Raw genomic sequence first — 144,179 nt, forward strand, 5'->3', positions numbered from 1 at the left:
AGGATTGGAGCCAAGGGGCCGATATTGGGTGGCTGGAAAAGATTAAGCCGTAAGTCGGCTTCAGTCGTTATCTGCATACTTTCATGAACTAGTTGAGAGGGATGATTGTCATCTACAAACAGAGGAAAAACGTATATTAAAGAATGTTGTCTCGAATATTATCGAGACATGCCTCAATAGTTTGTCAGTAGTACAAGCGGTTACTTACTGAGTAATGCCCCCACTTATGAGTAAAAGAGGCGGAGGGTTTTGGCAATTATGAGTTCCTCCACTTGCGTTATAATGTGCCTGTCGGCTTTTCGAGGTCAGCAGACATATTTAAAATTGGTGCGAAAATATCTATGCCAGGAAAAATAAGGGATGAAAAAGGTGAGGAGCGAGTATTTACCGTATTAGATATAAAGTGACTATACTGGCCGCGTTTACTTACTCAACAATGCTTGCCTCGTGTCAATCAACAGGGCTGAATATTTGCAAGAGCGATAATCTGCAAAGAAGTGGTGGTGTCAGTATTTACAAACATATGGGGAGAGCCTCATCGACTCTCCACACCCAGACGCACTGCGTTATATGGATGCCAGATCCAGTCGTTTTTTTCTCCATTTTACCATTGTTCAAATTAATCCAATTTAAATCCGAATTTTTCAAATTTTTATCAAACTTTAGTCAGTTCTTCTCCTCCACGTTATGTCATATTATGTTTTAGGAAAACTTCTCATATTTTCGTATGTCCATCCGGACCTTTTCGGAAATACGATCCCAAACCAAACAAGTGTTCAAAGCAGCATTTCTTTATTTTGAAAAACCCAATGCATTTCGGGCTTATTACGAGCCCTTCGTCAGGGGTAACTGTAAGGCAACAATTTCAAAAGAATACATTGTTACTAAGATTGTTGGGTGCGTAATTAAATCAATAATTCATTATGCGCATGCAACATTATTAAAAAACACATATATATTAAGAATAACATTTTATCACAATGAAGTTGAACATAATATGAAATCCCTATATTCCGTGAAAATTATTTATCACCACCCGTTGTTCTAAAATATAAACATAAACAGCGGCAGATAGTATCAAATATTTCTCAGGCTTTCTTTCCTTTACCGCCCGTTTACTTCATCCTATTCAATTGTGCAATCGTGCTGTGTTGACGAACCTTTGAAGCAAAGTGCATGTTCTTTAAACTTTTCAAGTATAAAATGCTTAAACGCTTTCTGTTTCATACTTGCATCAAATTCAAGTATATTTAACATGCCCACATTAAACATCAAGTGTATTAAACTTGCTCTAATCAAAAGAAAACCCCATTGCACGCGTACCTGCTCGCTACTTTATCTCCTAGCAGTCAAAAACCGCTTTCATCTCCAGTGAACCGGAGCCTTCTTTGTGGCGCGCTTTTAAACTACCGGAACTCCACCCTTTGCCCATTACGAGGTAATTCATTACCTAGTCACCTGTGTGAACTAAAAAGCTTCGAAACTTCAATCCCCATAATCCATTGTATCAAATTTAAAATAAAACATGTATTCCATTAACTCTAAAACGTTGCAAGCTCATATTTATAACACAACCAAAGTCCCGTTGCCATCGTCCTTGAATGTTGCTGAGAACCGAAGTACGTGGAGTTTTCAAACGTGTTTCTATTTTGCTTAAAACTTCTTCCATTTGACGGGTGCAAAAACCAACGGGGGGCATGAAAGTTACAAAATGAATGAGGTGGTATGCACACCATGTTTTTTTCACTTATTTCTCTCAAACAGTCTTTCACAAGCTTAACTTGTCGCGTGCTGAATGAGCTGTGCTATGCCCTGAATGCACTAAGTAAATACAAACATATGGGGAGAGCCTCATCGACTCTCCACACCCAGACGCACTGCGTTATATGGATGCCAGATCCAGTCGTTTTTTTCTCCATTTTACCATTGTTCAAATTAATCCAATTTAAATCCGAATTTTTCAAATTTTTATCAAACTTTAGTCAGTTCTTCTCCTCCACGTTATGTCATATTATGTTTTAGGAAAACTTCTCATATTTTCGTATGTCCATCCGGACCTTTTCGGAAATACGATCCCAAACCAAACAAGTGTTCAAAGCAGCATTTCTTTATTTTGAAAAACCCAATGCATTTCGGGCTTATTACGAGCCCTTCGTCAGGGGTAACTGTAAGGCAACAATTTCAAAAGAATACATTGTTACTAAGATTGTTGGGTGCGTAATTAAATCAATAATTCATTATGCGCATGCAACATTATTAAAAAACACATATATATTAAGAATAACATTTTATCACAATGAAGTTGAACATAATATGAAATCCCTATATTCCGTGAAAATTATTTATCACCACCCGTTGTTCTAAAATATAAACATAAACAGCGGCAGATAGTATCAAATATTTCTCAGGCTTTCTTTCCTTTACCGCCCGTTTACTTCATCCTATTCAATTGTGCAATCGTGCTGTGTTGACGAACCTTTGAAGCAAAGTGCATGTTCTTTAAACTTTTCAAGTATAAAATGCTTAAACGCTTTCTGTTTCATACTTGCATCAAATTCAAGTATATTTAACATGCCCACATTAAACATCAAGTGTATTAAACTTGCTCTAATCAAAAGAAAACCCCATTGCACGCGTACCTGCTCGCTACTTTATCTCCTAGCAGTCAAAAACCGCTTTCATCTCCAGTGAACCGGAGCCTTCTTTGTGGCGCGCTTTTAAACTACCGGAACTCCACCCTTTGCCCATTACGAGGTAATTCATTACCTAGTCACCTGTGTGAACTAAAAAGCTTCGAAACTTCAATCCCCATAATCCATTGTATCAAATTTAAAATAAAACATGTATTCCATTAACTCTAAAACGTTGCAAGCTCATATTTATAACACAACCAAAGTCCCGTTGCCATCGTCCTTGAATGTTGCTGAGAACCGAAGTACGTGGAGTTTTCAAACGTGTTTCTATTTTGCTTAAAACTTCTTCCATTTGACGGGTGCAAAAACCAACGGGGGGCATGAAAGTTACAAAATGAATGAGGTGGTATGCACACCATGTTTTTTTCACTTATTTCTCTCAAACAGTCTTTCACAAGCTTAACTTGTCGCGTGCTGAATGAGCTGTGCTATGCCCTGAATGCACTAAGTAAATACAAACATATGGGGAGAGCCTCATCGACTCTCCACACCCAGACGCACTGCGTTATATGGATGCCAGATCCAGTCGTTTTTTTCTCCATTTTACCATTGTTCAAATTAATCCAATTTAAATCCGAATTTTTCAAATTTTTATCAAACTTTAGTCAGTTCTTCTCCTCCACGTTATGTCATATTATGTTTTAGGAAAACTTCTCATATTTTCGTATGTCCATCCGGACCTTTTCGGAAATACGATCCCAAACCAAACAAGTGTTCAAAGCAGCATTTCTTTATTTTGAAAAACCCAATGCATTTCGGGCTTATTACGAGCCCTTCGTCAGGGGTAACTGTAAGGCAACAATTTCAAAAGAATACATTGTTACTAAGATTGTTGGGTGCGTAATTAAATCAATAATTCATTATGCGCATGCAACATTATTAAAAAACACATATATATTAAGAATAACATTTTATCACAATGAAGTTGAACATAATATGAAATCCCTATATTCCGTGAAAATTATTTATCACCACCCGTTGTTCTAAAATATAAACATAAAAAGCGGCAGATAGTATCAAATATTTCTCAGGCTTTCTTTCCTTTACCGCCCGTTTACTTCATCCTATTCAATTGTGCAATCGTGCTGTGTTGACGAACCTTTGAAGCAAAGTGCATGTTCTTTAAACTTTTCAAGTATAAAATGCTTAAACGCTTTCTGTTTCATACTTGCATCAAATTCAAGTATATTTAACATGCCCACATTAAACATCAAGTGTATTAAACTTGCTCTAATCAAAAGAAAACCCCATTGCACGCGTACCTGCTCGCTACTTTATCTCCTAGCAGTCAAAAACCGCTTTCATCTCCAGTGAACCGGAGCCTTCTTTGTGGCGCGCTTTTAAACTACCGGAACTCCACCCTTTGCCCATTACGAGGTAATTCATTACCTAGTCACCTGTGTGAACTAAAAAGCTTCGAAACTTCAATCCCCATAATCCATTGTATCAAATTTAAAATAAAACATGTATTCCATTAACTCTAAAACGTTGCAAGCTCATATTTATAACACAACCAAAGTCCCGTTGCCATCGTCCTTGAATGTTGCTGAGAACCGAAGTACGTGGAGTTTTCAAACGTGTTTCTATTTTGCTTAAAACTTCTTCCATTTGACGGGTGCAAAAACCAACGGGGGGCATGAAAGTTACAAAATGAATGAGGTGGTATGCACACCATGTTTTTTTCACTTATTTCTCTCAAACAGTCTTTCACAAGCTTAACTTGTCGCGTGCTGAATGAGCTGTGCTATGCCCTGAATGCACTAAGTAAATACAAACATATGGGGAGAGCCTCATCGACTCTCCACACCCAGACGCACTGCGTTATATGGATGCCAGATCCAGTCGTTTTTTTCTCCATTTTACCATTGTTCAAATTAATCCAATTTAAATCCGAATTTTTCAAATTTTTATCAAACTTTAGTCAGTTCTTCTCCTCCACGTTATGTCATATTATGTTTTAGGAAAACTTCTCATATTTTCGTATGTCCATCCGGACCTTTTCGGAAATACGATCCCAAACCAAACAAGTGTTCAAAGCAGCATTTCTTTATTTTGAAAAACCCAATGCATTTCGGGCTTATTACGAGCCCTTCGTCAGGGGTAACTGTAAGGCAACAATTTCAAAAGAATACATTGTTACTAAGATTGTTGGGTGCGTAATTAAATCAATAATTCATTATGCGCATGCAACATTATTAAAAAACACATATATATTAAGAATAACATTTTATCACAATGAAGTTGAACATAATATGAAATCCCTATATTCCGTGAAAATTATTTATCACCACCCGTTGTTCTAAAATATAAACATAAACAGCGGCAGATAGTATCAAATATTTCTCAGGCTTTCTTTCCTTTACCGCCCGTTTACTTCATCCTATTCAATTGTGCAATCGTGCTGTGTTGACGAACCTTTGAAGCAAAGTGCATGTTCTTTAAACTTTTCAAGTATAAAATGCTTAAACGCTTTCTGTTTCATACTTGCATCAAATTCAAGTATATTTAACATGCCCACATTAAACATCAAGTGTATTAAACTTGCTCTAATCAAAAGAAAACCCCATTGCACGCGTACCTGCTCGCTACTTTATCTCCTAGCAGTCAAAAACCGCTTTCATCTCCAGTGAACCGGAGCCTTCTTTGTGGCGCGCTTTTAAACTACCGGAACTCCACCCTTTGCCCATTACGAGGTAATTCATTACCTAGTCACCTGTGTGAACTAAAAAGCTTCGAAACTTCAATCCCCATAATCCATTGTATCAAATTTAAAATAAAACATGTATTCCATTAACTCTAAAACGTTGCAAGCTCATATTTATAACACAACCAAAGTCCCGTTGACATACGAAAATATGAGAAGTTTTCCTAAAACATAATATGACATAACGTGGAGGAGAAGAACTGACTAAAGTTTGATAAAAATTTGAAAAATTCGGATTTAAATTGGATTAATTTGAACAATGGTAAAATGGAGAAAAAAACGACTGGATCTGGCATCCATATAACGCAGTGCGTCTGGGTGTGGAGAGTCGATGAGGCTCTCCCCATATGTTTGTATTTACTTAGTGCATTCAGGGCATAGCACAGCTCATTCAGCACGCGACAAGTTAAGCTTGTGAAAGACTGTTTGAGAGAAATAAGTGAAAAAAACATGGTGTGCATACCACCTCATTCATTTTGTAACTTTCATGCCCCCCGTTGGTTTTTGCACCCGTCAAATGGAAGAAGTTTTAAGCAAAATAGAAACACGTTTGAAAACTCCACGTACTTCGGTTCTCAGCAACATTCAAGGACGATGGCAACGGGACTTTGGTTGTGTTATAAATATGAGCTTGCAACGTTTTAGAGTTAATGGAATACATGTTTTATTTTAAATTTGATACAATGGATTATGGGGATTGAAGTTTCGAAGCTTTTTAGTTCACACAGGTGACTAGGTAATGAATTACCTCGTAATGGGCAAAGGGTGGAGTTCCGGTAGTTTAAAAGCGCGCCACAAAGAAGGCTCCGGTTCACTGGAGATGAAAGCGGTTTTTGACTGCTAGGAGATAAAGTAGCGAGCAGGTACGCGTGCAATGGGGTTTTCTTTTGATTAGAGCAAGTTTAATACACTTGATGTTTAATGTGGGCATGTTAAATATACTTGAATTTGATGCAAGTATGAAACAGAAAGCGTTTAAGCATTTTATACTTGAAAAGTTTAAAGAACATGCACTTTGCTTCAAAGGTTCGTCAACACAGCACGATTGCACAATTGAATAGGATGAAGTAAACGGGCGGTAAAGGAAAGAAAGCCTGAGAAATATTTGATACTATCTGCCGCTGTTTATGTTTATATTTTAGAACAACGGGTGGTGATAAATAATTTTCACGGAATATAGGGATTTCATATTATGTTCAACTTCATTGTGATAAAATGTTATTCTTAATATATATGTGTTTTTTAATAATGTTGCATGCGCATAATGAATTATTGATTTAATTACGCACCCAACAATCTTAGTAACAATGTATTCTTTTGAAATTGTTGCCTTACAGTTACCCCTGACGAAGGGCTCGTAATAAGCCCGAAATGCATTGGGTTTTTCAAAATAAAGAAATGCTGCTTTGAACACTTGTTTGGTTTGGGATCGTATTTCCGAAAAGGTCCGGATGGACATACGAAAATATGAGAAGTTTTCCTAAAACATAATATGACATAACGTGGAGGAGAAGAACTGACTAAAGTTTGATAAAAATTTGAAAAATTCGGATTTAAATTGGATTAATTTGAACAATGGTAAAATGGAGAAAAAAACGACTGGATCTGGCATCCATATAACGCAGTGCGTCTGGGTGTGGAGAGTCGATGAGGCTCTCCCCATATGTTTGTATTTACTTAGTGCATTCAGGGCATAGCACAGCTCATTCAGCACGCGACAAGTTAAGCTTGTGAAAGACTGTTTGAGAGAAATAAGTGAAAAAAACATGGTGTGCATACCACCTCATTCATTTTGTAACTTTCATGCCCCCCGTTGGTTTTTGCACCCGTCAAATGGAAGAAGTTTTAAGCAAAATAGAAACACGTTTGAAAACTCCACGTACTTCGGTTCTCAGCAACATTCAAGGACGATGGCAACGGGACTTTGGTTGTGTTATAAATATGAGCTTGCAACGTTTTAGAGTTAATGGAATACATGTTTTATTTTAAATTTGATACAATGGATTATGGGGATTGAAGTTTCGAAGCTTTTTAGTTCACACAGGTGACTAGGTAATGAATTACCTCGTAATGGGCAAAGGGTGGAGTTCCGGTAGTTTAAAAGCGCGCCACAAAGAAGGCTCCAGTTCACTGGAGATGAAAGCGGTTTTTGACTGCTAGGAGATAAAGTAGCGAGCAGGTACGCGTGCAATGGGGTTTTCTTTTGATTAGAGCAAGTTTAATACACTTGATGTTTAATGTGGGCATGTTAAATATACTTGAATTTGATGCAAGTATGAAACAGAAAGCGTTTAAGCATTTTATACTTGAAAAGTTTAAAGAACATGCACTTTGCTTCAAAGGTTCGTCAACACAGCACGATTGCACAATTGAATAGGATGAAGTAAACGGGCGGTAAAGGAAAGAAAGCCTGAGAAATATTTGATACTATCTGCCGCTGTTTATGTTTATATTTTAGAACAACGGGTGGTGATAAATAATTTTCACGGAATATAGGGATTTCATATTATGTTCAACTTCATTGTGATAAAATGTTATTCTTAATATATATGTGTTTTTTAATAATGTTGCATGCGCATAATGAATTATTGATTTAATTACGCACCCAACAATCTTAGTAACAATGTATTCTTTTGAAATTGTTGCCTTACAGTTACCCCTGACGAAGGGCTCGTAATAAGCCCGAAATGCATTGGGTTTTTCAAAATAAAGAAATGCTGCTTTGAACACTTGTTTGGTTTGGGATCGTATTTCCGAAAAGGTCCGGATGGACATACGAAAATATGAGAAGTTTTCCTAAAACATAATATGACATAACGTGGAGGAGAAGAACTGACTAAAGTTTGATAAAAATTTGAAAAATTCGGATTTAAATTGGATTAATTTGAACAATGGTAAAATGGAGAAAAAAACGACTGGATCTGGCATCCATATAACGCAGTGCGTCTGGGTGTGGAGAGTCGATGAGGCTCTCCCCATATGTTTGTATTTACTTAGTGCATTCAGGGCATAGCACAGCTCATTCAGCACGCGACAAGTTAAGCTTGTGAAAGACTGTTTGAGAGAAATAAGTGAAAAAAACATGGTGTGCATACCACCTCATTCATTTTGTAACTTTCATGCCCCCCGTTGGTTTTTGCACCCGTCAAATGGAAGAAGTTTTAAGCAAAATAGAAACACGTTTGAAAACTCCACGTACTTCGGTTCTCAGCAACATTCAAGGACGATGGCAACGGGACTTTGGTTGTGTTATAAATATGAGCTTGCAACGTTTTAGAGTTAATGGAATACATGTTTTATTTTAAATTTGATACAATGGATTATGGGGATTGAAGTTTCGAAGCTTTTTAGTTCACACAGGTGACTAGGTAATGAATTACCTCGTAATGGGCAAAGGGTGGAGTTCCGGTAGTTTAAAAGCGCGCCACAAAGAAGGCTCCGGTTCACTGGAGATGAAAGCGGTTTTTGACTGCTAGGAGATAAAGTAGCGAGCAGGTACGCGTGCAATGGGGTTTTCTTTTGATTAGAGCAAGTTTAATACACTTGATGTTTAATGTGGGCATGTTAAATATACTTGAATTTGATGCAAGTATGAAACAGAAAGCGTTTAAGCATTTTATACTTGAAAAGTTTAAAGAACATGCACTTTGCTTCAAAGGTTCGTCAACACAGCACGATTGCACAATTGAATAGGATGAAGTAAACGGGCGGTAAAGGAAAGAAAGCCTGAGAAATATTTGATACTATCTGCCGCTGTTTATGTTTATATTTTAGAACAACGGGTGGTGATAAATAATTTTCACGGAATATAGGGATTTCATATTATGTTCAACTTCATTGTGATAAAATGTTATTCTTAATATATATGTGTTTTTTAATAATGTTGCATGCGCATAATGAATTATTGATTTAATTACGCACCCAACAATCTTAGTAACAATGTATTCTTTTGAAATTGTTGCCTTACAGTTACCCCTGACGAAGGGCTCGTAATAAGCCCGAAATGCATTGGGTTTTTCAAAATAAAGAAATGCTGCTTTGAACACTTGTTTGGTTTGGGATCGTATTTCCGAAAAGGTCCGGATGGACATACGAAAATATGAGAAGTTTTCCTAAAACATAATATGACATAACGTGGAGGAGAAGAACTGACTAAAGTTTGATAAAAATTTGAAAAATTCGGATTTAAATTGGATTAATTTGAACAATGGTAAAATGGAGAAAAAAACGACTGGATCTGGCATCCATATAACGCAGTGCGTCTGGGTGTGGAGAGTCGATGAGGCTCTCCCCATATGTTTGTATTTACTTAGTGCATTCAGGGCATAGCACAGCTCATTCAGCACGCAACAAGTTAAGCTTGTGAAAGACTGTTTGAGAGAAATAAGTGAAAAAAACATGGTGTGCATACCACCTCATTCATTTTGTAACTTTCATGCCCCCCGTTGGTTTTTGCACCCGTCAAATGGAAGAAGTTTTAAGCAAAATAGAAACACGTTTGAAAACTCCACGTACTTCGGTTCTCAGCAACATTCAAGGACGATGGCAACGGGACTTTGGTTGTGTTATAAATATGAGCTTGCAACGTTTTAGAGTTAATGGAATACATGTTTTATTTTAAATTTGATACAATGGATTATGGGGATTGAAGTTTCGAAGCTTTTTAGTTCACACAGGTGACTAGGTAATGAATTACCTCGTAATGGGCAAAGGGTGGAGTTCCGGTAGTTTAAAAGCGCGCCACAAAGAAGGCTCCGGTTCACTGGAGATGAAAGCGGTTTTTGACTGCTAGGAGATAAAGTAGCGAGCAGGTACGCGTGCAATGGGGTTTTCTTTTGATTAGAGCAAGTTTAATACACTTGATGTTTAATGTGGGCATGTTAAATATACTTGAATTTGATGCAAGTATGAAACAGAAAGCGTTTAAGCATTTTATACTTGAAAAGTTTAAAGAACATGCACTTTGCTTCAAAGGTTCGTCAACACAGCACGATTGCACAATTGAATAGGATGAAGTAAACGGGCGGTAAAGGAAAGAAAGCCTGAGAAATATTTGATACTATCTGCCGCTGTTTATGTTTATATTTTAGAACAACGGGTGGTGATAAATAATTTTCACGGAATATAGGGATTTCATATTATGTTCAACTTCATTGTGATAAAATGTTATTCTTAATATATATGTGTTTTTTAATAATGTTGCATGCGCATAATGAATTATTGATTTAATTACGCACCCAACAATCTTAGTAACAATGTATTCTTTTGAAATTGTTGCCTTACAGTTACCCCTGACGAAGGGCTCGTAATAAGCCCGAAATGCATTGGGTTTTTCAAAATAAAGAAATGCTGCTTTGAACACTTGTTTGGTTTGGGATCGTATTTCCGAAAAGGTCCGGATGGACATACGAAAATATGAGAAGTTTTCCTAAAACATAATATGACATAACGTGGAGGAGAAGAACTGACTAAAGTTTGATAAAAATTTGAAAAATTCGGATTTAAATTGGATTAATTTGAACAATGGTAAAATGGAGAAAAAAACGACTGGATCTGGCATCCATATAACGCAGTGCGTCTGGGTGTGGAGAGTCGATGAGGCTCTCCCCATATGTTTGTATTTACTTAGTGCATTCAGGGCATAGCACAGCTCATTCAGCACGCGACAAGTTAAGCTTGTGAAAGACTGTTTGAGAGAAATAAGTGAAAAAAACATGGTGTGCATACCACCTCATTCATTTTGTAACTTTCATGCCCCCCGTTGGTTTTTGCACCCGTCAAATGGAAGAAGTTTTAAGCAAAATAGAAACACGTTTGAAAACTCCACGTACTTCGGTTCTCAGCAACATTCAAGGACGATGGCAACGGGACTTTGGTTGTGTTATAAATATGAGCTTGCAACGTTTTAGAGTTAATGGAATACATGTTTTATTTTAAATTTGATACAATGGATTATGGGGATTGAAGTTTCGAAGCTTTTTAGTTCACACAGGTGACTAGGTAATGAATTACCTCGTAATGGGCAAAGGGTGGAGTTCCGGTAGTTTAAAAGCGCGCCACAAAGAAGGCTCCGGTTCACTGGAGATGAAAGCGGTTTTTGACTGCTAGGAGATAAAGTAGCGAGCAGGTACGCGTGCAATGGGGTTTTCTTTTGATTAGAGCAAGTTTAATACACTTGATGTTTAATGTGGGCATGTTAAATATACTTGAATTTGATGCAAGTATGAAACAGAAAGCGTTTAAGCATTTTATACTTGAAAAGTTTAAAGAACATGCACTTTGCTTCAAAGGTTCGTCAACACAGCACGATTGCACAATTGAATAGGATGAAGTAAACGGGCGGTAAAGGAAAGAAAGCCTGAGAAATATTTGATACTATCTGCCGCTGTTTATGTTTATATTTTAGAACAACGGGTGGTGATAAATAATTTTCACGGAATATAGGGATTTCATATTATGTTCAACTTCATTGTGATAAAATGTTATTCTTAATATATATGTGTTTTTTAATAATGTTGCATGCGCATAATGAATTATTGATTTAATTACGCACCCAACAATCTTAGTAACAATGTATTCTTTTGAAATTGTTGCCTTACAGTTACCCCTGACGAAGGGCTCGTAATAAGCCCGAAATGCATTGGGTTTTTCAAAATAAAGAAATGCTGCTTTGAACACTTGTTTGGTTTGGGATCGTATTTCCGAAAAGGTCCGGATGGACATACGAAAATATGAGAAGTTTTCCTAAAACATAATATGACATAACGTGGAGGAGAAGAACTGACTAAAGTTTGATAAAAATTTGAAAAATTCGGATTTAAATTGGATTAATTTGAACAATGGTAAAATGGAGAAAAAAACGACTGGATCTGGCATCCATATAACGCAGTGCGTCTGGGTGTGGAGAGTCGATGAGGCTCTCCCCATATGTTTGTATTTACTTAGTGCATTCAGGGCATAGCACAGCTCATTCAGCACGCGACAAGTTAAGCTTGTGAAAGACTGTTTGAGAGAAATAAGTGAAAAAAACATGGTGTGCATACCACCTCATTCATTTTGTAACTTTCATGCCCCCCGTTGGTTTTTGCACCCGTCAAATGGAAGAAGTTTTAAGCAAAATAGAAACACGTTTGAAAACTCCACGTACTTCGGTTCTCAGCAACATTCAAGGACGATGGCAACGGGACTTTGGTTGTGTTATAAATATGAGCTTGCAACGTTTTAGAGTTAATGGAATACATGTTTTATTTTAAATTTGATACAATGGATTATGGGGATTGAAGTTTCGAAGCTTTTTAGTTCACACAGGTGACTAGGTAATGAATTACCTCGTAATGGGCAAAGGGTGGAGTTCCGGTAGTTTAAAAGCGCGCCACAAAGAAGGCTCCGGTTCACTGGAGATGAAAGCGGTTTTTGACTGCTAGGAGATAAAGTAGCGAGCAGGTACGCGTGCAATGGGGTTTTCTTTTGATTAGAGCAAGTTTAATACACTTGATGTTTAATGTGGGCATGTTAAATATACTTGAATTTGATGCAAGTATGAAACAGAAAGCGTTTAAGCATTTTATACTTGAAAAGTTTAAAGAACATGCACTTTGCTTCAAAGGTTCGTCAACACAGCACGATTGCACAATTGAATAGGATGAAGTAAACGGGCGGTAAAGGAAAGAAAGCCTGAGAAATATTTGATACTATCTGCCGCTGTTTATGTTTATATTTTAGAACAACGGGTGGTGATAAATAATTTTCACGGAATATAGGGATTTCATATTATGTTCAACTTCATTGTGATAAAATGTTATTCTTAATATATATGTGTTTTTTAATAATGTTGCATGCGCATAATGAATTATTGATTTAATTACGCACCCAACAATCTTAGTAACAATGTATTCTTTTGAAATTGTTGCCTTACAGTTACCCCTGACGAAGGGCTCGTAATAAGCCCGAAATGCATTGGGTTTTTCAAAATAAAGAAATGCTGCTTTGAACACTTGTTTGGTTTGGGATCGTATTTCCGAAAAGGTCCGGATGGACATACGAAAATATGAGAAGTTTTCCTAAAACATAATATGACATAACGTGGAGGAGAAGAACTGACTAAAGTTTGATAAAAATTTGAAAAATTCGGATTTAAATTGGATTAATTTGAACAATGGTAAAATGGAGAAAAAAACGACTGGATCTGGCATCCATATAACGCAGTGCGTCTGGGTGTGGAGAGTCGATGAGGCTCTCCCCATATGTTTGTATTTACTTAGTGCATTCAGGGCATAGCACAGCTCATTCAGCACGCGACAAGTTAAGCTTGTGAAAGACTGTTTGAGAGAAATAAGTGAAAAAAACATGGTGTGCATACCACCTCATTCATTTTGGTGTCAGTATTTAGGCAGAATGAAGCTCGCAAATGGGGGAATCAAAAAACGAACAGCTTACTACTTATCGAGCGACAGCTCAATGGCTGGCAAGATGGGGGTCTGGCGAGGTGGAGGTCTAGCGAGGTTCCCTGTCTCGACTCGTCGCAAGCAATGTTTTTATGGTACAAAGCCGACATAGAAAACGAAATAAGACTGCCCAAGCCAATGTACTTGCCTTACATGGCTGATATCAAAGGGCAAAATGAAGCGGCCATATTGGAATGGAGTAAGATAGTTGGTGTTAATAACCTATAGCGCATGAAAAAACATTTTCTTTTTGTGGGGGAGCTCCATTATTGAACCATTATAAATGTGTGACATTCAAAAGATCTTTATAATTATTTACACATTATCAAATTATTGACACATTATTAAAGACCTTGTCTTTAATGAAAAAGAAAATGTTTTTCTAGCGGGACACTCTCTCCTACCACCATCATCATCACTTGGGTAATACCTTCCCAAGTAGACTTGGATCATGGGGCAAGACCATAGTATGTGAAAGAAAGACCCTTTCTCGCCACATCCCCACACGCACTCATCAGTGACACATTTACCCATTCGGACCTGAACCCCTCGGGAGGCATAGGATCTATGGAGAAGACGGAGCTGAATGAGCGTGAAGCGGACCCGTATAGCTACCTCTCGAGGGCTCTACAGAGCCTCAGCCCAGTCGTCATTCTCAAGTAGGCTTCCATCTGACTCCAAAGCCTCTCACAGTGGGCCCATACAGTCTGGGGAATTGTTGACAAGCTTCCGATATGTGAGGGATATTGCCTTATCAATCATGGGATCCAGGAGGAGACGGTCCTCGAGTGTTGAGTACTCCAGTAGCGGGTCCCCTCTTTCAGGTGGCAGTGAAGCGCATGGCATAACTGTCGGTATCAGAGGAATTACCCCGCCCATTTGGAACCCCTCCTGCAGGGCATCAAATTGTAACATTTTACCTCTGTTCCAGACAACGCCCAGCAGGTCAATCCCAATAAGGCCCAATTTTCTAAAGCCGGTTAATCATTTCAGTTCCCCCCAAATAGTTACCCTCCCATAGAGGAGTCTGCTCTCTAATTTTGGACTCCCATCCTGTCGCTTTGGTCGCCTGATGCCATGCTTCGATAACTGTCCGGGTATGCACCGGGAGGAGCGAATTACCTCTCCCTTTCTGGTAGAGCTCTGTTAGGTAACTATCGGTACTCATTGCCAACAAGTCTACTCTATAAGCTGGTTCCTCTAGTGGTGAGAAAACCCATGCGTTAATATTAACAAACTGGGAGGCCCGGTAGTATTTTCTAATGTCAGGGATGGCTAGTCCACCATCGTACGGTCCTAGCTGCAGTTTCTTAAGGGAAAATCTGGGACTGCCACCCGCGATAACAGGTTGCACTGCTTGGACTTGACAGAGCAGAAGAATGTCTCCTGTATCCGATAAGGGGTGTTCTGGACCACATATAGTAACCGTGGGAGGGCCATCATTTTAAAGAGAACCACCCTATCTGAAAGGAATACAGGAAGGTTACTCCAGTGAACGAAATCATCGCTCAATCTATCTAACGGCACCTGTACATTTAGACACATAAACTACTCCTCTGTTTTAGGGATCCATATGCCCAGGTATTTAAACATCTCTTTTTGCACCAGCTCCGAACAGACTGACGTCAGGGGCCGGAGCCCTCCTGCTAAGGAGAACCCCAGGGATTTATCCCAATTGACACAATATCCCGAATAAATGCTGAATAACTGTATTATATGGATAAGCCGGTGGAACGCTTGCCGTGGTCTGTGGGCATAGAGCAGGATTTTGTCACCAAATAAAGATATGCGTTCTTCCCAGCCTTCCCCTAAATCGATGCCTCTCACCAAGGGATCCCCCCTCAGTTCCAATGTCAATGCAAATAGCATTGGTGACAGCGTGCAGCCCTGTCGAGTGCCCCGATGCAAACTTTATTTATTCTTTCAATACAAACCAAACTTAAACTATACATCCATTTCACAAATGCTAAAGTTATAATTATTACAAATGTATAATTTACGCACCACCTTGAAATTACTGTAACTTTATTTATTCTTTCTATACAAAAAAACAAACTACTCAAATTTTAGAAATTCTAAACTTATATTTATAATTTACTCAAGACCTTCAAAATACTATAGGTTGCACACCTCCATACACTGTGTTGTCAACTCACTCGTCACACTACATTAAACCTAACTTGTGCCCTCTCTATGCACTGGTTATATCCTTGTATATTACATCACTTAAAGCATGTGAAATGATAGTATTGATAACAGAACTTACGACATCACAAATTAAAAATTTTGTGTGTGCATGGTAGAGTAGAGTTTATATAGTGTGGTGGCATACAGTGGAGTGGTGTAGAGTGAGTGGCATAGAGTTGAGTGGTGAAGAGCAGAGTAGCCTACAGGGGAATAGCATAGAGTCGAATAGTGTAGAGTGTAGCAGCGTACAGTGGAATAGCGTATGGTAGATTGGCATACAGTGTAGTACCGTATAGTGGAGTGGCGTACAGTGGAATAGCATACAGTCCCCCACCTGAGCCTTATAAGGCCCTGGGGACCCAATCCTCCAGGACCCTTCTTTTTGTTAAGGGGAGGTAGGCCAAGTGCCCCCCTCACTCACCGCCTTATTAGACCCTGGGTTAAATTTAACATTTCAAACAAAATAGAAATACTGAAATTCACCAGCTATAGATATTTCGAGTAACTATAACTCGTTGACTATCCATACACTCCTTACGACCTCACATATTATATCACTCATGACATTATATCACATCATTGATAACATCACAGATGACATTTGAAATTAAACCATTGACAACAACACTACATGGAGGGGGTGCACATTCTTGTTGTTTGAAATTACTATAACTGGTGAATTTCATTTTTTTTGTTTAAAATGCTACATTTAAATTCATTCAAATTGATATTTTCACAGAACTATTACATCTCTTTAACCTTTGGTCATTTCAGTAAACATATATTACCAATATTTACCATGCATAGTAAAGGAATGAGTGGAAAGGAAGATTCTCTTCAAGGAGCCTTAAACCTTTATGTTAAGTAATAGAACTACTGAAATAAAGTTTCATGAAATATTTGAGATAACTTCTTATATGCATTTTGTTTGTTGATTTAAAAAGAAAAGTCAGAATTACTTTGAGGGGAGCGTTGAGTGTGTTTGTATGTATTGCACACACGCTTTCTCTCTCTCACAGGAATTAAGAGAGTAAAGACACCCAGGCGCCCTTTGTTCATTGTGGAACAGGCAGCTACCTCCCTTTCATGGAAACTCAGTCAGAGCCCCCCAGAGACGGTATGGCTGTCCAATAATATCCATTGTTATTTAACTCATGTGTGTGCAGATGCCAAAGGTCATAAAGGTTCAGTGATCTCACAATCATTATTATGTATGCTGAGAAGCCACAGCTGTGGGTAAATAGATCAGAGATTCCCCAGATGAACCTAATCAATGTTACACTGTTTACTGGACAAATCTGTACAAGTTTCAGTTCCAAACAACGTAAATTAGAAGGTTTATGACATAACCACTTACAGATCCCCCAATTGCTCCCATATTTGCCAAGAAATATGGTTAAACTCGAATTAAAGTAGACCCTTTGGACAGTGTTAACACTGGCAATCTCTAGTCTAGATTAGGTTAATGCCGGGCTTGCGAACCTGAAGATTACATTAATTATAAATGTAGCACAATGTGTGGATCGAGATCATTTAAAATACATCATGTAACACTGTATTCCCTAGAGTGAATTACTCTGCTGCCCAAGCTAGATTATGCAATTATACTGTCATGTGTTCGGATAGGCCTAGAAGGAGACACTGCCATTTTACATACACACAGATTTTTTTCCTAAATTGCCTTCACTCTCACACAATGACTTTTGAAACACATTTGCGACAATGCCAGTGTGGATTAGTTTCCTTGAAACAATACTTGCTTACAAAATCAACTTCACAAAAACACTACCATGATTCCTTGAAGATCATGCCAAAGCCTATACATACATTCTGCAAATGTGATTGTTTGTTTTCGTTCATGCAGCCACACAGCTATTTATAGCACATAAATAATGGCGGCCTGTCTAAAATCTCAGCCCAAGGAAAGGATGCTTTCTATTATAAATAAACAAGCATTTCTGGGTTTTGGGGAGAGGAGCACTTGCTGTCATTTGCGAGGTTGCTACATGCTGAAATCGCAGCCAAGCTATTAAGTGATCCATCGGCGAGGGATGTCCACCTTGTGACCATGACGGGGACCTAAATTCTTTCCCTTCAGGTAATGAGGTTGGATCATCCAATGAGGGATTTCTGACAGAAAACATACATACACACTGGGCATATAGGTTAGGGAATGCATAGTAGGAGTACATTATAGATATAGAATGGAACCTGAGACACATTTTATTTTTTCGAAGAACTGGTGGTTTGATGATCGTAAGAAAGGGAGTCATTTGCGGTTGAATGCTGCATGGAGATTTACAACATAGAACTTTTCAATTCCGACTGCATAATGGTTTGTGCATAGCAAATCTAAGTGATACGCACACAAGAGGAACTCCATATTTGGAGGATGAACTCTTTAAATATAAGGGGAACAGAATGCCCAACGAGAAATATGAATGCTTATTTGAAAGTGTGCTTGTGGGGGCAGGCATCCTGAGAAAGGAACTCAGTGAATTTTTCGATGTGACTCTTAGCATTTTAATATTTTCTTCCTCTCCTTTTGGCTGTTTTTATAGTGGATCGGTACATCATGAAACTATGGGCCATATTATCAAGACTGGGCGATAAAATTATCTCCGCTTTATCGGCAGGAAACTGCAGCTAAAGTGGCGATAAGGGGCTTGATAATATGCTCTATAGAATTCCAATAGAAACCCAGGTTAGATGTCTAATCTGGGTTTCCATGGGAATACTCTAGGGCATATTATCAAGCCCCTTAACGCCACTTTAGTTGCAGTTTCCTGCCGATACAGCGGCGATGATTGTATCGCCCCATCTTGATAATATGCCCCTATGTTTTTGGGAATAACTGCTACTTCAGTGCTGTTGTGAGATCAAGCCAGTTTTAAAAAAAAAAATTATCTCTCTTTATGTCAGTTTGAAATTCAGCATTATGTGTGGGATTTGCCCAGTTCTTTTTCACTTGTTGGGGGCTCAGGTGAGAGGATCTTACGCTGGTCTATGGTATTTTACCAGAGTCTCGTTATTTGAATTGTTAACTAGCAAGTCACTGGACTAAATGCACTTGCATAATGTTCTGTTTGTGAAATAGCATTATTGGAGTTTAATAGTCATTCCTGTGTGCATATGGAGTGCACTATACTGATAACATTTATGTTAATGCAACACGTGCACTACCTCAGAGTGTATATATGGTGAATTTCAAATCGCTTCCATTATGCGTGAAAAGGACCGATTTTGCAGCCGAAATATGTTACCTGCAAACTATACTGTTTAAATGGGATTCCGTGCTGTGTCAGTCCTGCTCTCTTATTTTTTAGCAGGTTTTGGAGAAATGTTATTTCAAGTGGGCTGATGCTAAATACCGACGCCACTTCGTTCATGAGCACTCTGGCCATCAGCAAATAATGGAGTCTTGTACAAAAATACATGCTGCGGATCCCCCCAAGCCAGATAATCACCTGTAGTCAGACTGTTGGAGGACGCCTGAGTCTGCAGGCAGGGAGATGCTGGAGAAAACATGGCACTTGGGAGAGGGGTCACAGCATTTAGGCCGCTAGAATGAAACCAGAGACATGTTTTGTTTTTCATAAGAATGGTGGTTAGGAGATGGTGAGAAAGGGAGGACCCGGTTCCGAGGGCTGATCAGGTGTACATTCGGGAGACTGGCGTCGTGGGCGATGTGCCAAATACGCCGTCCCCTCCCTCCTGCGGTCTATGGGGTGAAAGTTCATCCCCTGTGAAGTGCTTCTAATTTTTGTCTCTGAATCAGAGATCAAGAGGCTGTGTGCGTCCCGCCTTTTTGGTTGGTGAAGCCCCCTCGTTTTTTTGCACTTCACAGACACACTTTTTTACTTTCAAGTCCTTTGGTAGGGTGGGCCTTAGCGTGCCCATACCGCTGGGGTTTATTCACTCTAGGTCCTGACGAATGCCAGGTTAATTACACCATACCGGCTGAAACATGTTGACCAATCACTTCTTCACCTAATGTTATTGGAAGCAGACCATCCAATTAGTTGGCCTTGCTTACCAACACATTTTTAACCTTGCCCTTGATGATCATATATTAAAACAATTTTTGATACATACAAGGCAATTTTAACTCACCACCTCACTCTGTTCACATAATTCACCACATATCCCTCACCTCTTCACTTCACATCACCAGCTCCGCAGCAAATCTGGCGTTGTAGCACACTGGGGTGACATTCGGTCACACCCAGTGGGGCCCGATGATGAAGCAAGTCACCGACCAGATCGGTGAGTGAGGGCTTTCATAACAAACCTAATGGGCTTTGTTGGTTTCTTGTGCTCCGTTTATATCTGTACCTAATTAATACAGGAACACTCTTTTGTTGTTATTTTCTAGTAACCTTGGGGACTAAGATTGTTTTCTACTCTCCCTACCTCTCTATTTGTTGATCTGGACTTTGGGGTTGAACATTGCATCGAGAATTCCCACATATCACTTTTCAATTCAGGCTGCGTAATGGTTTGTGCATAGCAAATCCACGTGATAAGCACTAAAAAGAAACTTTTGTATTTGAAGCACAAACTGTTTTGCTGTATGGGGAGCAGATGTGCCCAACATGAAACATGAAAGCTTATTTGAAAGTGTGCTTGTGGGGACAGGTATCCTGAGAAATTAACTCAGAATTTTACGATGCAACTCTTAGCATTTTAATATTTTCTTCCTCCCCCCTTGACTGTTTTTATAGTAGATCAGTGCATCATGAAACTGTAATTATAAATAACTGATATTTCAGTGCTGTTTTAAGAAATCATGCCCCATTTTCTCCTGAGAAATGTGCATGCGCGGACGACCGCACATGCGCAGTTTTGAGGGAAAAGTCACGATTGAGGAAGAGGGCAGCCAGGGGACGCCGCAGCTAAGGTAAGGCGTTTCATTACTCTTTAAATCGTTTTTTATTTTTTATTTCCATAATTGGTAATAGGGAAGGTGGGAGGCAGGTGGTGCGTAGCAGAGCTACGCGGAGTATGCAGAGTTTGTTTTGAACTCCGTGGCACTCCGCCTTGCGCCACTACATATACTACGCCCAGGGTTACTTTAGAGACACAAAAAGCAGAATGCCTCCTTGTTCCACAGGAGCCCAGCAGATCAAAGAGGGCTGGAAGCAGCAGAAGACCAGGCTGGCGAAAGACTTTGTATCGAGAAGCCTGCCCTGAGGAGCTTGGAGCTGCCTAGAAGGAACTTTCTTAGCAACTGGAGAAAAGTGTGACCTAGTCATATTTCTCTACCTCTGGAGGACTAGGACAAGGTAACAAAGTTTGCCAAGGAAGGTTTCACCCTCAGTGAACTTTTGCTGAGCAGAAAACAGGTTCTACAGGACCACATCTTAAATTTAATTGGACGGTGCCCCAGTAGAGGCTTTTAGGTTACAAAAAAGTGACTATGTCTGAAGGAAAAAGCTTGGGCTCTGCAGAAAATTTAGATGTCTGATGAAGTACCTTTGATGGCCATGAACAACTTTATCTTTCTATGAGCTTTTGGTGCAAACACCAATAGCTTCAGCAGGAGAATGATGATTTGTCCAACTTCAAAGGATCATCACACACTACAGCCTTGGACTTTGTCCTGCTGGAAGATTTTGGCTTCACTTTCAGAGACTTCGGGCCTCATTTATAATTTGGTGGATGGGTTACTCGACCCTAGCATTTGTAATAAGGTGGATGGAATATCTTTCATATGTAAATCAGGCTCAACATCGGAAAGTAAAAAGTTTGGCCAGGATGGCCTGCTTGGTATATCAGACCTCCGCTCCATCGCGGTGGGCCTGACATTGTGCCTACGGACAAATCACTTGTTTTTTCCAGGCATTTAAATCCAATTTTCATGATCGTGGTGTCTTTTTGTTTACTATATTTATCTCAATTTGTATAACTGGTTTGAAAATTGTATCAAGTTGTGTTCTTCACTTTAAAATTGTTGATACCGTTCAAATTTACCATAGATTTCTCTGGGGGTTGCCTACCAATTATGCCATAGCTGCCCAAGCTCAAGCATAAATTCTCTCAGCACTATGTTTTAACACAACCATATTGTATTTATTATGCTGGAAGGGATTTACTCATTCTAAATAATCATAATTTCCTATACCTGCAGATGTGAATAACAGACTCTTGTCAGACTACATTCCTGGTGAATTTTGGATGCAAAATGATAAGAAGGGAGCAATCAAGTTTAACAAGTGCGCACTAGGCCTCGTTTGCGGAGTTTTCTGCACTCTACGGAGCTCGCGGAGTGCAGAAAACTCTGCTTTGCGATGTGCAGCAGTTTTTTCCCCGCTTGCGATCGTGAATGGTAAGTACACGATCGTCAATGGTAAGTTTGCGATCGTGAACGTTACGTTCGTGAGCGCGAACTGCCGATCGACTAGCATTTCTGCCCGAACGGCAGGAATATCAGCACAAACTGCAGTTCGCACTGCACTCTGCCACTCACGGAACTTCGCAGAGTTTTTTTGTAATTTTGCGGACTTCCGCATAGCAAAACTTAGCGAACTACGCCCAGGCCTAGACTGCCCACACACACGTACACACACACTCTCTCACAATGTTATGAACATACAAGAATGGAAAATACGGAGACCCAGAGCAAGCAGATGAACGCTGGATTATTGTTTTTCCGGAGTTTTATATAGCGCCAACTTGACTCATGTCAGTGAGCTGTGGCCCCAAAACTATAATAATTAAGGTGGCCCATTGGATGAAGCCAGTGCCTGATGACTGACAAATGCACTTCACAAATACATAAGTCGAGCCCATGAAGCTGGGATTACGCTTCTCTCCTCAGAGAGGAGCCTGGGGTAACAGGGGGCACTGCCAATATGTATGCAACCCTGATAGCTTCTGTGGTGGGAATCTTTATAGGTTCCCATCAATCACAAGAAAGAACAGAAGATGTGTTGGATAGGGTTACCCTGCAGCACTCATCCTCCATCTAGCAAATGCCAATCAATTCAATTACAATTTGGTTAGATCAGGGTAAATAACCCATTAACACATAATAAATCACAAATAATTTAAAAACAAGTAAAACAAATATACAGAAGTAGCTCAAATTGCTAAATCCATTCAGTAAAACAGTTTCATGTTTAAGAATAAACCTTGCGACCAAGAGTCAAGATTGCTGTCTGTTTTGCAGCTTAAATCCACAGCTGAAGGATGGTTACTACTATATACATTAAACATCACTCAAAAATTTGATGAGGTATGAGGACGGATCACAGTAACTTAGACATGCCCTATACTTCTTGAAAGGCTTTAAAAAATACTAAGCCAAGGGGGTGGCCCTGGAATGCCTTTTCCTGGCTTTAATGGGAGTGGCGGGTCTTTGCCTGGGCACGTCCCGCCAGCGGGTGAGTGGTGGCACTATATAGTGCAGGTGTGATGGGAGGGGCCCGCCTTCTCCTCCCCCTCTTTGTTCCTGCGTGTTGTTATGGGGCTTGTTGTGTTGCGCAGAGCACAAGGAATCCTGCAAATGCCATAATATATATTATGATAGATGCTTGTGAAAAGCATGGGTGTTTCTCAAAACAAGCAGTGGCATACCCAATAGGTCTTGCCTTTGGGACCTTGTAAGTGTTTAGCCATGTAACAGCTGATGTTGTTGCACCAAGGATATTGGGCTGCATAGCTAAATACTTATATGGTCCCAAAAGCAAGACCTATTGGCTATGCCAATGCTTGTTATACTTTTATTGTATAAACTATAAAAGAAACCCTGCTAAGTAAAAAAAAAAAAGAGAGTAGGTACCAAGACAAAATGTTTAATAAAAAAATTGACAACAAGAGTATAAATACCAACAGGTGCACCAGCTTACTAAAAACAAACTCCACAAATAACAAGCCAGATGACTCAGTGGGTCAATGCGCCAGCTGCAGAGATGTGTGCCACCTCCAGGTTACAGGGTGGGTCCATGAAGGGACTGCTCAGACTTTTATCTTTCACAAGATGACACCATGACTAATGGGGAGTGAGGAAACAACAACGACAAGGGGTGTGTAAAAAACACGCTGCATTCACTGCTCCTGCATGTAACACAGCGATGCAGGCAGTCTAGGTTCATTTGATGAAGAACGTGGACTAATATGCCACATATAAAGCGCCTTGACGCCCTCTTGAGCTTGTCTGAGCTGTATAGCACTACTACATGTAACTAAATAAAATGGGAGAAAGGCTTCTTACTGCACAAAAGCACTGGATAAAAACACAAATAATCTATAAAGGTGCAATCAGAACTGCAATGAATGGGCCTGTAAAGCAGAATGTATAATGTGCTGTGAGCACCATCACACAACAGCGAGCGGCTAGCATAGCACCTTGCGGCTATTCAGTTCACAGTGCACTTTTATGAGCTCATGCAGCGCGGCCATTGGGGTTTAAGCCACTGCCCCGTGGCCTCTCTGAATTACTTTCCTCTGCCCCAAGGAGATGGAATGGGGCAATCAAAGGTTATAAAAGGGCGATTGAAGCCTGCCACCGGCAAAAAGCAATATTTAAACAAGCATGAAAGTGAAAGCTCATTAGAAAACAGATGGCCCCTGTTCGAGCCAGCAGTCTGCTAGCTTCAGGTTGTACAGAAGTCAACAAGTTAATGTGGAAAATGCAAGGCTCTTCTGTGCAGCTAAGGAAGAGTAGATAATAAAAAGAGGGGGGGTGAAGGTGCCTATTGAAGTCTGCAACCGGCAGAAAGCAATACTTTAAACAAGCATGGTGCGCGCTCCGGAAGGTATGCAGCTGGCACCCGGCCACGCTGCTGCTCCCTCCTGAACTCCCTAGGTCAGGGGAGAGAGAATGCAGGACATTCACCCACCTTTGGCCAATTGCGTGCTGTCTTTCTTAAAAAGACGCATGCAAAGGCCAATAGCGGGTGATGATAAAAAAAAAGCACACGCAAAAGTGTGTGTTCAGAGTTTAAAGCCCTTACTAAAAGCCTCTCTGAGCAGAGCATGCGCTCTGGCTCAGGCGAGACCGAACAAGGGCACTGGTAAAGTGTGTGAAGCACTTTATCATAATTCATGCATATTAATGTATGTGAAAGGTTATACCTGTGATTACATTGAAGGTTTGCAAACATTTATTACACAAATATGTATACAAAGAACACCTGGCCACTCCAGAGTGATTAGTTTTTAATTTACATATGGTGGACAGCAGGCAATACCCATGGGTGCACCTGGACACCCCCCAAGCCTCTAAATCAGGTGCCCAAAACCAGGATTTAATCAGAGTCAGGCCACTGGAGACTACCAGTCTTGAACCATGGATAACGACATCAATGGAGTCGCGTCTCCCATTGCTCACAGAAGGGGTGAACATCAGACAGCAATCTTTAGTTTAGGAGGTCTCCTAATGATTAGGGCCCCCTCATATAATTGCCAAAATCAAGGGGATCTTTATGGGCTAATATGAAAAAATGTCTGGGACGTCATATGCACATGATGTTGAAGACTTCCATCCATACAGTGGGTCTCGTTGTTTTCAGGAAATCCTCCTCTTCCTTTAACCTCTTATTCCAAACTCATTAAAATGATAATTGATGATGAAGAGTTACTTTCTACTAATAAACAAAGGGGGACGTGTTAGACATCCCAGATATGTATCCAATTCACTTACTTTGATGAGCTGCAACTTACTTTACACTTCACTTAGAATATTATTTTTATATGTATCTGTATGCGAGGACCGGTATTTAGAGAGTGCAAACGAGGTGCAAAGCAGTGGAAAGTTGTAAGAAATCTGGACGTGGATACACTATGAACAAGACGAGATAGAGAGATTGGTTTTCTAAAATGTTACAGAAGGAGAAAGAAAATCTCAGAAATCAAGTAATTATTGACGTGTTGCCCAATGAAAGCAGATTGATCCACTATACAAATCTGCCACTCTCTAGCATTGCATGGTCACTTAAACATTAACCAACTTCACCGAGTGCAAGTTTGCTAAGATTAACATTTTTAAAAGAAGAGCGGAACAGCTGTTGTGGCGATGTACAACAGCGGGAAATGTAGCCATGGACATTCAGTTTCAGGGACATAAGTAGCAGTGCGTGAGTTCCCGCTGCTCGGCATCTGCATGCTGTGGGTCTTATTCTCAGGCAATTTGAAGTTCACAGAGTACTACTTCGGAAGTACTCTCTTACACACTCTTACAAGCTGTTGCTGGTTGGCCTTAGAATATCTAAAATGGGAATATTCAGGCAGTATTCCTATCCTGTGCTGTTGGTGCCAATATAAATGATGGTGCCATGTTTAGACTTTTACTAAGATGGAATTAGATGTTTCCCGGCCGATTTATAAATGCATGTAAGCGTATGTAAAAAGTTGCTGTATAACTTCTTGTTCTCATAAATGGTTTTGTGTGTCAGCGCATATGGTTTCTCTCCTCTTGAAGCCTAGTTGTCCCGACAGCTGTAACTTCCGATAGCATGTGGTGTGCAGTTGCAGACCAATGCTTGTTTACACTGTCCCGCTCAGGACTGAGGTCAGTCCTGTCCATTACTGGATAAAGTGCCAACCATTAAAAGCCACATTTGCGCCCTGAGTACGTTGTTACATCAACGCCCTTAACGGTTTCCAGTAGCCTAATATCTTGGTCTTACAGCAAAGGACATTGGGCTATAGGAAGTCGTTATGTGCCAGGGTTGATCTACCCCTTGGGGGGTGTTTTCGGATTTAGCAGGCGCCGATTTAAGCTGCACTTTAATAACTAAAATGACGTGCAAATGGTTTAGACAACAATGTGTCTTTTTAAAATCTGTAAATTATGTTTTCAATGCAACCAGTATAAATTTGAATCTCCGATAGATACATATATTTCACAGTCGGAATACAGGAAAGACAATATTAGCAACATAAATTAACACGCATTTGCAATGCAACGGTCTCGGCTTTAGTTAAGCTTAATCAATTCTGTTTGTAATTTGGTAGCTTTTAGCTTTGCTTTTATTAGTGTATTTTTAAACGTTTATGTACATACCATGCATATGTATGTATATGTATGGATGCATTAATATTGGTATTTATATAGATGTGCAGTTATTTTTTTTTTAGCTTTTCCTTTGGAAACAATTTGAGATTTTTTCTATTAACTTCAATGAAAAGGTTTTAGTAAATACAATACATATATTTATTTATTTAATGTAAATATGTAAATATGTATGTATGTCGTGTATCTTAAGCATACTTTGCACAATTTTTTATCTTTGAGCAAATGTAAATACTCACTGTGAGTTTAATTGTTTTTTTAATGTATAGACTTTGGCTATTTATTCATAGTCTTTCGTTTGTTTCCATATGAAAAAGCCTAATGAATTGTTAGTAGGAGGCGGTAATGTTGAAGTCCGCCCTTTGTGTTGATTATTTAAATCCAATGCAGGTAATGTGACCTTACCATGTGATAAAGACTGTAGAGACAGTCGAAACGCGTAATGGCGGACAGGCTCAGCAACATGCATCAATAAAGCACCCTGTTGTTTAGCACTAAAGTTGGGTTCAGCTCTTCGTTCTTTCGACCGATTGATTCTAATAATTGGTGGCGCAGGCTTGTGCCGGGACGAGTTTTGTCTCATGTTTATATATGTGTATATCAGTATGTGTATATATATATATATATATATGTATATATATATATATATATATATATATATATATATATATATATATATATATATATATATATATATATATATATAAATATATATATTTATTTATACACATACATATGCATATATATGCGTCCACATGCATGCTATGTACATGAAAGTTTTACAAACACTAATAAAAGTAAAGCTAAAAAGCCACCTGTTTACAAACAGAATTGCTTTAAGTGTAATAAAGATGAGACCTATTGCATTTTGAATGTTTTTTCACTAGTGCCTTTAGGCAAAGAGTAAAGGGTTGGAGTAAGGGCACGCTGTTTTTTCAATGTGAGTAGTAGAGACTGATTAGTAGAGAGTGAGTAGAGACTAGAGTAGTAGAGTAGTAGGTAGAGAGTAGTAGAGAGTGAATGGTAGAGAGTAGTAGAGAGTAAGTAGTAGAGAATGAGTAGTAGAGAGTAGTAGAGTGAGTAGTAGAGAGTGAGTAGTAGAGAGTGAGTAGTAGAGAGTGAGTAGTAGAGTACGTAGTAGAGAGTGAGTAGAGACTAGAGTAGTAGAGAGTAGTAGGTAGAGAGTAGTAGAGAGTAGTAGGTAGAGCGTGAGTAGTAGACAGTAGTAGAGAGTGAGTAGAAGATTGAGTAGTAGAGAGTAGTATAGTAGAGAGTGAGTAGTAGAGAGTGAGTAGAGAGTGAGTAGTAGAGAGTGAATATTAGAGAGTGAGTAGTAGAGCAGTAGGTAGAGAGTAGTAGAGAGTAAGTAGTAGAGAGTAGGAGAGTGAGTAGTAGAGAGTGAGTAGTAGAGAGTGAGTAGTAGAGAAAGAAGTAGAGAGTGAGTAGTAGAGAGTGAGTAGTCGAGTGAGTAGTAGACAGTAGTAGCGAGTGCATAGGAGAGAGTGTGTAGTAGAGAGTAGTAGAGTGAGTAAGTAGTAGAGGGTTAGCAGAGTGAGTAGAGCGTGAGTAGAGAGTGAGTAGTAGAGAGTGGGAAGTAGAGAGTGAGTAGTAGAGTAGTAGAGAGTGAGTAGAGAGTGAGTAGTAGAGAGTGAGTAGAGAGTAGAGTAGTAGAGCATAGTTGATAGAGAGTAGTAGAGAGTGAGTAGAAGAGTGAGTAGTAGAGAGCAGTATAGTAGAGAGTGAGTAGAGAGTCAGTAGTAGAGAGTGAGTAGTAGAGAGAGAGTAGTTGGGAGTGAGTAGTAGAGAGTGAGTAGTAGAGCAGTAGGTAGAGAGTAGTAGAGTAGTAGAGAGTGAGTAGTAGAGAGTGAGTAGTTGAGTGAGTAGTAGAGAATGAGCAGTAGAGTAGTAGAGAGTAGTAGAGAGTGAGTAGTAGAGAGTGAGTAGTAGAGATTGAGTAGTAGAGAGTAGGATAGTGAGTAATAGAGAGTGAGTAGTAGAGAGTGAGTAGTCAAGTGAGTAGTAGAGAGTAGTAGAGATTGAGTAGTAGAGAGTGAGTAGTATAGAGTAGTAGAGTGAGTAGTGGAGAGTGAGTAGTAGAGAGTGAGTAGTCATGTGAGTAGTAGAGAGTAGTAGAGAGTGAGTAGTAGAGAGTAGTAGAGTGAGTAGTAGAGAGTAGTAGAGAGTGAGTAGAGAGTGTGTAGTAGAGAGTGAGTTGTAGTGAGTAGTAGAGAGTGAGAATCTCTCACACACACACAGTGTCTCCCACACACAGTGTTGCACACACAGCGTGTCAGTGTCTCACACACAGTGTCTCATACACAGTGCCTCACACACACACACAGTGCCTCTCACACACACAGTGCCTCACACACACACAGTGTCGCACACACACACACACAGTGTCTCTCACACACACACAGCCTCACACACAGCCTCACACACACAGTCTCAAACACACACACAGTGTCTGACACACAGTGTCACACACACAGTCTCACATAGTGTCTCAAACACAGTGTCTCACACACACAGTGTCTCACACACACACAGTATCTCTCACACACACAGTATCTCACACACACACAGTGTCTCACACACACAGTGTCTCACACACACACAGTGTCTCACACACACAGTGTCACACACACATACACAGTGTCTCACACACAGCCTCACACACAGTGTCTCGCACACACAGCCTCACACACAGTGTCTCACACACATACAGCCTCACACACACACACAGCCTCACACACACAGCCTCACACACACAGTCTCAAACACACATACAGTGTCTCACACACACAGTGTGTCACACCCACACACTGTCTCACACACAGTGTCTCACACACACACACACACATTATCTCACACACACACAGTGTTTCACCCAAGACTCTCCGCTCTTGTCCCCCACCTCCCTATACCTTCTGTTCCTACCCTGTTCCTACCCTGTCCCTGCACAGTCTCCAACCTTGCCCCCTCCCCGGATCTCTTGCTGCCCGTTGGCAGCCTGCTCCGCCTTCCTTCACTGCCAGCCACATTCCCTCCCCGCAGCCGCAACCACCAGGCAGCCCTCTGTGCGAGCAACAGGGGGCCGCAGCCCAGACATGAATACAAGCCCCCACCCAATACCTCTCCTCCAATGCGAGACGCAAAAGTGAGGGGCAGGGGTGAGGGAAATCGCACATACTCGTAACAGAGAGGGCATTGAGGTGCTGTACATCTGCGAGGGGGGAGAGTCCTGTTGCCACCTCCACAGTAAGAAGGCGGCAGCAAGACCCCCCCCCCCCTTCCAGGGCATTGCACGCAAGCAGTGTGTATTGGCCGAATGAGAAAACACCCGTGACTTTTGACTCTAACTCCACAGGCGGTGCAGCGCAGCCCAGTCTCGTGAGTGGTTAGGCAGGTCACAGGAAGCACCATCTTTACCACCCATTCATTTATTCAGAACAAAGTGCATTCTGGGAGTTCTGGTCTAGAATAATGTGACTTGAAAGAGTAGGACTACATAATTGGGTACGGAAGGGTAAATAAAGCCTGACACCACATAGGGCTTGTCTGCATTTAAAGAATACATAAGATGGGCAAGTGTGGGCCCAAATCGTACAAACTCACTGAACGTTTTAACATTATCCCCATACCGGGCAGGACTTATTGCAAGGGGTAATTGTCTGTCCTTCAGCCACCTAACATGGCTATCGGACTGACTTCAGCTCATCAAAATTAAGTCTAAGCGGTAGTTGGCCTCTAGTCCAGACTTTATGAATGATAGTGGAACCTGAAACTACGAGAACTTATCCTGGCTCCCCCGTGGCCTCTTAATTGTGTGATCTTAGGCAAATAATTTAGCTGCAACATGACTATTTCTTATCAGAGAAAATCAGGAGCATTTACAAACAACATAAGGTAATGTCCAGCGTTACAAAAATGTGAATTAAATTATAGCAGGGGAATTATACCACGACTTTTAGGGCCTAAAGCGCAGAACTACAACAAACGCACAAGGGAAGAGAGGTTGCAATTTACTGTCAGCTTTTGGGGGTGCTCGGAAGGGGCTTCAGAAAATGTACTTTGGTGGGGACATGGGTCACTCACGAAGAAGGGGACCACTGATGGGCTGGAGGAGGGGGTGGGGTGGACTAAAAGGATTATTGGCCAAGGTGATTACCGAAAGCAGTGATGCTCACAACGATGCACGTGTAACCAGACATAAAAAAGGGAACTCCTGTTCATAACTTAACACTGGAACCCACGCACAAATGGCGCACGCACGACACACGCGGGAACTCACGGAAACACTCACGCAGCGCCACGAGTGAGCGATAACTTACGGGGCTGTCCTACCCCGCCATATAGCGCCTTCCAAAGACAGGCTTGGCAGGGGAAACATAGCGATACATTGGACAGCCAGGAGCATTTCTATAGCACTGATAAGGGCAGCGAGCACCTTTCGGCGCCGTAAAAGTAGAAACGAGATGTAGGCTGTGGTGCAAATAAACACACCAATTCAACAACAAAGAGGGTCCCTGGAGGAGGAGAGATAATCCGGGAGAGGAGAACAGGGGAAGTCCAAAAACACAAAAACAGACCTCTCACCGGTGTCTATAGATATTCAATAACTTCAATAATTTCTACAAATCGTCATTGTCCCACAATCAGAAATTATTTTGAAAAAATATTTTTTTTTCATTTATTATATCTTTTTCATGTCATTAGTCAAACAATACATAAAACATTTATATATTCAATACATTAACTTATATAAGCCCTAGAAAAACATGTTCTCACACACCAAAAATACATACATACCTCTCATCAAGTATACACACACCAATCCTTCCACTCTAATACCAGAGAAAACCCCTTTATCGTCCGGTACCGATGGAGGACGCCCATTCCGTCAGTACATGTTAATTGATTTCAGGTAATAATGTCATATTTAGTTGTGTGTGTTTCTGGTCAGGCGGTAAGGTCATGATTGGTAAGCATAGTCTTCGTTTCTTAGCGGTCAGAAACATGTAACTCTAGGGGCAGTGACAGCCGGTAGGTAGGCTGTCGGGGTGCGGGGGCCGCGCATGTTCATCAGGGCGCAAGTATGTAGAATTTCTGCAGCCCCTGTTATGGAGTTTAAGGCACAGGGCGTAGGGGGGCCCGGGGGAAAGTATCCGGCCGATAAGCTGTACCCCCTGCACAAGCAGACTCCAGTGGAGTAATTTCTCATAGTTTGCTGGGATCTGGAGGCTGCCAGTCATTGACCTTGCCGTAGGCTCTAGAGGGGACACGCAGAAAGTGAATATATGCATTGTTAGATTTACAGTAGGAGTGTTTTGTGTATTAGAGTTAAAGTTAGCCATGTGACATCATCGGTCGAACAGTGTATCTGGCTTTTCAAGTAATTGTACATAATGGTAATAAAAATGTTCTTTTTAATTTTGTAATAAATAAATATGGCCGGGGGGGTTACACCCCCTAATCCAAAAATTGGTGTGGTCTCAATACTTGCCTTGAAGGAGGGAGGGAGACCCCATCTGGACAAGGGATGGCTGTGGGTACCAAAGGTAACAAGCATTTACAATGCAACGGTCTCGCCTTTGCAAAAGTTAGAGCTATTGGCATTGTAATTGACAACATTTTTATTTATGTGTTGATTTTGAAAATAGATAAATAAATGGCATTGTCATTTACAATGCCAATAGCTTAATCTCTCGCAAATGCGAGACCTATTGCATTTTCACCCACACAGAGCAACACACAGAGCCACATGCACCCACACACAGACAGAACCACACACACACACACAGACAGAACCCCCCACACACACAGACAGAACCCCCCACACACACACAGACAGAACCCCCCACACACACACAGACAGAACCCCCCACACACACACAGACAGAACCCCACACACATTCAACGCAGCTTTCAAGTAGTCACTTTACTACGTCTCTAACAACGACGACATGACCTCACTTTCTCGAGACAAAAAGGATTTGGGGAACAACTAAATGGGAGGCCGATGGACAAATATAAGCGGTAGAACTGCATTCTTCAAAAAATTAAAATTGGACTATAATAACAAGACTTGAACCTGCTTCTCCAGCTATAAAGTTGGCAGCTTTGAGAGAGGGAAGGAGGGCTGAGGAGAAGAGACTGCTGGAGTGATAGCATGAGACGAGTGCGGAGGTACGAATGGCTGATGTCAGCAGCAAAGAGTTAAAGAGAGAAGCCGGCTTCAAGAGGGAATGGATGCAACAAGCTCTGAAGACTGAAGAGGAGAGAGGTAAGAAGGGTGGAGGAGTAGAGACTGCTGTAGTGACAGCATGAGACGAGAGTGGAGGTATGAGAGGCTGATGACAGCAGCGAGAGGTTAAGGAGAGAAGCCGGCTTCAAGAGGGAATGGAATCAATAAGCTCTGAAGACTGAAAGGGAGAGAGGGAAGAAGGGCAGAGGAGAAGAGACAGCATGAGCCGAGAGCGGAGGTACGAATGGCTGAGTCAGCAGCGAGGAGTTAAGGAGAGAAGCCGGCTTCAAGAGGGAATGGAAGCAACAAGCTCTGAAGACTGAAGAGGAGAGAGGTAAGAAGGGTGGAGGAGTAGAGACTGCTGTAGTGACAGCATGAGACGAGAGTGGAGGTATGAGAGGCTGATGACAGCAGCGAGAGGTTAAGGAGAGAAGCCGGCTTCAAGAGGGAATGGAATCAATAAGCTCTGAAGACTGAAAGGGAGAGAGGGAAGAAGGGCAGAGGAGAAGAGACAGCATGAGCCGAGAGCGGAGGTACGAATGGCTGAGTCAGCAGCGAGGAGTTAAGGAGAGAAGCCGGCTTCAAGAGGGAATGGAAGCAACAAGCTCTGAAGACTGAAGGGGAGAGAGGGGAATAAAGGCGGAGGAGAAAAGACTTCGACAGACAAACACTAGACAGAAACTAGACAAACACCAGCAAACAAGCTTTGGCAAAACCAATAGGTCTGGACTTGATGGCTGTTTTTTTTAACAGATTTACAGAAGAAGATTTTCTGACCAAAGCCCCTCTAAGTGGATAGATTATGAGGGAAATGTTTAGAGAAAACAAATGTCTTAAAGGCCAGACCGAACAAAAAAAAAACAGTAGAGTGGTGATACGGCTAAATCTGCCTGAAAGGCCAGATCTCAAAACAACCATCATAACTAGGCTCTGTTTGAGAAATCACTATTGGCGGGCACCTGGTGTGCAATTCTTTTACAAGTCAGCACCCAGCACTCGGAAGGGGCGAGCATGCTTATGAAGATTAGTCCTCTCTGAAGCCACAAGTTATTTTCAAGTTTATTTTAATGTAGATAAGAATAGAGTCCTCAGTGAATACTGATATTAAAAGTGAGTTAAAAGTGAATGAATATGGTAGCTTAACATGTGTGGGACTGGGAGTTATGACGAATATAATGATAGGTGGGTGATTGGACTGATTGATGGACAGGTGGATGCAATGAGGGGTGTAGGGAAAGAGGAAGGTAGGCAGGAAAGAACGACTAAAAGAGAGATGGATGTGCGGATGAATGAATGACTGCATGGATGGATGGAGGGACTGACGGACTGACGAATGGATGGATGATGCGTGGGTGGATGGTTGCAGGGATAAATGGTGGCAGTTGGTAAGAGGTAAAGAGTGAGGAAAAGGAGTGAGTAGGCAAGGATAGACAGACAGATAGATACTCGTCAAAGCGGAGGCTAAAATAACATTGTATAAAACTTGTCCAGGAAAACAGAAGAACAAATTAACATTTAATAATAAAACAATTTCTTTCCCTCTCCCTGTTTTTGGTTTTATTTAGTGTAATTGCAGCGGGCCCCAGAGGGTATAGTATGTAACGGTTAGTAATGATAAAGTATACAGTGACACTGGTGTTTTGGCCAGGTTTTTCTTAACACCTGCGTGATGCCTTCTAACTCAATTCCATGTCTAGTTATAGGGAGCAGCAACAAGGCTTAACTACTAGTTCACAATTTAAACCACAGGCAAACAACACTATGCACGTCAGATTACGACTGCAGCATTCTTTAGGACATCAACTCGTGCGCAGTTTAATAAGCATTTTCTCCACGCCCACCCTGGAACAGGCAGCTGTTCATCACGTGTAAATACAGCGGTGAGCCTGCTAGTGGAATCTGTTGTCTTTATTTGGAATTTACTTGAAACTATCCCCAGATGCTTATTTTATTTTAAAAGTGCATGTTGTTATAAGGAATACCATCCATGACCAGTAATTGTTTACGGTAATATGCTCACATTGTGTTTCATAAGTATGCTACGTTTCGAGTGAGAGACCTCTTCTGTTCGATAATTGGGTACATTATTAGCTGTTTTTGCATCCATACAATAAGGATCTAATCAGCCACATCTGACCACGCCCCCGCATTTGAAGCATCCTGCTTTGCTGCCTCTTCTTCTTCAGCGCATCTTTGCGTTCATTTTAAGCCCCAGGCTGCCTATTCTTCTTTAGTGTATTTTGAATGCTCCTGGCCTTGGAAGAAATGTATCAATCCTTTGAAGGCACTAATTAACTGTATCTTCAGCCTAAACAGTGCACATCTGCCGGGTGTAAACGCGATATAGATCTTTACGACTATGGTGATGTCTTGCTTAATTTTCAACGCCGAAAGTAAAGTTTGTTCGTCTTCTTCCTTTGTTTAACGTCTGTCTCCACCTTGGCGCCCGCTTTAGGTAAAAGGTGTAAATGGATGAAAATCGGCCAAGGTGCTAAATGTCCCCTTCAAATGTTAAGCCACAGAATTGTGCTGTTTACCACCTGCAGCAAACGTTTGCAGTTTATTTCTACTACAAACAACTCCAGCGCATCTAGACGCTAAAGAAAAACTCTCCAGACCGCACATTTAAAGCCCATATTGTTTATACCACACGCACTAGCGCGTTTAACCCTACACCTCCACAGCTACCATATTAAAAAAAAATGTATTGCAAATGCGAGATCAATTGCATTTTAGATGTCAATTCTAATTTCCCCAACTATATCCGTGTTACTTATTTAACTAAAAACCCATACATCTGCACTACAAGTCTTATCTGGCAGATGGAAGAACTAGCGCAACGTTGGAATGTGCATTTCTGTTCTATATCACATCACATTTTTAACGAGCATATTTTCAAGGGGCGAGGCATTTCTCTCGAGTAGATGTACTAACTCTAACAGGTGTAAGGTCGCCATGTAATGTCATGTCTGGCAGCGCAGTTATGCATGTGTTCAAGCAGTGGTTTCATTTATCATGGCGGTGCATTCTGGGAAAAGCAGTTTGAACTTGGCTCGCTTTGGACTCGGGCCTGTAAAGAATGGTTTGAGACGGTGGCCGGACGGGAAGAGATGCCGTGACTTCCACAGAGCTTTGGTCTCAACAATGAATTGTTTTTAAACACTGTTCCAGTACCTGACAGAATCAACTACCATGACGGAATGGCGTGAACCTCATCAGTCTGATAATGAACGATTCCGGGAGGATTCAAGTGCATGCTGTATGTTTCATCTCTTGTTTTAGATGCTCTGACTCGCGATCAGAAAGAAACCCAAGAGGGCTGGATCTGGTGTCACACGGGGATGGACTGAGAAACTGACAAATGTTAAAGCATCCAAACATTGCCTTCCAATTTAAACAAGCACTGTGGGGGAGAGGTCGGCGGCAGTGAAGGTGCCTGCGAGAGGCTCATGTGGCGTCGCAAAAGTGAAAGCAGGAGCGCGAGAACAGACGCTGCTGACGCGTACACGCTCACAGCTCATGCCAGCAGCAAACGCGCGCTCACGAGGCCAAATCCAGACGGAAAATGCGCGCCCCAGTCTCGTGTCCACATATTCGAGCATATAGGTATACTAAAGTATACATGAGGTCCATCGCTACGCTCGACCTAAAAAGGGGACTTGGGGGAGTACCAGGTTATATGTTTCTACCAAGCACAGGTTGATTTGGAAACATCTTCTGAACTCAGAACTATCTTCATAATTCAAAGTTGCTTTTCTTTCTGGCCACAGAGCGCAGATACAGAGGTGAGAGTTTGTGCCGTGGTGTTTGCTTGTAATAAGCCCTATAGGAGTAGGGACAGATCTCAGCCTTTGCACATCAAGCCTGTCTGTGACAAGGCAGGAGACATCCCACATGTAGGTCAGCCACCTCAAGGTCAGGAGCAGAGCTTTTCATTTAGCCCTTGCGCCGACACGAGGGTCATGTAGGTCTCGAGGCACACAGGAATCAGCCAGGCTCGAGCGTTTTGGATTCTCCAAGGCACAGCGCACTGCATTATTTGTGGGGGAGGGCCCTGATGGGGCTGCACTAATACCCGTTACCCATCGAAGCAGAGGAGCAACGTCCCCCTTCCCACATCTAAATGTCAGCCTGGACAATGTGTGTGGTACTGAGGGAAGTTTGTGTGGAATAAGGAACATTCCGCAGACTTTTCAATGGTGATCTTCCGCTCTCCTCTCTCTCAGAAAATTGTATCCGAGGGCTCAAGTTCAGAAACTGATCATTGCGGTCCTTCAAGCACAGCTGCACACAAGAGGGGTTTACATTCAAATTACTCCGAGGACAACAACGCTTTCTTGTAAAGCGTAGGAATGGTGCAAGCGCGGTCAGTCACACAAATTTGTATTTTTCTATAGAATGGTGCATGGTGGTTCGATCACACTTTATTTTTCCATATGTGACTCGCCCACCCTGACAACTTCGTCTCTGCAATTTATGTAAATAGGTCCCACCACACGTAATTGCCACATAACAACTCATTGATTCAGAGAAAGTACTTATCTCGAATTAATATTAAGGCTGTGCAACGTTTAATCTTTGTCAACAAAGTCGGGAAACGGCGGGAAACATCGACCTTCAGGAACACAGGTGCAGTTTACCTGACTTCACCTGAGGCAAAGTTAAGCTCCTTGAAGCCAGGTGTCTTCTAAGGCAGGTGGGATTTAACTTGAAAGTTTTGCCTGCTAAAACTCAGCACAGCACTTAGTCCCAAGTGTCAGTGAAGAAGTGAAGCAGTGGCCATGAACCATCCAATCCAAGCCAGCCCGCTGGAAGTCCCTTTATTGAGTAAAGAATGCCGCTGTAATTCATCATCCATTCCGCACCCGCTCAAAAGGACTGGGTTTCCAGTGTAAGTCTTATTTGAATGAATGGGACATTCAGTGGCAGGATATGACAATATTTGACTCAAATATTCCACATATTGTCACCCTCGAAAATAAGCAGCAATCCATTAATAGCCCTATCACTGTTCTAGAGGGAACAGATGTGGAGCAGTGGCCAGGGCAGCTGACTCCGGGCTCACGGTTCAATCACCAGCGGCAGGTTAGCCCAGCACCATGTGACGCTGGGCAATAGCTTGCTTAATCTTCCCTACGGCCCCTAGTGCCTTAACACCCTTATGGGTAATTGTTCGTGCTTTACAATACCGGTTTAGTTTTATCATTATAACTAGTAGCCCATCCCGACCTTGGATGGGAGCATTCAGGCTTCTCCTACCCCGCCTGACCCGACATTGCCCAGCAGCCCGTGCCCCCGCCCGCCCCGTCTCCCGCCTGCCCAGACCCCGCAGCAGCCCGTGCCCCCGCCCGCCCCGTCCCCTGTCTGCCCCGACCCCGCTCCTCGCCTCTCTGCTTCTCACTGCGGCCCGACACCCGCCTGCCCCGGCATTGTCCCCAGAGGCTTACCTGATCCGCTGCTTCTTAGTTTACCGCTCCTCGCCTCTCTGCTCCTCACCGCCTGTCCGCCACCGCTCCTCCCCGCTCCATGTCCGCCTCTCCACTGCTCCCACCGCCGCTGGCCTCACGTCACCGCTCCTCCCCCACGCCATGTCCGCCGCTCCTCTGATGCATCTACTCCCCGTGGTGACGTGAGCACGCACGTCGCGGCCGGCGCTTCTTTGGGGGGACTACTTTTAAAAAAAATATAAATATTGTAAATAACGTTTTATTTTGACATTTATAAAGCCTATAATCATCTACACACCCTGACGATTTCAACGGTGTATCGGGTGTGTAGATTGGCGCAGTGGTTCCCGAGTTTACCCACCTCAAAGCCTGAAAGTTCTTACTTTATTATAGTAGTATAGATTAGAACTCACATACTGTACAGAAATTGCATCATACCCCAGCTGAATTCCACCAAGTGCATAAAGGTTTTTTGCTTTGTAAAAACTGCGAAAGACACCTTGAAAGGACACCTGTCAAACGAATGAGATCTTCAATGTAGAATTTGCTGCTATTTTACAGCTAACCTCCAGCACAAGGACAGGAACATGACTGCATGTCTCGAGTCCTTGAAGTCATCGTATTACAACATCACTATAATATCTCAAATTCCTGGTAACTGACTATGGGAATTAAAAGGTGCATATCATTGTTTATGCAACTAATTGATCAGGGAGGTGGTTTGGACTTTACAGGTTTTATTTCTCAGACACAATTGAGCTGTGGATATGTTTGCCTTTCTCCCAAAAAATTGTACACTCTACCACCATCACACAAGGGTGAGAAAGGGAGTCTTTAAGGAGTGTTTGGTTTGTAAGTGTGACATCTACAAGAAATAGGTAGTGCATGAGGAATCTCCACCCTAAGCCTGACAATGTTTTTATTTACAGTGTAAAATGCCCATGCAACTGTGTTTGAATCACATAACAAGTTCACTTTGCCCACAGTCCCTTTTCAAAGTGCTTCTGGGCAGGGAACTTCGCCAAGGAAACTATTGTGGATTGTTTGTTTGCAAAAGATAATTGACACCCATTTAAAACAGCCTTAAGTAGTAATAAGAAGGAGAAAATTCAATGCACTCACTTTTCTAAGTAGTGTCATGGGGATGAGCCTTACATTTATACTGTGTTAAGTTGGCATGAGCCTATTAGAAGTTTAAACACCATTTTTCCCTATCTGCTGCCTTTGCACACGGCACACATTATTATAAATGTTTAGAGTTAGCAGAGTGTTTCGCTTTATACGAGAATAATATGTTTTTCTATATTAGCAGCCTTGCTTGGTAAGCTTTGTTTGAACAGAGAGTGCCGAGGCCTTCAAGGTTATTTCAACACAGTGGTTGTTGTTCGGACTGATCAGTGCACGTTCTAGACATAACATATATGCAGCTGCGGCCACCTCTTATTTTGGCGCGTTTAATAATGCATTGCGTAGGCATGATCATACACACTTGGAGAACATTCGCATGCAGAGAGCTGTGGCAGAAACTGATGTGATCCATTTCTGCTAGGACCAGAGGTATCGGACTGCCCTTGTAATCCCAAGAGACCTTCTGTAGATATAAAATAACCTACTAGCAAGTGAGGGTGAGATATAGGTGTATTCTAATCTGTTTCCATTTAGCGTTGTAATATGCTTTCTCCCTTTATTTTTTATGTAATAGTAACTATGCTGATAATCTTGTTGCTTATAATATGTTTACTTGTATTAGCTAAGATACTGCGCATGAGAACACAGCATTAGAAATAAATATTTCAAACTTGCTCGTGTCTCCTTTTACCCCCTGTTCTGGACTGGAATGAGAGTCTAACGAAAGAGTGTTCATGTGTTCCACATTGCATGAGGTATTCTAAATTCCATGTTCTGGGTTGTCTAATCATTGGGGTTATGGAAGAACCAATGAAACACTGATTGCTAGTATGGTAGGGGATTTTGGCTACTAAGGTGAGTTTTGGCGCACCCTAATTCACTGGGGTTCCAAGTCTCTATGCACAGTTCTGTGTAGGAGCAGAATCCTTGCTACATGGCGCTCAACGCTGGTGGTCTTATTACATGACGCTTGAGTAGTACTTCAGTCCTTAACCCCTTCGCTATTGTTTCCGGCTAACAGTAGTGTCGAACAAGCCTACCTATAGTTACATAGGTTTTTTCAAGTTTGAATCTTTCAAAACGGTTTCCTTTTGAATTACTACTCAGTTGTGCTACATTATTTTACATTGTACCTTTTCTTCCCTGTGTCGCTATGGATGACATTCACATACCGCAGCATAGTCGCATTGCGGTACGCAACCATTAGCAAGCACTTAATGTCGGCTTGGAGGGCATGGCCATTATTTTTGTAGTGAGTGCTGAGGTGGCATACCCTTTTGAGATTTACTACTCATGGGTGACATTTCCCGCTGTGGATGCGACTATTCAGGTGTTTCACACTTATACTCACACACCTGTGCCTGGGGAGAATGTTCCATATAGGACACAGGAGGTTATGATTTCTGCATGGCAGCACCGTGTTTGGTTTAAGGGCGCCCATCCCCATAGTTTAACGGTGGCTCGATTAAGTCCTTTGTTCATCCCAGGCGCTTCTTGGCCTGTGTTGGCTGGATTTACCCCGCATCCTCGTGCGGGGACTCTCCCCGTTGCTGAATTATGGACACTATATAACTCTTCTATTGGTGTTATGCGGGCCCTAGTTCAATATATTACCCACAATTTCCAGGGCAGGGCCCCTGGTATTGTGGCCCTTCCACCTGTGTGGTAAATTTAAATTACCTATACTTAATTTATGCGGTAAAATTCAATAAGAATAACTCAGTCAAAAAGAAGAGGCAAAATCCGTGATATTTGAGGTTTATAAAGGGGTTTTATTCCTTAAAAAGGAATTGGTATTGGTTCGAACCAAGGTAGCATACCATTCCGTCACCACATAGGTTCGGGAAGGGACTGACAGACAATACTTTATTGACAATTATTCGTATATATAGTCAATGCATTACAGTAAAGACAGATGCAGGAGGCGTAACAGCTGAGAGGAGAGATAAGAGTACACATACGTAATGAAAAGGCGTTACAATAGGCGTGCATGAAGGTGTGTACTAGAAACGTCATTAAGAAGATATCACAAGTGGGTGGATCCACAAGAGAATCCTGCAGTGTCAGCAGAAATACATGGTAGAGATGCGCGCGCAGGCAGCATGACGTGTGATTGACGTGTAACTGGAGGGTGAAGGGGACTTGACATTTAGCCCTACATGAGGAGACAGAAGTCTGGGATGTCAGATCAACCTAATCCCAAATCGTATCTAATATCTCGTGTTTAAGGAACTATATTATCTGGAAGGAAAGGTCTCTCGGGCAGAGGCTATTCTATACTAACTGTGAGTGCGTGTATAAGCGTCTACGTGTCTGCATGAGATGCGAGGGGGCATGGGCCTACCATGGTAACAGGAGCTATGAATTACTTGCACGGAGACAGTGAGGCCGGGCCCTTTGCTCTGCAGCTGGAAGGATGTTTACTTGAACTACTAGACAGGAATGTATTTTTCGAGGAGCGGAGCAGATAACTTGAAGGTTGAATACAGTCTTGGCAGGCAACAGGCCGAGCCAAGCACCGCTAGCCGCGCAGGGAGTGAGACAAAAGTCACGGGTACAGATGCAGGCCCCGGCTGAAACATTCAGAGGCAGAAGGCAGGAAAAGGCTCGATGGCACAATTCAGGGCCTACTTCGCCAGAGCTGAAAAACGTGTAAAGTACACCACATAAAGACGTTGGCAAGGCATATTTAGGAACGGAATATTCGACCCATTCATGGTGGATCTGAAAGAGGACATGTTAACGTTGGACGCAAATGTATTTGCGTCTTCATAGCTGGAAGTGGAGGGAACATACATGTACTTGTAGCACGTACACGGAGTCGTTGGGGTCTAAGATAGGGGACACAATTGATCATAAAATTCATATTTCCTCACCTGGACCGAGCGGAATGAAGATTAGTCCCATGATGATCAATGCAGTAATGGGCAAGCGTCCCCAGGATAAGGATGATATGCCTTTTTGGCTTGCCGAGAAGTTTGACTAGCTGGAAGCAGTGTTTCCTAATTCGACTCCCGTTGAAAAACACAGGATTCTTACAATTAGTTTACTCAAGGACTTGGTACAGGAAGCCGGTGACTGTGAGTCATGGGGTAGGATTTTTGCGGCAGTGTACACAAGATGCCTTCGGCACTCCGTCAATGGCTGTCCTTCCGACGGTTATTAAACGTGTTCAGGACGAACACGGACCTGAGGCTGCGGTTGAATTGGGAATGAGACTCGTTGGCACATTTGGCGTAGTTTCCGATCTGGTCCTTTCTAATACAAAGGGAGATGCAGTGAACTTACAAGTGGCTAATGCCTTATGCGATGTCCCTGATGCCGAAAAACCCAGACAGTTACAGAGAATTATTACGCGGCTTATAAACCCATTGGCGGCAATAATTTAGGTGTCAAGCCCTTTACTACTAAAGGTAAAAAACAACCTCAGGCTTGAAGTCTGAAACGGATGTTCAATCCACTGCTCCAAAGAAAAATTGGAAAATAAATAAAAAACAGGGGAAACAGCAACAGAAACAGGAGTCCCATCACCAGTGTGTGCGTCTACTGAGCGCGTTTATGAGTTGCGTGACTGCAGTACGATTAAGTCGCCTTATAGATTTCAGGTTCCAGATCAACGCTCTCCTCGTTTTTTACAGGACACATCGGCCTCTTTGTCTGGCGGTGGAGGCGGCGGAAGAGGTAGGGGTGGCCAGCAGTGTCACGACCAGCCCCGGCCAAAAGACGGAAAAGGCAAGCAGGAGGATTCTTCACAGAAAAGATCCCAGTTTCAGAAAAAGAAAGTTGCTGCTTTAACAGCGAGATATGCCACAGATAGTGAGAACGCAGCTTCGTAATCAGACATGGGCGCTGACGTTGTTGGACAGCGCAGCGGAGATTACCATAGTGCAAGAGGTCCTGCGTCCACTACTGAAGGTGACAGCGACAGATCAATATGTTGTTGTAGAGACAGCTGATACTAGAGTAGCACCCCCTGATAGGCTTTTCGAAATTGTCCTTTTAATTGAGGGTGACATGCAACGTACCATAAAAGGGGTATTTTGGGAGAATCTTACAACTACCTATGACATTTTGTTAGCGGAGGCTGACTGGCCCCCACCTTTTTTTCTCTCAGCTCCGAGTGGGGAGGAGGTAATCCTCCTTAGTTTCGCGCACACAGTGTCTAAGGAGCATGCGCTAAATTTTGCAGAAGAGTGGACTAAGGCCTTTGCGCCGGCTTTGCACCGTATTCATTGTAGTTGGGATAAATTTACCCCGCACCACGAGATTCCCTTGCAGTCTATGCCACAGCCTCAACCTCAATATCCCATCCGGCGTGAAGCTACGGCTTCCGTTGTTGAAATCCTTGAACAATTAGAATATCAAGGAGTGATTGAAACTTGTGTGTCATCAATGAATAACCCACTTTTTACTGTGACCAAGCCTGATGGTTCGTACCGTTTGTTATTGGATTACCGGCATTTGAACTCGCATTGCCGTACCTGTGCAGCGCAGAATACCCAAGGCTCTGCTTTAGTGGATGGTCTTGTGCGAAAAAGGTTTAAAACCACACTTGATATATCCAACATTTTTTTTGCTCACAATCTGTCTGGTCTAAGTTCCCAATGGACCAGTTTTACCAGTGGCGGCAAAAAACGCCAATTTAAATGCCTGGCCATGGGCCATAGGAATAGTGCAGGTGTGTTTGCAGCCTGTATCGTCTCTCTCTTAGAGAGAGTTGATCCAGATGCGTGTTCGAATGTGGATGATATCTATCTCACTGACGACGAAATTTGGGCGCATCTGTGTCACGTTGACCGCATTTGTAACTTTGCGGACTTCGGTCACAAATTCAACTTTACAAAGTCTCACATTGCGGAGTACACAGTGTTGTTCCTGGGCAACGAGCTCAACAATGAAGGTCAAGGATTGGCTCCTCACTTCTTGGGAATACGCACAGCTGCGCGCTCCTACAACTCTGAAAAATTACAGTCCTTGCTGGCATTTTTGAATTTCGGGCGTACATATATTCCCGAATATGCCCAGTGTATCAAGCCTTTGTATGCTTTGATACAACCTACTTTAACCAAATCATGCTAGCTGACTTGACATTCAGCCATTTTGCAATCTTTGCGGGCTGATCTTCTAGAATCTAAATTCTTACTGACTCGTGATAACCACACCAACCTGGTGATAACAAGCATGCCTGGAGCGGTAGGTTTCACTTACCTTACTTTTAACGAAGGTGACACAGTACCTATCGCTTACAAGTCACACTTGTACACTTCGGCTGAAATGCGGTTTTCCACTGTGGAGAAAGTTTTGACAGCAGTGAAAAATGGCGATTCTTAACTCCTCCCATGCTCATGACGGAACCGTTCCGTCACAAGCCTCGGGTGGGCTGTGCTGGTGACGGAAGAGTTCCGGCACGGCCCGCTCGCCGCGCCTGCGCGGCGCAAATTCCGCACCTGCGCTGACATTCTAAAGAGCGTGCGGGGCCGTGACGGAACCGTTCCGTCACAAGCACAGCTCACCCGCGGGCCGTGATAGAGCGGTTCCGTCACGAGCACGGGAGCGCCGCGCGGCCCCGCCTCCCCCTTAGCGCTGCGGTGGAATAGCCGCCGCAGCGAAGGGGTTAAGGAACATGCACTGTCGCAGGGAAAACACATGTTGGTTGTTACCCCATATCCTGCATTAGAGTCAGTGACGAAAGCCAGTGTACCGAATTCTAAAGCTTTGCACTCCGTGCTCTGATGCTTGCATTGGAGCACGCTGATCCTAGTGTGACAACTCTTATTGTTAGTGATTCTTACTACTGTTTCCAGTCTTACAATGAAAACCTATTCTTTTGGACTCAGAATGATTTTCGTGATTCCAAGGGTAGCATTATAAAACATAAAATTATCTGGGTTCGAGTGGCTGAGCTTAAAGAGCAGTTGCCACTCGTGTATGTAATTCACACTCTCAGTCATCAGCGCATAGTAGTTCACCCTGATGGCAATAGTTTGGCCGATGAGGCCGCAAAAAAAGCAGTATCGACATATTTGGTTGTGGCAGTTACACATTCCAAAAGTAAGATTGATGATGACATCTTGGCGGCTGTATCCGCTACTGAGAAGGGAATTAAATATCCTAAAGGGTTCCCTTCAAAGTATTCTTATCACTAATGTCCTGATAAAGTTCCTTATGTGAAAATACCGGACGTTGGTGAAAGACTGATTCCCAATGCGGACCGCAGGTCCACGCTAATTACAGCTGCTCATGAGGGTGTTGTGTCTGTGCATTCAGGCGTTTCGGCTACTGTATCTCAGTTACAACAACGTTTCTGGTGGCGGGGACTGACAAACAGACGTGTGATTATGTCCTTCAATGTGACATTTGCCAGCAGATTAAGCCTTCAACTGCCACGCGTCTGCCCCAGACACAGTTGTACATTTCTAATAGACCACTTGGTTGTGTTTATTTAGATCACTGCGGTCCTTTTTCCTCTGATACTGCGTATAAGGACATCTTAGTTGCAGTAGATTCTTGCACACGCTTTGAATGGGTGTGGTCACACCTCAGTGCTGATTCGCAAACTGTCATAAGATACTTGCGTGTCTTTGAAGGGATTTTTGCCTGTGGTACCTTCCATTTGGATCAGGGTCCTGCTTTCACCTCTAAGGCGTACAAGGGTGCCAAGAGTTCGTTGGGGGTCCAAGTCAAGTTTTCGTCTCCATACATACCTGGGGTAATAGTGTTATGGAACGAATGAACCGAGATTTAAAGCAGCCTTTTACAGCTAGAGTTATAGGCACTGGCAGGAACTGGATGGCCCATCTCAATAGCGTACAGCGTGCCCTTCATAATCTCCCTATAAGGTCTCTGGGTGGGCGGACCCCATACGAAATGCTCTTTGATATCAAAATGTTTGTCACGGACCTTGACGGTCTAGACCAGACGGCGGTTGCTGCCTCCTTTGACGTAGATGAACATTGTCATGTTCTACAGGATCTCCCCAAGACGATAGACAGTCTTGTAAAGGAACACCTGCCCTCCATATGTGATGGGATATATGTTAGTACAACGCGACCATTTTGATCGCTGTACTTTACAACGCGGTTTTCAAAACGCAAGTCGTTACAACGACTTGCGTTGGAGGGCGCTGGATAGTGGATTATTTTAATTTTCTATTCCAACTCCAGCCCATGTAACAGTAGGGAAGGTGTTGGAATAGAAAATTAAACTATTCCTTAAACAAGAGCACCATCCAGCGCAAGTTGTAGTAATGACTTGCGTTGTGATAGCTGCATCGTAAAGGATGTTTCCCCATCTGATGCTGCGTTGCAGATTTCGGTAGTTGACTGGCTACCCCAAGTTGGAGAACTGGTTCGAGAGAAGATCGAAAACAAGAAAGAATTTGGTCCCTCATATTGAGCTCCAGTTCCAGTGCTTGGCGTGAAAGGCAAAAGAACGGTCATTTTACCACCACTTCCAGGTCGTAAAGAACAAAGGTACATATCCATTGACAATGTCAAACTACACAGAGTGGCCGATTCTTCTTAGTAGGACTCCTGCGGTCTCATGTCCATCGATTTTGAGAAATTCAGTTTTGGCTCTGGCTTCTAACCCCATGCCTGATGTTGCCTTCGAGATGCCTGCAGTTTTAAGTACTTTGTTAAGTTCTCCATCTGATGCTCACCTTGATGAAACTGAGCATACTTACCCAACTGACTTATTGATGCCTGATTTGCAAACCTGTTTGGCTACTGAATCCAGATTTTCATTTGACTCTGACTCTCACACATCGAAGACCACTTCAAAAATTTCAGTTTTTGCAACATGGTTTAAAAAACATTTTTTGATTCCTCCTTGGACCTACATTTGGTTGGTGCTTTTTTCGATTTACCTGTTCATGTCTAATGGATTTCTGGTGTATTTTTTCCGCCTTGTCAATGGACGCTATGTTGAAGAGAGAACATGCATTCGACATATTAATGGAACATTGGCTCCCTATTCTTCATCACACAGATTGAAGAGGGACCTGGCTTTTGTAAACATCACTGCTTGGCCCGTCTGAGATGGGATTATGTGGGATGCCATTAGATTTCAAATTCACTGACCCACTGAGGTTATTAATGTCCTAAATGTCCTAAGAGTTTCTATGGGGGATGTGATTAAACAAAATATACGTTCTTATGATTGGGATGTTCAGGCTGTGAAGGCTTTGTTTTCTGATTTCGAAATATTATGCTGCCTTTGATGCTGAATATCTGTATCTAGAATCCGCAAATTATGGTGATTTGTTTTGTTATCAAAACTTTGGCAATCACTAGTTGCATAAGGCTAACACCAGGAGAAATATGGTTAATTATACACAATGGGAACATTGTCCCACTCCTGTACAAGGCAGTTCCACATCTCTTTTAAAGAGGTTCACTTATTTTACTGATTTTAATCAGTCAAATCCCAATGCATTTTATTTTACAATGACTGAACTGTCCACTTCCAAGGTTAGACTTACCCACACAAAATTATTGTAGACTAATTGGCTGTTGGGGGCTACGAGCTGTGGAAAGGTACTATTGATCTTAAATCTGTTTGGGGTTCTAAAGATTGGCAAGTGCAAGGCACCGAGGCTTTATATTGTGCATGCCTCATCCCGAACCATATGTTGTTTTTGAATTCTATAATTTCACAAACAACTTGCTTTGGATTGGCTACTACTAAAAAATTAAATGCTCCATCTTTTCCTGAATTAGAAGAATATTCTGGTTGGGATAATAATACCAAGTTTTCCTTCAGAGAATTACAGACTCTGTTACTGAATTCTACCTTTAACATATCCAGTTTGGATCCTAAAGGTTGGTTGCTGTGGCACAAAAGTGCAGATTCTTGCCAGCATCGTTTTCTGGGTTTAGCTCCAGGCTACACACAGGTCAGAGTGGATCCCCGTTTTGAAAGTGGCCATTCTGTGACTACCTATTCTGTAGGCAAATTATGTCAAAGTTTGCTCAAGCATTCCACTTTGGCGCCGGTTAAGCTGCATTCATCTAAATTAACTGATGATGTTGATCTGAATGATTTTGTGAAGGGCCGGCTTCCGGCAGATCTAAAAGATGGATATATGCTATTTACAACGAGGTTTGGAAACTATCCTAAATTGAGGTGGCTTCCCGCATTAGAGCTATAGATCAAGCACATTTAGAAAAGGTGCTGGCAGTTGTAGATAACAGCATTAACATGATTTGTTCTCCATTTACACATTGGATAATATTGTTTCATCTGTTGTTGATATTGTGCAAGAAGATGTGTCTGTTTTGTACCATGGTTAAAATCAATTGCGTTCTGTCATGCAGTTTGCCTGGACCTTGCAGACCTTAAAATCTGGAAAAGTGCCATAGCACTACATGAATACTTCATCATTATTTGCCCCGTTTAATTTGACTGACAAGCAATGTTTTATGTCAATGAAAGATGCCACATTTTCTATGTTACACAATGAAAAGTTAGAACCATTACCCTTCTCATTAGCCGAAACAATTTCTGCAACGTGGCTTATCCTCGGGTTGATAACTTTACCTTTTCCCCTTTTCAAGTTCAAGGCCTGTATGAAGTACTACGCAATAGGCAGATATGAACCTCTGGGCACCGCTTATCTTCATGAAGCTTGGTCTCTACCATTTACCAATAGGTGCCTTAGGGAGTGAAAAAAGGTTTACTTGAATGGTGAATATTGCACTGCAACACCAGATCACTCATTAATGTGCAGGAATATCCAATTACATGGCTCTTGTAACCAGAATGAGCTGAATTTAGCCTGTTTTTTGAAAGGTACACCGGCACCTGCTATCATACCAACATTCACATTACCGGCAAATGGGAGTTATTTACTTTTAAAATAATGAAGATTGTTGTGGATGGTAGCCGGAATTTCTTACGTGGTTACGGTCAGTGAGGGTGTAGTTTGTTGTAAAAATGTAATGTTTCCTCCTCCGCATGGGAAGCTTGATCTTTCCATCTGGCCAACGATTTCGACCTTGAATGCAGAGTTCAACAAGATGAGTCCTATAAGAGCTCTACTGTCCCAAAAAGAAGTCGCCCTCACATCTGCTCATGAAACATTTGTCCTTCACGTGGCAAACACCCACACAGAAGTGCATGCTTTATTAAATACAGATTTGCCCTTGCATTTCGGAGTATTAATTCACACTACCTTTAATGCATCCTCCACCACAGGGCTGGCTCACTTTTTTAAAGTTGTTAGCAGCGGCCTTGTGACTTCTTTTCAAATGATATTTGGTCTGTTCCCGGCATTCTTTTATTTAATTTTTTCCAGCCTGTTTGGTGGATTTCCCTTAATGCTGGCTCTGGTCGCAGGTACTTCTGTTGTTTTGTTTATTTCAAAATGGATGCACGTCCTGTGTTGCGAGAAGATCTGTCGCGACTGTTGCTGCTCAGCAACCGAATGCTTGAATATTATGGATTGCTGCCTCTTGCTACCTTGAGCAGCTTATGGATTATTGTTTCGATTTTCCTTTTTCACATGCGTCCAGCCTGTCTTTCATTGCCTGAGTTGCGATTTCGACTGGGCCCTGGATTTGTGTCTCTGCAATACGGTGTCTCCCAATGCTGATTGTGATCAACTTATGACCCCATTAGTTGCTCATGAATTGCTTTGTTCTGGCGGAGGGATTATGGCCTTTGCAGCGATGCATTAAGTCCTGGGACGTTGGAATGTTTTCACAGCGGCGCAAGATTTCTTGGACCGCAACTTCATTGAAGACACACCGAGTTGACCTCTGATGGTGCTAGAGGCTTCTGTAATTGAAGAACATGTGTGTTCTTTTCCTTTGCTGAATTGGATGGCTGAAATGTTTTCAGATGAGAACAGTGACTTCCTATTGGAGGCTGTTGCTACATATTTTGCAAATACATTGTTGGATTGAGATGTGTCATCGCTTCTCTCTCTTCCATGACCGAGGTCACATGTTGGACATTGGATATTTTTTTATTTTTTTATTCTTGATTTTTTTCTACCTAGGCCTATTGACTTCCTCATGTTTGTGGCTAGAAATTCCGAATTTGAAGTACATTCAATTTATGAGATTTATGTTCCTGTTTTTTCACTGCGGCAATTTGAACTTGGTTATGACTGTTTGTTCTTGAACTCTGCTTTCCAAATTTGCCCCTTTCTTATCTGTGCTCAGATCAAGGGAGGGGTCATGGGGATGAGCCTTACATTTATACTGTGTTAAGTTGGCATGAGCTTATTAGAAGTGTAAACGTCATTTTTCCTTTCTGCTGCCTTTGCACATGGCACACATTATTATAAATGTTTTGATTTAGCAGAGTGTTTTGCTTCACACGAGAATGTTATGTTTTTCTATTTTAGCAGCCTTGCTTGGTAAGCTTTGTCTGAACAGTGAGTGCCAAGGCCTTCAAGGTTATTTCAACACAGTGGTTGTTGTTCGGACTGATCAGCGCACGTTGTAGACATAACATATATGCAGCTGTGGCCACCTCTGATTTTGGCGCGTTTAATAATGCACTGCGTAGGCATGATCACACACACTTGGAGAACATTCGCATGCAGAGAGCTGTAGCAGAAACTGATGTGATCCATTTCTGCTAGGACCAGAGTTATGGGGCCGCCCTTGTAAACCCAAGAGACCTTCTGTAGATATACAATAACCTACTAGCAAGGGAAGGTGAGATATAGGTGATTTCTAACCCGTTTCCATTTACCTTTGTAATATGCTTTCTCCCTTTGTATTTTATGGAATAGTAACTATGCTGATAATCTTGTTGCTTATAATATGTTGGCTTGTATTAGCTAAGATACTGCGCATGAGAACACAGCATTAGAAATAAATATTTCAAACTTGCTCGTGTCTCCTTTTACTCCCTGTTCTGGGCTGGAATGAGAGTATAACGAAAGAGTGCTCATATGCTCCACATTGACTAAGGTATTCTAAGCTCCATGTTCTGGGGTGTCTAATCATTGGGGTTATGGAACAACCAATGAGACACTGATTGCTAGTCTGGTAGGGGATTTTGGCTACTAAGGTGAGTTTTGGCACATCCTAATTCACTGAGGTTCTAAGTCTCTATGCACAGTTCTATGTAGGAGCAGAATCCTGCTACAGTAGACAGTACAAGAGTCATACTTCCCTGCAGCTAAAAAGCGAACTTTTAAATTGGAGATGTGTTGCACCAGGAATCAATAAAAAAATTGAGAAGGAGAAATGCCGTGAAGGCTGGTATTTGCTAATTACCAGTATCTGTCAATCTACCTTTAGACTGACTTAAAGATATTGGCTGTGCCAGTATTGACTAATTTTGAAATGTTGAAGCAGTGCCTCAGTCATGAATTGCTACACGCCAATTCTTCCCATCACATGTTTACAGAATTAAACGTGTGCTTATCCAAGCATAGTTCTTAATTTGAGCCGGCAGCAGTTGCAGGTGAGGCCCAGTGGCACTCATTTTTGGGGACCAGCACTTATTTTCTTCATTTGACTTTGACCCAGAGCAAGAGAGAGAAAAAACACAATATGGGAATAGGGAGGAAGAGAAACATGGAAAACAATGATACAGGCCCGATTATTCTCATACAAACTAAGCACTGACCAAGCATAATTAAATTTGAAGACACAATTGTACTTGTGTTCAAAACATAAAGCCCTTTAAAATAAAATTATCTTTTAGCCAACGTATAAGAAACAGCTCAGATGTATTTGAAGTAATTGAAACCTACCTTCTACAATAATAAACAAGCGTTTTACACAGGGTTGATTTAACTGTGAGCGACCTACTATATATAGGTTTTAAAATACATTTTCTTTAGCACCACATTTGTATCTATTGAGACACTTTTTTTTACATGATTTTACAAAAGTGAAATAAAGTGTTAAAGAATATTATAGTGTGTAAAATTACAAGTTAGTGAGCTAATAGTGAAGACAGCAGAGGTAAGTATCTCCCACACACACATTTTGGCAACTGAATGAAATAAGGTCAGCGGCGTCACTAGGGGGGTGCAGGGGGTGCGGAGCGCACCGGGAAACACCATCAGTGGGGCATGACACCAATCTGGTTATGCTGTGAACACACAGCTCTCAGTGCAGCCTCGCCTCTGCAGACTGCTCTGCTTTATATTTATAAAGGAGGATTTCTTAGATCGTTACTGAAAATATTCATCACGATTAGAAATCTGCCAGCGTTCAAAATAGCATCACTGCATTTTGGACCTTTTACTCTGTCCTTTGGGGTAGATGTCTACATGGGGCTTGGCGGTAATAGTGGTGGGGCACATTTTGGCACATTTAGTTTGGCTGCTGGGTGACGGGATTGGATTAAGACAAAGTGAAAACTAAAGAATGTTTGAGTAGTCTTGTGGCCCAGAGACAGCAGCAAAATACATTTTTATACATTACCTGAATCCCAAGTATAGTTGAGTCTCCCTTATTTGATGGCCAAAGGAAAGGAACCCAACCAGCGGTGTAGCAGGGGGGGGGGGGCGTGGGTGCGGGGGGCAGATTGGGCCAGGGGCAGTTATTACTGCACTGTGCAAGCACACCTGCTGCTTAGAACAAGTCCTGCAGTCAGTGCACGCCACTCACGCACCACCACGTACTAGCAGTGGTGATGATGGTACGATGCGCGGCGGCAGCGCACCCAGTTTTTGGGTCCCAGGGCCTTCAATCTTATAGCACTACCAATGACGGCCCTGGGCCTGCCCCGGTGCTATGCTCTTTTGACACGCGCCACCACCACGCGCTTAGACTAGTGAGTGGAGGGAGACACAGATAGTCTTGGTACGGCAGGGGAGTCACGAGTCAGTGCTGCAGGGCCGGGCGATTTTCAGAACCCCTACGGTAGGGATCCAGGCTATCCACCACCACAGTGGAGTCTAAGGTAAGATGTCACACTGAGTGGGACTGTGAGAAACAAATATACACGTCACTGGGGCTGTGTGCTGATCTGAGTCAGGAGCTCTCTCAGGCCAGTGGCCCCCAGGGCTCGGCTCAACCCAGCATCGCGGGGGCTAGGGCAGCCCCATTGCCTCTTGTAGTTTCAGTCAGGTGGCAAAGATGTATTCCTCATGCGAGAGGGGGTAGTGTTAGGGTGTCACCCCCTGAGTTCCAGAATGTGTCCTTTAATCAGCACTTATAAAAATATTTGAGGTACACACTACACAGTCAGATTACTCATTACCCAAAGCAGTGCTGATGTGTGCGCTCCCATGGGGCACGTGACCACGTCCCCCATGTATTCACATTCGACATGTATGTTCTTGTTTATTCAAGGTGGAGCCATTGTCCTTGGACATGGTTTACATGGAGGTAAAGCTCCTCGCCCCTCTCTTCAGGCCCACTCAGCGCTATTTCTTTTGGAGAATCATTTTCTGCTGCATCATCGGTTGATCTTGGGTCTTTTTCCGATCTCTTCCGGTGGCGATGAATCCCTTCCTGGTGTGATCTTTGAGGCTGAGTGATGTGTGTGGGGGGCACAGGTGCTCTGTGGTTTATTAAAGCCTGCCAGGTCTGTGTGCAGCCTCGTGCATGGGGCGAGGAGAGGGCTGTAAGCCCCTCCTCCTCCACCGAAGACACGCCTCTACAGGTGTGTTCAATGTTAACACCTGGGGGGGCAGCCAGGGGGAGCTGTGATCACCTGGGCACCTGCTCTTCCGTGCCCTCAAATGCTGGGCGCCCACCCAGGGATGTAGAAACAAAATAGGGACTAATGGCAGGATTTGATAAGCCAAAAATTGATTATCGGATACTTTCACTGTGACTTCCTTTGTGTGTCTTTCACATTGTGTTAAAAATTCGCAGTTCTGGTGCTGACTGGGGGCAAAATCATGAAATGCTTTTAATGACATCTTCCCGTCTACTGACGTGGTGAAACTTTTATTTCAGAATGTTCTTTCCAAAAATCAATGTCGTATCCAATCTGAGTGATCTATACACTGCGTAACCGTCTGTGACATGTCCATCTGTCGTTACTCATCTGTCCATACAATAACCTGTGCATCTTCCCTGTTTTCAGCCCCCGTCCCTGTCAGTTGTCGACAGTGTGTCTTCTCTGTTGGTCTGTGGATGTCAAGAGGGGGTGGGGGGGTGTAGGGGTCTGTGGTACAGCCTAGGCGGACTGGAAGCTGAACATGGAATGTCGGAGGATGTTCGGCGGACGGGGCAAAGGGAGATAGATAGAGACAGTGACAGAGAGAAGAGGAGAGAGTGACAGAGAGGTGGGGAGAGAGAGAGGGAGAGAGAGAGACAGACAGAGAAGGAGAGAGAGTGGCAGATGGAAGAGGAGAGAGAGAGGAGTGAGAGACAGAGACCATGAGAGACAGAGAGGAGAGAGAGAGAGAAAGAGAGAGCTACAGGAAAGAAGCAAGACACTTAAAAAACCTGGGGGCATATTATCAAGAAATATGCCCTTGAGAATTCCAATAGAAGCCCATGTTAACACCAGAACCTGGGCTTCTATGGGAATTCTCAAATGCATATTATCAATCCCATTATAGCTGCTTTAGCAGAAGTTGCCTGCCGCTAAAGCGGCGATAATTTTATTGCCTTGCTTCATAATATGCCCCCAGGTTTGATGGCAGTACGGGATATCCTGGTGCAGGGTATGAGGTCTTCTGAGTACGGGATGTCCTGGTTTAGGGCATGGTTGGGATTTTCATAGTTTGGGATGTCCTTGTATAGGGTATGGAGCCTTCAGATTAGGGGATGTCCTGGTATGGGGTCTTCTGGTAGGTCCCTGAAGGATGCTTGAAGCCGTTTTATTTATTTATTTTATTTAGTGCATTTTTATAAAGCGCGGACATTACCCGAAGGTGTCAGGGTGCTGTACAATAGAGCTAGTTGTTACAAGAGAAAAGTGATACAAAATAGAACATTACAAAGAAAAACAGGAGACTAAAAATGAAGGGCACACAAACACAAAATCCAACACAGCACGCAGGGGTGAGGAATGTACAGGAAAAAATACAAATTTACAATGAAGAGGTAACTTCCAAGAGGGGCCTGAGAATGAAAGCTCTTCCAGTAGTCAGTCGTAGTTTCTGCCCTCTCACTACGACGCCTCGGGTGTTGCATCTCAACTCCTCGGTTTGAAGCTGAAGCAGGTCTGACAAGTGAAGTAGTGTGGCTCACTGGTTAGAGGCGGCAGACCCGAGAGCAGAGGACGGCCCGGGACCAGGGTTCGATTCCCGGCGCGGCAGGTTTCTGGACCAGGGTCAGCGGACTGGATAATTCTCTCGCCTCAGTGCCCACTCTGATCAGCGTTCACACTCTGCAACTCTGGGCATTAGCTTGCCTCATCTTCACTAACGGCCCCACCAGACCGCCGGGGATGCCTGGTCTCACCCTGGAGATACCCATTAAGGGACCATCTCTCAGGGAAGCCAGGAAGGGTTTCGCAGCGGTCGAAGCACCTTGGGACCCTACGGGTAAGTAGTGCGCTATATAAATGCCTATACATACATACAAGAGGGCAGAGGCAGGTGCGACCTCAGAGGGTGGAGATGCAACACCCGAAGCTTCAGGCCTTCTTTGGAACAGAGAGTAAGGGGCAGTTTGGGAATGAATGGCACTGGGCGTCATAGTGAGAAGAGAGAGCCGAACCCGGGAGAGGGAACAGCTGAAGGAGGAATGAGGAAACTTGGGGCAAACTAGAGACAGAGACCCGAGACAGCAGGCATTACTGAAGAGTGGACGCGTGATACCAGAAACCACAAGAGGGCCCTTCGTGCATCACAGCAAACTGTACCCACAGGCCCTGGGGCAACAACTGCACACCGCCACAGGGTGGGGGGGGGGACGGGGGGCGAGCTAAGATTGGGACAGGGTGGAACCCGGGACTCGGAGCAGATCCTCGGGCCAAGAGAAGCAGCAAGGAAGAACTCAAAATGGAAGGAAGGGAATGCGAACAGAGACAGCTCATGGACAGAGGTAGAAAAGGGCTAAAAGGTGCCAGCTGATGCCACCCAGTAAGGTCCTGACAGCAGGAACAAGGTATGCATGCAAAGTACAAGCCAACATGAAAGGAGGAAAGGAATACTGTGAGGAGAGGCCGCTCCTGACAAAGCAAACTGTCATAGAAGGCAGTCACTGCAAACAGGACAAGATGCTACAAACGTAGTGACAGGGATGCGTGCTGAGCATCACTGGAGAGTAGCAACGGTCCCAAACCCCTGGGCGGGGACGTCACGGAGGTTCCCTGGCCCGAGGACAAGACCCTGACTGTGAACCTAACCTCACGCTAATGATGGGACGCCATTTGCAGCATCATTTGAATGGTTTTTTTTTCGGTCTGTGAGATAGGGCGCCAGTGCATGCGTCTTTCTTTCTGTCTCTGTTCCACCGTAGTGATAGTTTATATGTATTGAGTGTAACTAGAGATGATTTTCTATTTTGTTTGTCTTACTAAAACTCTGACTGAAAGTTACTATTCTGGCCCCCATTCCAAATGCTGCTCTACTAAGGCAGGGCAATAGTAGAAGTTACCAGCTCCAATGGAAATGCCCGACCCGCGGTATCACTGTGGGCCCGGTGGGCCTCGTGCACATCCAGCAGCCCCTGAAAAATACTGTGGGCCCGGGCGGAGCAGAGGAGGTCCATGCGGTAAGTCGTGAGGGGGTGACACCATGAGTTACTCGCACCGGGTGACATCAACCCTAGTGACGCAACTGAATGAGGTAAACACATTTTGTGAGTGCGTGGAATGAGAGGGAGGCCAGGGTGGTAGAGAAAGGCGACATACCATATTATGCATTGCCTGTGGTCATAGAAAGGGCTTTACACATTCATTGCATCACACGTTTTATCATGCTATCACTTCCTTACATAGTTCTATATTCAGCACATCTATGTATAAACATATGTGTACGGCTGGACTCAGTATACTTCACGGTTCTTCTGCTGTGTTTTTCATGTCTGACCTTTTGCTGGAGGATGAATTAAGATTTCTGAGAGTGAAAGTTCCCAGTCAAGGACTAATGATAACGTATTTTTTTCAGACATATTGAGGCCAAAATCTTGTGCTTCAAGCGTCTTTGCGCTCGATCCACTTGTCCAGTCCTTATTAAGGTGATGACATCAGTAATGTTACCAATGTGGTTAGTTCAGTGTGCTGTTTGTGATATCACCATCAAAGTATGGGTTTAAATTAAGATTACACTGCTGCTTAACATCCGACTGTCAAATTTATAACCGTTTGGGCAAAGTTTGTTGCTTAAAATGTTTTCTTGAAAATTGGTTAAGCAAGCAAAACAAGCAAGGAGATTTTGCAAGGCGTTGCCAAGCTACAGAAGCTACTAGCTTACCTCCGGTTCATGGACCACAGCCGTAGAATTCTCTTAAAACACCGTGGAGCATTAGCAGAACTGTTGTAACATCACCATAAAACGTTATGTAGACTGCAACTTGATGTCACTTCCCTTAGAATAGGAATGTGTCACATTAATTAGTATATCCATATTTTGACTGGTCTGTTTTTATATTAAATTACTATTTATGACTAGGAGACTGGGATTATGCTGAAGTTGAAAGCCATGCACTTCTACATCAAATATTACAAAGAACGTAGGTAAGTGTGCTGCTGAGAAACTGAAAATTTGCCTTTCCCTGTCCCAGAGAATGGCTTGACTTCAAAGCTTTGGAAAAGCAAACAACACATTTATTACAAATTTTTATAGAACTAAAAAAAAAAGAAAAAATGCATTTCGTGTCTATCACCTTGTGTGCCAGAAGTAACATACCGTTGACAACATCTTAAAAATATGTCTTAATTAAAGAGTGCTCCTGCCCATTTCCACTTTCCGGGTCCTTCCAGGACCTCTGGCCAGTGCCACGCTCGCCAGTATTGCAGACTAGAAACCCAACCTCAATCCAAAGAATAATATTGCGAAAATTATTTGAACGTCAATTGCAATTTTAGCGAATACAAAGATTCCTTTGGTTGAAGATGCGATGATAACCTGAAACACCACAACACTGTAATCCCAGAAACATAGTAACGTACAACGTTTGCTTACCACTATGAGCTAGCCACATCAAGACAAAACGCAATACAAGCAGATCCTCTGCTGTTTTAAACACATTCAGGTACATGCATCAATATTGCTTTTTGCGATTCCTTAATTGCGAAAAATAAGGAATCGCAATTAAGGAATTGCAAAATGCAATGCATCAAGAAATCGCTAAATAAATGGCGATTTCTTAATATTCCTTAATTGCAACTTCCAAATTGCGACTCGCAATTAAGGAATACCTCCCCATTCATTCCTATGGGCCTCTAGGGAAGACATTCTCAATTTCCGATTAGCAATTAGCGAATCGCAAATTGAGAATGCGATTTCAAGGGTGCAGGGGTGTCCTAAGGACACCCTGTTGCACCCCTGAAATCAATCTGTGCACATATGTTATGCACACACATGGTTAGGGCATGTGTGTGCACAACATGAAACTTTGAAAAATGCACAAAAGTGCATTTTTCAAAGGTTTCGCAAATTACCATGAGGTTCAACCTCATGGTAATTTGTTCCACCTAATTGCGAAATCGCAATTTTTTTAAGTTTCATGCATTGCATTTAAGGAATCGCAAAATGCGATTCCTTAAATGCAATCGCAATTTGAGAATTCGCAAATATTTGCGAATTCGCAAATTGCGAGGGCCTTCACCCTTCATGCATTCCAAAAGCAGATTGTGCGATCGCAAACGGCCGATTTTTGCGATTCGCACTGTTTGCGATCGCAAAATCCTTTGATGCATGTGCCTGCATGGCCATAGATGACCACACTTCCCACTAACTAGCAAGCAAAATTGACAAAACAGCGCAAGAGTGCATTTTAATCAAGGAGCCCTGTGTCCAATGGAGTATTGTCCTGAGCCCTCAAACAGTTATGCCCAGTAGCCCAGACTCACCATCAGTGCTCCCATGAATAGTTGCCACCCAGTGGCAGCTCCTCCGCTAAGGCGGTGGAACACCGCCCACTGCTCTTTGAGCAGTGTAAAAAAGAAATCACATGATAAAAACACCATGTTATTATCATTTTATTTCTCTGAGGCCCTTTTGCTGGGTGGGTCTGTGCAGCAGGGAGAGGAGTGGTTGGGGCGCATGCCGGTTTGGATGGCTGTCTTGGGCCAGGCAAACAGTCATGCACACATGCACACTTAACATGTTCTTCACTGAGCCGTAATTCACAGCCTGGGTGGAGAACACACACAGGCTGGCAGTCCCTGTCTGAGTACCGAACAATGGCGCTCAGACCAATCACAATGCTGCTGCCATGCTGATGACAGCAGTGTTGTGATTGGCTTAGGGATGTCTGTGTACTTCCTGTTTTCGGTCCAGGAGGAATAGATGAGGACATAGGAGAGGCGGCAACGGTAAGTGCCATTCAAAAAAAATTCTTCCCTCATGCCCTCACCCCACCCACACTACTGTGTGACAGCTGCCACTGTTGCCACCCGTACTTGTTGCCAGTGTGACAGACTACAACCAAATGACCCAATCATCTGACAGCAGCCCTTGTAAAAATACTGTAAACAAATTCTTGGTACTAAATTCTCAATTTTACTAATGACGAAATGACCCTTGTTTGAAGGCAAATGGTATAACATGTGTATTTGTAAAGCGCACGTTCACCACTACAGGTATCTTAGTGCTGAATAACAGATGTTTGTTGTTACCCAAATCAATAGTACTCATTTTATCGACCTCAGATGAATGAAAAGCTGAACGGACACGCCAGGATTTGAACCTGTGACCATGAGGTTGAATACAGGCCCCTGCAGTAGACGCATTAGTCCACTGAGCCACCAGACCCGACTAATGTGACTACCTCCCCCATATTGAGAGTGCCATTCTGGAAATTCTCATTCCTACATCGAATGAAAGAAAGAGTCCTTGAACACATTTCTGCTTTACAGGGAGAGATGGGCACAGTTGTGCTAGAACATTTTTCCTAGTCAGAACGTGAGGCAAGCTTCATAAGTTCAATTTTTCCAGCCTGTAAAGATATGTCGAAATTTAATTCTGAACCAAACTTTTCATCAAATTGATCTTTAACACCCTGCCCTTCATCCCTCCTGGAGATCATGGTAATGGTGATTGAAGGAGGGATTTTAGCAAGGCTATATTAGTCCCGGGTAAAACAGCTTGGTCACAACTTAAATCCCAGAGATGTCATACTATTGTCCCGGTGTTAAGGATGTGTTAGTTGGACAAAGGAAATGTATCACACTGTAATGCATTAGGAATCAAGAACCCTACGTCAGGTAGCAGAACGCTGCCAATTCCCACCATAAAGGAATTCATGTCGCTAACTGCCTATCGATACTTCACAGATGGACCCTTTATGTAAAAGGCTGCCCTCATGACAAAGGAGCATCATCTACTCTTATTGTCTTTACACCCGAGTAAAGGATAGGAAAAGAGAGGTGCATCTACCATCGGAGTCACAAATTGTCACAAATTGTCAATCCAAACTTGGTCATTAATAATGCTCAAAGCTGTCAGATTTCCCAACAACATGAAGTGGTCTTAATAAACGTTATTAGAACATAGGAATGTTCGGCGCTCCATTGAAAACATTGGAGTACTCTGAGCTTCTAAAGGCTATTAGAAGCTTGGTGCTCCAACATTTCAATGTTTGTTCACAGCTATTGCTATGAAAAAAAGGCCTCATGGTCGGAGCCCAAAGGGATTTCAATCCACTCGGGCTCTGTGAGGCCTTTGTTTTACAAATGATAACATTCTGTCCTCTAGGGGTGGAATGTTCTAATAGCCGTAGAGAACTCAGTAGCAAGCTCTGCCGTCCATTAAAGGCACGGTCCCTTGTTAAAGGCCCTCGTCTTGGCCCTTTAATGGCCGGTAGAGCCCACTACGGCGGGCTCTAAGGCTATATTAGAACATTGGAATGTTGAGCGCACCATTGAAGACAATGGAGTGGCTCCAGGCTTATAGTGGCTGGTACATGCACGGAGCTCCAACATTCCAATGTTGGGGTTTATGTTTCTCCCTTTTTAACACCTTCGCTGCGGCGTCTATTCCGCGGCAGCGCTAAGGGGGAGGCGGGCCACGCGGCGCTCCCGTGCCCATGACGGAACCACTCTGTCACGGCCCGCGGGTGAGCTGTGCTTGTAACGGAACAGTTCCGTCAAGGCCCCGCCCGCTCTTCAGAAAGTCAGCGCAGGCGCGGAATTCGCGCCGCGCAGGCACGGCGAGCAGGCCGTGACGGAACCGCTCCGTCACCAGAACAGCCCACCTGAGGCTCGTGACGGAACAGTTCTGTCACGAGCATGGATGGGGTTAATTTAGAATATTCTACACTTAGTGGGTAGGATGTTCTAATAGTTTTATAGCCCTTCTGCCTCGGGCTAAACAAGTTGTTAAAGGCCCTCTCCCTCAATATAGGCCTGTGCCGAAGGCCTTTAACAACCGGTATTGCCCTAAGCAGCAGGCTATTTTTAAACATTAGACTGTTGAGTGCTCCATTAAAAACAATGGAGTAACTCCAGGCTTATGATGGCTGGCATAAGCCTTCTGCACCAACATTCTAATGTTTGTCTTTCTCCATTTTGATTTATAACGCCATACCTTCTAATAAGCCTTTTCTGCCTGGGGATATACTGGTTGTCAAAGGCTCTCTCCCATAGGCACTCACCTGAGATTCCGGCCTATAACTCGGGTTCAGTGCCTATAATAACTGGTATAGTTCTGGGCAGCCGGATATAAGGATATACAAATTTGGCACTTGGCTGACATTGTGCCACTTTCTAAATTAGCTGGGTGCGCTCTATATATTGCCATAAGTCTATCTCCAGTTAATCAAAGAGTGTCCTTACTGGGCAAGTAATTTGTCATGGGGCTCCTGTCGTAATTTGACAGTGATCGGGTTAGCGTTAAGCTTTGCTACACAAATTTTCCCTGATCTTGACCATGGTGTTCGGAGGCCATTTTGAGAACACTGGCGTCCATTTTAAATAAACGCGCTGCCTCGTGGTCAGCATGCCCTTTTGTCCTTTCTCTGTACCACTGACTACCTAACTTGCCCAGCAACAGGCTATTTTTAGTACTGGTCAAGCTTGCACATGCGTAGTCAAACCCTCTGTACTAGTGGACAGTCATCACTTAGGAATGTTCTTTCAAACTGACCAGTGGTGTTGTAACTCCTTCCATGAGTTGGCTGTGTTCCGAAAATGACCTTATATATACCTAAACTGAGCAAATGTGTTCTGCCTACTCTTTTTATTACTGTAAAACTGTATAAAAGAGGTCTCGCACCGATGTTCGGTGTGATACTTCTTGCATTACCGAAGGATGCTGTAGGAATGTACCACCACCCCATGGGGTCTTAATAAACTTGTCTTTTGCATTTCCAGTTTCCGTGCCAACGTCTGTTTTATGGTGTAGCTGGTTTTGCGGAAAATGTAGGCCTGGAGAACCCAATACCACACTCCTTGCAGAGGAATAATGGTCACCATCCCTGTCTGACTGGTCTTTGATTCTGCCAGTCTGATTGGAATTATACTTGATGTTACTTATCTATCCATAAACTGCAAAGTCTGTTTACAGTACAGCTTCATGTTTACATCAGTCCATCGAGAAATCTATCACCTTCGAGAGCCTGACGTATGAAGTGCATCTCACACTGAAACAACATATCCACAACATATCTACTGCATTATTTATTTAATTTTACACTGGGTACGTGTTTAGCCCGAAATGTCACGCCATCCATCTGTTAGATCAGTGGTAAAATCTTCAGAATTTGCAGGAAAGTCAGTGATGCTGCTGGTTATTTACTGACTTAAAAAAGATGTAATGTCTGACCTAACAATTACGCTCATATATATGTCAATATTTGTAAGGCCATTAGATAATTGGCAACAGCTCAAGATTAATAGCATTTTCCCCCAAATCAGACATGTATGTTTTTTTAGCAACTTCTGTGTGTGCAATGTGCATCTAGCATACCCCAAAACATACACTCTCTGCAACATCAGTGAATAAACTTAGCTCTGTGCTAGATGCAGGGGTGACAGCCAAATCACTGTCCTATTACAATACTGAGGAAACTCATCCCAAATCATTATGTCAGACTTAACCACTGTTAGAGTTTATTTTTAAAATGAATAATTTTGTATGACAAATGTTGAGTATTATGATTTTTATGTTGTTCTAAATTATAAATGCTGAATTAATATGATTGCAGTTAAAACGAGTTTAATATGAGGTTTAGATGTGCGTGTTTTTAACATGATTTATTTATGCCACATTTTGGTGAAATATTCCTTATTGAATAAATTGATACTGCTCTTGTCTGTTACACTCCTACATTCACCCACTCCAATCAGGTTACCCTGTGCTTCTTCTGTCCCCCTCAGAACAAAGACAAGTTGATGTAATTTTTCTGTTGTGTTTTGAATTAACTTTTTTGTGTTCCCTACTATAATATTATCCCAAGGTCCTTCCACTGTGTTTCCATTGCTCAATTTGGTCGTATTCATTTGTGGATGGGTTTTGTTTAGTGTTGCATATTTTGACTGAAGCATATTTGGGTGACAGTGAGGTCGAAAACCAAATGCTTTCTTAGAAAATGGGATAGTGTTAATGTTGGAGCAGGGGAATGACAAAAATGTTTTGTGTACCCTTTGTGAAATACGTTCCCATAACCATAACATGTATTAATCGTGTGAAGTGTTATAACTAACCAACAAAAGAAAAGCACACACAGAAAAAGTACACATGGGAAACTAATTTGCCTATTTTGCAACTTTAATCTATTAATCATGTAAATATGTCATATTAATATAGTGCAATAACGCTTTTAGTTAAATAGAGCTATGCATTTATGCTTATTATAAGGGTTTTCCGTGGCAAAAGAAACACATTTGGTAAGTAAACAATGCATTTGTGTCGCTTCTCGCTAGGTAAACTTTAACAGGGTAAAATTAGAATGGTGGGAGGTAAACAGAAGGGATTTAATTCTAAAATCTAACGTCTAATGAGTTTATTTTCATATTAGTTCCCATTGAGGCCTGTGCGGCCTAGCCAGAAAATGTCAGACTTGCGAGACTCCAAGAGAGTATGGCTCTACGCATGCAAGACTGTGCTTTAGAGATATATGACCGGCCTGTGCCTGGGCTACTGGTATCAAGGTTAGCGTGGCCTGGAAAACCGACTGGCTAGAGTTTGTGAGCATGGGAAAATTGAAAGACGTAACTACATGATGTATAGACAATACAAGGACAGGATGATGAGTATCAAAATGGACATTTTTGACCACATGGGAAACGTGGAAATGACTGTGCAAAATGTGGACAATAAGGAGGTGAGGTGATCTTTATCACCCCTCTAATGGACCAATGGGGAATGAGTATGGACCCTAAAGTTTCAAATTTTAGTTAGATAGTTAGTGAAAAAGGGTATAAAAGAGCCAGTACGAAAGAGGGAAAAAAGCTGTTCCTGAAATTATGTTGTGCACCACGACATGCTGTCGGTATGAATTATTTTTGGGTCCAAAAGATTTTGACATTTTTCCTGACTTTAACTGTGATGGGTATAGAATTGAATACGGAGTCCTGGTGGGAGGTAGACATCAAGGAAGATAGAGAATCCATTTTGGGAACTTGCGTCGTTTATTCCTGTCTTTTTCTTCAACAAACCTGGTAATATGTTATTCAATTTTCTTATTCTTAAACTGTTTTACTAATAAATGTCAAATTAATTTAGTTCGTTTTTTTCTTGACTAAGTCTATAGAAATGCTTTAATTAGGAATGTATGCATTAAATGTTACATTTTGATAAATAAAGTCATGACAGAATAGTGAAAATAATAAGAGAAATAAAGATTAATGAGAAATAGTAAATTAAGCTGGTCTTGATTTCCATCAACTAACTTGTACTAGTTGGTCCAATGACCAAACAGTGGGGTGCCTTGATATTGTTTCTTATGAATCTAAACATAATGTAGAGGTCCATATAGGCATATGTACATAATGTACAGAACTTAAAATTTTGGTCAATAGGGTACTCCGCTGTCCAGCAGCTCACCTTCACTTCTCACTGATCTTGGGGCGGTGTGATTTGTATGAATGACTCGCGGTGCTATGGGCCCTACCGACGAGTAAAGTGTGATAGCTCCTAAGTATTTTGTGATGGTTTGGAGGGATGTTTGAGAGCAGCGCTGGATTATTACCATGTAATGCTGTTTATGTAGATTACTGTTATTCGCCAAATAATTGATACATAGGATCATACCATACTTAATCTGTGCTTTTAGCTAATTTTCAATACACTAATTGTGTGAAAGGACCCCTTGATTTTCGGGGTGAGCCAGAAGAGTTTGTAGAAGACTTTCCAATACTACTAGAGATGGTTTCCATTTCTTACTGAATTTTGAGGCTCACTTGGGACTTAGAATTAGTTCTTATTTTGACAACTCTGTATAACACTGCATTTGAGCCCTCATGGCATCACCTAGTCTATACCAATTTATTCCGAGATATCTGTAATGAAACCCTTTTCATTTTTTCCTGGTCTTTAGCTCAATAATTGAGTGGTGTTACTTATTTATTATTGATTCTCTGCTAAATTGATGTTTGGTGAGGTACACATTTACGCAAGAACAACTCGTAGTAGAACTTCCTAAGGTAAATTGTGAGATGGTTGTTAGGTTACAATTCAAATTATTGGGGTACAGGGTTCAACTTCAACACCACCAATGACAATCATGTGCTATAAAGGTTGGCTTGAGTAATTCAAGCCAATCTTTATAGTACTTGGTAAATTATACTTAGGATGAAATTCAACTGAATGACCTGGAACGGTAACTCATGTTAAGTAATTTACTTTGGTTTTGGGAAAATGTAAATTGATTCTCAGAGGCTCATACCGTTATCCTCAGGCACAAAACAATGACCTTTTACTGAGCCTTGCTCAATTGCCAGGTGAGTCAGTTTGCTGGTTGGCGCATTGGTTTTACATATGTTGATATGGGGACTGCCAGCCTGTTTATCTGTGTCTTGTAATCCCACATTATTTGCACAAAGTGTAAGCTCTTGGTTACAACCCAAAAGAAAAATCTAAGCAGTGAATTGCTTGACTGGGGCTAAAATCAATACTGACCACCCACTCGAGAAATGAGTTGAAGTACAAAAGACATCAAATATCCAATTAGAATACATTTGTCACAAATACGTTTCCTTTAAAAATGAAACCCAGTATTCTGAAATTACCAAGATGTAAGTACTGTAAATAGAAGCAGATTTGGTTTCAGACATATTTTTTAATGTTAATGTTAATGTTATTTGGCATTTACTAAGCGCTCGTACGCCCGGAGGCTTCATGGCGCTGTAGTAAGGAACAGGCGTGGCCATCGGTGGGTGAAGGTAAGGTAGCTTAGTGATGCGCCTGGGAAAAGAGCCAGGTCTTCAGAGCGTGTCTGAAGCTGAGGATGTTATCACTAAGTTTTAGGTGAAGAGGGAAGGAGTTCCAGAGGACAGCGGCAAGATGGTCAAAGCAGCTGCCTCCCAGACGCTTTTTCTTGTAAGGGGGGATAGTCAAAAGGGCTTTATGAGCAGATCGGAGATTACGGGGGGGGACTATATTTTTTAAAAAGGTCTCTAATGAAGATGGGCCCGATGTCGTGTAAAGATTTGAAAAGGATACACCCAGCTTTGAAGGCCACACGTTGCTCGACCGGGAGCCAATGTAGTTGTTTCAAGCCAGGTCTGACTGATTGCCTTCTAGGAATGTTCAAGAGGAGTCTGGCTGCCTGGTTTTGAACCAGCTGGAGGCGTTTAAGCTCTCCAGTTTGGAGCCCAAGGTATAGACTGTTGGAGAAGTCCAATCTGGACAAAACCAGGGAGATAATGATCTGAGTGAGGGCAGCTTGGGAAAAGAAGCGGGCGATTTTTTTTATTTTCTTCAGCTGAAAAAAACTGGAGGAAACAACAGCTCCAACTTGTTTTTTCAGAGAGAGGTCCTCACTGATGAAAATGCCGAGGCTCTTGACCGAGGATGATTTGGATGGGGGGGCGCCCATGCATGTGGGCCAGAAGCTAGGGTTCCAGCTGAGGGCGCTCTGTCCCGGCAAGACCAGTTCGGTCTTGCCTGGATTAAGTTTAAGATGATTGCAGCTCATCCAACTCAAAATGTGGGACATGGTGGTTTGGAATTCTACCACAGAGTCCTTGGTGTTCAAAGGAAAGATGAGCTGCAAATCATCGGCGTAATTGAAAATGGTGACCTTAGCGTGCCTGAGGGAGTACAAAAGAGGGCGCAGATACAAGTTAAAAAGCAGGGGAGACAGCGAAGAGCCCTGAGGTACTCCGCAGATGGTAGAAATGGTGGGAGCCGTAAAGGAGCCTAGTCTGACTGATTGAGTTCGGTCAGTGATAAATGAACGGATCCAGCTCAGTGCAGGGCCCCTGAGGCCTGCCTGTTCGACACGGTCGACCAAGATGGTATAGTCGACCGTGTCGAAAGCAGCAGAGAGGTCTAAAAGCACCAGAGCCTGGTGGATCCCTTCATCCGCATTCCGCCTCAGGGTATTCTGTACCGAGAGGATGACCGCCTCCGTGGGATGGCAAGGGCGGAAACCGGCTTGATTAGGTGCAAGATATTCCGATTTTTCAAGGAATTTGGAGATGCTGTCGCATACATGAGACTCCAGGAGTTTGGCGCAGTATGGCAGCAGAGATATGGGCCTGTAGTTGAGTGGGTCTAATGGATTGGCTCCTGCCTTTTTTATGAGGGGGATAAGGAGGGCTTTTTTAAAGTTGTTTGGAACTTTGCCCTGAGCAAGTGAACCATTCAGCATGGGGAGTAAACCCCCAGGGATGCTGGAGCCCACCTCTTTCAGGATGTAAGGGGGACAGATGTCATCAGGGGAGCCGGATTTGATTTTAGAGAGAAGTTTAGATAAATTAGCATTTTCAATGGGGGGGAAAGAGTCCAGGGTAACAGGATTGTAAAAGATGTCTGCAAATAGAAGTGGAGGCTGAGTGGTGGGGATGTTTTGTTTAATGGTGCAGATTTTGTCAAAGAAGAAGGAGTTTAAAGAATTACAAAGTTCCTGAGTGGGGACTGTCGGAAGGGAGGTTCTGTCACTGGTGCTGAGGTCTTCCACAATGTTGAATAGTTCTTTAGATTGATTCTGGGCTTTAAGAATTTTCTCCGAGAAATAATCGGTTTTGTGTTTTAAAATAAGCTTTTGATAGTTTTTTCGAGCTTTGCAGAAGTTGGCCCTATCTTGTTCTGAGTAGGCTGTGCGCCACTTTCGCTCCAGTTGACGGACCTCAAGTTTGTGAGTTTTCAAAAGAGGTGAGAACCACCTGTGGGCGTCATTGGGGCGGGAGCGGGGAGAGCAGGTGCAGGGGGCGTGAGCGTCCGCAGCCTGGAGTAGCCACCCTGAAAAAGCCTCTTCCATCTTTTCGATGTCCTGATCAAACGAGGGAAGGGAGGAAGTAAGTGAGCCAATGAGAGTGGGGACATCAACATTCTTCCACCTTCTGGTTTTTCCTCCTGGCATGGGCAGGGGATTTTTACTTCTCCCTGTGGCCATAGTAAAGTTGATCAGATAATGATCAGACCAAACACAGGGCATAATGGACTTAATTGCCAAGGGAATGTTTTGGGACCAAATTTGGTCTAGGCTATGCCCTTTTTCATGGGTGGGAAGGTGAATGTGTTGGGAGAGATTCATATCGAGGAGGGTTTCTTTCAGCGTGGCAGCCTGAGGGTCAGAGTCGGCAGAGTCCAGCCACAGGTTAAAGTCTCCTAGCAACACAATTTTGTTATGGGCAATTATCAGAGGAGCAATTTGTTCTGCTAGGGATGCCGAAAAAGAAGGCATTTTTTGAGGGGGGCGATATACAAGGATGAGGAGTAATGATCCAGTATTAGTGTCCTTTTTAAAGATCAAGTCGTCTGTTCCTGAAAGATCGAGGGATGGTAAAGAGGAGACTTTGTGGGTGCTGCGAATGATCGCGGCAACCCCCCCACCTCTTTTGCCGGTTGGTCTGTCGACATGTAGAATGTAGTAGTTTGAGGGAACTGCCGCTAGGATATCGGGTAGGGAGTCCTCGGTAAGCCAAGTCTCAGATAGAAACAAAAAGTCAGGTTGTTCAGCCTGGAACAAGAGAAAGATATCCAAATGGTGTTTGACCATTGATCTAGTATTCAGATATAGGCATTTGAGAGTGGCCTCGGAGTCATCGGGGGTAGAATGAGGCGCATAAGACCTAGGTTTAGGTGCCTTGCCGAGAGAGAATTCGGGTTTCAAGATGCCGTGAGTAGCGGCGCGCTTTAGAACATAAGCTGGTGGGGCGGGCCCGGCGCTGTCCGTGGGCCTGAGTGCTAACAGTGAGGAAGGGGAGTAAGTGTGAGAATGACCAGGGGTTATGGCCCCAGGCCCCGGTCTGCCGCGGACGGGCGCAGACGGGCTTGCCTTAGGCGCGCCTTCGGCGCGCAAACAGCGCTCCCGCTGCGCTCGTCCGCTGCGCTGGGGAGGTCGACACATTTGTAATGGATGTAAAGGGCGTGGCCTCGCAGTGGGCGTGGCTACTCCTTTGGCGCGCTGGCAGTGATGGCTTTTCCCTGAAGGTGGGGGTCTGAATTAGCGCGTAGCAGCAGCGCTTTCAGCCAGGTGAGCAAGAGCGTTTTGTTCTTAAAAGTACAGTAAATTTCGTGACAATTTTAAAAAGGTGAAGTTAACAAAACCTCCGGCTTTCCGCCTCAGAGGGGTTCCAATGAATAAGGATCGTTGCGCTTTCAAGCGTTTAAGTAGTGGGTCGGTGGGCGTGGCCTCGCAGTGGGCGTGGCTACGCCTTTGGCGCGCTGGCGGTGATGGCGTTTCCCTGAAGGTGGGGGTCTGAATTAGCGCGTAGCAGCAGCGCTTTCAGCCAGGTGAGCAAGAGCGTTTTGTTCTTAAAAGTACAGTAAATTTCGTGACAATTTTAAAAAGGTGAAGTTAACAAAACCTCCGGCTTTCCGCCTCAGAGGGGTTCCAATGAATAAGGATCGTTGCGCTTTCAAGCGTTTAAGTAGTGGGTCGGTGGGCGTGGCCTCGCAGTGGGCGTGGCTACGCCTTTGGCGCGCTGGCGGTGATGGCGTTTCCCTGAAGGTGGGTGTCTGAATTAGCGCGTAGCAGCAGCGCTTTCAGCCAGGTGAGCAAGAGCGTTTTGTTCTTAAAAGTACAGTAAATTTCGTGACAATTTTAAAAAGGTGAAGTTAACAAAACCTCCGGCTTTCCGCCTCAGAGGGGTTCCAATGAATAAGGATCGTTGCGCTTTCAAGCGTTTAAGTAGTGGGTCGGTGGGCGTGGCCTCGCAGTGGGCGTGGCTACGCCTTTGGCGCGCTGGCGGTGATGGCGTTTCCCTGAAGGTGGGGGTCTGAATTAGCGCGTAGCAGCAGCGCTTTCAGCCAGGTGAGCAAGAGCGTTTTGTTCTTAAAAGTACAGTAAATTTCGTGACAATTTTAAAAAGGTGAAGTTAACAAAACCTCCGGCTTTCCGCCTCAGAGGGGTTCCAATGAATAAGGATCGTTGCGCTTTCAAGCGTTTAAGTAGTGGGTCGGTGGGCGTGGCCTCGCAGTGGGCGTGGCTACGCCTTTGGCGCGCTGGCGGTGATGGCGTTTCCCTGAAGGTGGGGGTCTGAATTAGCGCGTAGCAGCAGCGCTTTCAGCCAGATGAGCAAGAGCGTTTTGTTCTTAAAAGTACAGTAAATTTCGTGACAATTTTAAAAAGGTGAAGTTAACAAAACCTCCGGCTTTCCGCCTCAGAGGGGTTCCAATGAATAAGAATCGTTGCGCTTTCAAGCGTTTAAGTAGTGGGTCGGTGGGCGTGGCCTCGCAGTGGGCGTGGCTACGCCTTTGGCGCGCTGGCGGTGATGGCGTTTCCCTGAAGGTGGGGGTCTGAATTAGCGCGTAGCAGCAGCGCTTTCAGCCAGGTGAGCAAGAGCGTTTTGTTCTTAAAAGTACAGTAAATTTCGTGACAATTTTAAAAAGGTGAAGTTAACAAAACCTCCGGCTTTCCGCCTTAGAGGGGTTCCAATGAATAAGGATCGTTGCGCTTTCAAGCGTTTAAGTAGTGGGTCGGTGGGCGTGGCCTCGCAGTGGGCGTGGCTACGCCTTTGGCGCGCTGGCGGTGATGGCGTTTCCCTGAAGGTGGGGGTCTGAATTAGCGCGTAGCAGCAGCGCTTTCAGCCAGGTGAGCAAGAGCGTTTTGTTCTTAAAAGTACAGTAAATTTCGTGACAATTTTAAAAAGGTGAAGTTAACAAAACCTCCGGCTTTCCGCCTCAGAGGGGTTCCAATGAATGGGCCCTTGTCTTTTTAACCATCTGGTCCAACAATGTATACTGCACTGTGCACAGCGAGGGGCTCTAATCATTACTGATGGAAGTAAGGATGAAATGCAACTCAGACTAAATGTTGCTGGATCTATCTCAGGTACAAAACTCAGTAAACATACATTAAGTCATAGATTGAGGCCATTTATTTTTCAATTATATTTTTGGCAGTGTAGGGACTAGCCAGTAAGAGCAGATTTTGGAAACGTGCCCAGCTTTTATGTCCTTCAAAAAAATTCTAAAACCTACTCACTGTATCTGTGCCACCTCTCCATCCGTTAAGGAGAGTACCCGCGGGGCACGGTATTGAAACAAATGAGTGAAGATGCCTTGGTTAACATGATCAGAAGTGTTTTCAAGCGTTAGCATGGCATAGGTGGATTCTACTGATTGGCCTCCTTGTCCCGGGCTTGCTTTCTTGCTGCATTTAGAATGAAGTTGGACTAAAGGGCCCTAAAAGACGCAAAAATACTTGTTTCTTCTATGAGTGGCCTCCAGCACACACTATTTTCGCTTTCTTTGTTTCACTCCCTCCATGTAAAGAAACGAGATACAAAGGAAAATCCTGTCTTTGTTGTGTTTTTAAATTGACAGTTTACTCTGTGGTGGGATTTACCGCCTTCGCGATCCTAAACTTACATTTATAACAACCACAAATCTAGCATCTATTTTATTTGATTGGGAGCAGAAAGGTTTTGTGCTCGGTTGTGGATTCTTTTTAAGCACAACTGTTGGAAGTACATTGAAAACCTTTAGCCAGGTTTGTACGAGACGTTTTGATGTATGGTTTCCCAATCATTTCCTTCTTTTAAAATGTCACCAACAATACATCTATCAAATAGTTCAAACACATCCACTAAAGAAGCTTTCCAAATCATTACATACGCTTCTTAGATAAAGGTCTATTGATCTGGTTTGAAAAATACTATCTCTATGTCACAGCGTGCTCTGATCCCTGTTTTACTATCTCTGTCACCTCGTGCCTTTCGCCATTGTCTACAGCATACTTGGTGTCGCTAGGGAAGCTGATGGTATGCTGGTGTGCATGCTGTGCTTTGACTATGTATCTTCGCTTTTCCTCTCCTCATTTCTTCAAATTTTCTGTTGGTCCCCTGCTTCTCGTTGCACGAGAGGTATGGTTGCATGGAGGGATCTTCCATCTTTGTGTTTTTGGGAATTGGCACTTGTGCTCCTAGGCTCAGGACAGAAAAAAACTTGCAAGAATGTTTCTCCTTTTCTGGTGCAGCAGCTACATGCTTACCAGTAGTGGCTGCTACTTAATGGCAGTGGGGTCGGGTCGCGAGGGAAGGGGTATTGGGGAGGGAATAAAAATTAAAAATAAAAACACCTGTGTGCCGCCGCCTCTCAGTCCTCTTCCCTGCTTCGAGGAGTCCAGATCAGGAAGCAGGAACATGAAGCACCCAGACTTCCAGACTCCCAAAGCAAATCACAATACTGCTGATGGCAGCATCGTGATAGATCTGAGTGCTGTTGTTCAGAGAGAACCTGCAAAGTGCGCATGACTGTTTGGCCAGCCCGAGAAGGCCAGCCAAACATTCATGCACACTTAGGAGAGTGCCACCACTTCTCACCCTGTTCCTCTGACACAGGCCAGCCCTGCCCCTAACCAGCTCAGCAAGGCTGGAAAAATAAAATGATAATAACAATGTGTTTTTATCATTTTCTTTTTTCTTTTTCACCTGCTCACAGAGTGGTGAGCCGATGCTCCTCTGCCCCTGATGCTTGCGGCAAATCTGCACTGAAGATATACAAATAAGCCTGTCATGTTTCAAGAATGGTCCCAAGAAGACACTATAAAAAAGAGTAAATAAGTTTGAGTTACATTGAATGGCTTCGAAATTATTCATCTTTCATCATTCTATTCTCTTTGCACTCTCATTTAGCCTGCGACTCCTTGAGACACACCTACTGGTAAGAGGAGAACCTTTACTTCTTTTCTTAATCTGGCTTTATCCCAGGTCTGACTGTTTGCAAAATAAAGTACAGGATAATATCTGTGGCTTTGAGATTTCTGGTAAAAACTCTGGTGTACTGGGACTCTGATCATGTTAGTCCTGCAATAACTTGTTGCTCAAAGAAAACAGTTTTTTGTACATACTGAAGACTGTAAAAGCCCCTTCATTCACAGTGTCTGTTTCCCGTTCTTTATCTTCCACTCTGCACCCCGATTTTTCTGTCCCTCTTTCTCTTCTCCTGAATGATCCCGAACTTTGTCCCCACACAATATACTCCAGTTACTGGCCCGGCCCGGCTCGGCTCCAGGCTCCTTAGCTCTGATTTCCCTCTTTACAGTCTTTATGCGCACTCTGCACCCAGGTTTTCTCTACTTTTTCTCTCCCTAAGCACACTTTTCCTTTGTGATATTCAACTGCCCACCTTGACTCACCGCCATATACTCCATTTACTGACTCTGCTCTGATTTATTTATTTCATTGCTTTCCCTCTTTACAACCTCTGTTTCTCTCTGTTTGCTCCTTTCTTCCTCTCCAGGCCCCCTTGCTTTTTACACTCACAGGCCCCTGTTGACTATAGGAGTTCTGCTTATCAGCCAGTTTGCTGTGTGCTCCTTAGACTACAACCAAAGTGCATTTATAGAGCTATATGCCAGCATTTATGGTGCCAAACTGTTCTTGTGTTAGTTGTAAAAGTTTGTGGATTTTGTGAATTTTGTGCATTACTGACCACCAGTAACCAAACTTTACTGTAGCTAGACCATGTGTTTCCTGACCCCCCCTTTACAGATCTGGGCAGAATTTAAATTATTGCAGAATAATCAGAGAAATTATGGGAATTTGACATTACTTTTTGACCTTTAATTACCTATAATAACGAGATTATGCCAGCTCATGTAACTATGAGTAAATTGAGGGGAAAATCCTACAGCAAGAGGAAATGTATTGAGTGTGAGTGGCTGCTCTTGCTGCTGTTTATTTTCTCGTGCATCTATCGACATTTTCGTGGTGTAAAATGCATTCTCAAATTCATTTTGGATGTGAGGGTGCATTTTAAGCTAAGAAACTAGAGCTAAATGCTGTGAGTAATTGGGGGAAAATCCTATCCCAAGTGCAAATTTAGTGAGCAGGAGCAGCTGCTCCCACTGATATTCATGTTTCTTGCATCGTGTTGTGCCCTTAGAGGTTGCTGCATCAAGTGGATTATCCTGCTGGGCTGTTCTTTCTACTTTGAGCCAACAACTCGCGGAACCCGCTTCGCGGGTCCCGCGTCGTGGAGGAGGTCTGTGTGGGACTTGCTGACACTACCGGGGAGCCTAGGGGCAGTGCAGGGCAGCGAGCGATAGCGCGGGGACTCCATCTCCCAGGAGTCCCTGCTTGGCCAAATCAAAAGACCTGGCCCGCTCTCCCTGCTAGCCCGGCCCCCTGGGCGGACAATATCCAATAAGATCAAGACCTACTGCCGCTGCGCGGGAGCGTCCCAGGAGAAGCCCGGGACAAGGGTGGGCCGTCTGTGGCCGTCAGGGGCTGCAGGAGGCTGGGCTGGGCCCACTCTCTGATATCCAGCGACAATTATCAGACTTGACTGTGTAAAGGTATTGTGAGTTGCTATCTTGTAGAGCATTACACACGGATATTATTACAAGTATCTATTTGTTTTGTGTGCACTCCAGTTGTGGTTACAGAGACCTTGCCCTATCCCCGTGCACTAAGACCGTTAAATATGTCTTCACACTAATCTACTCCCCCACTGAATCCTCTCCCGTCTACGGTAGGGTTGCAATCTTGGGTCCTCTAGACAAATACTTCTATAGAGCTACTCGCAAGATCGATAGAGAGATTGCCTTAGCTGATAGACGTGCTGAGCGCAGGCAATCTATCGAATTTCTCAAACTCCCCTTAGAGAAGCGGGCATCCCTGGGCACTCGGGCGTCGGTTTCCTCTTCCCCACTCTTAACCGACCCTGACTTCATTGTTTGTCCACCCCTGGAAAAGCCCCACGAAAGATCACTGTCGCTCAGTCCTGACAGGGTGGAGAGCACGATAAATCCAGATTCCCCCGACCGGAAATGAGCTCTTGGTTCTAGACTCTACTAACATTTCTCCCCTCTTGCTTACCCAAAATACCACTTTTACTAACAAGGAACTTAATGCTTTACCAGTCGTGTTACCCCATGCAGTTTCTAAAATCCCCCATACTAAAAGGAAAAGGATTACTGTCCCCGTAAAGGCTGTCATCCTAAACCCCTTAAGAAAATTAGGAAACTTGGATTAAGAGTGGGAGCAATTCAAAAGTCCAAAGGGGCGGGTTTAGGTTGTGTTCAGGCTGACACGGGGGGTCTCCTGGAGAGTCACTAGCTAAACCATGCGACACTCCGGCGCCGGCTCCTGCCAGAGAAATTGATGAAATCTCTATTGACCCCTTTTGTAGAACGAGTCAAAAGGCTAGCAGATCATTTGGACAGCTTTGAACAAGCAACATTAGATAACTTTTTCTCAACTAAATCCTTAATTAAATTACACCCTAGGACTGGGGCTAGCGATTTAGGGGGGATCAAGTGGCAGGGGCGACCTCTACCATTCCTCAAGATCCATCCCTTGTAAGTGGAATGGTAAGTGGGGTGCCTGTGCCAGAGTCCCTTCCTCCTTCTGTTGCTACTGCTAAAGGGGGGCCTCGTAACCCAGGACAAATCCACAAGAATTTATCCCATCTATCAGTCCAACCTAGGGCTAACAAAACCCTACATAAGAAGCAAGTAGGCGCTGAGGCCATTGGTACAAATGATACTACTAAACCGAGGAACTCTAGAACCAGCAATTGTCATGAGCTAGCCCAACCTAGAATGACCAGCCCTATTCCTCCCCTCACTAGCTAGCCTGATACATTTCCTACCAAAGTGGCCCGTAGAATACCCCCTGTGAATCTGCCCCCAGATTGCCATCCCTTTGTTGCCATCCTTACCAACGTACCACCTTTGTTGGTTAGGCTGCAAGAATCCTATCAGACGCTAAAGAATAAAACCATGCACTGGTTAAGGATTAATAGACCACTGCCCAGGGAACTAGATGGGCTAATTCTAGGTGTCAGAAGGGTAGGATGGGTAGGTTGTGGTCATAAGTGTTTTGAGGGGGACTGCGTGGTGGTTAACTTCAAGGATCCCAGGGTAGCTCAGCTAATTTCTAACCAGAACCTAGGTACTAGTAGTGCAGGCATTGGAGTAGTTGACTTGACATTTTTCTACCCGAGATCAGTTGCCCTCCCCTGACCCCTTCCCTGTGCCCTATCAGCAAACCCCATGGCTGGGGACATACGGAAGGATTCCAGGTTATTGCAAACGATACCTCTTCTGGGGTAGTTGCTCCGCCCCCGGGCCCGAGTCCTCGGTTGGATCCCTGTGTTTTGGAGACCACTAACACTAGTTGGACATCCTCCCCAATTGTGTGTGGTCCCCAGACACAGGGTGATAATCCTGGCCGTGGGTCTAAGCAGGGAAACAGTGCCCCTTGTTTACTCCCCGAGGGGGTGTGGGCTCCTACCCTTGTACCCCACATAGAGCCACCTCTGGCTGATCCTGTCATAAAGATTCTCTGCTGGAACGTTGTGGGGATTGCAAGGAAGCTGGCTGTTCCGGATTGGAACACCCTTGTGGAGGGTTACTCCATTTGCATCTTTCAAGAAACTTGGAGTAGGGAGCCTTGCCACAAGGTAGGATATTCATCCTTTTTCCTGCCAGCAGTACCATCCCCTTCTGGGAAAGGCCGCCCTTCTGGAGGTCTTCTCATATGGGTCGCCATCTCACTTGGCTGTCAGGTCATCCAGCATGTGACTGATTCACTCGATCTTCTGAGCATATCTCTCAAAGGACCCAAGAGAGGGTTAACCCTAGACATGTTTAATATCTATGTTAGGGGCATAAAGGGAGGTCTACACTCCCCTATAGTTTCAGAGCTAGAATCCTTGTTAAGGAGTGGCTCCGATAGTTCCCATGTTTTAGTCGCAGGTGACTTTAACTGCACGTTTGAGCCTCTTGGATTGGAGGACTCCTTGGGGACTGTTGACGATGACAACAGGAGAGGTATACCAGCTTTAACTTTACCTCCGATTAGAAGGTGGTCTCAAGTGGCGGTTCAAATTTACTCCTTAAACTTGGAATTCGATCTTAGGGCAGTGAATGGTAGGACGTCTCTGGATTAAGCATGGGCGAATTTTGCGAATCTCGCGTTCACGAATTTTGCGGATTTGCGAACTCGCAATCCGCAAAATCCGCGAATTCTTGCGAATTTGCGGATTTTTTTGTTTGTGTTCGCAAGGATTTCTGCCAGTTCGCAAGGGTTTCGTACCAGTTCGCAATTGCGAACTTACATTTCGGCACGCAACGGTCGCGATTATGTTGTTTCTACGTCTGGTTCATCATCACAGGTTCCCAGCACCCTCTGTTTCACCACTGCAACCCTCTGTTACATCAATGCCACCCTCTGGTTCATCATTACTGTAGATTATGGGGGGGAAAAGCAAGCACACCAGCCCTGCTTCAACTGACATGAATTAATTTGGGGTTAGTTTATTAATGTGTCACTGTTTTAAAATTCCAGTCTGGCACCTGCTTCCTTATCTGTAATTTTGCTTTCTGTTGCAGTGCATTTTTTTTCCCCAGGACCTTTGTGGCCTACTTGTAGCTATTCTATGAGCCTGCTGTGAGGGTCAGAGCAGGGTCATACAATTGTTGCAACTAGCAACTGAATTCTGGAGGGGCCCCAGTCAGGAAGCACTACAGGGAATTGTTACTAATGATGAGTTTGAACTCTTGCCCCTGCCGAGTGCTTTCAGTTTTGAAAAACTCGTTTTTCTGCAATTTCGCGGGGTTCGCGGGGCGCGAACACGCGCGAGATCGGATTCGGAAGCCGCAAATTCGTGCGAATATGCAATTTGTTTTTTTTGCGGCGTGTTAGTTGGCAAGGTTTTGTGCGTTTTTGCGAGCCGCTCGTAGCGCAAGGCGCGAAGTTACCCTCGCGGTCGTTCAAGGGCGCGGCCATCTTGTTTGCCTGACGTATTTCCGTTTGCGGGCGCAAAGTGTAATCTCGCAAAGTCTGCGGCTTGCCAGTATAGTTTTGCGCGTGTTCGCAAGGAAAATCTCGCGCGAACTTACCCGCGCGGTCGTGAACGGGCGCGGCCATCTTGTTTCTCATTCATTGCTATGGTTCTGGGCATGGTCTTTGTATCCTCTGTCAATCTCTGCCATCCTTTGCTTGTTTGAATTTTTTTTTGATCTATTTTACTTATTATCTATCCCTCTATTTTTCTAGCCCTATATTTTTGTGTTTACTGCTACTTTTGGTTAATTTTAAACTACTTTTTTAAACTCTTTTCTTTTCTTCTCTTCCCTATTCTATTTTCTTTATTCCTTTCCGCCCAGACCATGGCGAAGGGAGCCGGGAAGCATCCCGAGAAGGGGAAGGGTCCCGCACCCTGTGTCCGGCTCCCGTGCGAGCGTTTGAGGGGGGAGGAGGTCGTACCCAGGGAGATCTTTACCCCGGAGGAGGTGGGCCAACTCATTTTTTATGTTCAGCGCCGCCTCCCCAGGACCATCATGGGAGGCGGCAAGATCAGTGCCGGGTACGGGGTCCGGGAGCGCCGGAAGGGGTGGGAGAAGGTGTGCCAGGCCATTTACCACCACTCTCGGGTCTGGCGCACCTACAACCAGGCCACCCACCGCTGGACGGATGTCCTGACCCGTGAGCGAGATCTGCTCGACCTCCTTGGCCTTGAGATCCCCGGGCTTGGTGAGTAGTAGTAGCTATTTCTTTACTACTATGTTTTCTCCTGCTGTGTTATTCTATTGCAATTTTTTGTTTTTTACCAAGAGCAATAATGCTGCTCATTACATTGTAGGTAAATTATATTTCAAAATCTTCTGTGCATTTCAGGTACACTGCTCTCCTTCTTCTCAGTAGTGTTGCTACTATGCTTATTTGTTTTAGATTTTGTGTTCATTTCATTGGCCTGTGAAATTATGTATGAGTGTAGTTTAAAGAACTGCGTAATGCTACACACTAAGGTTCTGATTTTTAATTACCGGCGCATCCCTGCAAAGTAGCAGGGATGCGCCAGTAATTGTGCGTCACGCCACCATCACCCATGGTGCGCCGTATTTACAATGCGGCGCACCATGGGCCCAAAACGTCACCAAAGCGTTACGCATCTGTGCCATAAAGGCGGCGCATTGCTGGAGTTGCGTCGCAACGATGGTGCAGCTCCATCAATGCTCTGGGGTGCCCTATCTCCCCAATGCTGCGTCAAGCCGTACGTCTGCTTCAAGCAGGCGCAGGGTTTGAGTCACGCATCTTTGTCCTCAAAGTGACTGATTGAAATCTTGTAGATTTCCCTCAGCCACTTTTAGGATGCGTTCCTGCGCAGGAACGCCCTCCCTTGCGCCGGAACGCCCCCTATTGGCGCAGGGCTTTACAACGTGATGCATCTCCCATATGCGTCACGTTGTTAATATACGCCGCACCATTGCGCCTCTTTTGTGCTGTCGCTGCGTCACAAAAGTCACGCAACAATGGAGCAAAAGAGCCACAAGGGGCTTCTAAATCAGCCCCTACAGACTCAAGTCCAGTCCTTCCTTTGTACACATGGCGATAAGAAGAAATAGTGGTGGTGGATTAATAGTTTGAGTATTTTAATGACTGGTTAATGTAGTAGGAAACTCTAGTGTTGTCGCTGATCTTCAATCACGATGGACTTTGGCTGTCACTTTGCGTGCTGCGGACTGCTGCCTGCCAATCCTAAGCAAACCTTTTTAGTACTTTGTTTAGTGAGGTACATAGGGGAGTTTCCAATTCGACGGTCCGCAAATCAAGCAATACTAAAGTAATAACGTAGTCGACCACATGAGATTGGTCAATAATATATCCCGTGGAGTCGTTCCCTATTTGCTATTTCGCAAAAATATTTTGTTAGTTCTTTTGAAATGTTTGATTTGGTTGAGAAATATCATCCATGTTTTCTGTTTTTCTTTCTTTCATGTTGTACATCAGCTTCCCCCAGGGGCAAGAGGAGGACATAGGAGGAGGAGGAGGAGGGTGCTGTTGACGATGCAGGCCAGGACCGGGCAGGCGAGGGCTCCTTTGCTGGCCCCAGTAAGTTTTAATTTTAATATAGAGTACTTATTTTTTCCTAGCGTTCCTGATTCGATTTTTTCTAAATCGTCTTTGATCTTCTTGTAGACAGGATCTAAATTCTTATCCTGCATCGACTATGACTCCGTGTGGTATTACTAGATTATTCTTATTAGTCTGTCTGTGTAGCTAACTAAGATTGCACATTTGGCATTTCCATTGGACTCCTATTCTAGTCAGCAATAGCTCTATATGCACTGAGTGCAGTCCTCTGGGATTGTCCATAACGTCTTTTCAGGTATTCTAAATGTTTATGCTTTGACCATTGCCAACAATAAAAAGGTGAATGACCACCAAGAAAGAATAAGATACTACTTTACTTTTGGTTTGGATAGGAGGACAATCCATTCTACTACTGTTGCAGGGACAAATCTGCACAAACAGAACTATGGACACTAAATAATGCATTGCTTAGCTTATCAATTATAATAGGTGCTATTAGACTTTCCACATACCTCAGTGATAACAGACTTTGTAGTTGAACCCCCAATCTCCTTACTGACTAGATAGTGTGGCAGAGTCATTTAGCTCCCAAAGTCACCGATGGCAGAGGCACGGACTCATGCTTGCAAAAATTCCAAAACCTTTAGCTCATCCACTCTAGTCTGGAGGACCAAAAACCACAGAGTCCATTTAAGTTTAAAAGCTTTATTAAAAGTAAACCCATTTATTAAAATCAAGTTTGTCATAAAAGTGAACGTGTAACTGAAAATGGAAAAGTGCTTAGTGCTGACGATTAATCGGACACATTTCTTGTGGTCGAGCCGAGCTCTCACCTGGTTTGGACTTGATCCTGCTCGTGTTCTTAGAAGTCAAGCTTCTGTCTGTTAGGAGAAAAAGTGTTGCGTGTTAAAAAGTAAAAAGCAAACATTCATCAGTTGTGCCAAAAAGTGCAGCAAGACAACAGCCTTCCCTGGAAAAAGGGACATTTTTACTTTAGAGTACACAGTCGTAAATTATTAAATTGTATACTTTTTTTTCACATTTCTTTCTTCCTCCTAGACCAAATATTATATAGTGGTGAGTGGTGTATTCTAACATTTTTAAATGTACTTTGTAGGTGGAACATCTGGAGACGGGGCCAGCGCGGAGGTGGTGGTGGCATTGGACGAGGAGGACAACTCTGGGGAGGAGGCGGTGCAAGTGCCGGACAAGGACATGCCTGTGAGGGTTCACACGGTGGTGGCGGGCAGAGGTAAACTATACATTCCTTAGTCATTGAGATTGAAGACTGCAGAGTGTGCTTTCTGCACGGGTGTATTATAAATAAACCAGGTAGTAGCCTCCTCTAAATGTACTTTGACTTAGCTGTGAAGTTTTTGGCGAGAAGAATCCCATTCAGATCTGAGGTGAACTTGATGGATGGGATGAACGAAAAGTGAAAGAAGGGTGTAAGTAAGTGTGGAAGGACGAGAAATGTAATGATGACTGGCAAAGAAGAATGATATGTTTTTGCTTGGTCCCCGAGGTGGCTGGGAAGGAAAGAATATGGCATGGTGCATGGCTGGGTGAATGATGAAGCAAGGATGGGTGGAAGGAGAACAGCCTGTGTGGGTGAGACAGAAACTGTATGTGTGCATATACTTTGAATGGATGGATGCCTGGATCATTCATGGTACTATCTGACTCTTAGATAGCATGTGTGTATCTAGAGAGAGTAGACGGTCACTGGATGAACTAAGTGTTACTTTGAAGAGCATGTAACACCGCACCCGCACGTCCGTTCCAGTGTAGGAAAGGCAAGGAAAAGAAGTTGTAATGTTGTCCACATACTACCATGAATAGTAGCAGTCGTTTGTATTGCAACTGCAAGCACAGCATATATCCGGTTATTACGGTGGACACTCCCTACCTCTCTTAATAACTTTAGTTTAGTAGTAGTACATCATTCATGTGTGGGGGTATCACTGTTCACTCAATAATAAGCAAAGCACCTGAAGTCATCCCATATGTCATCAAATACATCCCATGTGAAGTGATAGATAATCAGATAATTTAGCTTCTTCATTTTCCTTTTCTAATACTCATTTGCACTGTAGGGTGAAAGCTAAATTAATTAAGCAGTAGCCCTTTTAACAGAGTATTCTCAGTGCCACCCGTAATAGAAAAGTAAGAGCTTCACCACCTGCATGTACTGGACCGGTACAGAAACGCAAGTCTGTCTCACTCACCATGGTGTGCGTCTGTTTTTCTCGGGTGCAAGTTCACTGCGCTGGCATTATGCCGGCTTGCATAAGATAACGTACCAATTTTCCTAAACAAGAGAGAAGAAGACGAATAAGAGTGGTGTACTGTCATAGTCGACTGTAATGGAAGTCCATAGTGCTCGTAGAATTTGTTCCTTAAACTCCCACTAATGTTAGAGCAAGGATGAAGAAGTCGGAGGTTACATAGATACTGTCCTCAATAGTTATGTACTGTGCTTTCAATTTGCTACTTGTACTGTGACAACTTTCTGCTTAATCATTTTGTGTTAATCTTAAGGAGCATTGGTTACAGACTATGTCTTTCTTTTTTCATGTAGTTGCTCCTTCCAAATCCAAGACACCATCAAGGAGGAAGGAGCTGGCTCGAATGGCCCGGCAACGGAGGCTGGATGCCACTGTCGCTGAATATCGGCGGCTGGTGGCCCTGGAGGAGCAGGAGACGCAGTCTGGTACAACAACAACGTCCACTGGGACAGCTGCATCCTCCTCCGTGCGGGCTGCCAGCCAGCGCAGTGCTCCAGCGGTACGGAGCCGGGCTACCAAAGCCAAACGCCACCGCCGAGCAGCAAAGAAAGCAGCTGCCCCTCACAGGATTTGCAAGGCACACCGGCGCCGCTTATCCCTCAGACTGTCCTACCTGGAGCAGGAGGTCCATAACTATAAGAACTTGGTGGAGGGCCTCCGCTTCGAACTTGCCACCCTCCGCAAGGAGCATGATGCCCTGGCTGTTTAATCCAACAGCACCCTGCCATAGTGTCCCTTGCCCCTTTTTTAGAGACTTTTGGGGGGTGGGAATTGGGAGTTGGGTTTTTTGGGGACTTTTGAAGGACAATCGTTGGGGTTAGGGAGGGTCTTGCGGGAGATTCTTTTGTTAGGGCTATAAAAATATACTTTTTGAAACTTTATCTGACCATACCTGTTTTTTACTGCTTTTGAGTCTGGTGGGTGGGGGTTTAAGTTTGTTTTCCTGAATAGTCCTAGGACTTTAGTAGTACTACCGTCAATCCAATCTCTCGTCTCTCCTAATACTCCATTATACTACCTCCAACCAAACGCCTATCTTACCTGTAATTTCTGTTTGCAAGTAGGGCTAGGCCCAGGGCTGGCTCCACGGGAAACAGCGAATAAGGTTGGCAATCCTGGGCGGATAAAATTTCCTCATAGCGGTGGTGCTAGTGGTGTGACACAGTGGCAGTTGCATGCCTATAAAAAAAAAGAAAATGAAATCTGGTTTGTCCTCCTGAGCAATACAACGGTACAATAGAGAATATAGCAGGTGACAGAAGTACACTAGAACAGTACCACATTGTAGCCTAACAAATGTTAAAGTATAACTAATTTGGTTGAAATTCTTTGACATTAGCCATGGGTCTTTGTCAAGCAGAGTAAGAATATATCCTCGGATTTCTTCACCAGCCTGTTGCTATCACCTTATCCTCCCCAGCAAGTGTTTAGATTTATTGCTGTTATTTAGTCACACATCAATGAAAACCACACAGCCCGGGGGAAGAGGGTTAGGGTTTGAAAAATGGATGGGTACGGGGGGTTTTGGGAAAGGTTTTGGGAGACAAGAAAAAATAGCACAGCATGGACAAACAATTGTGAACATAAACAAATCTTTGGGTACACACCTATCCATCAATCTTTGAAAGTGCATACACTACAGCATGCATGTCAGTGAAAAGTAAGTAGAACTTTCGACAACTGTGGAAGAAAGAATGCGACAGTACAGGGCGTGTGTGGAATTATTGATAACTATATTCAACATAAGGTCTCTGTTGCCAGATACCTGAGAGCCTTGCTGGTCACTATAAATCCATTCACAACACTCAATGGGGTTGGTCTGGAAGGTATAGTAGATAGAAAAGGAGATATTGCTCTTTTTCTAGGTGTCCCCTCACTCACCAGGGTTGCCCCTTGGTGACATGCTTCATCATTGGGGCCATCCCAGTCCTCTACGGGCTGGGGCGTGCTGCGACTTGCGAATTACGTAGGAGCACTTACAAATGACTATGTGTGGTGCAGATGTGATAGTGGAGTGGACTAATTGATGTGTTAAGGGATCAATTTAGAAGCAGAGAGAGATCCAAGAAATGCAGTCACAGTCAGAGAAAAAGACAAAGGATACTGTATCTGTATGTTGTTGTAGTTGTCCTGTTGAATTTGGTAAGTAAGTTGCCTGCAGAAAAAAAATCCTCTTATTAGCGGCACTCCTCCATTGCAGCCGACGTTTCGTCCATCGATGTTGGTCACCAGAAGACACCCTGTAAAAAAAGGACAGCATGGACAAACAATTGAACATAAACAAATCTTTGGGTACAAACCTATCCATCAATCTTTGAAAGTGCATGCACTACTGCATGCATGTCAGTGAAAAGTAAGTAGTACTTTCGACAACTGTGGAAGAAAGAATGCGACAGTACAGGGCGTGTGTGGAATTATTGATAACTATATTCAACATAAGGTCTCTGTTGCCAGATACCTGAGAGCCTTGCTGGTCACTATAAATCCATTCACAACACTCAATGGGGTTGGTCTGGAAGGTATAGTAGATAGAAAAGGAGAAATTGCTCTTTTTCTAGGTGTCCCCTCACTCACCAGGGTTGCCCCTTGGTGACATGCTTCATCATTGGGGCCATCCCAGTCCTCTACGGGCTGGGGCGTGCTGCGATTTGCGAATTACGTAGGAGCACTTACAAATGACTATGTGTGGTGCAGATGTGATAGTGGAGTGGACTAAGTGATGTGTTAAGGGATCAATTTAGAAGCAGAGAGAGATCCAAGAAATGCAGTCACAGTCAGAGAAAAAGACAAAGGATACTGTATCTGTATGTTGTTGTAGTTGTCCTGTTGAATTTGGTAAGTAAGTTGCCTGCAGAAAAAAAATCCTCTTATTAGCGGCACTCCTCCATTGCAGCCGACGTTTCGTCCATCGATGTTGGTCACCAGAAGACACCCTGTAAAAAAAGCACAGCATGGACAAACAATTGAACATAAACAAATCTTTGGGTACAAACCTATCCATCAATCTTTGAAAGTGCATGCACTACTGCATGCATGTCAGTGAAAAGTAAGTAGTACTTTCGACAACTGTGGAAGAAAGAATGCGACAGTACAGGGCGTGTGTGGAATTATTGATAACTATATTCAACATAAGGTCTCTGTTGCCAGATACCTGAGAGCCTTGCTGGTCACTATAAATCCATTCACAACACTCAATGGGGTTGGTCTGGAAGGTATAGTAGATAGAAAAGGAGAAATTGCTCTTTTTCTAGGTGTCCCCTCACTCACCAGGGTTGCCCCTTGGTGACATGCTTCATCATTGGGGCCATCCCAGTCCTCTACGGGCTGGGGCGTGCTGCGATTTGCGAATTACGTAGGAGCACTTACAAATGACTATGTGTGGTGCAGATGTGATAGTGGAGTGGACTAAGTGATGTGTTAAGGGATCAATTTAGAAGCAGAGAGAGATCCAAGAAATGCAGTCACAGTCAGAGAAAAAGACAAAGGATACTGTATCTGTATGTTGTTGTAGTTGTCCTGTTGAATTTGGTAAGTAAGTTGCCTGCAGAAAAAAAATCCTCTTATTAGCGGCACTCCTCCATTTCAGCTGACGCTTCGTCCATCAATGTTGGTGACCAGAAGACACCCTGTCCACTGCCTGCCTGATGCTGAATTCTGGCTCGCTAATGTGAAGCCTGACTCCATCCTCTTTTCCCCATTGCACAGATTGAAACCCGGCCTGTAATTATTCAACGAAAAACAGGAAGTGATATAATATTACAACACCACTGATAAATAAATATAAGGTATGTAGGCTGTGGAGTGCAAAAAGTCACACTTTGATTTTCCTAGTAGACAGTACAATATTTTTGAAAGTGCGTACTCTGTCTGAGTCACCTTTTGAAGGATAAATAAGTATGGGCAAATTAATGTAGCGGATCTTTCCCCTCAAGCTTGGTGTCCTGTAAACTGTGTTTTAGAACAAAATTAGATCTTCCCAGCAGTGCTCCCACCCAGACCCTTACTAAAGCCAGTCGCAAAAATGTAGAAGACCCCCAATCAAATCTCAAAAAACGAGGCCTAGCACAAAACTGGTGACAAAACGTACTTTGAAAGTAAAAGTAGGCCCAAGTACCCCCTTACCCACCGTGGATTGCATTCAAACCACTTGCAAGCAACCAAGCAAAAGTATCCATAGCCAGCATCGCTCCAAGACTCGAAAACCCCCCCACCCAAACACATGCAATAGAAATACTGCTAACCCTAACGAACCCTAAGTTAAGAATAGTGGCAAAGGCTTTCTTTAACTATGCCAAATCCCCCCTTTCCCACCATGGATTTCCTTCAATGACTTGCAACCATAATTACACATTCTCACGAGTGCTCTAAGACCCCAGAACTCATTTGCAAAAATCTAGAACACCCCGAAACACATGCAATCCTGCTGCTAGGGCTAACCCTAACGAACCCTAAGTTACAAAAAGTGCCAAAAGGCTTTTCGTCAAGGATTTTGTCCCAACCACTTCTACCCGGTATTAGACCTTCCCAGGAATGCTCCAAGACCTGCCAAGAAGCATAACACCCCCAAACAGCCCAAAAGCAAAATCTCATACTTGCAATATTTCTCGGCCTTCGGTCTAAACGCGCTGCGTAGCTAGGCCATAGGTCCGGTTTGCCACCATGGATTTCCTGAAAAGCAAATGCAATCAAGATTAGAGTGTCCCAGCAGTGCTCCCAGACCCCGAAACTCACCCACAAACACCAGGAAGCCCCCCAAACAGGCCCCCGAAAACACTACATTGAGCAAAATGTCAGAAATAGCAAAAAAAAAATTGGCGTGGATTTTGTCTCAACCACTTTTATCCGGTATTAGAGCTTCCCAGCAATGGCCCCAGAGCCGTCAACCCAGGAGAAAACGAGTAGAAGACCCCCAAACAGCCAAAGAGCAAAAGTACAAAAATGGGGACTTAGTCATTTTTTTCCAAATTTCCCAAATCACTCCGCGTGCGCTCTGCAGCTAGGCCCTAACTCCCCTCTGCCACCATGGATTTGCTCCAAACCTCTTGCAAAGTAAAGTATATATAGCCAGCAGTGCGCCCACACCCCGAAACCCACCCACAAACACCAGGAAGCCCCCCAAACAGGCCCCCGAAAACGCTACATTGAGCAAAATGTCAGAAATAGCAACAACAAAAAAATCGGCCTGGATTTTGTCCCAACCACTTCTACCCGGTATTAGACCTTCCCAGGAATGCCCCAAGACCCGCCAACCCACCCGCCAAGAAGCATAACACCCCCAAACAGCCCAAAAGCAAAATCTCATACTTGCAATATTTCTCGGCCTTCGGTCCAAACGCGCTGCGTAGCTAGGCCATAGATCCGGTTTGCCACCATGGATTTCCTGAAAAGCAAATGCAATCAAGATTAGAGTGTCCCAGCAGTGCTCCCAGACCCCGAAACTCACCCACAAACACCAGGAAGCCCCCCAAACATGCCCCCGAAAACGCTACATTGAGCAAAATGTCAGAAATAGCAACAACAAAAAATCGGCGTGGATTTTGTCCCAACGACTTTTATCCGGTATTAGAGCTTCCCAGCAATGGCCCCAGAGCCGTCAACCTAGGAGAAAACGAGTAGAAGACCCCCAAACAGCCAAAGAGCAAAAGTATAAAAATGGGGACTTTGTCATTTTTTCCCAAATTTCCCAAATCACTCAGCGCGCGCTCTGCAGCTAGGCCCTAACTCCCCTCTGCCACCATGGATTTGCTTCAAACCTCTTGCAAAGTAAAGTATATATAGCCAGCAGTGCGCCCAGACCCCGAAACCCACCCACAAACACCAGGAAGCCCCCCAAACAGGCCCCCGAAAACGCTACATTGAGCAAAATGTCAGAAATAGCACAAAAAAAATCGGCGTGGATTTTGTCCCAACCACTTTTATCCGGTATTAGAGCTTCCCAGCAATGGCCCCAGAGCTGTCAACCCAGGAGAAAACGAGTAGAAGACCCCCAAACAGCCAAAGAGCAAAAGTACAAAAATTGGGACTTTGTCATTTTTTTCCAAATTTCCCAAATCACTCCGCGCGCGCTCTGCAGCTAGGCCCTAACTCCCCTCTGCCACCATGGATTTGCTTCAAACCTCTTGCAAAGTAAAGTATATATAGCCAGCAGTGCGCCCAGACCCCAAAACCCACCCACAAACACCAGGAAGCCCCCCAAACAGGCCCCCGAAAACGCTACATTGAGCAAAATGTCAGAAAGAGCAAAAAAAAAAATCGGCCTGGATTTTGTCCCAACCACTTCTACCCGGTATTAGACCTTCCCATGAATGCCCCAAGACCCGCCAACCCATCCGCCAAGAAGCATAACACCCCCAAACAGGCCAAAACCAACATCTCCTACTTACAATATTTCTCGGCCTTCGGTCCAAACGTGCTGCGTAGCTAGGCTTAGGTCCGGTTTGCCACCACGGATTTCCTGAAAAGCAAATGCAATCAAGATTAGAGTGTCCCAGCAGTGCTCCCAGACCCCGAAACTCACCCACAAACACCAGGAAGCCCCCCAAACAGGCCCCCGAAAACGCTACATTGAGCAAAATGTCAGAAAGAGCAAAAAAAAAAATCGGCCTGGATTTTGTCCCAACCACTTCTACCCGGTATTAGACCTTCCCATGAATGCCCCAAGACCCGCCAACCCACCAGCCAAGAAGCATAACACCCCCAAACAGGCCAAAACCAACATCTCCTACTTACAATATTTCTCGGCCTTTGGTCCAAACGCGCTGCGTAGCTAGGCCATAGGTCTGGTTTGCCACCACGGATTTCCTGAAAAGCAAATGTAATCAAGATTAGAGTGTCCCAGCAGTGCTCCCAGACCCCGAAACTCACCCACAAACACCAGGAAGCCCCCCAAACAGGCCCCCGAAAACGCTACATTGAGCAAAATTTCAGAAATAGCAACAACAAAAAATCGGCGTGGATTTTGTCCCAACCACTTTTATCCGGTATTAGAGCTTCCCAGCAATGGCCCCAGAGCCGTCAACCCAGGAGAAAACGAGTAGAAGACCCCCAAACAGCCAAAGAGCAAAAGTACAAAAATGGGGACTTTGTCATTTTTTCCCAAATTTCCCAAATCACTCAGCGCGCGCTCTGCAGCTAGGCCCTAACTCCCCTCTGCCACCATGGATTTGCTTCAAACCTCTTGCAAAGTAAAGTATATGTAGCCAGCAGTGCGCCCAGACCCCGAAACCCACCCACAAACACAAGGAAGCCCCCCAAACAGGCCCCCGAAAACGCTACATTGAGCAAAATGTCAGAAATAGCAACAACAAAAAATCGGCCTGGATTTTGTCCCAACCACTTCTACCCGGTATTATACCTTCCCAGGAATGCCCCAAGACCCGCCAACCCACCCGCCAAGAAGCATAACACACCCAAACAGCCCAAAAGCAAAATCTCATACTTGCAATATTTCTCTGCCTTCGGTCCAAACGCGCTGCGTAGCTAGGCCATAGGTCCGGTTTGCCACCATGGATTTCCTGAAAAGCAAATGCAATCAAGATTAGAGTGTCCCAGCAGTGCTCCCAGACCCCGAAACTCACCCACAAACACCCGGAAGCCCCAAACAGGCCCCCGAAAACGCTACATTGAGCAAAATGTCAGAAATAGCAACAACAAAAAATCGGCGTGCATTTTGTCCCAACCACTTTTATCTGGTATTAGAGCTTCCCAGCAATGGCCCCAGAGCCGTCAACCCAGGAGAAAACAAGTAGAAGACCCCCAAACAGCCAAAGAGCAAAAGTACAAAAATGGGGACTTTGTCATTTTTTCCCAAATTTCCCAAATCACTCCGCGCGCGCTCTGCAGCTAGGCCCTAACTCCCCTCTGCCACCATGGATTTGCTTCAAACCTCTTGCAAAGTAAAGTATATATAGCCAGCAGTGCGCCCAGACCCCGAAACCCACCCACAAACACCAGGAAGCCCCCCAAACAGGCCCCCGAAAACGCTACATTGAGCAAAATGTCAGAAAGAGCAAAAAAAAAATCGGACTGGATTTTGTCCCAACCACTTCTACCCGGTATTAGACCTTCCCAGGAATGCCCCAAGACCCGCCAACCCACCCGCCAAGAAGCATAACACCCCCAAACAGGCCAAAACCAACATCTCCTACTTACAATATTTCTCGGCCTTCGGTCCAAACGCGCTGCGTAGCTAGGCCATAGGTCTGGTTTGCCACCATGGATTTCCTGAAAAGCAAATGTAATCAAGATTAGAGTGTCCCAGCAGTGCTCCCAGACCCCGAAACTCACCCACAAACACCAGGAAGCCCCCCAAACAGGCCCCCGAAAATGCTACATTGAGCAACATGTCAGAAATAGCAACAACAAAAAATCGGCGTGGATTTTGTCCCAACAAATTTTTTCCGATATTAGAGCTTCCCAGCAATGGCCCCAGAGCCGTCAACCCAGGAGAAAACGAGTAGAAGACCCCCAAACAGCCAAAGAGCAAAAGTACAAAAATGGGGACTTTGTCATTTTTTCCCAAATTTCCCAAATCACTCAGCGCGCGCTCTGCAGCTAGGCCCTAACTCCCCTCTGCCACCATGGATTTGCTTCAAACCTCTTGCAAAGTAAAGTATATGTAGCCAGCAGTGCGCCCAGACCCCGAAACCCACCCACAAACACAAGGAAGCCCCCCAAACAGGCCCCCGAAAACGCTACATTGAGCAAAATGTCAGAAATACCAACAACAAAAAATCGGCCTGGATTTTGTCCCAACCACTTCTACCCGGTATTATACCTTCCCAGGAATGCCCCAAGACCCGCCAACCCACCCGCCAAGAAGCATAACACACCCAAACAGCCCAAAAGCAAAATCTCATACTTGCAATATTTCTCTGCCTTCGGTCCAAACGTGCTGCGTAGCTAGGCCATAGGTCCGGTTTGCCACCATGGATTTCCTGAAAAGCAAATGCAATCAAGATTAGAGTGTCCCAGCAGTGCTCCCAGACCCCGAAACTCACCCACAAACACCAGGAAGCCCCCCAAACAGGCCCCCGAAAACGCTACATTGAGCAAAATGTCAGAAATAGCAACAAAAAAAATCGGCGTGGATTTTGTCCCAACCACTTTTATCCGGTATTAGAGCTTCCCAGCAATGGCCCCAGAACCGTCAACCCAGGAGAAAACGAGTAGAAGACCCCCAAACAGCCAAAGAGCAAAAGTACAAAAATGGGGACTTTGTCATTTTTTCCCAAATTTCCCAAATCACTCAGCGCGAGCTCTGCAGCTAGGCCCTAACTCCCCTCTGCCACCATGGATTTGCTTCAAACCTCTTGCAAAGTAAAGTATATGTAGCCAGCAGTGCGCCCAGACCCCGAAACCCACCCACAAACACAAGGAAGCCCCGCAAACAGGCCCCCGAAAACGCTACATTGAGCAAAATGTCAGAAATACCAACAACAAAAAATCGGCCTGGATTTTGTCCCAACCACTTCTACCCGGTATTATACCTTCCCAGGAATGCCCCAAGAGCCGCCAACCCACCCGCCAAGAAGCATAACACACCCAAACAGCCCAAAAGCAAAATCTCATACTTGCAATATTTCTCTGCCTTCGGTCCAAACGCGCTGCGTAGCTAGGCCATAGGTCCGGTTTGCCACCATGGATTTCATGAAAAGCAAATGCAATCAAGATTAGAGTGTCCCAGCAGTGCTCCCAGACCCCGAAACTCACCCACAAACACCAGGAAGCCCCCCAAACAGGCCCCCCGAAAACGCTACATTGAGCAAAATGTCAGAAATAGCAACAAAAAAATCGGCGTGGATTTTGTCCCAACCACTTTTATCCGGTATTAGAGCTTCCCAGCAATGGCCCCAGAGCCGTCAACCCAGGAGAAAACGAGTAGAAGACCCCCAAACAGCCAAAGAGCAAAAGTACAAAAATGGGGACTTTGTCATTTTTTCCGAAATTTCCCAAATCACTCAGCGCGCGCTCTGCAGCTAGGCCCTAACTCCCCTCTGCCACCATGGATTTGCTTCAAACCTCTTGCAAAGTAAAGTATATGTAGCCAGCAGTGCGCCCAGACCCCGAAACCCACCCACAAACACAAGGAAGCCCCCCAAACAGGCCCCCGAAAACGCTACATTGAGCAAAATGTCAGAAATACCAACAACAAAAAATCGGCCTGGATTTTGTCCCAACCACTTCTACCCGGTATTATACCTTCCCAGGAATGCCCCAAGACCCGCCAACCCACCCGCCAAGAAGCATAACACATCCAAACAGCCCAAAAGCAAAATCAAATCTCATACTTGCAATATTTCTCTGCCTTCGGTCCAAACGCGCTGCGTAGCTAGGCCATAGGTCCGGTTTGCCACCATGGAGTTCCTGAAAAGCAAATGCAATCAAGATTAGAGTGTCCCAGCAATGCTCCCAGACCCCGAAACTCACCCACAAACACCAGGAAGCCCCCCAAACAGGCCCCCGAAAACGCTACATTGAGCAAAATGTCAGAAATAGCAACAACAAAAAATCGGCGTGGATTTTGTCCCAACCACTTTTATCCGGTATTAGAGCTTCCCAGCAATGGCCCCAGAGCCGTCAACCCAGGAGAAAACGAGTAAAAGACCCCCAAACAGCCAAAGAGCAAAAGTACAAAAATGGGCACTTTGTCATTTTTTTTCCAAATTTCCCAAATCACTCCGCGCGCGCTCTGCAACTAGGCCCTAACTCCCCTCTGCCACCATGGATGTGCTTCAAACCTCTTGCAAAGTAAAGTATATATAGCCAGCAGTGCGCCCAGACCCCAAAACCCACCCACAAACACCAGGAAGCCCCCCAAACAGGCCCCCGAAAACGCTACATTGAGCAAAATGTCAGAAATAGCAAAAAAAAAAATCGGCCTGGATTTTGTCCCAACCACTTCTACCCGGTATTAGACCTTCCCAGGAATGCCCCAAGACCCGCCAACCCACCCGCCAAGAAGCATAACACCCCCAAACAGCCCAAAAGCAAAATCTCATACTTGCAATATTTCTCGGCCTTCGGTCCAAACGCGCTGCGTAGCTAGGCCATAGGTCCGGTTTGCCACCACGGATTTCCTGAAAAGCAAATGCAATCAAGATTAGAGTGTCCCAGCAGTGCTCCCAGACCCCTAAACTCACCCACAAACACCAGGAAGCCCCCCAAACAGGCCCCCGAAAACTCTACATTGAGCAAAATGTCAGAAATAGCAGCAAAAAAAATCGGCGTGGATTTTGTCCCAACCACTTTTATCCGGTATTAGAGCTTCCCAGCAATGGCCCCAGAGCTGTCAACCCAGGAGAAAACGAGTAGAAGACCCCCAAACAGCCAAAGAGCAAAAGTACAAAAATGGGGACTTTGTCATTTTTTTCCAAATTTCCCAAATCACTCCGCGCGCGCTCTGCAGCTAGGCCATAACTCCCCTCTGCCACCATGGATTTGCTTCAAACCTCTTGCAAAGTAAAGTATATATAGCCAGCAGTGCGCCCAGACCCCGAAACCCACCCACAAACACCAGGAAGCCCCCCAAACAGGCCCCCAAAAACGCTACATTGAGCAAAATGTCAGAAATAGCAACAACAAAAAAATCGGCCTGGATTTTGTCCCAATCACTTCTACCCGGTATTAGACCTTCCCAGGAATGCCCCAAGACCCGCCAACCCACCCGCCAAGAAGCATAACACCCCCAAACAGCCCAAAAGCAAAATCTCATACTTGCAATATTTCTCGGCCTTCGGTCCAAACGTGCTGCGTAGCTAGGCCATAGGTCCGGTTTGCCACCACGGATTTCCTGAAAAGCAAATGCAATCAAGATTAGAGTGTCCCAGCAGTGCTCCCAGACCCCGAAACTCACCCACAAACACCAGGAAGCCCCCCAAACAGGCCCCCGAAAACGCTACATTGAGCAAAATGTCAGAAATAGCAAAAAAAAAATCGCCGTGGATTTTGTCCCAACCACTTCTACCCGGTATTAGACCTTCCCAGGAATGCCCCAAGACCCGCCAACCCACCCGCCAAAAAGCATAACACCCCCAAACAGGCCAAAACCAACATCTCCTACTTACAATATTTCTCGGCCTTCGGTCCAAACGCGCTGCGTAGCTAGGCCATAAGTCGGGGTTGCCACCACGGATTTCCTGAAAAGCAAATGCAATCAAGATTAGAGTGTCCCAGCAGTGCTGACAGACCCCGAAACTCACCCACAAACAGACGGAACCCCCCCTAAGAGCATCTCAAAGGCAAGCAAGTCAGCAAAAACACTAAAAAATTTGCGCCTCGGATCCGGTATTAGAGCTTCCCAACAGTGGTCCCAGAGCCGTCAACTCACCTGCAAAGAGGTAGAACAACACCCCCACAAGTGCTGAGTCTTTCTTCATTGGGCGTAAACCAGCCCTCTGCTTTGATGGAAATAGGAGTCTGGAGGAGGAGGATAGAGGAGCATGTTCTTATGAACTTGTGAACCTGAGGAATGCAGACTGTGGCACCTTCAAATCAATTAGCAAACCAGTGAAGACAGTTCTGCTGATGGGCTTGTTTTTGTGATTATCTGATTAAAGTTTGAAATATATTACCTGTGCACAACAAAGAAAGACAGACACACAGGAATAAAAGTGAATAAGGACGAAAAAGACAGTTATTGATTCGTTGTCTCATTTTCAGGGCTCGGTATCACGGTCCAGGAATAAGAATAAGGCTTCGTCATCATACTCTGCGAATTCAGGCAGGGTGAGCTCAGTGTCACCTGACAGAGTAGAAATTCCCTCAACTATGTTGCTGGCCACCTCGTCTTCATCCGGCGCGCTTTCTCGTACTCTGAAATCTGGTGGTATGAGGTGCTGATTCATCTTGATCATTGTTAACCTCTCCACATTTTTGGGCGAGAGGCGGCTCCGTTTGGAAGTTACAATGCCACCAGCAGCACTGAAAACACGTTCAGAAGACACGCTTGTGAGTGGGCAAGACAAGTAGTTTAAAGCCAGGTTGGTGAGCTCTGGCCACATTCTTTTTTCCCATGCCAATACGCCAATGGGTCAGCATTAACATAGACCTCTGTTGAGTCATTCAGATAGTCCTTCACCATCGACTCAAGGTCCTCATCCAAGGTTCCTCCACTTTGCTTAGCTGTTGCTGTGCCTCTGCCCTTTGAGAACCATACCCAAGCCGAGCTAGCCAATCCTCTTCAGCCTCCAATGTTTCTGTTGTGTCTGGTGCAGATGATCCGGTTGCCGGTGTCTTTAACGGCTGAGAGGTCACTTGTGCCACAGCCACAGGTGCAGAAGTGGATTGTTTTGACTGGGGATGACCTGCTGATGTACTGCCATTTCCTTCAATTTTCTGCCGTTCTCTTTCAAACCTCTTGGCTGACAAGGCTAGCCAACGTTTGTACTTTGGAACATGTTCATCATCAAAAGGAAAGAATGCTTGGCCTGCCAGCACCTTTTTGTAGCGTGGATCCAGAATAGTAGCACAAATGTAATGCTCTTCTGAGTGGATCATTTTAAGACGTTCATCACCTTGTAGGAGCTCTAATGATTTCTCAGCCAGAACAAAAGAGTCTTGGTTTTTTACATCTTTTTCAAACACAGAACATACCTCCTTCAGTTGGTGCTCCAGCATGTACAACAATGGGATAGCTTTTCCCAAATTACAGTCCTCCTTGCTGACTGCACACGTGAAGAACTCAAAAGGACGAAGCATGCATGTCAGGCTTTGAACTATGTTCCATTGCGCCGCACCCATCCTCAGGTCCTCCTGAGCTGTACCCTCTGTAAAGAAATATTGATCGAGTACCGTATACTGCTCATACAGACGCTCAAGCATGTAGAAGGTTGAGTTCCAACGTGTTACCACCTCCTGGATGAGTGCTTTCACTGGCATTTGACGTTGATATAGCAGGCTACTCAGCTGCTTCCGGGCCTTAAAAGAATGGCTGAAATGGTTGCACATTTTTCGGCAGGTGTCCAATACTCTGTACGCTGCACTGCCTTTATTACCCAAGAATTTGTGGACAACCAGGTTTATACAGTGCGCCAAACACGGCACTCTGAAATAGTAACCCAGCCTCATGGCCTTAACTATATTGCCGCCATTGTCCGTGGAAACATAACCAACCTGGCGTTTTTGGGGGGACAGCCAGTTAAGGACCTTTGTGTTAAAGACATCCAAAATGTTTTCTGCTGCAAACCAAACATGGCTAGTGTTGCATGTTTCCGAGCAGCTTTAAAAACAATGTCCGCGTCAACACCTGCGTTTAGCTTTGCTTTAGCCCCTGAAAAAGAGACCCAGTGTGCAGTGATGCACATGTAATCAGCGCCTGCGCCACTGGTCCACATGTCTGTTGTCAGATGTATAGTGTGAACAGCACTCTTCTGCAAAGCTGCCCCAATCACCTTCAGAACATCTTCATGTAGTGCTGGAACCGCAACTCGGGCAAAATAGAACCGGCTAGGAACCTTCCATTTAGGGCAGAGCGCTGCCACTAATTCTAGAAAACCAACTCCTTCTACAAAAGAAAAAGGGAGAAGGTCCAGAGCTAGCATTTTAGCCAGCTTAGTGTTATACAGACGCGTCAGTGTGTGGTTGCGTTCATATTGCGCTTCTGTAAACAACATCTTTTTAATGTTGCCCTGGACCAAGGATTTACGGGATGATGATGATGATATCTTCGACCCAGTTACGCTCGCTGATGAACTTTTTCGCATTGGTGTCTCACTCTCTACCACACTCTTAGTGTGGCTCACATGTGGTGTGCTGCTGACAAGGGTACTGGGTGTAAGTGAAGTGTTTGATACGTCTTCTTCCTCCTTGTCATCATCAGATGAAACATCAACGTTTTCATTTCGTGCAATTCGGGCTTCCTTGATCGCCTGTAGGTGCGCAAACCATTGGACAGTGTGCTGTCTCTCAAGATAACCTCTCTGGCCTCCGGTACCATAGTTGGTACCAAACTTACCACGACTAACTCGAATCTTACAAATGCTACAAATGGCTATGTTTTCCTTTTTTGGGCAAACACTAAAGAAGTCCCAAACTGCAGACTTGAAATGTCTTTTGGGGGCCGGATATACTGGTGGTGGTGGTCCTGCTGCTAATGCCAGATGAAGTGGAGGATGTGGATTGCCGAACTTCAGTACGTTTTGCACTTTCACCACCACTAATTGAGGTCGAGGTGGATGGAGGTCCCTTCTTGCGAGGAAGAAATATGGAAGCGGTAGGTGTTGGTGTACTAGTTAACTCCAAATCCAATGATTGTTGTGTTTCCATTGACTCCTCGTCGACATCATCATCATGCTCAGCAGCTTCTCGGGATAGGGTCAAAATGTCTCTTTGCTGCATGCCCGCTGGGGCTGTAGTGACCATTATGATGACTGGATCGTCGTCGTGAAGGGCTTCATCAGCAGCAGTATGCGTCACTTCTTGTTGAGCCTCATCACACTCCATAGGTATGAGTTTTTCGATGACCTTCCTTTTACGCTTAGGTATCTTTGTCAGATCATGGTGTGCCTCACTCTCAGGCTGCCGTGGTGGTACCCATTCGTCATCCAGATCATCAGTAGGAGGTGAGCTTGAAGAAGATGTAGACACCCCCCTTGATCTTTTCCTTGCTAGGGATGTGGAAGACAATGAATGATCATCAGCAGGAGTGGCTTCCTCAAATGATACCTCGGTCTGATTGTCAATTTCCTGATGTGCCCCTACTTCGGGAGGAACAACTATTGTGGGCACTTGTGACCCTCCATGCACCTCTGCTTGCGCATCTCCTTGCGCTGCCTCTCCTTCCACATGTACTTGGGCTTGTACTACTTGCACATGTTGTTGTTGCGGCTGTGGTTGTTCAACACTTGTCAGATGAGTTACAACAACCTGTGTTGATTCAGGGACATTGCTGCTACTTTCTTGCGATGAGCCAACATCACTGGTCGATGGTGATTGGAGAAGTACACTGACTGCCTCTGAAGCACTCAAGGGCTTTGACTTAATTTGGGGTGGTGGTGGAGGCACTGAACCCAATGGAGCGTGGGTGCTGCTCCCAGCTTGGTCCCCAGCAGATCCTGCTGCTGCAGGCGTACTTTTTTTTTGCTCCCAAAAAACGTGGCTGTTGGCACACCAGCCTCCTTGGTAACTTGCTTCTTCTGCTCCTTACTAGCAACTTTCTTGCTAGAGGAGCTACGGAGACCTTTTTTTAGGGCCATCTTCTTCAGAGCAGGTCAGACAGCAGGCCGCAGTTGCACTAATTGTAGAGTTGTCTGAGGCCAGACGTGACGTCGCGTGACGTTATGCTGCACACACACACCGCTGCAGGACTTCTTCCTGGCACTGGTGGTTCTCTTGAGTCTTGTGCACCTAAAAACAATGGAAGACAGAGGAACATCAGTTCAGTTATACACCCCAAAAAAATCGAAAAAAACCCCCAGAAAAATCAGCACAATCCCATTCCATCCATGCCCTCCATGATGTTTAAGTTCAAGACACCCCACAGAAAGACTAGGCCCAAGCTAGACTCAAATACCCCTGGTGAAAAGGCCACAAGTACAGCCCCCAAAAACGAAAATCACTGAAAAATAAGCACAATCCCATTCCATCCATGCCCTCCATGATGTTTAAATTCAAGACAACCCACAGAAAGACTAGGCCCATGCAAGACTCACTACCCCTGGGCATAAAGGTTGAAAAGTAGGTAAAATGGTTGCAGGCCTAACAACAATGCCTACATTCAAAATGGCCACTTGCCTCCCAGCACATGGCCAGGGCCTGTAGCAGCACTCAAAATGGCCCCCAGCCACATGGCCTGTCCCTCCCCATGAACACCCCCAAAAATCAAAAAACACTGCAAAATCAGCACAATCCCATTCCATCCATGCCCTCCATGAGGTTTAAGTTCAAGACACCCCACAGAAAGACTAGGCCCATGCAAGACTTAATACCCCTGGTGAAAAGGCCACAAGTACAGCCCCAAAAAACGAAAATCACTGAAAAATCAGCACAATCCCATTCCATCCATGCCCTCCATGATGTTTAAGTTCAAGACACCCCACAGAAAGACTAGGCCCATGCTAGACTCAAATACCCCTAGTGAAAAGGCCACAAGTACAGCCCCCAAAAATGAAAATCACTGAAAAATCTGCACAATCCCATTCCATCCATGCCCTCCATGATGTTTAAATTCAACACACCCCACAGAAAGACTAGGCCCATGCAAGACTCACTACCCCTGGGCATAAAGGTTGAAAAGTAGGCAAAATGGTTGCAGGGTTAACAACAATGCCTGCATTCAAAATGGCCACTTGCCTCCCAGCACATGGCCAGGGCCTGTAGCAGCACTCAAAATGGCCCCCAGCCACATGGCCTGTCCCTCTCCATGAACACCCCCAAAAATCGAAAAACACTGAAAAATCAGCACAATCCCATTCCATCCATGCCCTCCATGATGTTTAAGTTCAAGACACCCCACAAAAAGATTAGGCCCATGCTAGACTCAATACCCCTGGTGAAAAGGCCACAAGTACAGCCCCAAAAAACCAAAATCACTGAAAAATCAGCACAATCCCATTCCATCCATGCCCTCCATGATGTTTAAGTTCAAGACACCCCACAAAAAGACTAGGCCCATGCTAGACTCAATACCCCTGGTGAAAAGGCCACAAGTACAGTCCCAAAAAACGAAAATAACTGAAAAATCAGCACAATCCCATTCCATCCATGCCCTCCATGATGTTTAAGTTCAAGACACCCCACAGAAAGACTCAGTCCACCCACCTCTGAGTACCCCTGGCCAAAAGGCCCCAAAACAGCCCAAAAATCGAAAATTCCAAAATTGTAGTTGCAGCAACTGTAATGCCCCAAACAAACTTACTTGTAAAATTTCTAATCCAACAGTGATCCAAAGAAAGTCAAAAAGGCCTCAAATCCAAATATCCAGCAGCATCCACAAAAAATAATCCTTCCAGCTCCAGATCCAAATGAAAAGTGACCAGGAGATGGACAAAGCACTGGGAGGAGCCTGCTGGACAGGAACAGGAAGTTGAAGACTTTGGGGCACCTCCTTCCTCCCACCCCCTCCCCCCCTCCCCAAAATGGACTCCTCGCAAATGTCAACCTAAGGAGTTATTCAGATAAAAATCATCATTTCAAGAAGCTTTATGCTGCTTGCTGGTGGATTTCTTGTGCAGAATTGCAAATTTTATATTTTCGCTTGTGCGAGATTGTTGCTGCTCGCCGCATCTCAAATCTCGCAATTGCGAAGTACCGCGAGACGTGATCTCGCCGTACTCGCGTTGACAAACTCTCGCTGTGCAAGTTGGCAAGCCGCGATGACGTAATCGCGCTCGCCAAATTCCCGCGGGATCCCGCAGCAAGATCCAAAATGGTGCAGCACTCGCAAAATATCAAGAAAAACAACTCGGCAAACGATGATAAACGCCGCGCGCCGCAAAAATTGTATCACCAACGCCACGCGCCGCAAAATTGTATCAGCAAGAAAAAAAAATCCACTGCGTGCGAATTTGCGGATTTTGCGGGAAATTCGCAAATCTCGCGGATTGCGAATTTACCGAAAATCCGCAAAATCCGCGAGCGTAACGGATTTTCCACCCATACTTACTCTGGATCCGTCTGAAGCGCACACTTATAATAGGGTGGATCATACGTCCAGAATAGACTACATCCTCCTTGACGTAAAATCCTGGGGCTATTTGCTGGATATGGAGGTACTCCCCACAGTAGAGAGTGACCACAACCCGCTCTCCCTTGCTCTTCGTCCTTTTTGGACGGAATACTCGGGGGTACATACGTCCCTTTCAACGCTTGCCCACCAGGCGCCTCATCCCTCCAATTGCGGTAGGCGTCTAAAATGGAGTAACCTTATTATGGACGAAGAGAAAGTCCTATCCATTTCAACACTTCTGGCTACTGCCCAGTTCAAGATAGTTGTACCTACCTTACATCCTGAGTAAGTATCATCACTTTTTTGTGCTACCACCAAGGCCCTGAGCGAATTCTTCTATCTTCCAAGTAAGGCCTCTCGTGTTGATAAGCGTAAATCCAGGCTGAATCCACATGGTTGGTACACGAAATAATGTAGGGAGATGAAAAGCTCCTTGATTTCCGCTGTGAAGAGCAAGTCCTTGGCAGATATACGATTGGCAAGAAAAAACTATTCGCAGACTGTGCTTGCAGCAAAGAGGGAATGGGAGGACAGCTTCTGGGCGGATCTGAGGAAAGCAAGTTTGGAAAGGGATGCTAGAGGCTTCTGGAACCTTATAAGATTTAGGGACAGGCCAGATAGCACATTGATGACGTGTAACATCCCTGCCCAGAGCTGGTTCAATCACTTCTCATCCCTCTATGTTGCAATCGAGCCACTTACTAATACTGCTCCTTTATTGGGAGTTTGTCTAACGGGATTAGAGTACGTTCCTTTTACTGCTAGAGAGGTGGAGGATGTAATTAAAACCCGGGTGCCGCTGAAAGCAGCAGGGCCTGACGGGATACCGGGAGATCTATTACGGGCAAGCCCCAGGGAGTGGGGGAACCTTGTATCATCACTGTTAAATGCCATTAGTGAGGGTGCGCCCGTTCCCGAATCCTGTAAGGGGGCAGAGGTTGTCCCGATATTCAAGAAGGGGTGTCGGGACAACCCTGCCAACTATAGGCCAATAAGTCTTATTGACTTCTCCCAAAAAGTGGCAGGTACGGTGATCCTGAGAAGGATGCTCCAGTGGATGGACGACAATAACATCTTGTCGGACCTCCAAGCTGGGTTCCGCTCTGGCACTGGGACCACCGAGCAGGCCTTTAGATTGACTCTTCTCCACTGGAAGGTGGTGGTCCTGGGAGGAGGCAGTCTATATTTGGCCTGTATAGACCTAAAGACTGCCTTCGACCTGGTTCCCAGGGAGAAGTTATGGAAGGTCTTGCTAGTTTTCGGGCTGCCCATGTACATCCTTTCCCTACTGGTAAAACTACACAATGGCAATTTTGCACAGGTGCGCTGGGGTACGAAGGGTGAAAAAACAGAAAGGATCCCCGTGGGAAGGGGTGTCCGACAGGGATGGGTCCTAGCGCCCACCCTGTTTTCGCTTTATGTAAACAGAATGGTTGATCATCTGCTTAGAAATCCCTCAGACGCTCCTTCCTTGGCGGGTAAACGTATCCCTACACTGCTTTTTGCAGATGACACTCTTCTTATCTCAAAGTCCCCCATGGGTCTACAGAGCCTTTTAAATAGTTTTCAGGAGTTTTGTCTGTTGAGAGGGCTGGTAATTAACACAGACAAAACGAAGTTCCTAGTTTTGAACCCCCCCAAGAAACTTGGCAGACTTCCGACTTTGAATTCCGAGCCATTGGAGAGAGTTTCTGAGTTTGACTACCTGGGTATCCACCTTAATGATTCCCTTCCCTAGAATTCACACATCCATAAAATGCTACTAGGCCACAAAAGGGTAGGAGGCACTTTACTTAAGAAACAACGCTCCTCATCCAGCAAACCCCTTGCCCCAGTTGTGGAAATATACAAAGCGAGAGGGGTCAGTGCCGCTCTATATGGGGCGGAGCTGTGGGGCACCTGCAACCTGGATTAACTAGCCAAATCAGAGAATAAATTCTTGAAAGATCTGATGGCTCTTCCATGGAGCACACCAACAGTGCCAGTGCTACTGGATTTAGGTTGCAGACCTATTAGAGACCAAGCACAACTTCGTCCCCTGCTCCTTTGGGCACGTTTATGGCGGGTGCCCGAATTAGTTTCTTATGAGGAAGCCCTATCTGAGGTTATGGCCATGGCCGGGTGGTCCAGGATCAAATGCTGAGGACGTCAAAAGATTATTAATGGAGATAGGGTTATCTGATGCAATGTCTTTGAAAACTGCCCCTCCAAAGGCTACTATCAAAAAGTTGTATTGGAACTGGGTCTCTGCAAAACTACATCTAGACTCACGCCATTACAACGCAACTGTAGCTTTTGTGAAGATCAAGGATGTGGTGGCATATGAACCCTATTTAGACATTATCTCCATTCCGTTTGACCACACCCTGTATTTTAAGTTTCGTGTGGGGATTCTACCAGTAGGCGAGGTAGTCGCCCGCTGGAAGCGGCCTCATCAACTTTCACCTTTTTGTGCATCCTGTTCCTCTCGAGTAGAGTCTGTAGCCCACATCTTCTTTGAATGTTCGGACTATCGTGCTCCGAGGACTCGTTGGCTAAAACCACTTTGCAGACTCCTAGACATCCGCCAGTGTATAGTGGCAATGCGCATTTTTATGACTGACACATCCCCTGTGATTGTGTGTGCTGTGTCAAAATGTTTAAAATGGGCTTGGTTGATTCGTAATAGAAGGCTTTCCTTGTCAATTTAATCCTTGTTTTAACTTTTTCAATCAATTTTACCTTATTTTATCTATTGTGTGTAAACAGATTGTATATGATATTTATTGTAAATTGTATTTCTGTAGCTTTTATGGTATTTCTTACCGAAATAAAGCCTATTAATCAATCGATATTCATGTTCTACTGCATTTATCTCTACTCTTAACACAAAATGCCTCCTCATGTCCACTTTGGATGTGATGGGACATTTTTGCTCTAAGAAAATAGAATTACTTTTCTCACATAATTCTGCAGAATTTTTGGGTAATTTCGCGTTATTATGCTACACGGAATTATGTGAGTTACACCCACCCTTAACTTCTCTCCCCTCCAATTGCCCTTCCTACCTGCTCTCCCAGACACAGCTGGTGGATTAGAAAGCTGAACATACTGCACCTCCCTGTGCACTCATTTGGTGCTTCCTAGGCAACCACTAGGCTGGGCTTGCAGCTGAGTTTAAGGGGCTAAGAGAGGGTCAAGTGTCCTCACCACCAGCATTTACAAGCACTTCCCTGAGAGTGTCTCAGCCCAGGCAGAGTGGACAAGGTAAATTGCCTTTTTGGGTCAGGAAGGGCCAAGGGCCAGAGTTGCTGCCAATTTCACAATCAGCACACATTGTCCAGAAAACAGCCAAAAATCACAGTCATGCACACAAGGTCACAACACACTCAAAGCACTCTCTTCCAACAAATAAGGTCAAACAATATTTAGACATGATTAACAAACTTTAAAAAAAACAACGAAGTTATAATCAACAAAGGTGGCAACATCGTCCTTTGGCCCAAGAGTATGTACCTTGAGGAAGCTCTCAGGCATCTCAATGACACCACTTGCTACAAAACATCTAGTCATAAGGAGATGGCCTCGAGTGGCAAGGAGCTCAAAAAGAGTTGAACACCTACAGATTGGATGGCATTCTCAGTAAAGACGGGTTTCTGTTTCTGAACAATGATTCTCCAGTGCTCCTGGTGTTGTATTTCCTCCTGAAGGTACACAAAGATCTGTCACCAGCCCTAGGCCGTCCCATTATCTCAGCCGGCAAAATCATGTGTGGAATTATATCCAAAAATGTGGACTTTTTTCTTCAGGAACTGGTGACTGACTTGCCAACATACCTGAAGGTGATTTCCTGCTTAAAGTCAAAGACATTCCATGGTCTGATGAATATATCCTGATGTCCAGGGGCGTAACACAGGCCCATGCATCCCCGTGGGGGGGCCTCAAGCTCAAGGGGGCCCCCTCAGCACTGCACTTCAGCCTGAGACCTCCTAATAGAGTCCAGAGGGGGCCCCTCCACGTACTTGGCAGGGGGGGGGGGCTCAATTATCGTCACGTAACTGCGGATGTCCCTAGATATCACCTCATTATATACTAGTATTCATCACTGTGAAGGTCTATATGCCTGTCAACATTTCCTTAAGAAAAGACTCATCCACTGTTATAAGCACAATGATTTGATTTTGTTCTTGATTGAATGGTGTTTGAGTAACAATTTCTTTATGTTTGACAAATCAGTTTATCAACAGCTCAGGGGTGTTGCCATGGGAGCCAGTTTCTCCCCCAGCTACGCATGTCTTCATGTGGGTTAATGGGAGGAGCAGGTTCTCATGCAAGACACTCTGATGCTTGGAACAATCAGACTGTGACATGGCGAAGATACATCGATGATGTTTTTGTAATATGGAGAGGCAATATTGAAAGCGCCAGATCTTTCATATCTGAGATCAATGCGAATAAATTTAACCTTGAATTTAATGCAAACATGAGTACTGTCTCTGTAGAGTTCCTTTATGTCATGCTTTATGTTTCCAATGGTACACTACACTCCAAACTACATAGAAAACCTGCTGCAGGCAACTCCACTCTACATGTGTGTGTTTTCAAAGAAGGGAGGCAGTGAAAGAGGCGAGTTTACCACTCGTAAGAAGGAGTGGAAGGTCCAGCCAGGTGTTCGCCCAAAGTAGCATGAAACACAAGAGGTACCAGGCTGTTCCTAATGGGGGCGGGGGTTTTGTGTTGGTGGCACCCGTGCGTCGTGGAAAAACGTGTGGGTATCCAATATGTTGGATATAATGGCCTCACACACCCTTGCAGGTGTCATGCTTCATCATCGGCAATGCTCCTTGTTGGGTCGGCGGTGCAATACCCAACGGGCAACACCTCTAAGAGGGGCTATTTGGCGGATATCTTTTATCCAACTGCCGTGTGGGTGAAGTGTGGGTATAGGGGCGGTGCTATGTAGACATAGTGAAAGTTAAAATTGGGGTAAGGGGTACCAGGATCAGGTTTATTCTAGCGGTCCCTCACTCCAAATTTAAATGAAATATAGAATAGGCTCGGAGGTAAATAATGTCCCCTGGTGCGAGACTAGACTAGTGAATGTATCAGTAGGTCGACATGTTTCTCGCTGCTTGTCCACTGACTAGCGATTCTTCAGGACCAAAATGAAAAAAAGTTTGTGGTTCATTAAACTATCTACAGAGTGCCTTTACCTTGCTATAGAATCCTTATTCCAATTAGTGTAAAGGGTCAAAAGTACCTGTGTTGTGCTGTATTTGCCTATCTTTGTAAAGGTGAGCTACAACAACAGCACCCGGCAGGTAGAGCTACGGGTTCGACCTCTTAGTTTTCAGGTTGTTTAATCCTGTGCCTCCTCGGGTAGAACTACCCCTCTCTGCCGGGTCCGGGAAGGCCCCTCCACGTACCTGGCAGGGGGGCCCCCTCAATTATCCTTACGCCACTGCTGATGTCCCTAGATATCACCTCATTATATACAAGTATTCATCACTGTGAAGGTCTATATGCCTGTCAACATTTCCTTAAGAAAAGACCCATCCACTGTTATAAGCACAATGATTTGATTTTGTTCTTGATTGAATGGTGTTTGAGAAACAATTTCTTTATGTTTGACAAATCAGTTTATCAACATCTCAGGGGTGTTGCCATGGGAGCCAGTTTCTCCCTCAACTACGCATGTCTTCATGTGGGTTAGTGGGAGGAGCAGGTTCTCATGCAAGACACTCTGATGCTTGGAGCAATCAGATTGTGACATGGCGAAGATACAGATGTTTTTGTAATCTGGAGAGGCAATATTGAAAGCGCCCGATCTTTCATATCTGAGATCAATGCTAATGAACTTAACCTTAAATTTAATGCAAACATGAGTACGGTCTCTGTGGAGTTCCTTGTTGTCATGCTTTATGTTTCCAATGGCACACTACACTCCAAACTACATAGAAAACCCACTCCAGGAAACTCCACTCTACATGCATCAAGCTTTCACCCCAGACATTTGATTGCCAGCATTCCTTATGGTGAAATGCTCTGTTTATGCAGGATTTACAGCTCCACCAGCGACCTCGCAATATGCCAGCGTGAGGCATACCAGAGATTCAGGACAAGTGGTTATTCTGAAAAAACATAATCGTGGCTACTACAGGGCCAACTCCATACCTAGAGAGGAACTTCTGATTGGGGAGACCTAACACTAGTCCCAAAATTACTGACACTCCTGCTGAGGTATTCAGCCCAGGTACAGTTAATATCGGTCTCATCATCACGTACAACACAGATGGGCGTGCCATCAGATCCATTATCAACAAACACCAGAGGATTATAAAATCTAACCCAACCTTGGGGCTCTTGTAGCCCAACGCCCTGACATCACTTACAGGCGTGCATTCTCCATGCATGACGCTTTGCTCAGGAGCAGCCCGGAAGTCATCTCTATATCAAACTGGTTGTCTGACATTAAGAGTTTTTCAAATGCAGTAGCTGCAGAGCATGCAAATTTGGGATCAACACCATCCAGATCAATGCCACTATTCCGAAAGATCCACTGACTATTGAAAGCAGATTCCCTTGTAGAACAGAGTACGTAGTATACGTACTTGAGTGTAAATGTGGTTTAATGTACGTTGGGAGTACCAAACTACAGGTCCATCTTCACATCCTCCAACACCTAAGGGCGATTGTTAACAGTGATCCTACTTACCCTGTAGCTAGGCATTTCAAGGATGTGCACAACAGCAATCTAGACCATTTCAAATATTTTTTATTGTGGACTGTGTACCCCCACTTAGACGTGATGGAAACCGGATGCAACAACTCAGACGACTAGAAACATGATACATCCTTGAACTCAACAGCAAAGCATCAACGGGCCTCAACATTAGTGAGGACCTACATAACTTTCTATAGAACTCCCAGATGGATGTCTTGTCGGATAGTCAGAAACAGCAATACACACAATCTAGAGTATGTCTGTCCCCGTTTTCTCTAGTGGAAACATACATATGGCTGAGATACCCGCCACCCCCTCTCAACACAATCCCCAAAAGGAGGGAAACCGGAAACAGTTCTTAAAGTTTTTGGATGTGGGAGGGAGTGACCCTCCCGGCCGTATTTATTAAAACAAAAAATTAAAACATTAAACGTTTCATGTTATGTACAATTTCATTATCACATTGCGATGTTTGGCTAACCTTAACATATTCTCTAATACAGAGGTTCTCCTAGCCGAACTAGCATCCTACAAAAACATTCTCTAGAAACACTGAAATTGTACATCCTAACGTTTAAGGGCCAACGGCAAGGTCATAACCGGTGTCAAGATCCCTAACCAGACTTACCCCTCCCACTTGGGAGGGGCGACAGCACAGAGGCTTACCTCAAGTGCAACTACTAACAATTTCCCTTGACTTGACGGGGGCACTTAAGACTCGACGCCATTTAAAGGTCGTTCGAGGACTTGTGTGTGGTATCTAGAAGGTATCGTGGACCTCCCCCCCACCCCACACAACTTACCGCATCTGCCGTCGCAGATGACACTGGCCCCGGGAAATTCCCCAGGAGGGGGCTGTAACCCCTCCTACAAAGGAAGGGGCCTTGACCGCCTTTCCTTTACTTCCGGCGACCCGCCCTTAGACGGGACCGCCTCCCCATTGAGGGGCCAATGGCCACCTCTCCCGAGCGCTCCCATCCGTGTTGGGTGACGCCCACTCATAGGGATCTACCAATTAGTGCTCACCGATCATGACCTTACCGCCTACCAAAATAAATACGACAATTCTTACTCAAACCTATGAAAACATTGGTCGCTAAGACCGAAAGAACATGCTTAAAATGCAACACTACATCAAATCATTTTAATCGTAACAACTTACACGATATTCACCATACTTTATTATGATCAACAACAAACTGATACTTTCACAGCCTGTAAACGAAACGGAAAAACATACTTATAAAATTCGCTTTATTGCACAACAACTTGCTGTCCTCAGGGGCTGGTGGGTGGGTCAAAATTGGCTCTTCGTTCTGTCCCGAGCTCAAGGGTAGCGAGGAGGTGCAGCTTCGGAGCACAAGAACAAGAGGACGTCTTCTGGTCTTGCGTCTCTTTTTATCCGTCTTCAGGGCGGGCGAGAACCCGCCCCTGCCTGCCCCTAGGGCGGGGCTGGCTACGTCGGTGTCTAGGCCAGCCCACTCCAGGGCGGGAAAAAGCGCGCCCCGGCTACGCCGCTTCGGGCATACCAGCCGAGACGCGCCTCCCGCCCAAAAATGGCTTCCCGGGGGGATCGAGGCACTCCACCATACGTTCGGGGGGACCGAGTGGTCGCCCCTTTCCATATGGCTGAGATACCCGCCACCCCCTCTCAACACAATCCCCAAAAGGAGGGAAACCGGAAACAGTTCTTAAAGTTTTTGGATGTGGGAGGGAGTGACCCTCCCGGCCGTATTTATTAAAACAAAAAATTAAAACATTAAACGTTTCATGTTATGTACAATTTCATTATCACATTGCGATGTTTGGCTAACCTTAACATATTCTCTAATACAGAGGTTCTCCTAGCCGAACTAGCATCCTACAAAAACATTCTCTAGAAACACTGAAATTGTACATCCTAACGTTTAAGGGCCAACGGCAAGGTCATAACCGGTGTCAAGATCCCTAACCAGACTTACCCCTCCCACTTGGGAGGGGCGACAGCACAGAGGCTTACCTCAAGTGCAACTACTAACAATTTCCCTTGACTTGACGGGGGCACTTAAGACTCGACGCCATTTAAAGGTCGTTCGAGGACTTGTGTGTGGTATCTAGAAGGTATCGTGGACCTCCCCCCCACCCCACACAACTTACCGCATCTGCCGTCGCAGATGACACTGGCCCCGGGAAATTCCCCAGGAGGGGGCTGTAACCCCTCCTACAAAGGAAGGGGCCTTGACCGCCTTTCCTTTACTTCCGGCGACCCGCCCTTAGACGGGACCGCCTCCCCATTGAGGGGCCAATGGCCACCTCTCCCGAGCGCTCCCATCCGTGTTGGGTGACGCCCACTCATAGGGATCTACCAATTAGTGCTCACCGATCATGACCTTACCGCCACAGGTCCGGATAGTTGACCGGCTATCCGGACCCCCCACAAAACTCCTACCTAAAGGTCATGTTTTAACGATTTTAACCAAGCTAAGAAGTCTCCTATGAGTAACTCATTCCCCACCCTCGACAAATGCACACCATCCCCCAAATACATACTGTCATCATTAATACAACTATGCGAGATCTAATGCAATGTCTTGGAACGGAACAACCTACTCACTTTGTTATTCAGTTTCCTAACCGAATGATTCAAAGCAGGGATCGAGATAGCCCCCCGCCACACTTTTCGTGGGATCGTATGAGACCACGCAATTATGCACCCCGGAACTCTCCTCGCTAACCAACTTACCGTGGAAAGCATAGCCTCCAGGAGAAGTCGTCTACCGGTGGTGACCAAATCATTGCCCCCCAAATGCACTATGACTATGGACGGCGGTGACCTTATCCGCTCTAACAAACCCTCAAAGAATGCTTGAAACTGGTCAATACAGAGACCGCCCCTTCCGTAGAAGGACACTCTGTACCCGTATTCCCCAGGTACGTGAATCATGTCACCTGCTTTGAATACGTCTGCGGCCCGTCTCACGTATGAGTGGCCCACGACCCACACCTCCTTCCTCACAGCCGGTGATGTGCGACCGCTGGCCTGGTGTTGGGTCGACTGCACAGTCCGCCCTGCCGCGTAGGCTTGCGCAACTGAAAACAAACAAAAGACAAGAAGCGTGAGTACATGATTACAGCTTCACAACATGTGCAATCGCACGTACCTCTTATAACAATTGGAGGACCAACGCCCCACTCGTTTCACTTGTTCCACATTAAGACCCCTGGCTGTAGCTTCAGTGGCAGCCCCTATTCGAAAGGAATGGGTCCCAAATTCGCCCGGGTCCAAGCCCGCTGCGGCAATGGCCATTGCAAGCACCCGCTGAAACTGAAACCTCGTCAGCGGGGTGGCGTCTGCATGCCTCAACAATGTCCCCCCCCATGATGCCACCCTTCGTGCTAGGTAATCTTCTAAGCACTGTACCGGACACATGGATGACCCGGGGGTCCTGCGAATGATCGTGCAGTCCCCCCTCCCATCTTGGTCGATCTTGGACCTGAGAAAGGAGACAATCATCGCATCGCCCCTGATCTGAATATGTTCCCTGCACAAGCCCCCCGCCACATCCTGCTTGTTCCTTGCAACCAGCTCACTTATCCTCATAGCCCCGTGAAATGCCAGCGTAAATGCAGTCCGGAACAAACAGGTCTCGAAAGGGGACGAGCATGTGTTAGGGAGTGTGGCCAGTAACTGGGACAACCTATCTAGACCTATCGGTCGTCTCACGTCTACTCTGCGACCCTCTAGGCGTTGCCACCCACGCAGCGCCTTTTGTACTGTAAAAGACGCTGTCGGGTCCTGGATGCCATGGGCCCTGGCAACAAAGGAAATGGCGGCACGATGCCTTTGGGCCGTAGCCACCGACTTCCCAGCCCTACGTAAGGACATCAGAAAATGTACTACCCACTCTTCCTGACCCCAAAGTCCCCTTCTCTCTGCCCCCAAAAAGGCTAAATAGGCCTGAAACGCCCCTTCATATGCCTTCCTTGTCCTGGGTGCTAGACTCTCTCCCACGAGGTGACGAAGTTCGGGGCACCGAGAGACCAGAGAGCTTCGGGGAAGGGTGCCGGCTCTGGGTCCGCTGAAGGAAGGAAACCCGAGAAAGCCTGCATGTGAAAACGAGACAGTGCATCAGCAGCCTGATTCATCACCCCCGGGACATGTTTTGCTCTGAATATCACGTTCAGTTGCATACACAGTAAGACAATTTCTTTGAGCAGCCTCAAAATCAATTTACAACGGGCTGCCTGACTATTGATGCATTCTACAACGGTCATATTGTCGGACCAGAACACGACAGAATGATCTCTGAAACCTTCTGGCCAGGTTCTCAGGGCCACCAGAATGGGAAATAGTTCAAGGAAAGCAATATTACTCGTCAGCCCCTTCTCGTGCCACCATGGGGGCCACCTTTGTGCAGACCATTTTGTGCCGAAGATGGCGCCAAAGCCTATGCTTCCCGCTGAATCTGTCCATAGCCCAAGTTCCTCGGAGGACACGGCTGGCTTGTTCCAGACGACTCGGCCATTGAAGTCCGCCAAAAATGCTAACCAAATCCGCATGTCCTGGCGGACCTCAGCCGATAACCTCGTGCGATGATGACCCTCCTTTAGGCCAACCATCGCTTGGGCAATTGAGCGGGAAAAGGGGCGGGCCATTGGGATCACCCTCAAGGCAAAGTTCAACTTTCCCACCAATTGTTGCAACTGATGCAGTGTAACCTTAGATGCATTTAAACATACTTGGAGGGCTGCCCTGAATTTCAACACTTTGCTAGCTGGTAAACGGAAACACCCCTCCCTTGAGTCCAACTCGATCCCCAAAAACTCGAGGCAAGTCGTGGGACCCATAGTTTTACCCGGTGCCAATGGCACGCGAAAATGACCCATCAACACACAGAATTCAGCTAAGGCCTGGGCACATTCGGGATTTCCGGCGGGGCCAAGGAACAAAAAGTCGTCAAGATAGTGCATTACATTTCGGAAACCCGTTTTCTTAGTGAACACCCATTGCAGGAAAGTACTGAATTTCTCAAAATAAGCACATGATATAGAGCATCCCATTGGCATACACCTATCCATGTAAAATGACCCCTGAAACCCGAATCCCAGAAGACGCTGGTCGTCTGGGTGTACCGGGAGCAACCGGAACGCTGACTCGATATCTGATTTCGCCATCAACGTCCCGGGCCCCAGGCGATTCAAGATGGCTACTGCCTCGTCAAACGATGCGTATCGCACCGAACAAACTTCTGGATCAATTGCATCGTTCACCGAAAGACCATGTGGAGCAGACAGATTATGGATCAAACGAAACTCACCTGGGTCCTTCTTGGGGACCACCCCTAACGGAGAACAGACAAAATCCGGTACCGGGGGTACACTAAACGGGCCGGCGACCCGTCCCCGGCTAACCTCTTTCTGAATCTTCTCTTGCACTACAGATGTATGTTGTAAAACGGAAAGTTGATTTTTGCACATCCCTACACCCTGAAAGTCCCCCACCGGGATGCGGAAACCATGTGTAAAACCGTTCCGCAGCACCCCAGCAGAAGTACGATCCGGGTATTCGCTGAGCCAGGGAATCATTGCCAAGGTATCAATCGGGGTTGGTAAAGGCGCCCCTCGGACTAACTTAGACCTGTTTGGCGCCTCCCTTACCCCCATTCTCACTCGTTCTGGCTCTGCACGATGACTCAGGATGGGACGACCCACAAGTACTACATTCGTGTTTGAATTTACACGATCCCGGAGGCCTGGTACATTTCCCTTTGTTGAAATTAAAGCAAAAACCCTTTCTCCCTGTATTGCCTGCGGGTCTCGAATAATCGTCGGTGCTCGTACTTGGTCGAAAGGGTGTCCCCACATTTTGGCGGGAGTAATCAACAACATTGCTCCCGACCAATGGCATTTTTAACATTCCTGATTCTTTCATTTTATCCCATGTCACAGAATCGTAGCAATCCCAAGTCAAACCCTTGTTATGCTCCTTTTCTTTCCTGAACAGATTGTCATAACAGAACCAATGGTTACCTTGATACGCTGTCGAGTAACCCATAATTCGTGATTGATAAATGGGAAACTCAGGAAGCAACTCGGGCCTACGTTCCCCCAAAATCGATGTAAAAATACCCCACGCATTGCCCCAGTTGCCTATATTCTCATTTACCTTAAAGGCGGCCATTTTTGCGCGCCAAACACTCGGATGCATTAGGTCCTTCTGACTCTTAACATGCTCTACCTCATAATGATCAACAAGCAAGGAAAAAATATTCACATACTCCCCCGCCCAGATCTTTTCCTTTACTGCTAAAGGCACATGTTGTCCCAATCTATCTCTACGAGAGGGTGCTGACTCGTCCCTTGCAATCGGCAATGGCCGCTTACCTGAACCGGACGCTGCTTCTGCCGCTTGCGGCTTGTCTATTCCCGCCAACGGCGCAGTCACTTTAGCTGCATCTCTCTTCTCACGCAGCCCTCTTATCAGCGCCTGTGCCTCGGCAGCCATGGCGCCCTCACTACTATCCCCCAACCATGCTGCTAGCTGTGCTGCCAGCTCGGGGGGCATGTCGTCATTGGAAGTCGGGGTGACGACAACGGGGATTGGATTCCCCTCCATCGGTACTGGGGTCGGCGCCTCGAGCGGGGCAGAGGGAACCGGGACGTCTCCACCGGCCGGAACCCTTCTCGGCCTCTTAGGTCTCCCTCCAGCCGGCGCAGGGCCCGAACCCTCCTCCCCGTCTCGCTCTGCCAACCGTTTCTTTATGTCGGACATCTCTTTGAAAAGGACCCGCACCATCTGGTCGGTCATCATTCTTTTTGCGCCTTTCTTGGGCATCTCTCCGACGAAGTATCTAGAAGACAAAGAAAAAGATCAAAACGCTCAAAATTGGCTCTTCGTTCTGTCCCGAGCTCAAGGGTAGCGAGGAGGTGCAGCTTCGGAGCACAAGAACAAGAGGACGTCTTCTGGTCTTGCGTCTCTTTTTATCCGTCTTCAGGGCGGGCGAGAACCCGCCCCTGCCTGCCCCTAGGGCGGGGCTGGCTACGTCGGTGTCTAGGCCAGCCCACTCCAGGGCGGGAAAAAGCGCGCCCCGGCTACGCCGCTTCGGGCATACCAGCCGAGACGCGCCTCCCGCCCAAAAATGGCTTCCCGGGGGGATCGAGGCACTCCACCATACGTTCGGGGGGACCGAGTGGTCGCCCCTTTCCATTTTGCTCGTTTTAATGTGCTCATACCACTGTTTGCCTCATATTTTCCTTGTGCTCCGTGTACTGTGATTTACTCTTGTTGTCCCTGCCACATTGCCAACGTGCTCTGTACACCCCTGGCACTTGTGAGGCTAGTATGTACTAGGACACATGATTACTGGTATTGTCATTTGCCTCGCCCATTTTTATTTTGTTTGGGCTTGTTTTGAGCAACGGTTTTCACTACTGAGATTTATACCTGTGTTACATGCGGTCCGGCCGGAACTTAAATACAGGTTTTCCCTTGTTACAATATTATTTTGGTTTGGTTATCCCACCAAGGCTGTTTGGTAGATCTAGTTGTTTTTAAACCGCTATTACATATTCGCACATCTGAGCACTAAATAGGAGTTTCACTCCACTTCTTTTCACTCTTAAACGCACTTATTCAGCACTCCAGCCCTATCCTGTTCCTATTGTCTCTGACTTGTATCCCTTACATGTTGGTACTGATGTGTTTTACATATCTATTACTATTCTTTCCAGGCGGTTCCCACTATATTCTTGCTCTCGTGCTGACACGCATAGCACACATGTGTGCATCTAGATATTCACAGTCACTTTGCGATGCATTTCCACTCCATATGCTTCACAGTCCTCTCTGCACCACAACAAGTCCATTCCTTTGACCGTGGAGATAGGCCCTTATCCCGGTGGCCACATTGACATTAGAAACGTGAGACATACGTCTCCATGTAACATGAGTTGTGACTTAAGTCTTTCTACTCTTGTGGTCATCGAGCTTCCCAGGCATTTTATTATAAATGTTTACATACAGATGGATTTTTCAAGTAATTTCAGTGATTTGAACACAGATGTCTCGAAGCACTTTTTACTATTGCAGAGATACAACTATGTATTCATTGTATATGAAGCTTTTGAGTCTAGTATTTATGTCATTTGTGATCTGCAACGTGTCAGCAGGACAGTCAATTGCATATGATTTACCATTAGCTGGTTTTAACCTACGATGTCAACGTCGGAAAGAAGGCGTAAAACATATATCCGATGTGTATTATGTGTAAACATAGTAAAAATACTACTGTGCCTATATATAACTGTTACTCGCCTGCAGCGCGCCATGTGATCAAGGCCGCAGTCCGGCGGCCGAAACGCGTCATTTGGATTTGATGTTGCTATAAAGAATCTTCTGTTTCATCTTCATTGGAGTCTGTGCCCGTGTGTTGCCAGGCGTGGCCAAACCTTGGGATGTTGCTCTGATACATAAATATATATTAGAACATTGGAATGTTGAGAGCTCCATTGCAGACAATAGAGTGCTCCCTGCTTCTACGGGCCAGTAAAGGCCCACAGAGCAACATTCCAATGCTCTACAAAGGCTTCTCGAAACTCGAGGGGATTTATATCCCCTCAAGCTTTGAGAAACCTTTGTTTAATTTGTTAGAACATCCTGCTCTCTAGTGGCAGAATGTTCGAATAGCCTTATAGCCCTTCGTAGCAGGGCTATACCGGCAATTAAAGTCCCGCTGTCTCGTTAAAGTCCCTCGCATTCGGCTCGGGCCTTTAACGATTCAGCGGGCCTTTAATAGCCGGTATAGCCAGCTACGGGGGCTATAAGGCTATATTAACACACACACACACACAGACACACACACATATATATGATACATTTATGTATTTGGTATTACATACATATTTTTGTAATAGTACATAATAAATACATCTTATTTACATAACATATAGGTGCAGAGGGGTGTGTGTATATGACTTTATGCTTCTTTCTATGAAAAGAGATTTCACAAGATGGAAATCTCATCAATCTGATGATAAGTAAGGTACTCGTAAGAGTATTACAATATTGTTAGATATAAAATAAATAAGCGTTGTATTCTTAGCCACAAGATGCATGTGCATATCAGGCCATGTACATATTGATACTTCTGTGTACATATTGGTGTATATATAGAGGGGTTTTTGCTTGTAGGTAAAACTTTACTAAGAGATGTGTGTATGTATGTAAAAGCATGCATGCACATCACATCACATTTAGATGTATTAGTAGGTCTCTATACATGTATATGTTAATTTCAGTTATTAATAAAAAAAAAAGAAAAAACTATACCCTTCATCCTTTGTTCCATCCCACCTCTTTCAGATTCATCCGAAACCTTTCTGACTGCTGTAAACTCCCAACACCCTTTTTGTGGTTTGATAGGTTTTGTGGCCTGGTTTAATTCTGCATTAAAGGCCAAAGAAATGTGATATGCTCTCACTAGTCCTTCACACTTGCTGTAACAGCAGCCATGGGTAGGACTGAGCTTTTTCAGCACTGACTGCCCAGATGAAATGACGGGAGCCCAGCGGGTAATGACCAAAAGAGATGGGGACAAGACTATCCACTGGTGAGCTGATGAAAATAATAAACCCATGCCTGGTATTCCCAAAGGGGATGAGGCTGCAAATTCAACAATAATTACCCACACCTTCGTATCTGGGATATCTGCTGTATTGGGATCAGTCCTTCTGGGATAAGTCCCTCTGTGGGCCAGTTTAAACCTTTTGAGCAGACTGAAAGGCCATTTTCAGTAGCGCAGCGTCCTCTCCAGCCTAGGTACTCGCCAATGACAAGTCACACATGGAGCTTAGTATACCATGTCTTTTACTCTTTATTCTTCTGTGTGCAACCGCAAACTTAACATTCTAAACCTGCATTTACTTCACCACGCTCTGATACTTACGTCACAGTTCTACAGAGTCCAAAAGAAGCCACAACGGTTCCATCATTACGAAGACACATGACACTACATCTCCCCCTCTGTTTAATCTTCCCCTTCATTTTTCTCCTTTTGTGACTTTTTTTTATTTTGCTTTGGATCGAAAGCTAGTTGAGGAAAAATAAGTGCTGGTCCCCAAAAATAAGTGCCAGTGTGCCCCACCTTCAACCACCGGCTCAAATTAACCACTGCATAGTAGTCGTTTTATGATCGGCAGGGAAAACAGACTAAATGCTTCACTCCTAAAGGTTACTAGAGTAGCCAACAGATTATTTCCAGCTATGTGAAAGTTAACCACAAGGTACATAAACTTGACCAGTAATTCGATCTGCTGTTTACATAATAAAAGTGCAACTCACACTACAGAAATTCCCTCATGACCTATATTTCTTTTTTGCGATTCTCATAGAATTCACACATGAGCCAGTTCATTTCAAATACTGTCAATACATCATTATTCTTTAAAAATGTGTTTATTCATTTTTTTCTTTGAATATCAAAATTAGTTATACATCAACACTCTCTATTCAGTAAGCATATACAATAAATATATTTGATATATCTAATACATTTTTCACATATTATAACATAATGGATTCCCCTTGACATTTAGAACCTGTTTAAAGCAGTTGTCCTTTTTTGGTCATAGGAGACTGTTGTCGCACTTGTGCCTCCAACTATCCAGAGTTTGTGTGACTTTATGAATGTAGTATGGTTGTTGTTTGAATCAGTATGGATGTATGAGAGAGTGTTCTTTTGCTATTGTTTTCTTCCACTTGGGGAATACATTATGTTATAATATGTGAAAAATGTATTAGACATATCGAATATATTTATTTAATATGCCTACTCTCATTATTAAACGCAGATTATAAGATACAGGCTGGCGTACTAGCGGGGTTGTTGGCGTCACTGTCACCCCAACTGGTATAAGGGGTACACAGACAAAATATCGATTTTTAAATATCGATATACAAAAATATCGAAGTTTAAATATCGATGGGACAAAATATCGAAGGTAAGTAATATCGACAGTCTTAATATCGATATTAGTATGATATCAGTAATATCGAAGTTGTAAATATCGATGTCAATAATATCGAAATTAATAACTTTGATGTTACTAATATCAATTTTTAAATAAATTTAGTGTATATTATATTGTATTTATTATGTTTTATTATTTATTTTTAATGTAATTTAATTGAATATTGTCTTTTACTACTGTAGCGGGTTGTGGGTTTATAGGGGAATAGGGTGGGAAGTAATTTAATTATGTTAAATTAATTATTAATTAGTAGGAATTATTAATTAATTAATAGAGAAATATTTTTTAATTATTTTTTATTAATTGATTAATTGATAAATATGTTCTGTAGCGGGTTATGGGTTTATAGGGGAATAGGGTGGGAAGTAATTTAATAATAATTAAATAATTGATATATGTTTGTACATATTTTAATTAATAATTATTTGGTAATTCATTTCTATTAATTAGTTAATTAATTAATATAATTTTTTACATATTTATTATTATTAATTAGTTGGTAATTAATTAATATTAATTATTTATTACATTAATTATAGTAATTTTTTTATATATAATGTATTTTTATTCTTAATTAATTAAGTGGGAAAATAATATTAATTATTAAATTAAATTAATTACAGCAAATGTGCTAATATACTTACTTCATTGTTATTGTTAATTAATAATTAATTGGTAATTAAATAATATTATTTAATTTTGGGTAAAGGAGTATTTTTAGGGTTCAGGGTCAGTTTTCAGTTTTTGGGTAAAGGGGTATTTTTAGGGTTCTGGGTCAGTTTTCAGTTTTTGGGTAAAGGGGTATTTTTAGGGTTCAGGGCCAGTTTTCAGTTTATGGGTAAAGGGGTATTTTTAGGGTTCAGGGTCAGTTTTCAGTTTTTGGGTAAAGGGGTATTTTTAGGGTTCAGGGTCCGTTTTCAGTTTTTGGGTAAAGGGGTATTTTTAGGGTTCTGGGTCAGTTTTCAGTTTTTGGGTAAAGGGGTATTTTTAGGGTTCTGGGTCAGTTTTCAGTTTTTGGGTAAAGGGGTATTTTTAGGATTCTGGGTCAGTTTTCAGTTCATGGGTAAAGGGGTATTTTTAGGGTTCAGGGTCAGTTTTCAGTTTTTGGGTAAAGGGGTATTTTTAGGGTTTAGGGTCAGTTTTCAGTTTTTGGGTAAAGGGGTATTTTTAGGGTTCAGGGTCAGTTTTCAGTTTTTGGGTAAAGGGGTATTTTTAGGGATAAGGGTCAGTTTTCAGTTTTTGGGTAAAGGGGTATTTTTAGGTTTCAGGGTCAGTTTTGGGTTTTTGGGGTACAGGGATATTTTTAGGTTTCAGGGTCAGTTTTGGGTTTTTGGGGTACAGGCGTACAGGGTAAAAACAAAAAAAAATTACATTAAATCAAATAAATTACATGAAAAAAATTAAAATTACTTTAAATTATTAAGTGTTTTATTTATTTTAAATGTATATGTATTCGTTTTAATTTTGTTTTAATATTTTTATTTTATAGTTGTAAAATTATATGCATTTTAAAATTATTTTTACATTATTATTAATACATTTAAAAAAACGATACTTTTGATTCCGATATTTTTGTACTACGATATTATTTTTTCGATATTTTTGTACTTACCTTAATAAAGATAGGATTCCGATATTTTTGCTGTCGATATTTTTGCTCCGATATTTTTGCATATCGATATTCTGTCTGTCGATATTATGTCAGACATTCGGTATAAGGAGATCAAAATGGGTTAGTACCGGCACACAACACCTATCTAAATATATGTAGGCTATTTTGAGTAATGAAATACCCCCCACAAGCTTAACCAAGATCAGGAAAAAGCATTTGACACAGTTGAACGGTCGTTCCTCTTCCATGTACTGCCGAGATATGGGGTGGGACCAGGTCAAACTTCTATATGACGTACCATATATACCTGTTTGGTTTGGGAACTTAATCTTGAAGTTCATAAAAGTACCCAGGGGCACTAGGCAGGGTTGTCCCCTATCCCCACTTTTTTATTTGTTATTCATTGAGTAACTGGTAATGGCCCTGTGTGCCTCTGCAGATCAGTGGCGTATTCTACTGGCAGCAGATACCCACGCATCATCGCTGTATGAGGATGACATCTTACTATACCTCAGGGATATTGGATTGATCCAAGATGCTTAATCTTTTCGCCAATCTATCCTGGCTGCGGGTCAACTGGGAGAAGTCATGTCTGTTCCCATTTGTCTCCCAAACACCAGATCCAGTCCTTAACATGGGTAATACTCCAGTCACCTGGCAGCTGACTATGTTCCCATAAAGCCTGGGCAGAGTTCGCAGAGTTCCCCTACGTAGAACACCGTGAAATAGAGAAAACACTCTTCCGCGCTCCGCGGAGCTTTGCAAGCGGTGGAGTGCATTAGATAAATGCCGTTCGCTGTGATTTACAGTGCCAGGTGCTTGTCCACACTGTGCAATCTTCGCGAACGGCACCCTGCACAGTGCAAACGGGTGCTGCTTCCTTCATGCCGCTCGAGTAGATTTTTACTCGAGCAGCAGCTTTCTCAATGCGAATGGACGATTTCTCAATGTGAGCGGTTGGGAGCACATGCAACCACTCTCAATGTGAAATCTGACCGCCCGCATTGAAAAATCCCGCCGGGAGGTTGATTTTCCACGCTCGCGCTCACCAACTTGATGTTGACGATCATGAACGAGGAAAAATCTCCCCGAGAGGTTGATTTTCCTCAGTCCCGCTCACAACTTGACGTTGACGAACGCGAGCAAGGAAAATAACTCAGCTCCGTGTAGGAACTCTGCGAGCTCCGCGTAACGCTGAGTGTGGAAAACTCCGCAATCTCCGTGAGCGGAACAGAGTGCACCACCCAGACTTAGTTCCAAAACGTAGAAATTTGAATCTTTCATACCAATCAAGATCTGGTGTATGGCAGTATCACCAGGGCAATCACCTCTTTGGTATAACAAATAACATTTTGGAAAACACTTGCGCTTTCGGTTTCAGGGAGAGTGGCACTCATTAAAATGGTGGTGGTCCTGTGACTGTTATACCATTTTGCTAATTTACCACTCTATCTACCTCCATCTTTCTTTTGCCCGCTAAAACTTACACTTCGTGACTTCATATGGAATACATCCTGTTGTAGAGTGGCACTAGGGAACTATACTTACTCTTGGCTCAGGGTGGAATGTCAGTACCCAAACTAGAACACTATTACTTAGTCTCCCAGATACAGTGGGTTGCCAAATGGGTAGTGTAACTACATCTATCGGATATGGCTGAGAACAGTCCCCCATATATCTTAGACACAGTACTCAATCTCTTCCACCCATGAGTCAGGCCACCCAGTTGCTCCCATTACTAGTACAAGTGGCCAGTACCTGCTTCCGTCGCTGAGTGTATCTAACTAAACACATCACACCATATGCCCTTGCACTGCCACTACTGGGAATGCTGAAGGGCAGCCTGAGAGCGACTCTAACTGAACTCCTGACATGGCATGAGATGGGTGTCCACACAATAGGTGACCTCTACCATGATGGCATACTTGTTACATATGATACTTTAGTGGTGGAAGAGGATATGCCACTAGGTTTGTTTCTCAGTCACGCATCATGGATACGCACAATGCAATGACACTGGTGAGACGTTACACAGGGAATACAAACACATCTCATTATGCAATACGTAGTTGTCATGGGGGAAGGGAAACATCTCACTAAATGGTTCGCTGATGCACTTTGCATACAGATGGCAATAGACCTGTCGCCCCTGCGCACTCACTGGGACACAGATCTGGCCCGCCCATTTACACCCAAGGAGTGTACATGGGCGGTTCCAGTTGATCCAGTATTACATACTGCACAGGGCATAACTTACAACTGACAGAATTAATCAGTACATTCACAGAAACGATGCAAGCTGTCTGCGATGTAATCTTCTCAACACTGACATCCTACACATGCTATGGTCGTGCCCTTGCTATACGACTACTGGGAGGGAGGGACACAGTACCTGTCCGAGTGTACTGACAGAACATTCTCAAATTCATGGTCTGTGTATTGGACATGTTCATAAGGGATAAAAAGTAAAAAGCTACCTCCAGATTTCTGGACCTCGGACTGGTGGTAGCCAAGCGCCTCATCACACGAGGCTGAAAATCTAGCGAATCACCATCGCTACAGGCCTGGTCCTACTCTATACTTAACTGGACTAGGGCAGAGGAAATATCTCTCCACAGGGAAGACACTCTGGGCTTGTGTAAATAACTTCTATCCTCCAATTGGGACGCAATACTGATGGCACTACCATTAGCATTGTGCCCTGAAGGTAATAATGGTCATGACGGCGAAGTGTAACACAAAAGCCAACGAATCCGCACCCATATACTGAGGTCCCATAGCTAAGTTGACTTTGAAATATACATTATAGTACAAGAAGTGGAGCAACCTGACGATAATTGTTTATATTAGATACTGACTGGAAACTGCATGGAGCAACAGCAAACTCTCTTCCCTACCCTGTTGGTGGTTATAATTTTGTTGTTACCTCTGGATTATAAGGTTTGACCTACGATTTCATGATGTAAGGCAAACCACTACTGATTTCTATGAAAATTGTGGCTCCACGATCCCCAAGAGAGTTGTAGGATGATAGTACTTGTCATCCGGCTGTCTCATAGCTAATGTATTGGTTCACTTTAAACAACTGACTTCTCCACATAAACATTTAATAAATGAGACGTATTATATACACTACACTATATAGAATGAACACAAGGGGAATGACTGCCTAAGCTGAAAATGCTAACATTAACAAATGTTTATTCTGTGCAAATGTCATGAATACCCCTGTACGGTATCAAAGTTAAATTACGAGATGATAATGTCATGTGTAAAACTGCTATTCTGCTATTAAAAAGAAGAAACAAACAAAAAAATCGATTTGTATGAAATTAATAACGCTAAACGAACATGTTATGATCTAGTTTGGTTTCCATGTGAAAATTAAATGTAATCTCATTTCATGTAATAATGTGTGCACCGAAAATGTCCAAAGTAAAACTAGGTGTTACACAATAATATTTAAATGTGCTTTTATGACATTTTTTTAACATATATCTCATATATGTATTAATAGAATGACACATAAACAACAAAGATTAAGTATGCATTTTCTTATATGTGCACAATGTCATTTAAAAAAAGTTTATGAGTACCCTATACTTACATGTATTAATCACAAACATAGTAAAATGTTTATTAATGTATTAATTATATTTGAATACATATGCTAAATGCACCAATTAATGTATGATTCACAAATTAACATGATCTTGTCGTATAATATATTACACAAGACAATGGTCCCTACTTGTGGACAGAATAATGTGCAGAACCAATAATCATACACCTGATAAGTGTTATGTCTTTTGTCCAGCCGGACAAGAAATTTATTTTTGGCTTTCTAGTTGGTAAAACAAGATGTATGAACAATTTAATAACAAGTGGGCACAGCCGTGACCCACAACATTCAAGACAAAAGAACGAAAAGAATGGCCAAAAGGGCAAAGCAAAAATCTGTCTGTGTACTTGTAGTCAGTGTTACAGATGCGAATTCTCATAACCACACCATTGCATTTTACAATATTATATTATCATATTGCATGAGGGGTTTAGGGTCGACGACGTTTTCGATGCCTTTTTTACATGTGGGGCATCCTCATTAGGACAAGAAATGTCATCATTGTTGTCTTATACATTCATTATTTACACTATGTCTTTTTATTGCATTACAGTAGAGCTGCGTCCAGAGCAAATGTTGTCTGGATCCAATTCAGGTGCGAGCGCTGGGGGTCGCGTAACTAGTTAGCATGGAGGAGTCTCGTTCGTTATCGGAATTAACCAGACAAATCGCTCCACCAACTAAGAACGGCCATGCACCACCATCGTAAATTAGCCTAAATTTCATGTAGGTCTTATTTCTTTCAGTGAGGTCATGGACTTATATTTCCAAAGAGTATGCAAACTTTTCGCTGTATTTCCAGTTGTATTTGAAATAATTGTTTCCTTTGACATCTCCTGTACAGAGCAGTGCACGTGCCACAAATATTGTTCCTCTCTAGAACAGCTGCCTGGGAAAGTGCCATTTCAAACTCTTATGCCTTCTTTTTCAAATATCCCATTGTTCAATGTGCTGAATGCTCAGGTAATTGATCCACCTTTGTTTCCGGATTTGTGTTTACTTTACTGCCACGTGTATTCAGAACAACAAGGGCACCCATACGAGTCAGCACAGGACCTCGGGGAACATATTTCTACAACAACAATGGTCCCATGCAAAAAAATGGAATTACGTGAAAGCAATGAATATAGACACAATGGAAACTATATTGAGTAGTATGACTTGTCCAGCCGGACAGAGGTCAAGAATTTTTACTGTACACTTGATATGTCATATAAAATACCTTCAATTCTTTAGAGTAGGACACAAGCCTGTGCCCTTACGCTTACAAATTGGCAAGGTGAGAAGGTAGTGAAGGGACAGAGAAAAGTATTTAGGCAGAGGTGATCGATTTCTGTAAATACAACAGTGACAGAAATTCAGTTTACACCATTACAAGCATAGCACATTCGGTACACATTTTAGGTATATGGTGTTTCAACAAGTCGACGGCGTTTCAATCCCACTTACAAAATCAAAGGGATCATCATCAGGACAAAAAGTATGCCTAAATAATACAAGCCACAACAGCCTAAGGGAAATAGGAAGGATAGAAAATATTTTTAGAAACAGATCATAAAGTTGTGTTTGAAAAAACAGTGGGGGTGATATCTAGTGAAAGTGAGATTAAAAATGAACGAGTCGTGAAGTGCCGATTTCTTATCTGTTTGGTATTGACAGAATTATGAGGGTGCATTTACACATTGACGTCAAGTGCCTAGCAAAACAAGGTGATGGGCGTGAAAATCATGGGTTCCTGCTTGTCACATGCATCACGTGTTGGAGAATGGCAGTGACTACAGGACGGCGTGTCTCAACTAAGAATGATGGTGCAGGGCCAGAGTAAATTGGGTGAGATTATAAGAGAATTTAAAGGAACCGGAGGAAAACACGATCGAAACAAGCTACCTGGTAGAATCCGAGTGAAACCATCAAGTAGAGTGAAGGGATTTGGCGGAACATCACAGCATCTAAAGTAAAGGAAAGGAACCAAGAGGTGGTATGCTACCAGTATATGGGACGGAATTAATTCTTACCAGTCACTAAATTAGTGAGGTCCTACACCAGCCAGGGATCGGTTATGGAAGAGTTATGAAGCGCAATACGGCGAAAAATCAGGTCATCAACCTAGAGTAGATTGAGCAAGTTAATAACGTGGTCAGACATGCACAAACACAGACTAGCTCGGAGCGGCAGAGAGGCTTACCCGTTTGTGGGTGAACAAAGCGGTGATGCTAACCCGTGATAGGGTGCAGGTAACGCGCCAGCGGATGGCTTGGTCGCGTTTCACTGAGCCTGAGGCTGATAGGGAACAATACAAGGGAGGGGTAAGTGTTCCGTCGGTTGAGGGAAATCACTAGGCCGTCTATCAGCCGTCATATGCACTTACCGATAGATCCGGCTTCGGATGTCTTCCCTGGCAGTAGCGGTTGCATACCGCGAAGCAGGAAGTTAAAAAGGAAACCCAATTGTGGAAGGGTGGGCGCTGATTGGGAGAGGGTGAGCCAACCAATTACTGCCACATCACGCTCCTCTTACATGGATTAACCAATAGACTGAGTGGTCTGAAAAATTAAGGTGATGCAAAGGGGTGTCCCCGTAAACTGACCAAGCATAATTGCTCATTTTAAGTGATCTTGAGGCTGCTTCTGATCCTGACTCAGATTTCCATTCTGCTGTTGAGGGACTTGAACTCATTACTGCTCATGGTGTCCTGATGCAGATCTGAACCTTTTTTCGGAAAAGGGTTCCTGTCATGTTGCTGTTACTCTTGTTGTTACAGCAGCGGACTGAGACAGATTTCTGTCTTGATGAATTGGACTGGCTACTTTTAACTTATCTGAACCCTCCTGAGAGTCTATGCCAAAGGCTCACCTAGCTACCAATCCATACTGACATATACGGTGTTAGAAATGGGGGCCTCTAGTTGGCAGAGGTAGGTACCTTTGTTCGACTAGGGAGTAGGGACCCTTGCTTCTAGTCACACCAGTTTAGGAAAAAAAAGTGTCCATTCCCTGAATATCCAACCGCTTTCAGCACAGAGCAAGATCTATCGAAGGACCAAATCAAATGCATGTGTAGTGTAAGGATAATTAATGAAAAACATAGTGAAGGTCCAGTAAACTCTAAGGCACAACAATTGTCAGATGGTTTGTACTGGCATTGCAGAATCAAGGATGGCTCAACCCCAAGGGCTAAACCCCAGAGCTCCAGTTAAATTATCATTGGTAGCCCCAGTAGAATGAGCGGGGGAGAGGATGTGGCCTAACTGCTAGGGCGGTCAACCTCAAATCTGGGGAACCAGGTTCGAGTATAATGACGCTCAAAATCCTGTGATTCTTGGTAAATCACTTAATCGCCCAATGTCTAACAAAAAAAAAGATGTGTCCTTGTGTAACGCAACTAGTGCTTATGTGAAGCGCTCTGATACCCAATACCTTAAGGTCAAGTTTGAGCTATATAAAACTCTGCAGATAAATAAATACATGAGACTACCACCCCCTACCCCCCCTATCCCTACAGAGAATGGCACTAGAGGAAAAACAGTAAGTTCCATAGGTGGCAATAATAATGCACAACGGCACGGTCCATAGATCTAGCATGTCAGGGAATGTCAACAAGCACACCTCTGAGAGAAAAACGCTGGATTACCAGGGTAAAGTACCAATTTACTCACAGGTAAATTCGTATCCAAGGGCTCAGAGTGAAGGATAAACTGAAAGTAATGAACCAGCACATAATTGAGAGTTTTGGGGCCATGAAACTTCTCCAGGAATAAATATGAGAAACCAAAATATGTGGTTTTGGGGTAGGAGAAAAGTTTTCTCTGTGGCAAAAAATATTTTCCCCATCCAGAATGTAATGCCTACATAAAAAAGTATAGTGTCAACGACATGAATATTTGTTGTGCAGAACTTCTTCAGCACATTGTTAGGAATTCATACATTTTTTTCCAGTAGTACTCCTGGAAATCTGCAACTTTCGCACGCTTTCCAAATTTGTTTGAGAATTGGGTTTTGAAGTGCGCCTAAAAATTTATCCCATTCTGGACAATTCGCCGTATCTCTCAGTGAAATAAATTCTGAATATGTGTAAAGTAAAAAAACACGTGTACGACGTGCTAGACAGTCCTATTCCATATATGTGTTTATATGTGTCCAATAAGATGCTGATTTTTGGAAACTTCTCTCACCCAGACCCCACTCACAAAGTCACAACAACTCATATTTGAAATGCTTCTGCTCCAATAACTACTGTCTGTAAAGCGGGCTACTGTTTTTGGGAGCTTGATCCACTCTACAACAAAACCTAAAAAGGTGGATAAAAGACTTCAGTGTTGATGCTCACCTCCTGGCTAGTCCCGTTATGAGTAACTAAAGATCCCGCACAACCCTGCCGGTGCACCTCAGATCAGACCCCAGCACTGCAGCACCGGAAGTACTCCAACTGTTCAACAGGAGCCTTTATCCATTGCACCACAATCCTTGCTTTAATTGGCCCTTCCTAGTTCAATACTAGGGCCTCACATGCAGTTCTAATCTGCAACACCAATGCTTCCCACTGCTTGCTTGGACATCGCGCGTAGCTTGTCTATGCACATCAATGTGGTTTTAGGTGCAGTGTTCCTCCAGTACCTCATGAGGTGCTCCTCTGCCGCACATCAATGCCTCCTTTCTACACCAGTGTGAATGCTCTCCTTGCACAGATCAGGAACAGTCTCTTTGTCCTTGCATTCAGCCTTAACTCGTCTAAGTTTAAGAGCTCTCCCACAGGTCCACCAAGGCACCTCAACCTATGTCTGCAGCACACTTACTAATTCAGACCCAGGAGCTGCCAACAGCTTGGCTAGTGCACCAGTGACTTTACTTTCAGCGTGCCTATTTTACCAGTACATCAACCAGGCACTTTGGCACCACTGTTAACATTACTGTTGCCCTGCAGGAACAATACATACAGTTGGCACTTATCTTCGTGTACAGAGAACCCACATCGTTCTGTATTGTCCTTGTAAATCCTTAATCTTAACCCTCGACTACCTGGTGGTTCTGAAAGACCACTGGAGTTTTTATCTTCTGTTAGCTGAACAAGGCTGTCCAGATTTACTATGCATTTGTGCTGGTGCTTGCATAGTACAAAAGGCAGCCTCAATCAACTGGCCAATGCAACGTAAATTGTGCATCAAATGGCGTTCGTTCTCATATCGCCAAACTCCCACTAAAGGCGAAGAAGGACCAACGGATTGACCAGCACAGGCACCCCTCAAATTTCAAGCAGTTTGTCCTTGGGGGTTGAAAAATGCATAGAGATTTTTACTGGGGGAAGGGGAGGCTTGGGGCGGGAGTAACAAAACGTAAATGTTACTCTAGACCCTAGCACAATGCTTAGCACTACAGTAAACCGCCATCTTTTGTACTAGTGTTGCCAACAACATGATTGGCGCACTATTGTTTTTTTAAATATGACAATTGTGCAATTCACAACAACAGAGTTTCACACATTTCTGCTCTGCTGACATTCGGCAATCTGGGCATGCGTCAACTGTACATCTCTTCAAGTCTTGAATCTGAATGCAGAGGCTACATAGAACATAAGGTCGCTAAGACCTGGAATTCCAAAGCAACCATCAACTTGTGACCAGCACCACTCCTTGCTATTATGTGATTAACCTTCGTGCAGTTCATCTGTATCACTTCTGGGATCTGTCATTTCTCTGTTATTGCATCCCATTCCTTTCCTTGATGTATGATTGCTCTTCTGTACACCATGAGCCTTTGCATATGCATGTAATTCAACATTGCAGATCTTCTAGCTCTATGGTTCTTAGATGTATCACTTGTGTACACCAGAACCAGATATACCAGCAGAGACAGGCCACCATATTTTGGTGTTCAACAGGCCACAGCTTATTATTTTTAATCTTCAAGTCATTAAGAATGAAAAGACACTTTGTCTAAAGATATGGCAGTTATCAAAGTTTAACACTGCAGGTGACAATCAAAATGTGAGATGCATTAAACACCACCATTAACAGAGAAACACATAAAGAATGTGAGCGATCACAAATCATTTGCCAATCTATTCATGGCATTGTTTTGCGATAAGCAAACAGATCTAAAAACAGATGTATACAGATGTGAATGGAACACGTCCTTCAGTGTAATTTCTTGAAGAGGTAGAGATGAATATTGAAAGTGTATGACTGCAGAACCACGGGGTGGATCCTGTGGCTGAGCTCAGCCACGCCCTCCCTTCCGTGGCTGGAGCATTACATCAGATGTGAACAACCATGGGGTAGGAGTAGATACCAAACCACCTTCAGGCCAGCCCAACACTCCAGCCAGCCCTAAACCCGCAGCAAAGGTTCAGCTGATCTAGATTGAAGATCATATGGAGTGTTTTAAGGCTTGCTCTTTCTAATTAGTTACTGCTATTTTGCTTCTCTACTTTGTGCCACAGGGTATGAGCCGGTTATGGGCAAGCATACCCTCACTCTATTAGCTCTCTGTTCACTGCAGCCACGGTCCGTGCAGGTAACAGAGGCGGGGCGGTGGAGCCGGGTTGGAATTTCAAGGGAGGATGCAGAGGAAAATTAAATAAATAAATAATTTTCCCTCAGCATCGTCCCCAGAAATCCACCCTCACGCGGCCCCACTGCCCCACCACCCCACCGCTGTTACCTGCACGGACCGCGGCTGGTTCACTGACAGCTAAAGATTCTAAGATTGTTTATATAAAGAGGTCATTACCTCTGCCCGAAAGATCTAGGCCATCAGAGGCTAAAAGTCCTCATCGGCAATTGCAAAAGGCCATGTAAGAAGACTTTAAGAGGGATAAGGGTGAATGTATTGCTTGACAAAGCTGTAGCTCCAATGCCCCAGGGACTGGATCTGCTCCAAACCATGACCCAATTTGGCTGTACAAGTTGTGCTTCATCAATCCTAAGGGAATGGGATGCAAATCCATCTGTTGGGATCCCGAACTGGGGTAATGCCTTTTTGCATACCCTGGAAAACTAGAAACGAGTAAGGGGAGCTCCCCCTCATATACCAGAAAGTTGGGGTGTGAAGCCACTGAAAACCTTTTGGCCAGGTCAACCGGGTATCAGTGGAAACCTGGCTCTGCAGGCATGTGGACCCAAGCAGTCTGACCTGCCCTGTTAGTTTTAGACCGTGGGATTTGGAATTATAGGTTTGATCCTTTGACTGGATCAGATGAAGCTAATAGCATCGGGCACACAAAGGCCCCAAATAATCTCCAAAGCATACATTAGACAAAAGAGTAGTGTTTAGTACTGCGAATCACAAACTATTGGTATGATACCGAAAACACTGCTCAGACTGCTTATGACTAAGGACGCTGGGACACTGGGATGGGTGGGATGAGTCTCTCCCACCTGTGAAGAGGTTTCGACACTAAAAAGGACTTCTAGATGTCGTATGGGATACACATTCTTCCTTCAGCAGAGCAATAGTAATTGATTCACATTGCAGGCCACGAAATCCTTGTTCATTAATTCAGCTTGCCACAAAAGCATATTTTTCACCACTTTCAATATGTGTTAACATTGCTTCTTTTTCTTGCAATTACTCCAATATGGAAAAGACCAGAACAGCCGATGCATTTTGCTACTAAAGTTGGAACTAATTTAGAGCTGTATAGTATAGAAATAGCCAATTAATATAACATACAAAACAGATTTTTAAAAACGAAAACTTGCATCACCAACGTGAATATTTATATAGTCCAATCCATGCATAGAATAAAATTATAAAAGATTTTAAATTTGTACTGATTAGAAAAATAGTGACGGTTTGCCAATCTAAAAAAAAAATATTACAGTATTGATTTTCATTTTTTTAAATATCAAATAGCATAAGAACAATATCAATATTGTTATTGCAACCTACAATATCAAATGATATTCTTGTATGTTATCACAGAAGCAAAATTTCATTTTTATTTTCCATATTTGTCTATTTGGTTTTGCACCGCACTTGAACAAACTACTATTTCATCAGACTTTGCAAAACTTTATCTATGTAATGTGGCTGTTTTGAACTTGGCAACGATATGCCATTTATTTTGCTTTAAATAACATGTACGTATGAGTAAAAAACAGACATTTTCTATTATTCGGATGTCCAATGTCCCTCATTCTATAAGCAATGAATAGTTATATCCTGTATGAATGTCACATCTACCAACTACGTCCAGTCAACGGAGAGTTTCTTAACTAAAGTAAATCATTCATTGACTTGATATATAATAACGTTCTTCGTTTAGTCTGTTTCTTTTGTTGAGACACAAAAATAAGCTTTCTAGTCCCACGTAACCATAGAATACTTCTATGTGGATCAACCTCTGTGTTGTTATTATTTTCTATTAAGCACAAATACAGGAAGGTAGGTATGGTTATTATGCATTATTTATTAACTATGCTAATAGAGTTTGTAACCTTTCCCAGGATTTGTAGGTGTCTATTAATTCACCATTACTTAACCATTCAAATGTATTTCCAAATATATATCACCCTACCAAATGACTTCATCTATATCCTGCATGTGGCATTGTGGAAGTGGCAACAAATGCTACTCAGTACCACCCCATGTACTCCTCTACTTCTCCCCGGCTTACAAAATCCCAGCACTTCACATGGGAAACATACATTCTTCCAACGAAATAAAGGTTCAACCAGATGTCCCTTATGCTGAATCATATATATACATATATATATGCACTGAAAAAACCATAGGTTATAGACCATATATAGTTAGGGATTAGAATTTACAAAATCTTATTTTACTCACACAAAACCATTGAAATTCGCATATATAGTTAGTTGCACTAACTATATATCGCGCACCCGCAATCCACTGCTGATGATGTCACATATTACATCATTCATGACATGGTCAGTGGCATCACTGATGACATCACTGATGACATCATCCAGTGACTGTATGTTTCTGTAAAGTTAAAATATGTCTTAATATTGAAGAATGAGTGGATGTATAAGTGTGTGGATGAAGGATTTAGTAGGTGCATGACTGACTGTATGAGAGAGTGATTAAATGTGTCTCACTGAGTGCATGGGTTAGTGACTAAACTGTCTTAATTTGTGCATCATTATATCTGTTGTTCTGTAAACTGCTACATGTGTTGATCAGTAGCTATATGAGTAACTATATGGGTTATTGATTAGTTGCCCAAGTACTTGTATGGGAGAGTGAGTGTGTGTGTGTGGGTGGCTGGGAGGTGTGTGACTGTGCATAGAAGTGTGAACAGTTGATTGACTAGATGTATGGGTTCAAAACTGCATGTGGAAACAGCTGTATGGGTGGTTGACTGTGTGCATGAGTGTATTGGTGAGTGAATGGATATCTCAGTGCTACATGTCAAAGTAAGTACATATGTAAAACACAGTACATGAGAGAGTTGACATATATAAATTACTGTGTATAAGAGCCAGTGAATGTGTGAGTGGCTGCATGGATCATTGAAAACTTGTATCAGTGATTGCATAAGAGAGTAAATATGTGTTAGAATATGTTTGAATAAGTAAGGTGTGTATAACTGTATAGTTGAGGAAATGGAGGTGTGATTGATTCTTTGCATGACTGACTAGGTGTATGAGTAACTCCATGGATGAGTGACAATCTGTGAGTGTCTGTTTACACTGAGTGTATCTAAGGTTATATTAGAGTCTGAAAAGGTTCATCGTATTATCACATGAATGATGTCATCAGTGATGTTGTCAGTGATGTCATTTGAGTTGTCATCAGTGATGTCATCAGTGATGTCACTGACCATGTCATGAATGATGTAATATGTGACATCATCAGCAGTGGATTGCGGGTGCGCGATATATAGTTAGTGCAACTAACTATATATGCGAATTTCAATGGTTTTGTGTGAGTAAAATAAGGTTTTGTAAATTCTAATCCCTAACTATATATGGTCTATAACCTATGGTTTTTTCAGTGAATTTCAATGTTTTTTTTAATTGCAAATATCAAAAACTGTTAAATGTATTATTCTTTTAAATGAAAAATATATTTTATATGTTTGTAATATAGTTTTTTTATGCATCTGCCAAACCCTACCCTCTTAATAGTGCACTGTGGTGGAATTGATTTTGGGACTATGACTGGGGTTGGTCTGGAAATGCTTTTAAAGGACACCTTTCATCAATTGATGACACTTTTTCCCCAAACTGCCTTGGTATATTCCAATATATGCCAATGACAGAAATGGAAGTGGTCCAACCAATTTTTTCCACAATTTGAGAAAGCACGGAAACATGTGAATAAATCAGTTTCTGCTTACATGAGAGAGATGGTGTGCACTTCTCCGATGAGGGGAATAGAATATTCCTCCTGAATTTAAAACTGTGTATTGGAACCTACTTGTAAGTACCTTAATTAGCCACAGAACCAAATAGCTCTTTTCATTGCTTCCCTACCTCTGATCATTCAAAACGTTTATCTTTTTCTAACCTTTTTTTTTTTTTCACCAAAGTACGCTCCCCGGTTTGCTTACTGGTGCGCGTACCGGGCGCTCCCCCCGCGAAATTTTTCAAATTTTTATTTTTTATTTTTGCATATATCACTGTCCTAAGCCCCCCTCAGAAAACCTACAGGGTCACAAAGTGTCTACCGTGCCCCCTTCTACCCATTCCGAACATTGTTTGTCGTCCTTCTTGTGTCTCAATTCTACCGAAACACAAAATGGAGGACTCCCATAAAGCTGCCGGTTCGCCTACCGGGGCGTGTACCGGTGAGCGCTCGCAAAAAAAAGGTGGGAAAGTAATTTACAGAAAAACCACTAGAGACACTTTCATCAAATATAGAATAGGCCCTACTACATAGCAGTCCCTACCATTTACCCAAATTTGATGGAATTCCATTGAGAAAATTATGCTGTAGGCCTGACTAAATATCCTGAGGTAAATTACCTAACAAAAACACGTATGAAGTGTTAGAATTGACAACCAATTAAAATGCTACTTTCATTATCTTCTATTATTTCATGACATTTGATTGGTTATGTACCTGAATATATATAAAGAAAGAGAGAGAAACACAGACATTTTGACTACTACTTCCTGAAGTACATTTCAAGTGCATTTCAACTGAGAACTTAAACTTCTTTTTGAAAGGTAAGATGTTATTTTAAAAACTGAAGTATGTTGTGCACTTTAAGTTACCTGTCTGAACTTAAACCCAACAGTGCCCTATCTCTACTGATATATTTTTTTTAAATTCAAATAACAGCACAAAAATGGAAGGAGAGCAAAAAAATACCCTCGAAATTGTTCTGGAAAGCAACAAACATACAGATATTGAACCCAATGACTCTGAATTCTTTGATGAGTCACGGGACTATGAACTTCATCAATGTGTAGAATCAGTAGATTTCCTGATTGAAAATGAGGACATTTCTGACAATAAAATATTAGAAGTTCTTTTAAATTTTGAAAACGAATCTGAGAAATAAATGTATATTTAATAATTCATAAATTGTTTGAGACATTATTCATTTTTATATGTATTTTTTAAACTAGTACCAAATTGATTAAAATGTAAAGTCAGACTTTAAATATACTGTGCAACTTTTTTGTGTAACATAGTAAGTTTGCTCATAGTTACTTCCTTTCTCCCACTATTTTATCTCCAATGTGTATTTAACATCTCTTTTTCATCTCCTGCATCCATATTCTCTCTGCTTTCCTCACATACAATGCTATGAACTCCATATACCACAATAACTTCTGAAACAACATGCAAGATATCTACAAAGGAAACGGTGTATTTTTATTTTTAGACTCTGCATTGGTACCTACATGTTGGTACTTAAATAAAAAAAAAAAAAAAAAAATATATAACAAAAAGAACAATCAATATACATACATTATTTGAACATTCTTTCATTCTATTTTCCCTATATTACGCTCTGCGGACCGCTTCCCGGTGCGCGTACCGAGCGCTCCCCCCGCAAAAATAAACGATAATACTTTTTTTTTCTTTTGCCCCGCGGGTCCCTTTTAAAGCCCCTTCATCAAACCTAGGGGGTCAGGGAGGATGTACTCTGCACCCTTATGCTCATTTCCCTCTTTGTTTTTGCCACATCTTGTGTCTCGATCCTACCGAAACATAAGATGGTGGCCGCTCCGGACTGTTTAGAATGTTGACAGCCACCGGGGAGCCAATCCGCTTCTCCTCGCGAAGTTCCGTTACGCGTCAGGTACGCGAACCGGGGCGCTAACCGGGACGCTGTCACAGATATATGTTTTTTCTCAAAATCCACTGGAGCACATATATTGAGACATAGCAAAGGCACGTCGGGCAAACCATATCTACAATTTTGCCAAGTTTCGTGTAAATCCATTCAGCCGTTCGAGCTAAAGTGATTCCAACCGCCCTATGGAAAAATGAATCGGAAAAACGTGTTTTGGGACCCCCCTTTTCACTCGGCCCCCCCTTGACGAACCCCCCCCAAATTTTCAGGGGCTGCTCAGAAACGGAATGTGCCATTGTCCTGAAAATTTCAGCCAATTCCGTCCACAAACGCCAAAGTTATTCGACATAGAATTTTCAGAAATCCCATAGGAAAAAAATCCTAACTATATATACCTACTGGCGACCGCCAGTAGTTAATATATATATATATATATATATATATATATATATATATATATATATATATATTACCTACTGGCGGTCGCCAGTAGGTATATATAGTTAGGATTTTTTCCCTATGGGATTTCTGAAAATTCTATGCCTAATAACTTTTGCGTTTGTGGACGGAATTGGCTGAAATTTTCAGGAAAATGGCACATTTTGTTTCTGAGCAGACCTTGAAAATTTGGGGGGGTTTTGTGGAGGGGGGGCCGAGAAAAAAGGGGGGTCCCAAAACGCCTTTTTCCCATGTTAATTTCCATAGGGCGGTTGGACTCACTTTTAGCCCGAACGGCTGAATGGATTTTCACGAAACTTGGCAAAATTGTAGGGACTGTTAGCCTGATGTGCCTTTGCTAGGTCTCAATATATGTGCTTCAGTGGATTTTGAGAAATTAACGTTTAAATCAAGATATATATCTGTAACAGCGCTCCGGGCAGCTATCCGGTTAGCGAACCTTTCGCGTAACGGAACTTTGCGATGAGAAGCTGATTGGCCCTCCGGTGTCTGTCAACATTCTAAACAGTCCGGAGCGGCCGCCATCTTGTCTCTCGGTAGGATCGAGAGACAAGAGGAGGCCAAAACAAAGGGGGAAATTACCATAAGGGGGCATAGTAGATCCTCGTTGACCCCCTAGGTTTTATGTGGAGGTTTTAAAAGGGCCTAGGAGGGTCCAAAAAAAAAAATTTTTTTTTGCGTGGTAAGCGCCAAGTTCGCGAACCGGATAGCTTTCTGGGCAGCGAACTTTATGGATAAAAGAATGAAAGACTTTTCTAATACTGTATGTTAATTGTTTGTTGTTTTTCTTGTTTTTTTTTGTTTTCTTTATTTATTTTTTTTTTTATTATGATTGTGTTTCATACTTTATTAAATTTTCTAACATTTCATTGTCAGAAATGTCATAATTTATTATAGGGTGTAATTGTTTTTCATTTTGAAGCAAGTTGTCTACTGCTTCAACACATTGTAGAAGTTCGTGGTCTCTACTGTCATCCATAAAGTCATCAAGTTTGTCTTGGCTGCTCTCCTTCAGTTCAATCGAAAATGAAACTTGCTGCTCGCCTTCCATTTTGCCTGAAATTTGGATTAAAAAAATATATATTAGTAGAGATAGGGCACTGTTGGGATTAATTTTAGATAGGCAGTTTTTATCAGTGAATTTATCTTTTGGCAGTGTATAGTATGAGAGTGGAAATAGGACTAAAAAAAAGTGTATGTGATTTAACCAAGACAAGCCTTACTCCATTGATAACTATAACAGAGAAGTCTATCTAAATACATTACTACTACAGAGGGATAGTGTATATGTAGCAGAAAAAGTCTACTATATTAAGTCATAGTGCACAATATATTAAATTATAACTTACCTTCACAAAGAAGTTGAAGTTTTTTGAAGCTATTGAAATAGGAGGTACAACAAGAAGTAGTAGTCAAAATGGCTGTGTTTCCTTCTCTCCCTTTATATATATACAGGTATATAACCAATTAAATGTCAGGTAATAAAAGTAGAAAATGAAAGTAACATTTTCATTGGTTGTCAATTCCAACAATTCAGATGTGTTTTGTGAAGTAATTTACCTCACGGTACTTGGAGAGGTCTACAGGCTAAATGGCTAAATGGAATTTCAATGAAATTTGTGAGAATGGAAGGGATTGTTATGTAGTATGAGCTAATCTATATTTGGTGAGAGTGTCTCTAGTCGTTTTTCTGTAAATTACTTTCCCGCCTTTTTTTAGGACCGCTTTCCGGGAAGCTGCCCGGTTAGCGAACCTTAAGCGTCACGGGAGTCCACCATTTTGTGTTTCGTTCGCATTAAGATACAAGATGGAGGGCAAATAATGTTTAGAATGGGTAGAAGGGGTTATGGTAGACTTATCTTGACCCCCTAGGTTTTCTGAGCGTGGCTGAGGAGGCTTATATGTGCGGAAACATTTTTTTTTTTTTTTAAATTCCGCGAGGTTAGCTTTCGGTTAGCGAACCGGGTAGCGCTCCGGGGAGCGAATTTTGTGGAAAATTAGTGAAAAAAGTTAGAGAAAAATAATAATTGTGAGTGATCAGATGTAGGGTAGCTCTGAGAAGAGCTTTTGGGTTTATGGTACATTTAGGTACTTATAAGTAGGTACCAATGCACAGTCTTAAATTCAGAATGAAAATTCTGTTGCCCTCATCTGAGAAGTGAACTCCATCTCCTCTGTAGATATCTTGCATGTAGTAACGCAAGTTATTGTTGTACAGAGAGCCCATTCCATGGTCTCTCATGTAAGCTGAAACAGATTTGTTTACATGCTTCCTCGCTTTCTCAATTTGTGGACAAAATTGGTTGGACCATCTCCATTTCTGTCTTTGGCATATATTGGAATATACCAAGGCAGTTTGAGGAAAAAGTGCCATTAATTGCTCCAAGGTGTCCTTTAAAAGCATTTCCAGACCTACCCCTGTCAAAGTGCCCAAATCATTACCTCCACAGTGCACTATTAACAGGTCAGGTTTTGGCAAATGCATAAAGGTTTTCACCAATGGTATCAATTGGTGACATTTTAATCCTCTTTGGCCCAACCACTTAATTTCCACATCTTGTAAATTGAGGTTGTGTAAATTTCTGCTCTCAGCATACCTTTGAGCCCAGTGGATGTAACTATGTCCAACAATCCAGACGTTAAACATGGTGGAAGAAGGTTGTTCTGCAGTCAGATGAAGTGTGGTAATGAAAGGGCAGTTGAAACAGTAGGAGTTTCTAAAGAAAAAAAACTGTGGATTTACAATGCTAATGATTCATTAGCAGTGATTGGTGCATTTCCATTTCTGAAAACAGAAAGTTAGGGTGCATGGATGTGTTCTTTGAAAGATGTAATTTGAATGGTCAAGGAAGAAACATTTAATGAAAGATTGCACTGGATACGCAGGTGCACTGAGAGTTCAGAGTTCAATTGAAACATTGTTGTGTGAATTTGCAAACATGAGAGGTCTTCCAGGAGGTGGTTGCTATGGAAACAAGGCAGACAGGGCAGAGGGGGGAAGGGTTTTGATTTGAAAAAAGTGAGGGAAGAGGTATGATTGGCTAATATGAGAGATATGTGAAAAGAATATCTGTATTTCTGTGCTTTCAATAGCTGCAGCCTTTGGAGTGCATCCTTTTTCTTCTGCTGAAGACAATTTGGTGTATTTCTGAGACTGTTTTCAAAACTCAAAAAATATTTGCTAAGGTGAGAAAAGATTTATTTAATTTAGATAGAGAATAGTATGATTTAAGGAGAAAATGATGAAGAAAGCTGTGTTTTTAAAATGTGGTTTTGTCTCTAGTGATATACTAATAGAATTAGTTTCAAAGAGAAATTATAATTGCATATTTGGTGTAACATTCTGGCATGCAGTTACACAAGATATTGTAATACATGGAGGCCATTTCATGGTCTGTTATGTAAGCTGAAACAGATATGTTGCTTTTAAAAACGATTTAAGAAATCAATTACATTTCTGGATATGTACTGCTAGAGCTTCATAGGTTGTTTTGGGCCATATTTATAAGGTATTTGAGTGTCTAAGATGTTGTGTTCGCCTTTTAAAATGTAAAGTGTTCCTCATGGGACAAGTGTCTTGTAAATACGCTCCCACTTGTGCTTGGCAAATTTAGATTTTGATTATGGGAGTTACCTAGCCATGTTAATAGTGTCCCAAAAATGGTGCTAGGGCATTCCAGAAAACACTTTCATGTGTCTCAAGGACATTTTTAGTCATTTCTTCATGAATGCAGGTATACAATTGATTTATATGCTGTGTTTAAAAACGAATTTTGAAATGAATTAAATTTCAGGATATGTACTGTTAGAGCTTCATAGGTTGTTTGGGGTCATATTTAGAAGGCATTTTAGTGTCTTTGAAGTTATTTTTCCCTTTTTAAATGGAAAGCGTTCCTCATGGGGCCCTGAGCAGTTCTTAGTCATGTTATTTAATAGGAAGTGGATAACATGGCTAAGAGCATTTGCTGGAAAATGCATGAATATCGCTGATTTTTCTGCTATATTCATGCATTGTGGCCGTTTTTTTTCACATTGCTTCATAGGTTGTTTGGGTTCATATTTAGAAGGCATTTTAGTGTCTTTGATGTTATTTTTCCCTTTTTAAATGGAAAGCGTTCATCATGGGGCCCTGAGCAGTTCTTAGCCATGTTATTTAATAGGAAGTGGATAACATGGCTAAGAGCATTTGCTGGGAAATGCATGAATATCGCTGATTTTTTTGCTATATTCATGCATTGTGGCCGTTTTTTTTCACATTGCTTCATAGGTTGTTTGGGTTCATATTTAGAAGGCATTTTAGTGTCTTTGATGTTATTTTTCCCTTTTTAAATGGAAAGCGTTCCTCATGGGGCCCTGAGCAGTTCTTAGCCATGTTATTTAATAGGAAGTGGATCACATGGCTAAGAGCATTTGCTGGAAAATGCATGAATATCGCTGATTTTTCTGCTATATTCATGCATTGTGGCCGTTTTTTTTCACATTGCTTCATAGGTTGTTTGGGTTCATATTTAGAAGGCATTTTAGTGTCTTTGATGTTATTTTTCCCTTTTTAAATGGAAAGCGTTCCTCATGGGGCCCTGAGCAGTTCTTAGCCATGTTATTTAATTGGAAGTGGATAACATGGCTAAGAGCATTTGCTGGAAAATGCATGAATATCGCTGATTTTTCTGCTATATTCATGCATTGCGGCAGTTTTTTTTCACATTGCTTCATAGGTTGTTTGGGTTCATATTTAGAAGGCATTTTAGTGTCTTTGATGTTATTTTTCCCTTTTTAAATGGAAAGCGTTCCTCATGGTGCCCTGAGCAGTTCTTAGCCATGTTATTTAATAGGAAGTGGATAACATGGCTAAGAGCATTTGTTGGAAAATGCATGAATATCGCTGATTTTTCTGCGTTATTCATGCATTGCAGGCCTTTTTTTATCACATTTGCAAGCACTTCTTAGCCATGTTATCCAATGGGAGGTGGATAACATGGCTAAGAGCATTTGCTTCAAAGGTTGTTTGGGGTTATATACCATTTTTGGGAAATTATTAACATGCCTATCTAACTCCCATAATCAAAATCTAAATTTGCCAACCGCAGGTGGGAGCGTATTTACAATAAATTTGCACCATGAAGAATGTAAAATAGCATACTAGATACTCAAATAACTTATAAATATGATCCAAAACATCTTATGAAGCACTAGTAGTGCATATTTCCAGAAATGTATTGGTTTTCATTTAATGATTTACTTCATTGGTAGGCCTTCACATGTTTTTTTACCTTGGTTTTTTTTCAGTGAAAATCTTATCTGCAACCATGTGTTGGCCTCACCTCAAATAAACAAAACAGGTGATGGACTGAATGTGGATCAATGACACACATTCACCCCAGTCCAAAGATCTGGGCCTAAACAAACCTTTAGATAGGCTACATCTTATCGTCATCCTGAATTAATGATTTAAAATATTAGGGAGTGATTTATGAGTGTTGTATGCCTGTTTTGTACCATTGAGTGTCATTTTTGTGATGCAGTGCTGGTGGAAAATATTTGCTATGTTAAATAATTAGTACGGCATTAAGTTTTAGATGACTGTTATTTATTTACTGTTTGGTAATAGTGGTTAATAACATTTTATATTATATTTTTTCACAGATTCAACTGCAGATTCTTTCATAGTTTGGAAAATGCCTTCCAGAAGTCGAATACGAAAGGCTAGAAAACGTCAAAGACAGCAGGATGATGTTTTATTGCAGCAGTCCTCTTCCCCAAATACTTGTCAAAACACCAAGAAAGGTCCGGGTAAGAGCACGAAATCATTCTTAAGAAATATTTGTAGTAAAAAAAATTTTGCTCAAAAAAATGTGTCTGTTCACAAAAAGAGAAGTAATTTAAATGGAAAGGAGAGACCCATCACAAATGTTACTGGTAGAGGAAGAGATAACTCTGTGCATGATAGTAGAAGGAAACAACAGTTTAGGGACATTCGACAACGAATGTTCCGTAATAGGATATTAGTTAATTTATTGAAAAATATTAAAAAGAAAGGCCAACAGAAAGCGGCATTTTATAGGAAGAAGAAAAATGTAGAGAAAATTATTGATCATGCTTTTGAAATCAAGCGAAAGTTGTTTATTTTGGTAATCAATAGAATTAGGAAACTAAGCAAGGTAATTTCTGATTTCAAAACAAAAAGTAGATGGAAGAGAGTAGTAAATCGTACTAACTTTTGTGAAGTTTTTTCGGGAGAATGGATGCATAGTTCAAGTTCTGAGGCATTTTTTAATGAGGAGACTTATTTTCAGGATAATGATTTGGTGCATGCA

The sequence above is a fragment of the Lissotriton vulgaris genome, chromosome 5 (assembly GCF_964263255.1).
Source record: "Lissotriton vulgaris chromosome 5, aLisVul1.2, whole genome shotgun sequence".
NCBI classification, from domain to species: Eukaryota; Metazoa; Chordata; class Amphibia; order Caudata; family Salamandridae; genus Lissotriton; species Lissotriton vulgaris.